This window comes from Salarias fasciatus, chromosome 20, assembly GCF_902148845.1.
Source record: "Salarias fasciatus chromosome 20, fSalaFa1.1, whole genome shotgun sequence".
Taxonomy (NCBI): Eukaryota; Metazoa; Chordata; class Actinopteri; order Blenniiformes; family Blenniidae; genus Salarias; species Salarias fasciatus.
This window is the reverse complement of record NC_043764.1, coordinates 3,917,037-4,061,215: the sequence shown is the minus strand read 5'-3', so window position 1 is coordinate 4,061,215 and position 144,179 is coordinate 3,917,037. Positions and strand designations below refer to the sequence as shown.

The 144,179-nt window shown below is 42.7% G+C and overlaps 1 protein-coding gene across 1 annotated transcript; it reads left to right on the top strand.

The window, feature by feature from the left end:
- Positions 1-56,796: 56,796 nt before the first annotated feature.
- On the top strand, positions 56,797-117,626 carry ctnnbl1 (catenin, beta like 1). The gene is made up of 16 exons (XM_030119727.1): positions 56,797-56,937; positions 59,002-59,223; positions 60,087-60,193; positions 60,351-60,490; positions 60,737-60,834; positions 65,445-65,538; positions 71,473-71,564; positions 73,101-73,173; positions 75,750-75,808; positions 76,266-76,414; positions 80,382-80,563; positions 92,036-92,133; positions 94,420-94,500; positions 108,193-108,330; positions 110,239-110,311; positions 117,149-117,626. Exons 1-16 carry the CDS (start codon positions 56,908-56,910, stop codon positions 117,235-117,237), a joined length of 1,725 nt encoding a protein of 574 aa, XP_029975587.1. The 5' UTR covers positions 56,797-56,907; the 3' UTR covers positions 117,238-117,626.
- Positions 117,627-144,179: the final 26,553 nt, after the last annotated feature.

Here is a 144,179-nt window from a genome sequence, read left to right as displayed (position 1 = left end):
TAGGGAACATAATTAGAAGTCACGATATCAATTTTCATTGCTATGCAGATGACACACAACTGTATTTATCTATGAAACCTGATCAAACTAATCAAATAGACAGACTCAGTGACTGTATCAGAGAAATTAAAACCTGGATGACTACGAACTATCTCCGTCTGAATCCTGGCAAAACAGAGGTCATTATACTAGGCCCCCATAAACTGAGAGAGTGTCTATCCAAACAGATTATTACCTTAGATAACGTCAGTGTATCCTCCTCCTCTACTGTGAGGAACCTCGGGGTCTTATTTGATCAGGATATCTCATTTAAAGCACACATCAACCTGGCTTGTAAAACAGCATATTTCCACTTGCGCAACATAGCTAAAATAAGAAACATTCTACCTAGAAGCGATGCAGAAAAACTCATCCATGCATTTGTTTCTGCGAGATTGGACTACTGCAACTCCCTTCTCGCAGCCTGCCCAAAAAGTGTATTAAAAAACTTTCAGTTGGTTCAAAATGCAGCCGCCAGATTATTAACTGGAACTAGAAGACGTGAACACATTACTCCCGTTCTAAAATCTCTTCACTGGCTTCCAGTCGAGTTTAGAGTTAGATTTAAAATCCTTCTCCTCACTTACAAAATCCTAAATGGGATGGCTCCAACCTATCTCCAAGATGCTTTAACGCCTTATCAACCAATCAGAGCACTTCGCTCTCAAAATGCAGGGTTACTGGTGACTCCTAGAGTCTCTAAATGGACACTAGGTGGAAGAGCCTTTAGCTATCAGGCACCATTTTTATGGAACCAGCTTCCAAGTGGTGTCAAAGAGGCAGACACAGTCTCCACATTTAAGGTTAGGCTCAAGACGTTTCTCTTCGATGCAGCCTATGATCAGGTCAGCTAGGGATTCTAAACTAAACTAAACTAAACTAAACTAAAACAAACCAAACCAAACTAAAGTAAACCAAACTAAACTAAAGTAAACTAAACTAAAACAAACCAAACCAAACTACAGTAAACCAAACTAAACTAAACTAAACTAAACTAAACTAAAACAAACCAAACTAAAGTAAACCAAACCAAACTACAGTAAACCAAACTACAGGAAACCAAACTAAACCAAACCAAACTAAACTAAACTAAACTAAATTAAATTAAACTAAACCAAACCAAATTACACTAAACAAAATTAAACTAAACCAAACTAAATTAAACTAAACTAAACTATACTAACTAAATACTAGTTTAAACAGTTAAGTATCCACAAAGCTGCCCCAGGAGCTAGAATGCTGTGGGAAGTACGGTGCACTGAGCCCTGTCCTCTAATGTCTGAATGTTTTTCCCTTTAGTCCGTTCATTGCTTTTCACCTGCTGTCCCCCCCTTCGAGGGGGAGTCTTCTCCAGTTTCAGTTGCTGACTCCACTATTACGAGGGCCTATGAACAAGCTCCGTCCGGACCGGGAGGACACCCCTGTCGGTCCTGCCCGTGGACTGGCTTCGGTTCTACTGCTGGGATCCGTGGTTCTTGTGCTGGACCGTCCAACGAACTGTCCTCAACATTGTCCTTGGCTTTACTTCTTATTGTCTCATGCTAGCTGTTGCCAAAGCTGTCCGTCCCTGGGAGAGGGATCCCTCCATACTGTGGTTCTCACCAAGATTTCTTCTTTTCCCACTGGGTTTTTGGAGTTTTTTCTTGCCGGATGTGAGGGTCGAAGGCGGTGGTTGCTTCGTTCTGTCTCGTTACTGTAAATATTGACATATTACCATTATGCTTATTCACTGTTTTTACTTTTACCGACAAATGTAACATCTTGAAGCCCTCTGAGGCAACTGTTGTTGTGATACTGGGCTATACAAAAATAAATTGATTGATTGATTGATTGATTACGCGCAGGGCCCGGTGCGCCGGCGCGCCATCGCGGTGCAGCCACCACTCGCCATCCCGCAAAAGCTCCGGACGCTTCTGCCTCACTGCTTCTCGGTAGTGGTCCTGGTCAACAGACTGCCCAGGCGGCACAGACTCGCTGTGTTCGGCTTCCAGAAAAAAAAAGATCCTCGCGGATCTTTTCCTGCTTGCGTGAGGATGCGGGTCGTCCGGAGCGGGGCTGGTCTTCAGCGGACATTTCGCCCCTTTTAAAGCGCCCATACCACTCGAAAACCTGCGTTCTCCCCAGGGCACCATCGTTATAGCCTCCTGGACCGTGGTGAGTGTTTCAGACGCTGTTTTTCCCAGCAAAAAAAAAAAAAAATCTGATGCTTGCCGCTGATCGCGTTTAGTGATGTGTTCTGCCGTTTTGTGCTTTTCCGAAAAAGCGGTCCCGCTGTGTACACGTTAGCGCTGTTTGTGCTTTCCCTGTGTGACTTTGTGAGACGATACTTTGCAGAGATCTGCACAAGAACATGCTCTAGCGAGATTTAACAACCAGAAATCTGAAATAATTCTTGTTTTAATTTTATAAACACAGTCCGGGAACTTTCCGGTACCCCCTCGTATGATTAACATTTCATTACTGGACATTTTTGCATGTTTTTTGTGGAGATTGAACTCTTGACTAAAGCTACAGAGAGAAACTGGATTTCACTTGCACGCTTCAGTTTCCTTCATCGGTTGTGCACATTTAGAGCAAAATTAATAAATTGCCAGAGAACACAGCAAAGCTCTGTTTGACATGGCCTCTACTTTCCCAGAGGAAAGAGTCATGTTCGCCCAACAGCAACAGGCGGCGGATAAATCCCCCGTGAAGAGAGAGAAGTGTAAAAAGTGTTTTCATCGTGGAGCCTTGGACCAACTCCAACCTCATCAGAAGGGCAAATTTATTTCAGAGGCAGAAATGCATTGGCTTTAATTTCACGCTGCACGCATTTCGATACCGGCGCGAGGAGCGAGCGACGAAAGGGAAGGACGGGTGAAAAAGAAACAACGAGAGGGAGAGAGGGAGAGAGAGACAAAGAGCGGGAGAGGGAAAAAATAAAGTTTAATTTTCTGCCAAAAGTCACCATACCAAAGAGAATTAAAGTTGATACACTTACTAACAAAGGAGAGAAAATAAGACGAGGGCAGAGGGGACTACTTTACACAAGGTTATATGAATTCACAGGAGGTAATTGGAATTTTGTTGTGGAAATAATTTGATTCACGCAGTGCCTGATGTTTGCCTTTTTGTTTTGTGTGGCTGATTTTTATGAACACTGTGGCGCTTTTGAAATCCCTCCGGCTCATCACTGTAACCAAAGGAAGGCCATCCACCATCTCCTCGTTCGGAGGACCAGTGGAGATGTTGGCCAGCTGAACTCATTCTCTCATAACTGGAGAGCGAATTCACTCAGATCAAAACAATCTTTGTTCTGTGGTATTTTGGAGCTCTTGCTGTGGGTGGAAAGCCTCAGCTTTCATCCCGGTGGATGTGCCAAACCTTCTGGTGTCTTAATTTTGGCCCTTTTCAAAATAGTGACACTTGCCAACAAACAGCCTGCAGCCTTGGACAGAGCTGCACAGTTATTGGTTCACAGTATATTGTACTGTTTACAGTCTTCTTGGAATCACAATGACTGCTGATTGACTGTATATTTAATAGCCTATTATAACAGGTTTCTTATTATTCTAACTGCATGAGTCACCTATGTTGATCCAGAATTAAATATCTTGACAATATGGGAATAAATTGGTAAATTAGCTCATAGACCTTGTTGATTTTCTCCTTGACAAATAAAATCCTTTGTTTGACACAGACAGACAGTAGTCTGACAGTAGTTTTTTCCATTTAACCCAACCATAAAGAGGACTGGGCAGAAACAGTTGAATGAGCGTGCATTAAGAGCTTTGCTTTGGGAGCCACAGTGTTGCCTGACGGCAGTGAGGTTTGGACCCTGACCCTCCACTCACATACCACCTTCACTTTCAGATCTAGCGAGGACCCAGAAGCAGACCGAGGCGAGTTCAGAGAGTTCAAAACCTCTATAATGTTAGTTCCAGGCAGCAGTATCAGATGAGAAGTGAGTAGTCAGAAGCTAGAAAATTGTATAAAAAAATTGCACATTTGTTAATATTGTGTAATGATCTAGTGGCACTTGATGAAAGTGCAGAGGCCTTAAAAAGATGGTCTACCTCAAGGTTCATCTACCGTCACACACTGGACAGAAAATGAGGAGGGATATTTTATGATCCAGCATTAGTCCACTGTGCTTTGGCCACGTTTGTCTCACACAATGGTGAACCCCAGTGATATGCAAAGTGAACAAAGCATTACTGAACAAAGTGAAAGTTATTCCAGGTGTAACAACCAGAATAGTCACCCATCCATCTGCTGCACTTTCTTTATCCAGATATGGGTGATGGGGCATTAAAGCTCTGTTCAGTTATTGGGAGACTGCTGCATTGACACACTATTCAGTTTGATTCAGTCAATAGTTATTCAACAGTTTTGTATTGACTGAACCATGTTTGTGAAAAGTCAGTGTTTTATTGAAGCGGGACTTCAGATTTTACAGACCCAGGAACCATCATGTTGCACTCCAAAATGGCCAAGTTAATACAATGAAATGTCCTCAGGGATCATACTACATCAAATGAAGATGGATAGATTCATCTTTTTAAGTAACACCAGAAACAGCTCTCTTTAAATTAGATAACACGTTGTTGTTGTTAATGAAGTCACTGTTCACCCAGCTGAAACCGATCACAGCTCTTTTTAACCACTTTTAAATCAGAATGTGAAGCAAGTCTGTAAAAGTTCTGCCCTGAATGTCAACGGAAATGTGATTTGTGTTTTTGTTTAGCTCCGCCACTGACTGACTCAGCAAGAACTCCAGTTGCGTCATTATTCTCCTTCTGGTGTGTTTCTCTCCCCTCATCTGTGCCTGTTGTCTCATTGAGACTTTGGAATAACTTTATGTGCTTTTCCAAGAGCGGAAACCAGTAGAAACATTTCTGAAGTCATAACAATGGACTGGTCACACTGGGACATGAGTCTTCTACACCACTGGAACCGATCGCAGACGGCTGCTGGAGAAGGCAGATCATCACACAAAATCAGAGCTAACACTTAACCCCAATTACTCTGATCTCTGAGAGGAAATTATACCTGGAGAACATGCAAACTCAACAAAGAAAGAGCCACAAATTCAGAGTCAAACTTTAGATATTCTCTCTGTGAGGAGCTAAACACTGTAACTGTCCCCCTCATTGGGTTTCTCCAGTTAAACTGTTACGGTAATTCCAAATGTCTTCTTTTAGTCCGATATGCTGACATCCATTTTAAATACAGTAAACTTTGTCGACTGCTGCAGGTAGCGCTGCTTCCTTCCGACAGTGTGACTGTATTTGAATGTACGAGTTGTGACAGAGGCTTTGTGTTCCTGCATCGGCTCGTTTATCATGTGAGCCGAGCCGCTGATACATAATGTCATCATTTACCACCTCAGCTCACCGACCGTCGACACAAAGATAGAGGTATAGATCCTGTCTGAGCGGGATTGGGATGGATGGGGAGGAAAAGAGCATGCACTGTGTGTGTGTAATAAAATGTCAAAAACACAATGGAATAAATGGGAACAAATATGGCGGGCACACATGGCTCCACACTCAAGGTTATTCCAGAGTTTTTCTCATAGAAAAGTATCTGTTTGTGTAATTTGAGTTTTGTCTTTGTGAAAACATTGTAAATAGTTAAATTTTTGCCATTGTTTCCCTACAGTAAAAACCACTGGATGGATATACTCAGTGGTTAATCATCCATTCAAATATTCTTCCCTCAAATCCACAGTAAGCCCTTGAAAAGCCCGTGGTAATTTGTCTTTAAAAAAGAAAAAAAAGAAAAGGAAAACAGGATGCCAACTCACCCTTCCCCCTCCCAACCCCTCAAGTTTTTCAAACCATCAACCGCATCCAACTTGGCAACTTTACAAACTAAAATCCTCCCAAATTTAGTAACCGAAAAAAGGGAAAAATCTACCCCACAAGTTTCCAGCTCTGTCAGAATTCTCCTCTTCTCCTCGGCGTTCAGCCGCCTCCTGCCTGCTTTACTGTACCTGCCAAGAGCTGCTTCTATTTCTGGAGCTGAGAAGCTGCTGTGGGCAACTCGTACAACAACATCCACAGCGATGGAGAGCAGGACATCAGACGACAGCGGCGCTTCCGTGTGAGTGCAGCGCTGATGAGGAAGAACATTCTTTGAAAACAGAATTTTTTTTTATATTAAAAAAAGACCAGAAACAAGAGGTGTGTGCAATATGTTTACATTAGACCCTGACCCTATCTATGTGTGTGTGTGTGTGTGTGTGTGTGTTTGCCTTGGTCAAGACAGAAGCAGCGAGGCTGAGCATGCTGGAAAGATGGTGACAGTGCAGGAAGCTGAGTCACGGCTGTGTGGGTGACGCATGTGCGAGGCTGAGGCCATATGTCACACAAACACACACTCATAAAGCATATGTCGCTGTAGAAACACATGGGAAATTTGAACTGTGGTTTCCTCATCAAAATGACACAGCCCAAGTAGAATTTTCAAAAAAACCAACAGAAATAATCAAAATACACTCGGTAATTCTCTATTTGAATGTGTTTCTGAACCTTTCCTTAATACACAAAAAAGGCAAGATTTACTGCAGCAATGGCATTTCCTAAAGGTCTCATGCTACGTATATCCAGCTCATGCACCAAGCAGCTTGTTGCAGTTTCTCTCTTTTCCATTGTGATAGGCTCATAATCTCAGCTTTGCAGGAATTTCTTTCCACAAAGGCAAATTTAAATAAGGTATAATTCCTTTCGCTGGTCAATTAAAGCGAACAGCATCCCGCTGGCATGTCTGTTTTCTATGTGGTGATCTATGACCAGAAACAAACCCTTTTTGTTTTCCATTCATTTGGTTTATTATCTCGCTCAAAGTCCCAAGATAATTACTTCCGGCCTGCGTCACCGAGCATCACGCTGCTTTGGAAAAGTTTTAGTCATCTTGAGATTTCATCATTCTTTTGAGATGTTTCCCATATTTGAGGAAGATGAATTGTAGCTGGAAAAGTTGCGTTTTCATCCGGAGAGTTTGCTGGAGATGCAGGTGAACGGACTTGTTTAAACTGCAAATTCTGGTGAGAAACATCATGATTCATGTTTAGTTTCTTGTATCCTTTTCAGTTTGTGTCTCTCTCTGGTTCCAGGCTCCTTATCTTCAGCTCCTCATGGACGACCGTTCGGTGTGTGACTGTCTGTGATTTTCTTTGTTCCCGTGTTACGACTTTGCAGCAGCTCTTCATATTTCCTCTGTGTTATATTGAGTGTTCTCCTGAGCAGAACCTGGCAAGCATGCTACACACTAGTCCAAATGCATGTTTGTGTCTATTTTCATGGATACTGCACCTCTGTAACACATGGACAGCCAGGGAGGGCAGAGGTCAACGCTCACACTGCATGTGTCTCTTTTAATTGCTTCTGCTCATACACGGACATGGAAGTCCAACCCTCATGAGGGAAAATTATGTCAAGTCTATTCATCTTCTGTATCACTTCATCCACTGTAGAGTTGCAGATCCCCTCTGACCACGAATAAAGGCAGTTTACACCCTGGACCAGCCACCAGACCACCACATGTGGCAGTTTCAGCGTCAGTTCAGTGTTAAAAATAACCCACGCACGCTGCAGATGATTGAGTATGCACCCAGGCACTTAGGAGGGAAAATTATAAGCGTCACGACGCACCGTCTACCTATCCTCACCACACGCTTAAATTAAAATTTAATGCTTTGGTACAAACTGTGTGACGACGCGCCCGGCAGTGATGGATGGCTTTATAAACCGAGTCCGGCATGAAGAAACATGCTCTACATGCACAAGTGAGAAAGCAATTACAGCAGGGATAATTTTCATATATACACAAATGTCACAGCGCTCGTCGTCTTCATCCAACACCGCCTCCCTGTCTGTCGCCGCGCTCCTCTTCAAATATCTGAACCGCTCAAGCAGCACTGTATGTATATGATGTGATCTTGAAATGAGACACATCAGTGAGGGGGGGGGGACCTGAGGCGGGGGCTTATTTCACGTCTACTGTGGGCTGCATTAACTCTGATGTTTCAGTACACTGAGGACTGGACGTGTTACGACGAATCTTTCTTTCTGGATGTCGGAACAAAAAAATAATAGGAGTCACATTTTGAGGACGAGGTTTTTGACTCGCAGAATCCAAAAAGCACTCGCAGACATGTTTCTTTAATTCCAGAGTTTCACAATTTATTTACACAAACCAAAACACTCTCCGTCTAACTGAAAATATCATGAAAACAAATCAAATCCTGCGCTGTCTGCGGTTGAAAAACTGTCTCTCTCCTTCGGAAGGAGTCCTTCCTCATACAGCCTCTCCCCAGAACCCCTCACACCAGAGCTTTTCTCTTGATTCCAGAGTGGAGGACTGACTGGGAGGAGAAGAGACACAGACAATACTGATTATCAACAAAGCAAAAACAAACACAAAGCTGCAACATAAGTGTCCGAGCAGTGTTTTTATTTTGCTCCTTGATCACAGCACCATGTGCAGTAATTCAATCCAAGTGCAGTGTAGGAGTTTGAGTGAAATTCAACACTGCAATAATATAAAGAAATCTTATAACCAGTAAAGAAATGTGGCCTCGACTCAAAGGGATCTGAACGTGGGTATGAACCCCTTGAAGCTCTGAACTTTTGTACTTAAGTAAAGAAGTTGAATCAGTTTTTCTATCTTTTTTTTTCTGACACAGATCTCTGTTCTTCCACATTTGGAAACTCGTATTTTCACACAGAATGTCTCAGCCGAGGATTTTCTCTCCTGCTCCTTCTCACTGCTTTCAATCCTCCTATGCTTCGTGCTGTCACCGTGCAAGGTACACTGGCAACCGAACACAATCACACGCACACACACACACACACACTAAAAGCTGTACTTATAGCAATCACCCACTGCACTATTTTCACTGTCAGAATAGCAAAAGGCTGCAACTTTCCATCGATCGCTTTGACAGCCTTGAGGTGTTCATTCAAACAATACCACACACACACACACACACACACACACACACACACACACACACACACACACACACACACACACAGCCATTGTTGTATGAGCCCATGTAGGTGTGCGCAGAGCATACAGATAGACTCATCCAGGACACACCACTAAAGAGATGCTCATGCTCTGCAGAGGACTGGGTTGCTATAGTAACATGAGACGAGAGATATATCCAGCATCTTGTTTGGTCACTGGCCTTTTGAAATGATTGTCCCTGGAGGCACTTTTCTGAGGACATGGGAGTGCAGGCTAAAGACCACCAGATCGCTTCTCCTGCAAAACGAACCAAGATTTACTGATAACAGTCACTTAGAATTCTGCATGGAGGCGCTTCTACAAATCTGAGGTGCAAATACTGGGAGAAAATTAGGAACATTATGTAACCTTCTGCAGAAAACTTTCACACATTGAAAATTCTTTGTTTTTCTGAGGCTGGTAGAAAAAAATGATTAAAAGCTGCGTTCTAATGTTGATGCACAAATACACACGCACGTTCAATTCACACTACATTTCCTTTGAAACTTCCTACAGTCCAGTGGGAAAAACAAAGTCTGAAATTTCCAATTTCACCCAAATGCATCTTCAGGCAGGAGTTGATGTGCAGTTTGCAGCATTTACTCAATCTATTTGTTACAGTATATTGAATTTTAATCCCAGCAGAGACCCATCACGCGCAAACGATGACGGGTGCAGTTTTTAAAATTTCTTTCAAGTAAATTTTAGATTAAAGATCCACAGAAAGTTTGTTTACCATGTTCATGTGTACAGTGGATGTACCAGCTGATGCAGATTTTTGCATGTATATGGTGGTGAGGAGTTATTTAATGTTATATGTATATGTTGAGTTAGTACAGTCAAAGGTAACTTTTATTAACTGAGTAATAAATGAACCATATATTACAATTTCTTATTCCCTGGCTAGTTGTATACATACTCCACTACGCAGTCTGGTGCAATGAAGTTTGAAATTATTGTTACATTTCTAGTCCATCAACATGGTTTCACAGTAAAAGACTTTTGGAATCTGTGGATTGATTTGACAGATGTTTCCCTGCAAAACAAACAAGGCAAACCAGCGTCCCAGCACTGTGTGAAGAGATGGAAGGTGAAAAGGTCAGTGTGGCGGATGGATGGAGTCAGTCGAACTCTGGAGTTTGCATCCTGCAACTTATTATTCATTTTGGCTCCGAATTGTGGAACTGGCCACCTTGCACCTGCAGGACCTTCTTCAGATGAGTTCGACGTGGGAGATGAGATTGCAGCGGTTTTAAAGCAAATACTAACAATGGACCAGCTGCCTATCCTTCATTCAGTTTGTGTACTTTTAGTTAGAACGTTTGCAAAGTTTCAGCTGAACTCTGTCGCTTTTTTTGGTTTGAGTTGGACAGATGCATCTTCCCCACTTTGACGCCTGTAACTAGGGATGTGCGATACCACTTTTTTTCAGACCGATACCGAGTACAAGTACTTCATCTTCAGTACTCACCGATACTTGAATACCGATACTTTATATACATAAAATTTAAAATAATGCAATGACAGATTATTTTTGAAAATGAATTTTATTTCTAATAAAAAGGCAGCCCAGCCACTATGTTTAAGTCCAAAATAATAGTCTGAAAAATAAAACAAACAGCTCTGAGTTTACACTTGTTTAAATTAAATTAAGTGCAAGATAAAACAATTTCTCAGAATTTTAAGTTTTTTTTTTACATGAACTGAATTACAAGACGTAAACAAACAACTCTAAGTTATACACTTTTTAAAATGAACTTATTTTAACGGTTTTTAAATGAAATGAAGTGCAAGATAAAACAGTTTTCTCTGAGTTTTACGCTTTACATAAACAAAGGTTTTTAAATGTAGTAATTTTAATGATTTTTTTTAATGAACTAAAGTCAAAGATAGAAAAACCCCCGAGTTTAAAGAGTTGCTCGTGTTATTTGTGCTGCTCTCGGATCTCTGCTCTTCAGTTTCTCGGTCTTCTGCAGTTTGCCGTCGAGTTGCTGCCGGAGTTTTCTTTTTTTCCAGCACAACAGCGTCAGACTCTCGTCCACAAGCTTCGCCCTGAGGTGTTTAAACAAATTACTAGTGGTAAATGAACAACATCGCGCACCTCCTTTAGCAATTTTAGCATTGCAGAGATTGCATTCTGCAAAGTTCAGCTCGTTTTCACTTATATAAAAGAATTTCCACACTGGCGAAGTTTTGGTGAGAAGAGCAGCCGTTCTGGATTCATCCTGTTGTCTCTGCTCTGGATGCGACTCATGGAGAATCAGCCCGCTGCAGTGTAGCCCTGCGCCCATAGATATCTTATAGAACACTAGATGCCTTACGGCAGATTCCACGACGTCCGCAGAGGTCGGCCATCTTTGTACGGGAAAGCTGTCAGAGTTTCTGTAGAACGCAATGTAAGGTTGGTGATCTGTGCAGACTTTTATACTCTTATTTCACTGAATTTTTTTAATGGAACATCTTAAAGCACTATAAGGCAATTGCTGTTGTGACTCTGAGTTATATAAAAATTGATTGATCAAGAGATTGACTCAGTTGCCTTTTATTTGTTTACCTAATTATATTGTGACTGTAATTCCATTATTTGACTTGAAACTTTCTGAGCTCCTTTTATATATTTTTACAATGCCTAATTAAATATTTTTTTTTAAACAATATGTTTTCTGGTGCACTATTTCATGTTTAAATAATCAATGGGGGGACATTATACATTCACAATAGATTTAATAATGTGGAAGGTTACTGTTTAATGTTATATATTAATGAAAAATAATATAATACATTCAATATAATGAGGTTCATGAGATTTAAGTATTTCTGAAGTTTCAGGTGGGTAAATTGTTTATCTTCAGCCTCCACTACAGCCCTGCCACGTCTTAAAATATTTTCACACAATACTAAAAATATGGACATGTATGGCTTGTCTAAATTATTCGTAAGTGCTATAAATATATCTCAGTGTAAGGATTTGAACATGGAGCCTAATATGAAGAATATTATGAATATTTACGATATGATATATATTTATGATATATATTTAAGGCATGCCATACTCATCAAACATATGTCATGTCATTAACAGAGATTTGATGTTTATTACAAACCAAACCGTTTGAAAATCGGTAAAAATTTGAGCAAGTTACGGCTTGTTAAGCAGTTCATGTCTCATCAACACAATGTTATGAGCGAGCCAGATCCCGTACAAAGATGGACGACCTCTGCAGACGTCCGACTTCATTGGCCAGCAGCGGAGACGAGGTATCTAGTGTTATATAAGATATCTATGCCTGCGCCTGTCAGCGCTCCAGAGAGGAGCGTCTTCCTCTTTCATGTTTGTCGGCAGCTTGCATCCCATTTGGTTGCACTACCGCCAACTGCTGGTGAGGAGGGCTTACTACGTGTGGGGTTTTCTTGCCGTGAGTATCGGCGGCTGGCATCGGTAGCCTTCACGAGTACCCGATACTTTGAAATAAGGCCAGTATCGGCCCGATACCGATACCTGGTATCGGTACTCGCACATCCCTACCTGTAACAACCAACAGTGTATTAATGGCCCATAATTTTGATGAACTGAAAGATGAAGTACAAAAACCAGTGATGCAGTTTTCATATTGACCATGACTTAGTGGTTTTGTTTGTTTTTTTTGTAATAAACCCACACACATGCACAGAGAACCACATGCTACGAATGGTAGAATTTTTCAAAACTGCTCTGTTGTTGTGTAAATGTGCAAAAACGCAAGTTTCTGTAAATGGCAGTATCACTGAATGATATTTACTTTGTTGATTTTGGAAATAAAGAGTTGAAATGTCACAGAGTTGTACAGTGGATCTCTTTAGATTCTGAGCATGTGGAGGTGAATTTAACAAAGAAGGACTGGAGTGTCAGGCGGTGGCTTTGTGCTCTTATTTTCCAAAGCGAAAGTCACTAATGAATTGAGACAGTGCTGCATAGTCTGCGTCCTCAACCGATGAACATGACAACTATCACATCCACTATGGTTATCTTTAATAATAAAGTGGCACAAAACCTCCAATAAATGGTTTTTATTTGTAAGAAATGCAGCTTTATTTATGTATTGTTGGAATGTTTGCTGCAGATTATAGATTTTGAAAGAGTTTGTTTTTTTTTCAATATTTCTACTGCTTCATGTGATAACCTATTACACTTTTGGAAAATTTTACTATGATAAAGGCATAACTTATTCCATTATTGGCTTATTACATTTAAACTGCAGCAAAAGATGGCTATAAACAGTCGGGCCAGCAACAAAAATGTCTTTAAAGCTTTGAAAAACACTATTCTAGGTGGATTTTTCTTTCATCTGCCAGAGAAAATACGAAGAGAGATTCAAAGCAACACTAACATGAATTCTGCATCAGCAGTGGATGCAGCTCGATATTAAAAGGGTTTCAAGTGACATGGAACGGAGCGCTCGATGTGTTGCTCTCAGGTCTATATGAATGCGGGCTGCGTGGGTGGTGATGCACCGCGGTCGATCGCTTTCACGCCGGGCCCCTCCGTATCGCAGCATCTCACAGTCTCACCAGCTCAGAGCTCCATCTTAACAGAGGTAATCACTTATCCTCTGTGGATCCACTGAAATGACTGTCTGCCACACACACACACACACACACACACACACACATTAGTCAATTCTCACTCCCTGTGTGACACCATCACTGATAGTGATGAAATGATTTTCTCCTCCAGTGCTTTTCAATTCACATTAGGGGAACGATTGTGCTCTCTTTTTAAACGGCCGCAGGTAAATCAAACTATATTGGGCCCATTGAAAGGCAACTCCGGTCTCTTTATCGGCGTCATCGAGAGAGGGCCATATATGTGACTGCATATCAAGCTTTTTTTTAAAGTGGAGAGTCATTTTTGTAATATAGTATAAGCTAAATGGGATTTTTTTTTTTTTATGTGAGGCTTAAATTATAATCATCTTCCGAGCTATAGCTTTCTTTCTATTGATTTTGGTGCAGGAGTTATTTTAGAATATCGGTGTGAAAGGGTCAAACTTTATTTGCCCCGCTGCAGTGTAAAGTCCTGATGGATGCTGGATGTGCAGAGTGAAAGTTTTTCTCCAGTCACAGTCTTGTAGCTCAAACAAGAAAGGCACACATGAACACTTATGAGATTCCTGTTCAAACTGGCTGCAGTAAAGCTGGTGAACAAACAAAGCCCCCAAAGCAAATCAAAGCTTCATCCCAGCATGATGACAACAGGGAATTAAACTGCTTGTGAGAGATGCAGTCAGGTAACTGCAAAAAAACAAAACAAAAAAACACCAACAAACTTGGCAATTTGAATTGACGGCAGAGACGGAAAACATCCGTTCTGTTTCTTCCTCTTTCCACCTGGCTCAGGATTGATGTCATGACAGCTGTTTTTAGTCTTGAGATGAGCCAGCGATTTGTTTTTACTGGCTACGTTTTAGCCTGGTGCTCAGCCCAGAATTTTAAAATGCAGTCAATGAAACACTGAAAGCCCCTTATGTTACCTCTTTCAGCCCTTGTTTCATTTCAGCATCAGATACCGGGAGCCGATACTGCAGAAATTCTCAGGTACACATAGCCTTTAGTTTATATCAAAGGAAAACCATGTTTGTTTGAAGTAACGTTGCAAAACCTTTTCAAACTGTTTTCATCTGAGAGACATAAATTAAGTATTTATTTCCTGATGTGAGGTATGAGGTACGAGGACGAATACAGTACACTATATTGTACTCTAAACTGAATTTCGTCAACCCAAATTCAGTTTACAGTAAAGCCTGATTTACGGTTCTCCGTCGCAGCAACGCTGTTCCTACGCTGTCAACCCTACGCTGTCACTGAGCATATCTTGCTTCTGCGTCAAGGGAACGCCCTCCTCTGCAATTGCACTGCCAGCCGCTAGGCGGGCGAGGCTGTGTCTTTGTTTCGTAATCGGCAGTCACAACAACAATGCGGCTTCCGTAGCTTCGGCTTACCAAGACATAGATATCTAGACATAGATATCTAGACATAGATATCTAGACATAGATATCTAGACACGTGTGCACTTCTTACTGAACATATATCTGCATATATGACATATCTCGCGACACTGGGCTGTCGTGGAGGAGTGGCGTGAGCGGACCATGATCAACTATTGGTGAAACTAATGAGTTTTTGGACGATTAAAGCCATTGTAGGAGCGGCGTTATTACCCATGCCCCGTCTGCTGGCCGTATACGGATGTCCGCCACTCAAGTTTGGATCAAAATTTCTCCCGAAGCACTTGTTCAGATCAGAAAAGCATTGTACCTCATTCTATAAACAACGTGAAAGCGGACCAATCACAGCCCTTGACGTTCACGTCACGTTAGGATTTTTGGGAGGTGCGAGTCAAGCCCTAGCGTAGGGCTGCGTAGGGGGCTGCGTCAACGGCGTATGTCCTGCGTCGCTGCGACGCAGAAGCATACAAAGGCCTTAACAGCGTGCAATCAAACTAGCAGCTGGACCCAAGTTCATGACATTTATTTCACACAATGGAACCAACTATAAAAGTACAAGACTCCTAAAACTACATAGTCTAACCTGAAAACAGTCATAGCTGCAGACCTAAGATGACATTTTAATCTGTGACTGTTTGACATCTTTTGCACCTGGATTTCCTCTCTCAGCCCTTTGGCCTTATTGTTCTCATTAAATCACTCATCTGGTTTTCAGAGACTTGATCTTTGTTCTTGATCTTGGTGGGAGGGAACTGGGATTGTCTGTTGTTGAAAAATGAAAGTTGAGCACTGGTTTCTTTTGTACAAATATTGTATGGTTTTATCGCACTAACATACCTAGATTCAAAACTCCCACCGTAAAGGGTGTGTTGACCCGATGACGCAGTGTCCACTCATGCTTCGGACACTCCAGTGCTTTCTTAATGAAAAACGCAGTTTGTCCTGCCAGGTAAACAACAGCTCAGCGTCACCACTCAACATCGACGTCTGACCAAAAAGTAGATCCAGCACGTACCACATGTGCGGATGTACTATAGCGTGCCCTTTTTCTTTCAGTATAATTACACAGAAACATAGGAATACAACATAAATACGGGGCAGAAACACCAGCAAATATGAAACTTAAATCAGATCATGATAAAATAGTAACAAAACTCCACACAGATATCTTCCTTGACAAAACATTGGACTGGGCTGGGAACAGAGACGACCTCTCCAGGAAAGGTCAGAGCTGCTGAGATCCTTCAACTTCTTCAGCGGTGAGTTTATGTTATTTGGATTCGATTATTTCGATTTGTGTTAACATACTGACATTTGTGCGTAGACACATTAGCGTATGACTATTTGTTTTTGTGTTCAGTCCTGTCTTGATTTTTCATGTTCATGTATATTCTGAAACACTCTTGGTTTCCTGTTCCTGTGTTCCTTTGTGTGTGTGTTTAAACTGGTCCTGAACTGTTTCCCTGACTGTGCCTGATCACACCCAGGACTGTGTTTCTGTATCATGAACAGGGCCTGTCAAATTAAACTCAAGTTTCTGTCAAGTCCTTGAGAATTATCTGTCAGGACCTGTTCCTTTCATTGCGTTTTGGGAGTCCGTTTACACAACAGCAGCGCTCGGAGCCACACAACTTTTTGAAAACAGCTCTGAGTGTAGATGAGGTCTTATAAAACGCAGACGTTGTGCATTCACAGATATTGAACTTGTCACCTCACAGTAACCTTGACGTTTATCAAGGACATGCAACCAGGTTATGTTTGTTCCAGAATCTCAAGCTGCACAAAATTTTAACAAATTCCTGTAAAGCATTTTCCCCTAAAACATTTTTAAATTGGAACATGAAAACATAACACAACATATAAACATTGTCCCTCCCTCATAACCACTGCTGCAGGGGCTCGATCGACCGTCTGAATCTCTTTGTTTTAAATATGTTTGTTTTAAATCAGATGTTCTTCATCCCACGACTTCGGATCCTTAATTTACCCCAAACTTATGCAAACATTGCGAGTCTGTGCAAAAACATAACAGGACGTTGTGAGCTTTCTGAGAAGCGGCAGAGGTCACATTTCTGCTGCAGGATCCGCAGAGCTCCCCTCACACAAGGAGCAAAGCAATTTGGAGAATTTGCTTGTTTGCTTTACCATGAAAATGAAGTGCAGAGATGTGTTTACTCTGATGTGAAATTAAATAATACATTGCACGGCAGCATTATGAGCAGCAGCTGGAGTTAGGACAATTACTAAAACTCATAAGAGAAGAAATGAAATCTTCAGCACAAACTAGTTCCCAGTAATTCATGTGGTTTACAGTCAGAGCACAGCTGTGGGCTTAAAGCAGAAAAGCCAGAGGAAGAAGAAAAACACTGTACACCAAAGACAGGCGAGTCAGGAGAAAGAGAGACTGTCACCTTCAATTCTCCGCCGAGAGATAAAGAGATCGCGAGCCTCCACTTTACCAGTCGGTCCCTGATGAGCTGGTTTAGTCGGTTCTGTTTAGTGGGGGGCCAGCCACAATTATGGGCAATCCACTTAACTGCTGACAGCTTCCCTAAACGTGATAAATTACACTGGCGGGGCAGAAATAACATTCTAAACTTTTGTTTGATGAATCTGCTCTCTGTTTGCTCCGAAAACTTTGCCAGCTAATGAGTGAGGTCCCACAACTCCCGGCTTTTTAAGTGCTACGTGATTGACTCTTTGGAGGAGAGTTAATGAAACAACACATCTGTCTGTTTGTCTCTCTGTGGGTTCCTCCGTCCATCTGTCCATCCATTATCTCAGAATAGTGTATTATAAAATAACCATATATCTATATCTGAAAAACTAAAAACCCTCTGCTCAGCGTGAAGATACCTTAAAAGATAATAGAAGTTTTCCTCAGAACTGAGTTTAATATCATCCAACCAAGGCTCCATTGTAAGAATTTATTTCACAAAATAACCCCTCTGTGCAGCCCCCAAAAAATTTAATTCAGATAGGCCTCACTCACTCAACATCAAAAGTAAGGTAATCTCTCTTTGACAATCATTGGTGACAGTTTTTGGAATGAAATATATCTGGAAAATACTTCTTCTTCTTCTTCAAAATAAAAATGACTATCTTTCTTCTCAAGTCGTACTGGACTTCTGCTTGTGTTTCTTGACATCCAGGTTGAAGAAGCTTTGAAATAAGTTTTTTTTTTTTATTAGAAATGAAAAAGAAATCAGATTAACAAACGCCAGCACACTGGAAACATTGGCGGTCTACCGAGAGTATGCAGTAGGCTTAATGACACTCAATTTGTATGATAAATAGTTAATATTGAAAATATTTTAAGACAGATTGAAATTGTAAATTTGAAATTGAATTTTTGTCTATCGTCCATTCATCTATTGATCTGTGTTTGCTGACTTTTTGACTTCTCCTCTGGAAGAACTGACTGTGGTTCTAGTGCTACACTCCAGAGAACAACACATCAGTTTCTTATTTATTTATTTATTTATTTGCTAAAAGCAGCTGATTTATTTTGTTTATGTCACACAATATTGGTTTTGTAGAAGATTTAGGTAATCGGTTTCCTCTTCATTTCTTTGTTTGACATCAACTAAATGAAGGCTGATATGTTTTTCCAACAATACAGGTAGAAAACAGGATGAGTTTTGGAAGACTGACAGTGATTAGTGACAGGAATTGATAAGACTTTTAGGATTCCAGTTCCTTTTTTGATTCTGCTTATTGATTCAGTGCTTTATCATTTCTCATCTGGAAAAAGGCACGAGAAGTCATTGCTTTAACAGTTAACAATTAGTGATAGCAGGTTTTACAATGAGGCAAATAGAGCTAATATGGGAAGTAGTGTTAGTTAGTTAGTTAGTTAGTTAGTTAGTTAGTTACCTGCAGTATAAACAGCAGAGGACGCGCTAACGTCGCTGATGCTGCTGGGTTGAGATTCACACCTGAGCGGATTGAAAACACGACTTTTACTCAAAGTTAATCGCATGCCATGTGGAAATGCTTCTGCTTGTTGGTTCTATTTTCTCCCTTTGATGAAATATTCTCTTTGGTAAGTATTGCTGTCATCCTTTCTTATGAAATGTAAACTAGCTTTTGAGCAATTATGCTGCTTGGGCGCCATGTTTCCTTCCGGCTGCGCTGGTGAATAACGTTCCGTAGCTTACACAAGTTAAGCAACGAGCACGGTGGCGTCATTCGCTCCCACTAGTATTGATCATGAATTCATGGCCATGCTGGAGGATAATCTCATTGTGTGTGGTTTATAAAATCTTAGTTTCAGGCTGATTACAGCAGCTAGACATGAGAGCCAATACTGTATATCTTGGGAACAAGTTGAGTTTTCTCAACTAAACAAAATAACCTTAATTATGAGTCATTATCTCTTCTGTGTTCCATGATATACATTATTTAATACTAGACTCATGTCATTTGCATTGCAATGATCAGTGATATATTGATATGGTGGCACCATATCCAAAATCACGGCATCGATTCAGATTTTTCTTCAGGCAGCCAGTAAAAGTCTACAAATTACCGTAATAACTTTCCAAAGGGCCTCAGTTGGCATCCAAAGTCAGTGGCAGCTTTGGCTCCTCAGGTTTCTTCATGTCAAAGCATCGATCCTATCAATATGTTGTCAGTGAGAGAGAGGAGCCGTGGAGGACGGACCAGAGAGACCAGAGAGGAGCCGTGGAGGACGGACCAGAGAGGACCCTCAGACTGCAAAGGCCTGGCAGAGTGGAAACCCTTGATGCTTCGTTAAAAGCATCACATGGATGCAGTAAATGGCAAGTGCTTCTTTGGTTTCTTTCCATCTGCCTGCCTGCCTTCATTTTGCTCCCTCTACGGGAACAGTGAATTGTTTTTTATTCGTGTTTTCATTTGTCCATCTGGTGCGAGCGGACACTATCCCAAACCCTGCTGAGCAGACTTTGAACATCCCAGGAAATTGTGACTATCGGCTTGCTTCTGTGGGATTGTCCATATATTTGAGATTCATATTGTTGCAGAGAAATCTGATGAGCTCCAATTAAGAACCGCCAGAGCTGATATTAATTCTCAAAAAACAATCAGCCCAGGAGGGCAGTTAGAGCCAGAACAGAGTTCAATAATCCAACGAGGGGAAAGAAACACGACAGGGGAACACATCAACACAACTCTGCACACAGAGGAAGGTAAGTGAGTACAGCAGAGACGAGACAGGCGAGTACAAAATAAAAAAGGAAGAGACAAACAGATAAGAGACGCAGACTTGACCAAGACCCCGGGGGACACTATCACTTGAATGGCGTGTAGATTTGGAGATCCCTGAAGATGGAATTACTAAATCCTAATTTTTTTAAGTGAAAACTGGATGCAAATATGGGCCAGCTTCATATCAAAGAGTATACATTTGAACTTAAAGGTGCTGTAGGCAGGATTCCGCATCTCCGCCATCTTGCTTAGGGTTACCTAAGCAAGATGGCGATTTGACCCATCTAAGATGCCGATTTGAAACCCAGCACAGCCAATCCTGTCTGGTTTTCTCTGACATCACGCCCTTACGCAAGTTAAGCCCCTCCCACAAGAACGTGCGACGAACGCCCCTCGACCAATCACGGTTAGAGCCTCAGGGGCTCTTCTGATTGGTCAAAGATACCTGGAGCTGTCGAGATTCCTTTTCAGCTCAGAACAGAGACAGACAGAAACGCTGCGCCCTCGCGGTAGTGCAACTATGCTACACTCCTAAAGGATTATCAATGGATTCTCTAACATTTAATCCAAACAAAACACAGAAAAATTAGCATTGACTAGCAAAATCCTGCCTACAGCACCTTTAATACAACACAGTCCCTGTTTGATTCATGGCCAGCCATCTAGATATCTTTGTTTAAATGTGTTTCTTTCAAAAGGTGCACAGCTGATGATAATGATTTTGACTTTTTGCACTCTAGGTAGATTTTTTTTTTGCAGTAAATTCAGATACAGAGATACTTTTTGATAAGATCCTCTGCTCATTCCTTTTGGAATTAAGAGATAAGGCATATTGACAAAGCTCTGACACCACAATCCAACCTACACACACATAAACCAACAAGAAGAGACAGTAACAGTCTACACCTGAAGTCGGTACCAATTGTAACTTCAAAAAATGGGACTTCTCTCTTCTCCCCTTAATGCTGAACTCGCATCATATCATGGTTTATTTAAGAAAAAGTACTTTATGCATTCACTGCATGTCTCCCTTTTGCTTTGTTTCTTTATAAATATATTTCTTATTCTGTCTTTCAGCTTTGCTCAACTCATTCACACACAAACACACACAGACACACATACACATACACACAATTGCTTTCATTCTTCACCGTCATCCTTTCTCTTTCTGCACCGTCCCCTGTGTCTCCTGTGCATATCTCCTTTGTGGCACACAGAGGATCATTGACATTTTCACCCATCGTCTCTCTCTCTCTCTCTCTCTCTCTCTCTCTCTCTCTCTCTCTCTCTCTCTCTCTCTCTCTCTCTCTCTCACACACACACACACACACACACACACACACACACACACACCTCATTCGAATGCATGGCTGTATATTTGGCCTTTGTAGAGGGAGCGTTACTCCTGGACGATTCTCCTGGAATCAATTTACCCGGCCTGTGCCAAGCCACTGATCAACAATTTACAGGCCATCAACTGCAGGGGCTGCTGGGAGGCTGTTTAACCGGTATATTATTTGTGTCTGACATGACAGAACATTTATAGCATGTGCAAGCCCCAGCTTTAGGTTTCCATTTTAACTTTTACTCTGTGTTCCCTATCGCACAAGCTGGCCTGTTTGTTTGCAAACGCTCAACCTTTTCGGGACCTGCAGAAGATTTATTTTCAAGGATACAACATCACTGTGCTCTGAGCACAGATTTGGTAACACAAATATATTGAGCTGCGACTGATCAATGCGGATTGTTGCTCCAGCTGAGATTTCTATTCGCAACTTTGAATTCTGCACCTTTGTAGTGACACGATAAACACAGCACGAGTGTTTTCGCATCCAACACATTTCAGTGTGATTGCTGAGGTGGAGCTGAAACCCGCCTGAATGCATACTGAATATAAACCCTGCGGCCCTCATGTGCCATTGCTTTTATTTGATTAGCCGTAAAAGTATACAATTCAAGACCTAAAATCTGAAGCACTGCCTCCGTGGAGATTAATTAGGGTTTTGAGGCTCGCCTGTTCGGCCTTTTGACTGTGTGTGCAGAGAACAGAGGAGTTGAATAAATCAAGATAAAGTAAAGAGAGAGAGAGAAAGGAAGCATGGGAGACAGTCCGGGGCAGTTCCACCCGCAGACAGGTTCGATAGGAGCGCAGTGGTTGCCATGCGACGGCCGTATAGAGCGGTGATGGTCTCAGTAATGCTACCTGGCGTTCTGTTCGGTGATTTAATCAAGTCACCCGGCCAGCCATAAATCATCATCAAACCGAGTGGAGAAACAGTGACTAACAGCAGAATTCAGATCGTCACTGCTGCTGAGCGAGAAACTGACTCAAAAAAAAAAATCTCAATCTCAGATGGATCAAGTGTTTGGTAAAAAGAATTTCATCTGAATGAAAGGCTGAAATTCAATTTGAAAGTTGAACATCTTGATATGTAAGCACATACTGTATATTAGGGCCCCTGTTTGCAAAGCAACATTTCAAGTGAAAGCTCACTGTTTTCGTCTTTTCGTTTCAGAAAAGATCCACATTTTCACGGCAACACTTTGAAAATAATGGCCATTTACACGGAAATGGCAGAAATGCATAAATGAGAGAAGTTTGCATGCCGAGCCACGAGTTGGTGCTGTTGGTTGTTTTTATAAAGTTGTATGCCAATTGATTACGAGTTTGACTTCACGGTTGTGAGTTTTTATTTATTTATTTTTTGTACAGCAGCAAGGATGGCAACCTGCTGCAGCCCAACAAAGACAAACGTTCACGAATGCACCACTTTGCTATGCGACTGAAAAACTGACTGCAAGATCGGCCTCACGGGTAAAGAGATTCGTGAGCGGGTGGTGCGCGGGCGGACAGCGACTGGTGAGCGGTCACTGCGGTTGGGATGATGTAATACCCAGACAGCTGCAGAGCGCTGTCTGCAGCCGTGCAGTCGTTCTCCAGTTCACCGCTCAGTGCAGAGGACAATGCACAAACAGCAACAATATGGAGTGCATGGCCATGGACAGAAGAAGCTGGATGTGTGGCGGCTTTACGGAAGATCTTGAACTTATCGCACCTTCTGATAAAGAGATGGATGAAACAGAAAACAGGGTTGAAAGATCTTTCTGTACCCGGAATGCGGATTGAAGTGTGGAGAGATTGAAAACTCCTGAGCCAAGTCTCTGGATTTTACTTCATGCTTATTATAGATACGGTGGCCACATGCTTTCAATTTTAAACTAGTCTAACACAGTCTTGTAATAAATGTGAGTCCAGTCAAGATGAAAAAGCAAGTAAAGAACATTTCAAGGACCATTAAATAATCAATGGCCTTTATTGTGTTGTGGTGGGAACAGCAACAACAAAAGAAGTCTTTTCTGCTCTCGGCAATCACTTTGTTCCCCGCGCTGTTTGACTGGCTAATATTTGCGCATTTAGCATTTAGCACGCCCGGATACTCGTCACTGTCTCCGAAGCGGCGCCCTCCAACTCCCCTTTCAGCGCGGGACAGATGGCTCCTGTGTCAAGAAAGCTGTCTGGAGTGAGAAGGCAACGTGCACGGGCACGTGCGCACACGCAGACACACCGGCAGGTAGACGTGAACCGTAGGTCTTATCAGGTTGCCCCAGCTGTGTTGCCAGACGTGAGCCTCCCTTCTCCGTCTGTCTGCCTGAGTTAAACTGGGTGTGTTTAAAATTAGATTTAACATCGATCATTTCCCCGGCCTGAATGGAGCGCGGTGTCAGAGGCTGGCAGGGGCAATCCCTCACCCTCCGTCCGTCTGCCTCGCCTCGCCACACCATCACTCAGGCCTGGGAGAGATGGAGGGAGGAAGGGAAACATGCAGAGGAGGGAAACTGGAAGAAAGAAGCCACTAAAACTACAGAGAGGAGATAGAGTGAAGGAGTCAGGAATATGTGAGTACGTTAAAAAAGGAGGAAGCAAGGCACCGATACATCCAACTTTTATCCTTTTAAAGCAGCGCTGTTTATAAACACAGCCTGACAGCATGGCTTTAAGCAGCTTTCATGACAATATCTCAGCTCAGGTTTTCAAGTGGATGCATTCAATCTTTGTTTAGTTTTTGGAGACCATTTACACAAAAACGATGATGGAACTTTTCAGCTCTCAGTCTTCATGGAAGTGGGGAAATGCAACTTTTCATTAACACTGCTACTGTACATGAATAACACGACCGTAGCAGATAGTTCTGCACACCAGAAAATACTGTAGTTTAAAAAATTTTGCTTTCTTTGAAATACTTACAATTTGCTTGGTGGTTTGGAGGGCCGGATCGGACCCTCTTGCAGACCGGTTTTGGCCCACGGGCCTTATGTTTGACACCCCTATTTTAAAATGTACTTTTAAGCGTTTTCAGGTTCATCCAGAGTTTAAAACACAAACACCAAAACATGAGATCATTACTGAATGGCAGATTGGGCCACCATGATGGGGACTGCAGCTTCCTAACAGTGGTGTCATTTACGTGACTTATTTGCATGGTAATTGTATTTTCATGCTACGTTTCCCTTTATGCACTGTTACCACCGAGAAAGAGGACGTAGGTGATCTGCATATTAACAAGTTACAATGCGGATAATAGCAGCACATCACCGCATTATAATTAAGTGTATAGTTAAGCTGTTTCTGGATTACCGTTCCTGTTTTTATTGCCGGGCTTGGAGGAGCATTAAAGGTACTTTAGATGGATAGGACATTCCAGTACTTTCAGGTGCTCTTATATCCTTCCTGACAGTGGTGTAATTGGAGAGCAGCACACTAGCATAGACTCCCCAGCAGCATGCCTGGATCATAGACATTAAACACACCTGAAGAATAAAGATAAAACTCTACTGTGCCGAAACAAAAGGATTTTCCTGCAAAAAGAAAGCGCTTCAGGATTAAGAAACTAGTAAGAAGTGTTGAAGTTAAATTCTTCTCAGAATGATAAATCTGAAATACCGAAAAGGGTAGTTAATATGTAAAAATAAGGTAAGCAAAGGCATCCAGTCTCAGTTGTGGGAGTTTATAGTTTCATGTGATTTAGAAAATTATGTTTCAATCCTCTATTATCTTTTAATATTCATTATTTGCTAACAAAACAATAACATTTCCCAAATATAGAACTCAAATACAATAAAGATGAACCCTTTAAATGTTTTCCTGAAGTTCGCACCAGTGAATTATCAGACACCAAACATTATGAAATGATACAGCGATCTCGTTAGGGCCATTAAAAGCATAAGACAGTGATGAAGACCAAATGCTTGAGGTCAGCAAACTGTGACTGATTTGTTGATTTTGTCCTATATCGGTTTTATATGTTCACTGAAACATAAGTCATGTTATTATGTGAGCTAAACTAATGTCTTCAACCAAATATTCACTCCATAATTGCTTTTATTTTCAACCGCAAGACATCAATCATTGTGTGCTTGATCTGAATCTTTGCAGCTCCTCCTACTATATTAATGTAATGGAATACGTTGAGGTGCCTTTGGCACATTTTCAAATGAAAACAGTGAACTTTTGTAGTGTTTTTAGTGTCTGTTTACATGACAATGTTTTAGAGTTTAGAGTCATCGTAATAGCAATCCAACATCGAAATCTATCCATACGAATGTCCGTGAACTCACGCACAACAACCAGCAGTGGGCCTGCATGAAAAAAACATCATAAACTCCAAACTTTTCTAGGAAGAAAATGCAGAAATGATTCTTTTTTCACTTTAAGCGTGGCTTAAACGTGCCTGAACGGGGCTTCAGTTGATTCCAGGTGACAGACTGATTCAGTGTTTATGTTGATGGTGTCCCTCATGGCGTTGGCGGTGAGTGTATATGAACCCAGTTCTACTTCCTGGTTTACTCAATAGCCTGTTTTAAAGACATACTGGAGGATCCTGCGAACCAATCAGCGTTGTATGGTTCCAACTCGTAATTGGGCAGTCATAATACCAATCAATCTGGGAATGCGTTTGCGTGATGACATATCATGTCGAGTCGCCGCCTCTGTGCGCGCTCTTACGCTCATACGTAATTCTCAAAGGGTTATTACTTACTGATGAAGAGTCCGACATGATTACAAATGTGTTTTAATCCAATGCAGAAAGACGACGCTCCAGCTGCGCGGATGTAAACAAACTGACATGCGACTGACGTGCGCGCTCCCACAGTCCTCATGTGGAGGGAGCTGCGCATGCGGCGGAGAATACTCGAATATGTCTTTAAATTGTTTTAGCCCATTTAGTTGTCTTCTGGCTTAAATTTATATTGAATTAACAAATCTATCAACTCCAACAACTTTTTTTAAAAAAACACATTGGGAGAAAATCCCAGTCTGTGATCTTCTTGCCTTTTTAACACTAATTTTCACTTCACAATTTTCATAGACCAGGTCGACCTGGTGCTTTAGCAGCCACATCAATGTGACTGATAAAAGGTGACAAACACAATTTAACCTTGTAGAATTCCCTGAAAGCTTCACATTAAGATATTAACCATGCAGGACACCAGCAACCAATTTTTTTGCTGCTTCTGCGCCACATTTGCTGATTATCTGCAGAAAGAACTTGTCTTATTTTCAGGTTGAAGCTACATGTTGTGAATATTAATGAGATTCCTCTCAGCTCCAGATTTCAAATCTTTTCTGAGTTTCAGTTATGTTTACTGTTTCGGTTCGGGGGGGGAAAAAAAAAACAGTTTGGAAAGGACAAACAGCACAAATAAAATGTCAAAAAGTGAGCCGGGGCGGCCTCGTCACATCTGTGCCGTGCAGGTTGCCTCCACCCTCTGCTAGTCAAGCAGCACATCCTTTAATAAAACACACAATAAAGCCTTTCCAAGCATGACACTCTCTCTGTGCCCCCATCAATCCACCACACCTCCGTTATGGCCTTGCAGCTGTAATGCCCGCTCATTGGACTGCGAACGGCCATCAGCACCCTTGTTATGTTTGTGAGGCATGGCCTCGCCGAACGCGAGGAACATTGATTTTTATATCCCGGCTCCCAGCAAGGTTTGTAGCATCTTTAGTATCGCTGGCCGACTTTGCATCTTTACAAGGACAATGTTGTTTGAGTGAACACAGTAAATAAGGAATTAGGGTCTTTCTGATTGGTTTGATCAGCGGCTTGAAAAACTGTTTCCCGGCATAAAAAATAAATACCCAACTCTATTTCTGTTCAGTTAATTCCTGAAGTGGCTTTCTCATTACTGTCTTAATGGTTGTTCAATTATACTTTCCATCACTTCGAATTGAGAGTGAATTAGCCCAACACTCCAGTCTACGGACTGCAGTCAACTATTTGTACAAAGGGGCCATTCGGGGCGTGATAATGGGTTTCACTTCGGGGATGAAATCATAGAGCTGTTAGAATAATGAGAAGCAAGACAGCTTAATCTTCAACTAGACTGAACCAATAATATGTGTGCGGGATCTGAAGTACTTTATAAAGCATGACTTTTATCATGTTCAACATACAGGACTATGGATGATTAGCCCTTAATCAGACTCAGATTGCACGAATTAGGAACAATATGCCGTCATCCCATTTAGTTTGAGCCAGATATTCACACATTTTTTTCTCTTCAATCTAAAGCAGGGGTGTCAAACATAAGGCCCGTGGGCTTCCCACCTTGGTGTGGGGGTTCCCTTGGTCTGACCAACAGTCATAGTATGACAGAAACATCCAACCTCATTAACGCTATCGGCCAGATTGGTTTTATATCTTGATGCTAAGAGTGATGCTCACAAGCTTTTTGAAGTATTTTTTGCATTAGCATTTAATTTTTTTCCATATGTACCGCTGCACAATAACAACGATTCAACCGAATTCTTCTCAAAGGAGAAGCACATAGTCCATTTTCACTGAGGCCCCAATAGGTTTAAATGCCGTATAAACACAGTCCTGCTTTGTGGAAGTGTCACCAGCAGCATGTGTGAGACACAGCACCCTGTTATTGGCTTCTGGCGTTATAACAGCAATCAGACATGTTCGACACTGCACAGCCTTCTCTCTTTATTGTCTGTATAAATCTTTTTGGAAGGTTTTTCTCGGAACACTTCAGCAGTAAAAGTGGAGGTAGTGGCAATGTATTCGCCCCCATGGTACTGTTTTCCTGATTTATAACTTGTGCCGTGATAAAAGTGTCCTGATAATGTTAATATTGAGCGTAAAAAGTTAATTTGGAACCAAAACACATAAGGGATTCATCTTGATGGATCTGTCTCCATCGATGGTGAATGTGAGTATGCATGTGCAATTTACTTGAGAATACAGCTCTGAAGAAATAAGTGAACCCTGGAGAGTAAGTGTACCGGGCTTCTGTTGTCACTGTAACAAAAGACATGCTCACTGTTTTATTATGTTTCCAAATTGAAACTATTGGTTCAGGCTTGGGGAAACATGTCTTGTAGCTTTGGTAACTACTATGGTCTCGATACTCCACTGAGTGGAGGCTTATAATTCCTTGTCATTTCTATCATAGTATAGTCGCAATGCCTGTTTGGCATCAAAAGGTGTTTTTTTTATCCCTATAACCCATGGTGCTAATAAAAACCCACACACATAGTTTATCCTTGTTTGGTTCTGTTTCATAGAAATATCACAATGCAAGAGCTTGAGACAAAACTAAGACATCATCAGCGTACAGCCTGATTTGAACTGGATGGAAATCAGAGCATAAAAGAAAACAAGAGTGAGAAAATCCACTCATGTTGGTGAAAAAAACTCAGAAAGAAAAAAGAAAGGGTGAATGATCAAACATTTCTCCTTTATGACAAATATGCCAAATCGCTCTCTGTTCAGACTAGAGATGCGCGGATTGCGGTTGCACCCGCGGATAACCGCGGATCGGGCGGATGACGTGTCGAAAAAATTAAGATTTTAATTACATTCGGGCGGGATGTGGTTGAAGCACTCAAATAAAAAAAAGCAACATTCTAATAGCCAAAACACTATTCTGCGGATGGCGGGCGGGTTCGGTTTTGAAAATTGATAAAAAAATCTTTCGTGCGGGCGGATAGCGGGCGGGTGGAGATTTTAAGAAGCGGTTGCGAATGGAAAAATGAGCCATCCGCGCATCTCTAGTTCAGACTGATGTTGGAGAAGGCTGTTGTCTCTAAGGCCCAGTCCACACGGTGCCAAAACGGTTATATTTTATTGCGTAAAGACGGAGTCAGCAAAAAAAAAAAAAAAAAAAGCGTCCACATTAGTGAACTGAAGACGCATGTAAACGCTGTAATACATATGCCAAGCCCACTGGCGGCGCTGCAGTGCAATAATAGTTGGGTAGTGCGCATGCGTATAAAAGCGCGTTGTATTCACGTTGTATTGTAAACAAATGCAAAAGACGGCAACCTCCGGAGCGAAAGTTGAGGAAAGTTTGGTGTGGACGGACGACGAGGTACAATTACTATTTTGCACCGATATTTAAAAGACATTTTGAAGCGCCATTGTTGTTGTGGTTCTGTTGGACTTCCGCGCATGCGTCCTGTTGTAGAGGCGGGGCGATGACGCAATCCTCTCAATAAATATATGTGGCAAAGGCGTCACAGCGGAGACGTCTCAGGCGCGTCTTCAGATTTTTCCACTCTGGGACCCGGCTTCAAACTTTGTCGTTTTCAGAGGCCTGTGACGCTGGCTCCGTGTGGACGATGGGTGACTTAGTACAAACATTTGTGCGGATTTGTCTGAGCTTGTCTCCGTGTGGACAGGGCCTTAGGCTGCAAGCTTTCAATGGCCTGAGGGACTGCGTTTAAACAAAGCAAAAGTAAAAGCTCGCTTTAATCACAGTATTGATACTCACTGTAAGAGTATGGAAGTCTCTTTATTTTAGGAAATCTAGGATTAATTTAACAATTGCAGTTGTTTTTACTTGCTTACTGGTCCAGACAAAGACACACTAATGGAAAATGTAATTTTTCAGACAGACTCACTGTTTCAAATCCAAACAGGTTGTTGACCCCTGGGGTAGAAAATACATGCAGGCATTCAGCTTGTGGTTACAGAGACCTTGGTTTCTACCATGACTTTGATTCACAACAGAAAATTACCCTTTGGTCCAATTTAAGCACAGATATGAATCATTTGAATAGATTTATGAAAACTTCCTTCTTCCTGTCCAGACCAGTTCTCAGTCTAGTGGATACATTATCAGCCTTCAGTCACAGAGTCAAACATACAAACTCATAGTTATTGGACCAATAAAGCTGCAACAATCAAATCCTCTGGCTGCTAAGAAAAAAAAACCCTCTTCAATAAAGGAGAGTGACAGAAACAATGGTGTGTCTCCACTGCAGCCCCCGGCCTGGTGATTAGTACGGACTTTGAGCGGTCTCCTGCCATATCTGTCCTTTACCTCCATCTAAACTGAGTTAATTTTCTATTTTTTCCCTACCACCACCATCGCCATCTTCTTCCCTCTCGACCCCCTCTGCGATATCCATCAATCCTTAACTGTTGAGGGACACACTCATTTCACAGGTCAATTAATTTTAATCAGACTGTGTCAATTTAATCTGGGTTCAAACCGCTAGACGGACACTTTGTGAAAATCTCATTAACCTTCCCATTTCCAATCTGCTCACTTCATCAGAAGGGCACAGCAATGACTCAGTCATTTTAAAATCATCTTGTTTTTTCTCTTACTTTTCTGTTTTTCTCTTCCTCCTGTCGGTAAACAAACTGCTAAATTTTTATGATGTCACGAGAAAAGAGGCGGCCAGGAGGGGGGAGCGCACGACATCCTCTCACAGGGAAAATGACACTGACATTGACTTAGTGTCCTCGGGAAGGTGTTTTAATAGCAATAACACTGGCAGGAAAATCAATGCGATCTCCAGATAAGGTTAAGGTTAAATGATTGCCGGGAGGGTAAAGGATGACTGCAGCGGCAAGACAAGAAGCACAACAGAGGAAACGTGTAATGCAAGATAATGCAAAGAATGGCAGCGGAGTCAAACAAGTGTCCTCATCAGAGGAAGTGGAAGAGAGGCCTCAAAGCCGTGTCGCACACCGCCGACACAAACAGCACCAACAGGCTGCTTCACTGGTAACGAATAACAAACAGCAATACGAAGGGAATCAGCCAAAACGAAAGGTGGTTTGTTATAAAGTTGAATTAAATTGAATAGAATTTAATATTATTGTTTTTCGGAAATGTGGTGAAGAAACATCATCACTGTGATTTTGTAGTTTGTCCCTGGCTGTGACACAAATGTTCTGCAGAGATTTGGCGTGATGGCCCATTAAATTAACACCAGATTGGAACTTGGTGTCATCAGTTGAAATGTACTGACTCTCCAGATTACATCTCTTCAGCTGAGGTTACACACACTTCATTAGGCCTTAGCTTCTCATTGCAGAGGTTTCAATGTGCTCGACAGACCAAAGCGAGCGCGGTCCTACCACCAGCTCGTCATTATTTAGACTTGGGCGATGTGCAGCGTCGATAAGAGGAGTGCTCATTTGCATGAGAGAGGGCGAGACACCCTTCAGAAGCAGCAGGCCGACCGCGATGGTCAACAGCGGCCTTTCATCTCCATCTCTATCTCGTTTGCTCTCCGATTCTCTATCTTCACTTCAGCACACACACTCTCTCCCTGCCAGGCACAAAAGAAGAATAGACACACACTGCAAGAAGAGACCAGCTTGAGGGGGGAGGGACTTTATTTGCTATCAAAGCTGATCTGCCTCATTTTTGAGGTGAAGTTACTTTATTGCCAACTTTAGGACTTTTGCTCTATAAAAAAGAAACTGTCACACCTTTTTTTTTTGTTGTTTTTTTTTTTTTTTTTGTTTGGAGGCTTTGTGATTATTTTCCCTCCGGAAGACATCATTTGAAATGAAACAAGCTGGACTGAAAGGAACGAGGAGCAGTACAGCTTCACCAAAACATCCCGGAGCCTCGGTGATCATTCTGGCTACAAAATGCAAGAGCTTTTGCAAGCTTGTCATTTTTATGGTGTGTAAATATGATGACACACACACACACATGCCAATAAAATAGCCTTAACAGGCACATTACTTAATAACTACAACACTTCGATGAGGAAAAAAAATACAGCAACGCATTTCATTTTTGACAGATGGATGTGTGTGTGTGTGTGTGTGTGTGTGTGTGTGTGTGTGTGTGTGTGTGTGTGTCCGTACACTTGTTTTTTGTTTAATAAACTGTTCAGGCTAATTTAGTTATGTAACTATTATTGGTTTAGGTCTTCGTTGTAAGTAGGGATGCACTCACATCACTTTTTCAAAATAATTTTGAATTAAAACCTTTCGCTACTTGCAGAAACCGAGTACTGATACAAATACTACTCAGCCTAATTGGTACTACAGTATACATAGCATACAATCCGCAGTCCAGATCAGGGTTTCAGGGTTCTTACAGAGGATCAAAATACCAGGATTTTTGCTCAGCTCAAACATATGGTTATCTTTCAACCCATTGCAAGAAAATTGCCATGGACATTCTTCACTACATCCTCTACTAAGACAACTGACGATGACTTACACTGCACATTGCATTCTGGGTATTTTTTCATAACACGGGGTGTACTCTGGTGTCAAATTTTACCTGAACAGCAATTGATGGTTTCATGGAGCAATGTATAAAATTACTGTGCACTATGAACACACACACACACGCACACACACACACACACACACACACACACACACACACACACACACACACATACACAGGCTCTCCCTTGCTCCTCATAAAGGCGCTCTGTGGCCTCTTTAGTATTCTGATGTGGTTCGTGATTCTCTGTCAACATTTGACTTCACAGGCGGTGGGGATCAGACTCATACAGAGAGAGGGCAACCGCCTGTGGCCCGCCACTGCAAGGGACAGTGGGTAAAGATTACACGGACAGAGAGACGGATAACAGACAGACACCTGCTCCCCTCGTCCCTGATCCCAAAGTACATCTGACCTTAAACGATGTGGATCATCAGCTGTGAAAAATTAGAAACTTCAACAAGGAAGCGACCAAACTGTCAGACGTGTTCACGTTCTGTCCTCTCCTCCTCCTGTCACTCTACCACAGCCCGAACATTCAACATCACAGCCAAATCGACACAAAACGGACAAATAAGCTCGCTAATTATAGGCGAGGCCCTCCTCAAAACCCGGCAGATATACTGCACCCGTTCAGAGCTGCGAAGTAGTTAACAGTTTCCTTTATAGCCATTTGAACATTCATCTCACATCCGGTTTACTTCTGGATATGATTCAGCTGGAGTACATTTACGACTGACATTAAAATGCGACGGCAGTATACACGGTGAAATTGGATTTCTCTTCCCGCCGCCTAAATGCAGATTGCGTCCTTTACGTCCTTCAAAAGTGACAGTAAACATCTCGTCTCGCTTGTTCCCACACAAGTGTCCCATTTTGGACACGTATTTATTCGATTTGACCTGCCTTCGGGCAGCTGGGTTGGTTTTATTTCCCTTCGCAGTTGCTTTATGTAGATTGTGGTTGCTTTGCACCGCCTGTTTTCGCCACCCCGGGGCAGCTGTGACATCCTGCACATGTGCACACTGCTGCGTTCACGCTCAGTCAAGCTGCTGCAGCTACACACTGATAATCGTAAAGCTGATAAGTTGCAGAGCTCCTGACCAAACACTGAATATTTTATGTTTATCAATGGTAGAAACCTGTAGCTAACGGTGAGGGGATGATGAATGATATTTACTGTTCCTGCTCCTCGCCTCCAGCTGACATACTGACAACGTTTGGATCCCTGCTGCAGAATCAAATACAAGATGGACTGCAAATAATCAAACATGTTTACAGTTGAGAGTGATCTTATGGCTGGTGATGCTCCCCTCCCAACCCGAGGTACCTCAAACCCCAAATAAAAATGTGAAGCAAAATACAGCAGGAATTTAGTTTAACTTTGCTTAATTTAGGAGATGTGGACATGTAGGAGATGTAAAGTTGTGCAAGTTTTTTTTTTTTTTTTTTTTTTTGCTTCATTGTGTTTGCATGCATGTATTTACTGAATAACGGGTATGAACCCCTTTAGATTTATGGTATTGTGTTTTGAATTATTTGTGTTTATGCAAGTTCTTCAGTTCATATGAATCCATCCATCCATCCATCTCGCCATATCGTTGTGCAGCCCCTTATGAGTCCCAGAGAGAAGGAATAGAAAACCTGTGGGCCATCATCATCATCATCATCATCATCATCATCGTCATCATTGATATATACCAAGATTGGGGATTAGTTGCAGTCAGCACTCGAAATTTGATTGACTTTAGTGATAACTGTAGCACATTATTCACACAGTAATGTCAGGTCTCCTTCAGTGTGTTATTGTCAAGTCCAGTGTGTTATGGTAAATGGATGACACTTACATAGCGCTTTTTACACTGCTGCAGCGGAGCCCAGGTGTTGCCGCTTGGCTTCCTGTTTTATTTTGCCTTGCCTGTTTGTCTTCGTTTCTTTCCGCTTGTCTTTCCTGTTGCCCTTCCTCTGAATGTCTAATCAGTCTCACTGTGGAGTTAAGTTATGGAACAGTCTGGGGCTCGAACTAAAGCAATGTCAAGACATTCGTCATTTCAAATCTGACTTTAAGACGGCTCTCTGCTCACAATACCAAGACACTTTGGTTTAATTGTGTTCACGCTTGCTTCGTGGCTATTAGATGCTATATATCCTTGTGATACTCTGTTTACCATTGCTGGTATTAATCTGTTTGCTGAAATCTACCCTTGCGGTATTCCCTTTAGCATTGTTGGTATTTAAAATTGTGTATTATTAATTATGAAATGTGTATGTAAATATTTAAAATAGGTGTGTACATGTTTTTTCTACATCCATGAATATATAATGCTATTTTGTGTTGATTGCGATCTGTTTGGTTGAGAGAATTCATAGAAGCAGTTTTTGTGCAAATTTTGCCTGAGAAAGTAGGGGAGGGGATAAATAAGTTCGTCTTCCCCCCACTCCTTTTCGAACATTTTCTTTTTCTTTTTTCCTTTTATGATAAATGTATTAATTTGTATGGTTCGAAATAAAGACAGACAACAACAACAACAACAACAACAACAACAACAACAACAACAACTGTGTTTCAGCTGTGTTTTCCTTTCCTTAGCGTATTTAAACTTCCTTCCCCTGTATATCTGTACCAGAATGACCCTCTCTGTGCTGATAGAGCCCATGCCCTCTGCGTTTGCACTTTCCCTGGATGCACTGGAATGTGGTTTTGGACTCTCTAGTCCAGCTTGGATTACCCCTCTTGGATACTTCTGCTTAAAAACCTCATTACAAACTCTGACTCTGCCTTGATCTGCTTTTGGGTTCAACCAGTCTGTGAAAGGTCACACATTGCAGTTTTTTCATATTCGAAGTCCAAAACTACTACGAATTATTTTGTGCTATCTATTTAAGATTCTTTTCCGTCTTCTATCCACTCTTGATCTTGATTCTTGATCTCTTTTCTTGTCTGTGATCACATTTTTCATAAACTTTGTTAGTTTTATTAGGTTAAAGTGCTCTGATAAATTATCTAGTCATAATTACAGGGACTCTTTTTAAAACATGCAAATGAATAGTATTTCAAAATAGAACAATGGGTGACTTAGATTTCTGAGTCTGATAAAGAAAAATAAAAGAAAAATATCGTGGAAATATCTTATACCTAGGGATTTCCAATATAATGTGGGAGCCTTAGGAGGAAGCACATTGTACCAATTGTCCCAGAATAAAATGTATTGTGGCCTCTTTCAAGAAAAATAAAAACAAGTGTGTTTTCCCCTTTCTCTGGTTTGTGAAAATTAATCTCCAAACTCAAAGCTTGGAACTGATGTTGTAGAGTACCAGTGTGTACTGGAAACTTTTCTGAACTCCTAATCCCACTATCAGATGTCGGCATTGTGAGAATGTGATTATGTGTGTGGAAAAGTGTGTGAGGGAAAGATAAAGGGTATCTCAACAGGAGCAAGCGGTGTGTACAACGTCATGTCTCTGTCTGCATAGTTGTGTATGCAAGTGATTATTTTCTGCGTGTGTGTGTGCGAGCAAATGTCATTCAAAAATGGGCAATGCTTCAGGGACTTGATCCTGTGTGTGAGTGCTGAGAAGAAGCGATGGAGGGATTAATCCAATGGGATTTCTCCAGTGTTGTGAATAATTCATTAAAAATGGGAGATAATGACACTTTTGATTTTCAAGCATCACTTGTGACTCCAGCTTAAGTCTGGATGTGTGTGTGTGTGTGTGTGTGTGTGTGTGTGTGTGTCTGTGTGTCTGTGTGTGTGTGTGTGTGTGTGTGTTTGTATGTGTGCAGGGATTTAAGAAAAAAAGACAAAAGCGATGTTAAAGTGTAGGAGTATTATCTAGAACTTTCTCAAGGGGAGTCAATGGGTGCATATGTATAGTTAACTCTTTTTCGTTGCTTTCATTGCAGATAACGCTCAAAGGTTTCACCTGACCCATTCAGAAGAGATCAGCGAGCCAACTGCACCTCTTCAAACAAGAGGGTCCGATGTATGATGACGTCCAGTGAATAAAAGACAGATTATGACGGATTTGTGAGGCCACACCAGCACTTCTGCAGACGAAAACAAACCTTAATATTAAGATGGAGACGTGGTTAAATCAGGACACTCTCATTTTGCTGTTCACACAGTCAACATGCATTTCAGCAAACACAGTTTGTTGTCGGTTTACAAAGTGCAGCAGAACGAAGCTTTTTATTAGTACAACAATAAGCACTTCAAGTTATCGGTTGACACTTTGACAAGAGGGGCTGGATTTAGTCTCTCGATCTTGAATTTTACACATGTTCAGGTTATCTGGATTTTACCAAATACTGACTAGCTCAAAGAGTGAATATTGCCACCTGACGTAGTGGAGGATGAGCTTCACAATCAATAGAATACATTTCTCTGGATAATTCCTTTCCTGGGAAAAACACAATAATCCAATTAACCGGCCAGAAATGGAGCTTGACTGAGCTGTGCATGTAAATGTAGCGGTGTATGTGAGAAGAAGGTATAAAGCGCGTGTCTTTAGGTTGCCCATGTTAGCAAAGTAACTCAACGCATGTAATTGCTTGAAATTATGTTAACCTGCATAAGAGAGGCCACATTAATAAAGAGCTTCTAATTGTTTTGCATGGTTTTTTGGAGAGTTAAATATATGCAATGAGTAGCTGTGGAGCTATGAAGATATGTAAATACTAAAGTTACAATTGACTAGACTTGGTTTGCAATTCAAGAAAAAGAGCAGCGTGATGTGTTTATGTTTATATATTTTCGATGATCTTTTGGTGTAAACAGCTCTTACATCTACTGTATTCACATGATATATTATCATTTTACTCAATCTGATAAAAAGTACAGCTGAGTCTTAATATTCTATATCAAAGTGACTAATAAGAACCAACAATAAAACAGGCACCATATAAGAGTAGGTGAAGGAGAGGTTGGGATTAGGACTCATTAGTCTGCTTGTAGACTAGTGTACATGAAATTTCAAAGACGTTCAAAGACTTAACATTCTCAAATAGCTGCCTGTGTTTTGTGTCTCTGTGACTTTAAGTCGGGCCTCCGCTCACAATACACAAGGGTGCACAGATAATTGAATTAAGAGGTTGCTAATCCACTTTTATCTGTTTCACTTATATTAGAGGTTTTGTATCACATCTTGTTCTCATGTCTGTTTTATTCTTCTCTTTTATTCTTCACTAAATGGATTTGCTGTAAGGGACTCAAAAGTAAGAATAAACTCTCACACTTTGAACCATCAAAATAGGAAATGAAATCATAGATCAATCAAAAGACTAAATTTGCTTCAGAAACAGCCAAATATCACTTAAAGCAAAGTAACTCCAACATTCGATACTGCAGTGAAGGCCTGTAAAGACACAGCTGATCAATTAGTAGCGATAATATTGGGAAACAGAAGACTGAAAGCAAAACGGAGGGAGTCTGGATCACGAATAGTTGTGCAACACAGTTTGCACTATTTCAGCACCATGGACAGCGCCATGGGTTTATCATTAGACAGCGACGTGCTGATAATCTGCAACTGGCAAATTCAGCACCATGGACAGCGCCATGAACTTTACCAATAGTTTCTTCAAACTCAGGTCAGATAAAAGTTAAAAAGTAAACCAGATTAAACCAACGGGGTGGGAAGGATAGAAGGTGAATTAAATCAGCGATAATGGATGCATACAGTCTAAACAGCCTGCGTAATTAAGTCATACGTGGTCAGGCAGAACAACAAACAAGTGTACAAGCAACACGTGTAGCCTGTCGGTGATGCAATAACCAAGCAGACACGGCGGTTCACAACACGGATAGCTATGGAAGCAAAGCTATTTAAGAAAAAGCACCAGTAGAGAAGCCCATCATGCTACGTAGCTAGCTAGCATGCACAGCTAATTGTAACTACAGCACGAAGAAAATAAACTACCCCGAAACTTAATTTCTATCTGACCCAGGTGGACTGCAGCTCACCACTTCTTACCTGAAGCTCAGTTTCGTCCCCACCTGCATGGCTGCCTCAGGTCTCTCTTCTCCATGCCTCCCCTTCCCCTCCTTCACCTGCAGCGACATCCACCATCTTTGTATGATTGATTGATTGAGTGATTAACAGCTGTAGCCCAAGAGGGAGGAGGCATCAGCCTTTGGCTTCAATTGATCCAGCTCAGAATCAATCATGTCTAATGGGCCAATCTACCAGTTTTCTGAACCAACAACTCAAACAGCTGTGAATGCTAACAGTTTACTATTGATTAAAAAACTTAAAAAGGCTCAGCCCCAAATCACCACTGGCCCACTGGTATGCCTGATGGCCAGTCCAGTGGTGCACCATTGAGTCTAAAACTGTGGCCTCACATATTAGTAATTTCTTTGTTGAAATTCTTCAGGTTAGTCTGAGATTATGATTAGATGCAGGACAATGTAAGGATTAGGAAATCATTAGTTACAGTTGGGTTCAAAGTAAAGACTGAGGGAAGGTAACATGTCAGTGCTGAGGCTACAAGCGAAGCATGTGTGTTTTTGTGTCATTCTGTGTGTGCAGGCTGCTCTGATTAGCTTGCCCTGGTTGACTATCACCTAAAGGCGTGGGCCTCCACCCCCACGGCACACCACCACCACCACCATCATATTCATTATCCAGATAAAATTAATTTGCTTTCCCTCCTCTATCGGTGCCTGCCACTCTCCACCTCCTCTCACTCCCCCTACTCTGCCCTCACATAAAATTAGCTGCATAGTGTGTTTCCTGCCTTTTTCCTTTTTCCCACTCAGTGTCTGTCTCTCTGTGTTTTTCTTTTCTTCACTTCTCTACCACGTTGCAGCAGCTTCTGTCTCCATCAGGTTTGTAGTCCAGACAATGGAGAGCGAAGCTACGAGGCTTTCCTGCAAACATTTTACAGGCAATAGACTTGAGCTTGCTCCTGCTCTTGCTTATCAGAGAACACCATGCCACACCGTGCAGCTTCCTGTCCATTAGTTGTTGTCTTCTGTCAGTTACGACGTGTTAACATAGTGGATCATTTTCATTCTGCACTCAAAGCTGATGCTAATGAGCTGCTGTGAACATTCAAGAAGAAGGAAAAGAAGAGAAAGTTACATCCATCCATCCATTAATTCATTATCCATCCATCCATCCAGAGAAATGGGAACTTACACTCAAAACTCGACTTGATAACCGTATTTATGACTTTTTGACTTGACTTGATGAAATCGAAAACAGACTTGGACTTGCTTTGACTCTAAGCACCGTCATTCTTTGCTTGACTCAATGAGTCATGTGAAGTCCTGAAGTAATGCTAATGAAGGTTGTTTTTTTTTTTATTTAAAGTGTGATATATGAATCATTTTTACTTTTATAGCTCCATTAAAAAAAAGTCGACTCGGAATACACCTCCACAGGTCGATGATTGATCGCAGGGCTAATTGGAGGACAGTTCCACACACACTCATCAACACTGGAGGTCAACTTGTACTCACCTATTCAATTCTACATCTATCTCAAATCTACGTGTTTTGAGCCTGTGGGAGAAGCCAGAAGTATGCAGGGAAAATATGGCATTGGCTTTGAGGTGAAAGTAATCACGATCCACTAAGTATAAACCAGAAAGAACATGCAAATAAAAAAATGTCGTTGGTGAAATAACTTGAATATTGAATTGGACTTGCACAAATATTTTGATGGTCAAGCCTTGTTGAATCGTTACACAGTTTTACAACATTCCTGTTGCTGGCATTTCATAATTAGCAGTCTAAAATTTCACGTTGATGTTGAGCTGCTGGCAGCATGTAGGCGGGGGTACCAGCGGTATCATCAAAAGCTGAGTTTAAGTTGTGAGTCGTAGCTTTTCTCTGCCTCTCACTGCTGAGTTTTCCCGCCTCATGCAGGAACTCTGCACAATCAAGACAAGCACATTTGCACCAGCCCGTCTTCTGCACAGTGAAACTGGTGCTGGTATCTACTGTTTCAATTACATTTGGCTCTGATCTTTACCATGTCTCTTTCAAAATGTCCACACACCTCCACAGCTGGCCTCTGCCTCCTTACTGTGGTGAGCATCAGTGTACATAGTTTCCTAGATCATTCCTGCAGGACCTTCTTCCTTTGCCTCAACTAGAAATCCATTAATTAATTAATTAATTAATTCATTCATTCATTCATTGAGCTTATGTTTGTTCTGAAGGAGATGTTTGTTTTTTGTGAATAACTTTTGACTTTCAATAAATTTTATATGTCAGATGTACCCTTTACAGATTACCGGTGAGAAATATAACAAAGAAAGTGGCTTTTTCAGGTCTTTTATTTTGCGAAAATATGAATAGATGTTTCTTTGTTTTTTTTTTTTGTTTCAAAGATGTTTCTTTGTTTGATATCTCTGTGTCCTTGGAATTGGGAATTAAATGCATTTTTTTTTTATTGTCAACTTGTATGGGATATTGGCTTGAGGTTTTCATGGAAAGTCCCCTCAACTGCACATAATTTCAGTATTTTGAAGATGTACTGTAAATTTTAACCTCACAAAGTTTGGAGTATTCATCATCTGGAATCATCTCTCATGCTGGATGTGAGTTCTTTCTGATTGTAAGTTAGTAAATTTATTTATATAGTGCTTTTTGCAGATCAGCCATCAGTCAAAAAGTCCTTGGCAGATCAGAAAACAAAATATAAAGATCAGAAATATGAAGATAAAAGATGAACATTCAATCATTCAACATCATTCATATAATATATATGTGTATAATTCATAATCATTCAACAGAGCATGTAACATATAAGATAAAAGATCGCAGTGAATGTAGAGGTGTGCTCATTTCAACATTTATGAATAGTAAATGTCGAATCTCTTCTGAAGCATGTTTTTCTGGCTGTTTTGTAGGCTGCTCACTGCTCACCCACCGTTGGGAGAAAGTTGGGTTCGATGTATTACCCCAAAATCCCTTTCACACTATAAATACAGATGGAAGTGAGAATTGACCCTCCAATATGGTGGTTGAAAGAGCACTCACTTAACTATCCATCCATCTTTTTGCTTTGGGCCAGGGTGCAAAACTCCTTGACTGATGTTAAAATGAACAAATATCCTTGATCTCATTTATCTGTTTCAATAAATTCATTAACTGTCACGAAGGATTCACACACCAGTTTTCATTGGAGAAGCTCCCCTTCTTTTCAAAGTAACTGTTTGCCTGACGCCGACAAAGCGCTTTGATTTCATGACACATGATCTGCCCGTCCAAAGTGTACCTCCATATATCGTGACCCCAACGACTCATCAGTCCTTTATGTTGATTTGAGCATCGGCGGGGAGTTGGGCTTCATGAAGGACTCTACTGATGTCATGCATTATTCAAATCACCATCTGAGAGGAGAGAAAATCATTTGATTGCGGCACTTGACTCAAAGAGAGGGAAATGATAAGGCAAATCGGTCCTCGTCATCTCTCTCTCCCTCTTCATCTATCTTCTTTTAAAAATAGCCTCACCACTGTGGATTTTGAGCACACTTACGTCGGCCGCCGCAGCGTGACACAATCACACTGACCTCATGTGATTTAATGCAATCAGCCCTCACAGCTTGAGTGAAATTGTATTGTTTGGATTTCAAAGGAAACGGAGTGCGACTGTGGAAATGATCCTGCAGCGTCTTGAGGGACCCGATGAGGCGGCGTCATTAGGTAGACAGTTGTGTATGAAAAACTCTCGGCTCCTTCAGGGATCGTGAAATGTGCTGATCAACGTGTGGGACAAAAAAAGGATTTGTTATAATAAAAGCTTAGAGGCTGAAGTGGCTTTAATAAAGTCTCTAAAGTCTCCCTCAAACAGTTAGGCATTGAAGTGATTTAAGTTTTTTTCTAATAATGTTGACTTACAATGTGATTTACTGGGAGGGTCAGGAGAGATATGAAAGAGTAAAGCTTTTGTGTTGAGAATCAAAACTCAATATAGTATTAAAGAATACATCACTCTCTATTGCTTTTTGATGTGATTGTCATTTTAAGATGGCCCATCTCCTCTTCGTCCATTCTGCTTCCGTCACAAGTCTCACCATGGTCTGTCAATAAACCTCTTCAGTCACATTTCATGGCTGATCAGTCTGAGATCTCAAAATAAAGTTGCCTCGGTTTGAGTGAGCGGGAGACCAATTGGACTGTCTACTGATTGACAGACAGAGACTTTATGGAGACAAAAAAAAAAAAAAAAAAACTGATCAGGAATTAGGATTCGAGTTAAAAACAGTTTTGGAAAATAACATTTTGACAGGAAATGTCAAAAAGGTTCCACATCAAGAATTTGTCACATTTTCATAAAAACAAAACAACAATCAGTTTGCCAGTTTAGTCATATTCAAAAACATTTCGACATGTAAAACTAAAAAGACCATTACAGTTTAAGCAGCCAGCAACAAATGTAAACTGGATCAGCTGCATAGAACACACAAACATTAGGGCCAAAGAAAGAAGACAAGATCATTAGATGACTGGTTACAGTTTATCCCAAATACAAATTTGGTCCAGAAGACTGTCTGATAATGGCTGCTGCATATGACTTTACAAGTGCTTGTATTGGACACTGAGGAATGAGGTTATGAGAGAGAAAGCACAACGTAACTACAACAAAACACCTTAAATATGTTTGAATATGCAAAGTAACTATTGTTCTGTTTATTTTAGATTAAAGACAGGAGCCCTTTCCTGTGAGAGTCTCGTCACAAAAGTCTCCAACAACACTTGAAATTGCCGACAGAGATTTGTATCTGGTTTCTATTGACTAAAAAAAAAAAAAAAAAAAAAAAAAATCACTTGGAAGCAAGAAAGTCACCAAGTTTACAAAATTGCTTCTCAAGGAAAAAAAAAATAAGCAAAACAAAACAGCCAAAAATCTGGTCTATGCCAAGTGTAGGATTTTATGCGTGGAGGGTATATGCTTAGACTGTGTTTCCAGATAGTCGGATTTTCTCAAAAGACAAACATGTCCAAGTTCAAGCTTCGCATTTTAAATGGTCTTTCGGTGTTAATCTGTGTGTCTATGAGCATGCATCTCTGCATTATCAATACGATGGAAACCTGGGCAGAGCTTCCCAATGTTAATGCCAGCTTGAGATTCCAGTTCCTCATGAGTCGATCTTGAATGGATGGATGGATGGATGGATGGATGGATGGATAGATGGATGTATGTTGGTTGTGCTGGCATGCAACTAGTTAACAAGAAAACTGGTAGTATATTGTGTTGACCTATCATACTGTGAGACTTCACAATATGGTATAGGTATACTGAATCACATAAAGAAAAATCAGGAGGAATATTATTAGCATCAAGGATGAAGCAGGATTACACTATTTACCACTGGAACTAATCTGGATCAGTAAAATTACTGATCGAATAAGATCCAACGTGAGTCGACACCACCTCATATTCGAATATATTGTCTTTCAAACAGAGTTCATTTAATATTTGTTTGTCTTTATCTCAGAGCTGCTGAAAATGCATGTTAACAACATCTTTTTCAGTGTTTCTGCCATTTCCATGCCAATGGACATCATTTTCAGAACATTGCTATGTAAACTTAAAAGCTTTTCTGAAACGGATATCCAAAAAGCTACACTTTCATTTGACACTTTGTCAAATGAAAGTGACTTCAGTTATGGATTACCAAGAGAATAAGCGGGAAGAATAAGCGTACAATAAACAATAAACATAAACAAACTTCACACTGAAATAATAGTCCAGCCACATACTGTTATATTTTATTTTAATGTTTCAATGAAATCAAGTGTCATGGAAAAGCCCTTCCAAAAAAAAAAACCTTTTCTCTGATCATGTCGGAACTCTTCCACTCACATATTTCTAGTTTTTGTTGTCACCTTCACATAAGCCCACAGTAAGTACACACATATGGCATGTTTTCTGCACTGAATGATTCATTTTCAAAGCCTTTGCCACAGAGACATTCTGACTCGCCATAGTGAGAGGAGCCCATCTGTTATGAACAGATAAAACAGCTCGCTTCCCAGTAAGCCATTGCAGCTTCGATATGACAGAGAGGAGCGTTAACAATATCTGGACTCGGTAGCCACAGCTGAATCCAATCCAGCAATCAATCACTGCATCCTTTACCATTGTGCTCTTTGTGCAGTGACATGTCAGGATGTTTTCTGTGAAAAGGATCCACGGATACACTATTCTGAACAAAGTTGTAAGCTTCTTTCTTGAGGGAAAACTTTGTGTCTGATGTAGTGAATACATGAGACACACATTCAGAGAAAGTATGTTTAGATTGATGGTTCCAAAACCTTATACTGAAAATTTCATGTCATGTTGGGTAATTCAGGTCTTGACCACCTCTTTGTTTCCATGCAAACAGCAATGTTGAACAGACTGCTGAAATTACTAGATCACAGTGCGCTAATGTTTATGCAAATACCACATAGAAACTGTAGGTTCAATGTTAACGTTACCTCCAGTCAGACATTTTTCATGCAGCTGACACTGATTATTCAGGCACTCATCCTCCAGCTGTAGTGAAATAGTGACTAAAGTCTGCTTGGTGACTGGCACAGAAAGAGACAGCAGCTCTACTGGTTTCATGTCCAAATATAAGAATGAGTAAGAATTCCACAGAAATAGATAGATAGATAGATAGATAGATAGATAGATAGATAGATAGATAGATAGATAGATAGAGTATTAGAATCAGTCATTCGTCGTGTGTTGATTTAAAAAGCATTCTTCTGTCATGTATGTTTCCTGATGTGTCTTCCTCCCATGGTCCCTTGAGTTTCTGGTCTCTGGTCCCTGGTGTGATTCACAGTTAATGGTTCATAGTTTGTTTTTTTCTAAAGTTCTTGTTTCATATCATGTCTGTGTTAACACTCATAGCTTTGTTCTACATGTTTCATGATTTTTTTTTCTCTTTTATTTAGTCTCGTTACCAGTTAAACTTGCCATCCACTCACAGTCTAGTCTAGTCCTAGTTCTAGTTTTAGACCTGGGAGTAGACCATTCTAGGTGTAGTTCTACTTCTGTAGGTCCGATTCTAGTTTGAGCTCTCGTTCTAGGCTTAGGTCTGTTTTTTGGCCAAAGTCTAGTTGGAGATCAAAGTCTGGTTTTCAGTCTAGTTCTTTAATTCCAGTTCTTCTAGTTTTACGTCTGATTCTAGTTCTAGCCCTAGTCCTATTTGTAGTGCCTGTTGTAATTCTTTTTGACATTGTTTTTTTTTATCCTAAGTCTACTTCTAGTTTTAATTTTAGGTCTGGTTCTTGGTCTAGTCACAGACTGCTTGTTGGATTCCACTCCTTGTCTGACTTCCTTTTATTTCTAAAACTTCACAGCATCAACCAAAAATTAAAAATTGCTGAGTGCTCTCTTCTGTGAGGTAAAAAAAAAAACATTCAATTTTATCCACCAGTTGGCAAAACATTCTTTAACTTATGCATTATTCTGCTTGCAGACCACATTTGGTGGTGCAGGGTGTGTTTGTTGCACTGCAGAAATCAGAGGGAATAAAATGTTCCTATTTCTCAGATATAAACAAATATACTAATCAACATGCAGGATGCTATATACAGAGTCTGTGCAGAAATCCTAGCAAATAGTTTCACCTTTGAATAAATCGGGTGTGTGTGCGCTGTGTTTGAGTGCGTGTTGTTTGAGTCTTCTAAATGACATGTTCATTATTACCACTGTTGTACATTGGCTGCCCCTCCATCTGTCACCAGCACAAAGCACCTAATTACAAGCTTACACAGGAGCTGTCATATTTAGCTCTTTCACCATTAAGACTCATAATAAGTAGCTTCTGATAAAATATATTTTTCACATTTCAGCTCAAATTTACCTGTCAGCTACATACACTTCTAGTTAAGGCTTTTAATTTGTTTGATGTAACTAGCTTTGATATTTCATTAAAACTATGGGTTTTTTTAGTGCTTCCTGTGCTCTTGTGTTCCCCTTTTTCTGTCTTTTGATCTCATGCATCCCCCTCTTTGTGCTTGGTTGGAGGTGAAGCTCTGCTGGCTGGCACAGGCCTTCCTTTTAAATGTTGTTGCCATTGCTCCGCCGTCACAGATCGCTGGCCAGAGACTGGAGTGGCGGTGGAGGCTTCTGCACCGCGTGCCACTCATACATCTCCCAATGATGCTCATTGTAAAGGTGATTTTCTGCCTGTCTGGAACAGTGAGCCACTTGGCATGTGATGCCGAGACGGGATTTAGCCTGTGAGGTCTGATGAGGTAACATTTCTGTCTAATTTTACGAATCATTTACAGCCGACTGAGCCACAAAGGGTTCAGGTCTTTGTTCAGTTGTATGAGGAGAAGCAGCTCATTGGGAATGAATGTCTTCATATTTAAAACATTCCAGTTGATGAAAATGATTTTTAGTATTAATATTAATGCTTTGAGCAAAGTTTTCTTGAAATAGTAAATGTACTAAATGTACCACTTGTAATCATATTATCTTTGGCATACTATCTTCTACTATAGTATTAAAAGTTCTACTTCGTGAGTGCTTTGCCCACCTATGGGCTTCACTATTGGTCCTCTCTTCTGGCGCCAGCCAATCACTGAGACAAGTCCGAAACCGACGCGCCAATCCTCCATACACGCTGGCACACTGCTCCGCCCCTCGCCAAGGGTATATCACCAGCGCCTGCATAACACACTTCCTTCTTCTTTCTCAGCCCTTGAGAATTACGAAGCCATTCACGATCTTCAAGATGCAAGAATCCAAGACGGACAATCCGGCCCGAGAAATGTCGCCATTGGGCGTCGGGCCTTTCTCCTTCCGCGAATGCGGCACTACGCTCCTGGAGCAAGATCACCACGAGCGCTGCTTCACCTGCCTGGGCTGGCAGCATCAGCATCAGCGAGCATCCTGCCCCGCCTGCCTTGCCCTGCCGCCCGAAGAAGCTGAGCCGTGGGCGGCATTCACGGGCGCCGTCTCTCCGACCTCCATTCTAGACAACACCGGTGAGGACTTCTCCACTCCTGCCCCATACGACTGGGCCGAAGCGGGCAAAGAGATCAGCAGCAGCTCTTCCGTGCAGGAGAAATCCATGCAGCATGATGATTCCCTCTTCACCTTCTCCCGAGCCAGCCGTCAGAGCGACCCCTCAGGCTCTTTACTTCCACCGCTGAGCGCACCGGCCTGGCGCTCCTGCCGCAGCCACCGGAACCAGAGCAGCGCGACTTCGCACTGGGGCTGGCAACCCAGTCACGGACTCGGTCACGGACTGCGGTGTTATGTCCCGCCATGCCATCATTCCAGGCCCACATGCAGCCTGACTGGTGTACGCTGCTCACCGCCAAGGGGCGGTGAAAGGCTACCGTGAGTACTGCTGGACGGCTGGCCGCCTGTCTCTGGAGTGCCTGTAATAGAGGACTCCGTGAGACTTTGCCTGTTACCCACATCCTCCGCCTGGCCCGGCGGGAAACCCATGCTGTCGTCAGAGAGGGACAGGCGCATGGCGGGCTTCCTGAATCGTGGTTAAGCTAACGGCAATCAGGTCTTTGCCCTAGCTTACAACATGACCTTTCTCCTAGGCTCCATCGACAAGATCTGCCACGAGTGATCTGAGCTGTCTCCGGAGGACATCGAGGAGATCCAGAACACGGCCGAGGTCCTGATGAGCATGTGCCGCGCCACTGCCATCAACGGAAGCCACGCCATAGCCAGCGCCCACCTGGCCATGAGGCACCTGTGGCTTGGCCTCTCCTCCCTCTCGGAGCAGGACCAGAGGGGAGTCCTGGGGCTCCCCCTATCCACCTCTTCTATTTTTGGCCCTGACATACAGGTCATCATTGAGCATCTGGAGGCGGCGGCCCGAGGCTTGCAGCAGCTCGCCCACCTTCAGGCCCGTCGTGCGCCAAACCTGCAGTGACGACGCCCTGCGGAGCAGCAGAGGTTTGCCCCTTGGAGTGCCCCGGTGCCTGGCCAGGCCCACTCATCCCGCCGGTCCTCCTCCTCCGAGGTCTCCGACCAGCCGAGACGGTCCCACGCTCCTGAGTCGTGGAGCGCCCCGTCTGCTCGTCCTGCTTCTGCTGTTAAAAATGTTTCAATTAAAGTCCGACAGGCCCGTTACATGTCCAAAGAGCAACAGTCCCTCCCTTCTTACCGTGCTTGCATGACTGAAGCATGCCAAGCCCAGCAAGGCTTTCTCCCTCCCTCCCTCCGCTGTGTCATAAAGCGGTTTGGCGAGGTGAGCGGGCGCGCACGGCATCGCCCGGGCAACCCGGTGCGCAGCTGCCCTCCACGCTTGCCTTAAAAGAATACTCCGAAAACTTTGGACCCACGCCCTATCCCTGTCATTTACAAAGTGAGATAAGCTCAAAAATACCTTTTTTGTGTCTGTTCGTCCAGCTGCTGGCTCCCAGCTGTTAGCATCGTAGTTAGCTTAGCTCAGCTGCGTGAGGTGAAGAGGAGACAGAGCTGGACTGACGAAAGTGGACAAAATACTCCTTCCAGTGGTCCAGGGGATGGCGTACTAGCACGTGAAGTAAATCCGAATGGTTATAAAACATTTTAAAAGACATGTTATTTTTTCAATCCGTTAAAATAACATTTTGATACACACAGATCTGCACAAGCATAGTGCTCCGCGGAAGGATATACCGGCGCACAGCGGCTGAGTCTATGGCTGCTACTGCAAAGGTATTTATGAGCTTATCTCACTGTGTAAATGATCGGGATAGGGCTTGGGTCCAAAATCTTCATAGTATTCCTTTAAGGCCTTTGCATGCTTCCCCGTCGCAGCGACATCGTTCCTACGCCGTCTATGCCGTGCCCTACGTCGGCCCTACGCTAGGGTTTGACGTGCACCTCCCAAAAATCCTAACCACGCGTCGTGGCGGTCGTGATACAGCCGCTGACGCTCCACTTCCTGACATGGTGTGCGATGCTGGGCCCGCTCTCACCCTGGCTGTCCAGGACACTGAGATGCGGTTATGCCCTGCAGTTTGTGTGTTGCCCGCCTCCTTTCAACGGGATCCTCTGTAAGCGGCTCGTGTGCCCCGCGGGGGCGGCCGCTCTCGAGGCAAAGGTGTCCTCGCTCCTACGCCGGGCGCGGTAACAGAGCTGAGTGTGGAGGAGGCTCATTTGGGTTTGTACTCCCCCTACTTCTTGGTTCCCAAGAAGAACGGTGGGATGAGACCCATTCTGGACTTGCGGGTCCTGAACACTCATGTGACCACCAGGAGGTTCCGTATGCTGATGGTCAAACACCTCCTGGAGAGCGTCTGTCCCGGGGACTGGATGACGTCAGTCAATCTCGTGAACGCCTGCTTTCACATCCCCACTCTGAGGAGGCACAGGAGCTTCCTCAGGTTTGTCGTGGGAGACCGGTATTTCTAATACAACCAGCTTCCCTTCGGCTACTCTCTCGCTCCTCGCACCTTCACCAAGTGTGTCTAGGCCATGCTGGAGCCCCTCCGTCGTCGTGGTTTGAGGATTCTCATCTACATTGACGACTGGCTGATACTAGCGCCCTCTTATCAGGAGGCAGTGGAGCATACAGCCCAGGTCCTGCACCACATCGAGCTCCTGGGGTTCTTGGTGAACCGGGACAAGAGCACACTCACCCCAGCTCAGCATATGGCTTATCTGGGTTTGGAGCTGAACACGCTCTCCATGACGGCCCCCCTCTCTGCGGACAGGCGAGCCTCGCTCCTTTTGGCCCTGAGGTCTGCGATGGCCGCACCTCTGGTCAGGGTCCGTCTGGTCAGGACCGTCCTGGGTTTGATGGCTGTGGCCCACCCAGTGGTACGGTTGGGCCTTCTTCACATGCGCAGACTGCAATAGTGGTTCAGTCGCCTCCGCGGCTTGGGGAAGCGGGATGGATGCAGACAGGTCTTGATCCCGCCCCAGGCACACCAGGATCTCCTCTTCTGGAGGGATCCTGCTCTCCTCATGCAAGGAGTCCCCCTGGGCTGCGTATCGCATCACGTCGAGGTGTTCACGGATGCGTCTCTCTCAGGGTGGGGAGGCTCTCTAGACCACCATGCAGTGGGCGGTGCCTGGGATTCCACTCCCATTCACATCAATGTGCTGGAAATGACGCCGGTCAAGCGGGTCCTGCCATGTGCTCGTCAGGTCGGACAACACTACGGTGGTTGCGTACCTGAACAGGCAGGGGGGGACTCGGTCTCCCCCTCTTCATCGCAAAGCAGCGGAGATCCTACTGTGGGCGGACCGGCACCTCACCTCTCTCAGAGCGTGACACGTGCCCGGGGTTCTCAACATCGGAGCGGACAGAATGTCCCTGGGAGGCCCACTCCGCGGCGAGTGGGGCCTGTCCCCGTGGGTGGCAGCCCGACTCTGGTCCAGGTTTGGCCTTCCAGTGGCAGACCTGTTCGCCAGTGCAGAGAACACACAGTGGCTACTCTGGTTCTCGCTCAGGTCGTCAGGCGGACCCCCTCTAGGGGTAGATGCCTTCGCTAACAGGAGCTGGCCTCCGGGCCTCCTGTACCCGTTCCCTTCCGCCCACCTCTTGACCCCGTTACTACGCAGGGTGAGGGTGCAGGGTCTCCACATGATCGTGTTAGCCCCGGACACCCCGAGTGCCAGGTGGTTCCTGGACCTGATTCAGCCGGCAGTCAGAGACCCGTGGCCGGTTCCCGATGGGCCCAACGCGGTGTTGCGGGCAGGGGGCGCCCTCCGATCCCGCCCCTTCCTGGGCCTTCCTGGACGGAAGGTTCATGGCGCCCCCTCCACTGTCAAGGCCTACAGGTCTCAGTGGCAGCTCTTCACGACATGGTGCTCGGAGAGGGGTTCGGACCTGGTCTCCTGTACTATTGGTGGAGTTTTGGAGTTTTTCCAGGCCCTGCTGGACAGCGGTCACGCTGCATCCACCCTGGCGGTGTTTGCATCGACCATTACAGCGGGTGACAGCGGCTTCGGCTGCTTCTCTGCACGCAATCACCTGCTGGTGAAGCGGTTTCTGCGGTCGTGTCTGCTACGGCCACTCCCCAGGCACATGGTCTCCCCGTGGGACCTCCACATTGTGTTGGAGGGTCTTAAGGGACGCCCCCTTCGAGCTTTTGGAGCAGACGGAGGACCGCTTTTTCTCCTTCAAGGCCACCACCTTGTTAGTGCTAGCATCCGCCAAGAGAGTTGGGGACCTCTGCGCTTTGTTGGTCCACCCATCCTGCATGGTGTTCAGCCAGGATGGGGGTCTCGTGCACCTCTGGCCTAATCTGGCCTTTCATCCTAAGGTGATCACTCCGGACCTCCGGTCGCGAGTGAGCCGGATCAGAACGCTCGGCTCCCTGCCTGGCTCGTCTGGGGACAACCCACGGCTGCGGTTGCTGTGCCTGGTCAGGGCTTTGCGTTGCTATGTGCAGCACACAGCTGGCTTTTGCACTACGGACCAGCTGTTTGTTAGGTTTGGAGCCAGGGGGTGTGGAGCCCCGCTGACCTCTTAGCGTCTCGCCCACTGGGTGGGGAGCGCTATTGCAGCTGCCTACGAGGCTCAGAATCTCTCGCCTCCGGCAGTGATTCTTGCCCATTCCACACGGTGTATGGCTGCTTCTGCAGCTCTGTGCAGAGGGATCACGGTGAGTGATATCTGCCAGGCTGCCTCCTGGGCCTCTGCGTTCACTTTTGTGTGTTCATATCTGACAGATATGTGCACAGACACTGTGGCCATGTCGGTTCTCGGCGAGAACAGGGGTTCTGTCGCCCTTGTTGGTCCTTGCGGCCCGGCTGCCGCATCCCGTGTAAGGTCGCGGACCAGGGTTTTCCCCCGCCTGCCGTTCTGGCTCTGCTGCAGCTTGCGGATGTTGTGACTGTGGAGGTGCTTAGCGGGAACGGGAGTTCTGCCACTTACTGTATTATTCTTTTTGGGCCAGCTGCCACTCCCCGCCTGTGGGTCGCGGACCAGGGTTTTTTCCCTGCCTGCCACTGTGGCTTTGCCCCAGTCGGCGTGTGGGTGTCGCTGTGATGATGCTTGTGCACGTCGCGGGTGGCGCTTTAGTGCATGGATACCCGCCTCGTTCTTCGGGAGTTCTGTGGTCATTCTGGACGTACGGTTTGTTTACTTCCGCCTTCCGCACCAATCCTGTCAGCAGGCCAGCTGGGAGTACATTCATTCCTACGGCCTCCGCTTTTGGTGAGTACCAATAGCGAAGCCCGTAGGCGGGCTAAGCATATCACAAAGTAGAATTAGTAGTTACTTAATGTAACTTCAGTTCTACGAGTGTATGCGTGCCCGCCTACCTTCTGGCGCAGCTGTCTGTTTCCCTTACTTCGCTGATTCAGAAGAAGGAAGAGCGGCGGCCGCCGGCTCAGGATATACCCTCGGCGAGGGGCGTGGTGCTGCGCCATCGCATGGATAGGATTGGTGCATCGCGTTTTCTGTTGTCTCAGTGATCGGCTGCGTGCCAAGTGGAGTACCAATAGCGAAGCCCGTAGGCGGGCACGCACACACTCGTAGAACTGAAGTTACGTTAAGTAACTGCTAAATCTACATAAAGAGTGCATCAAAACAACCACTAAAAGGTAAACTAACACTCAAATGAAATGAAAACAATTAAAGACAAAAAAACATTTATTCTGACGTTTTTCAGAATTCTTAGATAAAAAATATTAACTGAACACCTGAGTCTAACCGTCTGTAACCTCTTTCATACAAAGCCGTGGAACATTATTTTATGCCCAGTGTTTCTTTTCAATGGAAGAAAATTCAACATTTAAAACTAAGAACAGCCAATATAAAGCAGGTCAACAGGCTAATACACTGATCAATTAAAATAAACTTTAAGCTAGTGGATCTTTGTTGACCCCATTTTACTACAGTTATACTACCAAATTACAAGGTGGAGTTGAACAGACTCTCTTTCATTCAGAAAATAAATATTATGAGTGAAAGGACAGCAGTTTGGGTTTGATTGTATTTGTGACCCTTTCAATTTGGCTTCACAATCAGCAAACTTAAGCAATGCAGGAGAGGAAGAGTTCATGAAGTCTCCTCTGACTCCACAACGAGGCTGCAATTCCCAGAGAGTCGTTAAACATGCCATGTTGTGCATGTCTATTGAACAGAAATAATACTGACAGTAAAAATATAAGTTTCATGTTACAGAATAACTGATTCCACTCCCGTGGCTTACTAATTTTTTTTTAATGTTTTTAGGAAGATGCCACACTTTTGTAGTTCCCTCAGTTAAGTTAAAATACAAACTTGAGAGATATGTCCTGCACAGTAACTTTTATTGTGTTCACTCTTAAAAATGGTCAGAAAGATGTTACCAAATTAAAATTCAGCTAAATTCTACAGGAGTTTGCAAGCAAAAGATGTGTCTGAGTGTGTTTATGTAGCTGCATGCAGGTAGGGAGGGTCAGAAAACAGTTTGCTCTTCCAAATGTGGGCCCTGCAGAAAAGGTTTGCGAACCACTGGCACAGAGCATGCCTGTAAAGAGTCAGGAATCCTTTCTGTTCGACCACTTGACACAAGTTGCTCACCTAATGTTGTCCTACAGTCACGTTTTTTTCACATCTAATGACCTTGGACGTACCAAAGTCATGCAGTGTGACATCCAGACCACCTGAGGGCAACCAGTCAAATAGCACAAGACAAGCAGGCAGCAGGTGAAGCAAAGCCTGGAGCCGGACTGAACTCAGCCCTGCAACGGTGGCTTTAATTATTTCTGTCAGTGTATATCATACCATATAAATAGATGAGTATGTAAAGACTTCATGTGGAATCCTCCTTTTCCATGAATGATTGTCTTGATTACAATCAAGCCTGTTTGAATGACTCATTTCAAAATGAAGCACTCTCATCAGAAAGTGTGAAATCAAAGATTTAACATGAAAGCATGAACACAAGATATCGAGTGCTAATAAAGTCACTATTCATACACTGACAGCCTGTGGGATTCATTGAGATGAATGAGTTTATTGCAAGTTTAGAATAAGACACGAGGAGGTGAAAGGTAAATGATTCCTTTCTTTTTTTTAATCTGTCCTACTCTTCTCTACTCTCCTACTTTCTTTTCTTCTCTCTTTCATGCACCGCCTGGCGGCCTACTCATCTTTCCTTTCAGCTGGAGGATCCTGCTCATAATTACCTTGATGTTTAGTGCAGTCCTCTCCTTTGCCTCTCTGACTTGCTCCTCTTTCAGCCTCAGTTCCTCCAGATGAACTTTCACAACATTAATTGCTCGTCCATTGAGCGTCATTCTTCAGAAGCTGGAATGAAAATTGTGAAAAGGATCATTGAAGGACTTTCAAACTCGTTCACTTTAATCTGCAACTTGTCATTCAAAACCGGTACATATCCAAACAAAGTTGTGTGAATCGCAGGCAATAAAACAAATCAAACAAACCTCTACTTTGATGAGCCTGGCTAAATGATCTGGGTTGGTCTCTGTCAGTGCCGCCTTGTCACACCTGAGCCCCTCTTTCAGACAGGCCACTTCTGCTCTCACTTTCTCCTCATGAAGCACCCGGCGCTGCTCCCACTCTGCCAGAGACGCTGCCTGTGACCTCGGATGATCTGAGGTTCTCTGTGTGCAGCTGGGTGTCTGCCTTCTGGTGTTGTTGAGTCAGATTTTCCTCCTCAGCAGGCACCTCTTTCTCCCTCGTGTGGCAGCGAACCTCCCAGGGCTCAACGCTGTCAGTCCTCAGGTTTTCACTAACAGCTGGGCGTATCTCTTCTCCATCAGGTTTTTAGGTTGCAAGAGCTTCTATCAGCTGGAGGTCCTTCCTTTTGTTAGTCTTTAATGGTTCTCCTTAGCCACATTTTAACTTTTAATCTTCTCCTGCTCTGTAGCAGTGTGATTGCTGAAACCTAAAGTGCATGACAAATAAATTTCCACTGGAAATATGTTGTCGTCTAAATTGTGCTTAAATTGCAAAAAGTTCCTGAAAATGGTTATTTCCTGAGTTGTTTTATGCGTTCCTGCACCATTTTGACCAGGTTTACGACAACATTGCCAGAGATTTGTGTGCATAATACTGTGTATGTACGTTTCTGCAAATAGCATGTCTTTTTTAATGACTACTAATGACTTTTAAAGACTAATAGTTTTACATCTTTCAGGCTTTTGATTTTATACATCATTCCATCAGCCCTGGTGCACCAATTGTAAAGTTGCACACTTATGAAGCTTGTTGGACTATAGCTAATTTTAAGTAACCTAATTATCCACAAAGCTGCTCTTAAATGCAGTGCTTGAGCAGTGTAATGTTCCACATACAGCACAAAGCCTTTTAATCAGCTTCTTTATAATTGCAGTAATTGATATTAAGCAGGAGGACAAAACCTGATAAGTCCACAAACAACAGCTCTGTGCATCATTACATGAATACGAAGTAAAAGCTCTTCTGCAGGACTGTTGCTTTCATTACAACAACTTAGAATTATTTTACACATCAAGTACATCATCCGTTCATGTACCCATCCATCCATCATCATCATTTTCTGAAAAAGTATGACTGATACCAACATAACAAACCAATAACAAAGGCCAGTGATGTGATGGTGGTGTAGATGGACTCTGCACAGGTGGTCTAGGAGAGGACGATCTAGTCCAAACTGAGGTCCATCATGAACAATGACTTCTGGTCAGCAGCAGGAGCTCCTTCAGCTACAGACTCACCATCACAGTGCATTACAGAGTTATAGGGGACCCTTCATCCTGTTGCAGTAACTCCTCCTGTAACTTCTTCTTATAATTACTGTTTTCGGTGTTTTACTTAATTAAACCATTTCTGTGCTTATAGAATCACTCTGAAGCCTGTACATTTAATAGCATGTAATATTACCTATTTAATTTTATCCTGTCTTATTTGATATTTAAAATTCTTCTCGATTTATCCTGCGTGTTCTATTCTGTGTGGGACAACAAACTGAAAGAATTTTACTCAGGCATTACAGTTGAAAAGCATTGTATTCTATGTATTCTAATCTATTAATCCTTCAAATTGTGTGGTGAGAGAGATTACGTATTTTTTTTTTAGAACATTTCTATTATATAATTCATCTTGATGTATTTGGTGTTTGATTGTTTTTATTCCCACTTTTCACTTTATTTCTAAGTTTCACACAGAGCGCAGCCATGTTTACGACAGTCCGATGATCCAAACCGCTTTACGGCAGACATGTGTTTGCGGGAAGCTTGTTATTAGCTGAGCAGCTAACACCGCAAACCTGCAGTCTTTCTCTAGTTTCACCTCTAAACCAGACCACAGACAGCACTAACCCGCACATATGGACGTCGGAGAGCTTCTCAACTATCAGGTTAGGATTATGGTTTCCCTTTAAATGTTGTAAAGTTGTAGCTTTGCTCGGTTTTCGCTCATCCATTCATTCTGATGGATGAAACAGCCGACAACAGTGATGTTTATGAATGGATCACGTTCAACATCAGTATTTACGTCGTTCTTCAGTACAGTGTGCTAAACGTGAATAAGTTACCCCGGTGTTTGACCTTGTTATAACTTTAAGTCTGCTCAGCGCTCATCGTTAGCTGTTAGCATGTTAGCTGTGTATGTAGCAGAGGGAAGAGGAGGGAACCACACTCCTCACTGATAGCAGGTACGAGTTTGTTAAAAACGTAGCGGTTTAATCACGTGTTGGGTTGTAATACTTCAAAGGAAAGAGTTTTGTGTAAACCTGATCAGGACTTTAGTAGTTCATCTGAATGCTTATTTTCAGATTAGTTCATACCATTGATCTCAAAGCTGTGAACACTTACTAGTATCCTGACTGTAGTTCAAGATAACACAAGGTAATTCACAGTGCCTTACAAGGAAAAAAAGAAAACACCCCATAACAGACATTTTTTTGACTGACTGAGACTCTGAAGTGATTAAGATTCCAAATACATTAAAGCAAAGCGTTTAACAAAGGCACAATAAATAAAATAAAAACCTTTTAAGGTAAAAGTGGTAAATTAAGAACAAACTGGAAGCTTTTGCATAAAGTAATGTTTTAGAATAGAATAAGAATACTTTATTATTCCTATAGAGACATTTCTTTAATCATTGCACTGCAACAAATCAATAGAAAAGAAAGTTAAATATCAAATAATACAGAATACAAATTAAATAATTACTAATAATTAGAGGGGTTTAGATTTGCTCAACTGCATCTCAACCTTCACGTGGGTAATAAGCCTCCAAATGTTATCTCAATCACAGGTCCCATCTTTAGATTGATGGGATTTTTTTTGCTCTCGAAGAGAGAACTAAATATTCTGGTAAAGTGAAAATAGAGTTTTCACCGATTCACTTTCATCATTTTAATATTTTAATGCTGATATTTCATTGTCCCTGCTGATTATTTGTCGATATTATATGCCTGTGATTAAGATTGGAAGTGTAGAGGGTCGGTTGTGTTGCGTGCTGAATATTTGACTGTGCCTCCTTCAGTGGTGTGATTCTGTTTATGCTGTCTGGGGTATAACGAAAGGAAGATACCGGGTCATGTATGCGTCTGATTCAGGTTTTAGTGTTGGTGAATTTCTGTAAACACAACTGTAAACTCATGATCCGTAATTAACCTGTAACAGTTTCATTAAATGGGGCATATTGTAACAGTGACAGGCTGGAGGACATGGCAGCTGTATGATTCTTTTCATCCACCTTAAAACATGAATGGTGACAGCATTAGATTGACTCTAAAGTTACTGTCGCATATGTCAACGTCTGCCAACATACAAGAAGTATTTCTGACCAACTGCCTTCAGTTCAAAATGACGTTTGTGTCCTGAGAAGAACCACCATTGTTTTGATTTCATGGAGTGGCCACAACAAACACTTTAATGAAATGATCAGAAGAAACCATTTTTCCAATCTTTTTCTCCTCCACATGTGCCTCATACATGCAGTCATTCTCTCACGATAGTTGTACTTAAACATGAACCGATGAACCACTTAAAACAGATTTTTTTGTTGAGTGAGAGAGACTAAAATGAATAATTGGATTTCAGGATATCATTTTTATACTTTATTAAATTCTGAAAGTCACATTAAAAAAAATTCCACGAAGAAACTTGCAGTACGTCCTCTCATGTGAACTCTTACCCACAGTGTGGCGTGTGTCTCTTTCTATGTGTAGAAAAGAAAAGAAATACTTTATTTATCCCAGAGGGAGAATCTTTGTGACAATACTCTGCACAGAATAAATAGAATAGAAAGTTAAAATATCAACAAGATGGAATAAAAACTAAATAAGCAATCATACATGTTGTCAGGTCTGATCTATTGTTAGATAAATTTACTTGAAATTTTCTGAAGACTCCCTGCAAAGTCCCTGCACACCTTGTTGGAGTGAACCATCTCTTCTCTGTTGCTGCCGCAGCCTGACAGAGGAGCAAAGCGTCCCAGAGAGGAAGATGGAGGAGCAGGCGGAGGAGAGGACGACTCCCGAGGAGGGAAACAGCAGAAAGGGCTGAGCGCCCGCGAGCAGGCCAGATACCGGGAAGCGGCAGCGGGGTTAGAAGGTGCTGAGATGGACGAGGGGACGGGGGACAGGAAGAAGGTCCTGGAGAAGCTGATGGACCAGGATGAAGAAGAACCAGAGGTGGGTGGTGAGCTGGAGGCTCGATGGAGGAGAGCTCTCATAACCTTGTGGTGTTCCTTGTGTCATATTCAGTTGTCATGGATACTTGCTGCTGAGTGGTTTACTGTTCGGGTTGTCGGTTTATCGTACGCTTGATGTTTGCCTTCTTTTAGAGCAGCCCAGAAATGGTGGCATGTGAGATTGCTCTGTTTCGTGAAAATCCTTCCATAGGATTTACACTCTGTCACGTCCAGATTGGAGCCTCTTGCGGGCCGGTTCTGGCCCACGGGCTTTATGTTTGACACCCGTGGTTAAGAGAGGAAACTCCATATCACTTTCTCCCCACAATCAAAACTTTCTCCATGGCCATCACCGCTCATCTTCTCAGTCACATGAAGGAACGGAGCGCTCTCGTTCTCTGTAACCGCACCAGACAAGCTCTCCCCGCGGAGGTGCCGTCACAAACTGTGTTTACTCGGTGAGACTTGCTCCAGAGTCCAGACACTGTAACCCAGAGGGAGGAGGAGGAGGCGGCGGCGACAGCTGTTGAAGCAGTGAAAAACATCTGCAGTGTGAAAGTTTCTGTATGAAAGCTGCACATCTCTCAGCGCAGCCTTTTCACTGCCTCGTGTCGAGAGCGGCTCAAAGCAAAGAGCTGCAGAGGAATGTGCTGTCAGACAGCTGTAATGTGCTAACCTGCCATTATCTGCAGGTTTCTTAAGAGGTCAAATACATTCTCTCCTCTGTGAGATTCACTCTGATTGCAGAAAGCGTGTGGCCATAATTAAGGTGACCCTGATGTGTCTGTATTGTTATTGCATCGGTTGCTTCAGTAAAACCCATTTTTCTCTCCATTCTGCTCGTCTTTTGTACTAATCAAACAGGCAGAGCCGGTCGATGAGAGCTCAGTGAAGAAAATGATCCTGACCTTTGAGAAAAGGTCGTACAAAAACCAGGAACTGAGGATAAAATTTCCGGACAATCCAGAGAAGTAAGCCCATTACCGACAGCGCGCAGAATTTTTTGTTCTCACTTCTTCTCTTGAACTTAATCAGTTTCTCGACTCGTGTGATTCCACGTATGTCAACGATCAACAGCTTTGAGTTGGACTGCAGCCAAACAGATGGCTAACGTGACAGTGTTTCCAGGTTCATGGAGTCGGAGCTGGATCTGAACGACATCATTCAGGAAATGCACGTGATCGCCACCATGCCGGACCTCTACCATCTGCTGGTGGAGCTGAACGCCGTCCACTCGCTGCTGGGCCTCCTCAGTCACGAAAACACTGATATCCTTTCACTTCCACATCCATTCGGACTGTCTGGAGCTTTTGTCACACTTTCACCTTTCTAGTATATTTCCTATCAATTTGTGCTCTTGATTATAGATCGTCTTTATAAATATCATAGGTTTTTGGGTTAACTTTTCATTAACAAATCGAAATTTTGCTTGAAGATCAGTGGACACTTTGGTTTTGATAAGGTGACTGGAGTGCTGAAATGAAGCCGTGCTTATTGTCCTGAACCTGAACCACATGTTGCCATCGCCGTGGTGGACCTGCTGCAGGAGCTGACGGATATCGACACTCTCCACGAGAGCGAGGAAGGAGCAGAGGTGCTCATAGACGCTCTGGTGAGTTTGAAAGTCCTTGATGATATTGACGAAGCTGCACTTTCTGGAGTCAATACTTAAGTTTTTTTTTTTTTTTTTTTTTGTGAGCTCTGGCATTCAAACCGGGCAGAGACGAATCGATTGCTTGGTCTTTATTAATGAATCAAAAGCTGCTTTTGGCTCTGCTCTCACGTACATTTAGACATTTCTAATTTTTGAAGGTTTTTTCATCAGACGGCTGCTGTTTCTCTGTCAGATAAATGTCTTTTCAGACCATTTTCTGTCTGCATTTGAAATATTTTCATTGATGCACAAGGTCAGTTTCCCTGTCTTCATAATTTATGAGTGATTGAGTTTATTTAATTGTTTTTTTTAACTAGAACTGCTGAAGACATCATAAATTTAACATTACGATATCATCAGGCACAGTATTCATATTAATGACAATAAAGTCATTAAAACCTGATGAAATCAGAGCCACTGGAAAACAAATCTCCAAGAACAAACTCATTAACAATATTTATAGCAATGCACTTTTTTTTAAAGGGCGAGTACAAGTTTGAGGACTAACCTTTAGCTGCTTATTGAATAACATAAAGCCGAACTCACACTCCATATGCAGATGATATGCTAATGATATGCATTACCGCGGCGCGAACCACCTCCACACAGCCTCTGTGTTGATAATATGTGCACCCCGACTGCCTTGAAGGCTCCAGCGTGGTACTGCGCCCATGTTACGCTGAGGGGGGTGTGTAGCGTCCATTTACACTCTGTGCTGTGTGTACTGTAGGCTGTAGACCGAGGGACTCCAGTTAATGAGTGAATAAGTCATGCTTTTATCATGTTTGGTGTGCGAACCCCCAAAACTCCTTAGCATGTAGCATGTTGCACAATTTGGAGCAAACCCCTTCCTGTTCCACTGAGCAGCTAAGCTAATTAGCAACATCTTTCTAATGCTGTTGCTCCAAATGTCTGTGGTGATTAAGCTGCTGGTGTTGTACGAACTAGCTTTCACTTTGTCTCAAGTGTTACGGAACATTGCTGACGCATGACGTCAAGTAATATCCTCTGGGATCCCATGTTAGAAAAATGTGACATGTTGGTGAATCTTGTCTGTTTGGAGAGTCGTACTGAGGGAAGCAGTTTTTCTTGTGAATCTTCAGCCTATGATAAATAGTGGAGGAGTTATGGTAATGAAAAGTATGCTAAATCCTTTCAGCAGTGACAGGATGGAAATGAAAGGGCTAAGAAAACAATGAAATGTTCAGAGTGACAGCAACTTTGCCATAAGTAAAACACACATTTCAGCGCAAAGTGTCATCTGCATAATTCTGAAATCTCCTCCGCGCCTCTTCCTTTTGTAGTTTCCTTTGTCACCCTGAAGCTGTGTGTGGTGCCATCGCTTCAAAGTCTCTCTCCTCTCCACTGTCTGTCTTTTTTTTTTTTTTTTTTTAGCCCCCTCGTCCTCTTTCCTTTGTGTCATTGAGCCTGTCACGTCGTCCGTGAAGCAGGGGGATTCATACATAATGGAGCATCAAGACTCTTGATATCCCATTATGTTTTCTGACATTTAGCGTGATTCAGACAAAGGTCAAACTACAATAACGTGCGTGGATACCTATAAAGGGGGAAAATAACGGTGTGCGTGTGCGTCTTCATGGCTGTCACTGTGACACTTCATCAAACAGTGTATCGGCTTGTTTCCTACTGCAGTGGAGACCACCTTAATTGGATGTCCAAGGTCTTTTCTTGACGTTGTTGTTGACTCATTCAGTACAAACATTTCATATATTGTCGAAAAATGTAACTTTCACCATCTTGTTTTTTCACCGGCAAAGGTTCCTGGAATTCAGTGGTATCACAATATAGGAGACACAAATATTTTTCCAGTGGGGTTTAGTAAAAACATCCCTTGCTTTGGGGTTCAGTTCTGTTGAGAAGTTGTGATTACGCAAAAACAACCAAAAAAAAAGGTTTTAATTTCAGAAAGATTTCCAGTTTACACGGTAACGTTTTGACAATGATTTTCATTTACACAGAAACAGCAGAAAGGCTGAAAATGATGTAGTTAGAAAGCCAGGCCATGAGTTTGTGCTTTTTAGTAATAAAATCACACCTGCGAGTGCACGGTGTGGTATGGCTCCTGTACAGATTGTTGAGGTTGTTTAGTTCATGTGCAACTTTGCAGCACCGCAACACAAGTCATTCTGTGTTCTTTAATGTGTCATCTGTGTGTCCACGTTCTCATAATCCAGAATACTCTGACAGCCTGAAGAGCCATGATCCTTTAATTCCCGGAGGCGTCAAGGTGGGATTTTAACCGACGTCCCAAAGATTCTCGGTCAGAAAGAGAGCTGTGGAAATTGATGCCGAGTCAACAATTTGAACTCATTGGCAGCTAATTCTGAACCGTACTGTAAACAAGCGCTGCCTGGCTCTTGGTATTCATCCGCCCATTCATCCATCTGGACCTGCAAGGTTGAAATTCTTTCAAAGTAACTTCTTGATGAATGGCGGCTCTCAAGGTTTGCCGGCACAGCGTGGCTCGGAGTCGGAGAGGCAGAGTGCTTCTGCTGCCTTGTTATTTTCACAGGTGAATGATACAGGCAAGGCCTCCTCCATTAATGACCCGATTACGATGCACGCAGGCACACCGGAGTTGTTTTTGCTGCTGGACAAGGGTCGAAACGGCACCTGTTAAATGAGTGCGGCATTATTCTGAGCGGTTTGAATACTGTAGATCATTTTTCACACGGTGCAGCCTTCGCTCCCTCCCAGCATCATTGAGCTCTGGCTGCTGATTATGGGATTTATCTTGTTTGATCAGTGCCGTTTGAGTCAATACAGCTTGATGCAGATGAGATTTTCTGTCTTGTGCTGACCAGGATTAGGCTTCTGTCAACGTCGCTCAGATCTGCTCGGCTCAGCTGCGCGATATCAGGGGAACGGAGATGTCGGATAATCTTGTAGAGTTAATGACATGATTTAAAATGGATGCAAATATTGAAGTAGAATTGAGTAAGAATTTTACATTCTTCAGCTCTTTGATTTGTTCTGGCTGCGACTGCACTGTACTTACCAGGTTCAAGTTTAGATAACCTGAAGGAATTTATTGTCATTACTCAATTTATTAATTTAATGCCTACCAGTAATGTAATAATTGTGACCATATTAAATGTAATTGAGCCAAAAAGTTGCCACTAATATAATAAAATAGTAAATCATTAATTTAGAGAGAATATTTACTAGTATATGTATTCGATGATGAAGACAATCCACTTTACTTATTTTTGTAACTAAATAGCACAAAAAATATATTTTTTTCTTTTTTATGTATTACATGCAATTTATACATTGGTTTAAATGTTTTATAACACCATTAGTAAATTGACAAGTTAAAGTTATTCTGTTATTGGTTGCACTGAGGTTTATCATTTATGGTTGTGTTGGACATTCATTTCATTGAGAATCTTACATTGTGGCACTAATAATATTAAATATTCTCGTCCTTTTTTGACGGTATAACGATTCCAATGGTACTCAAGGGTTCAGAAATATCTTTGAGGGGCCGGTTTAAACCTGTCAGCGAGAATCATTGCGACAGCCGGACCAATGTCAAAGATTCATGTCAGAAAAAAAGTGAGTGGGCTTGTGACAGGACATAATGGCTCCGGCAGCGTGGCGTCGCTGTCCGGATGAAGGCATTGCGGGGGCTCAGTCCATTTAGCGAGCAATAGAGCGGCCATAAAGCTCACGCCGCTTCACAGCTCCTTCCAAGGCAAACAGAGTGAGGGCAGCGCGGGTTGGTTGAGTCCATTTGTCTCTCCTCTTTGCCGTAACGCCTGCAGCTCCTCTGTCCTTGCTGCCAGAAGGCCAGGTGGCATCCTTGATAAGATAAATCAGACTGATCCACGGCGCTCTCCAGTGCCTCATAAATCTCTGTCGACTGTCTGTCTTCTTTCATCTGTAATAGTACTTTTATCCAGTCCGCCGGCGCCCTGCGACTTCTGTTTGGTTACGAGTCTCCAATCTTGACTTGACTGATAACGCTCGGACGTTTTCTAAAAAGCTCTGACAGGAACTGAGTTTCCTCAAGAAAAACCCAAGAGCAGGAGAACTGTTACTCTGTCGAGCCTCTTTGTCAAGTGTCAATGATTTCTTTCTGAAAGGTCATTTCTCCAAAATGTAAAAAGAGTATCATTGGACAGAGTTCCCTAAAAAGTTGACAAGGCTGCGGAAGTGGGTCTGTTAACGCAGGAGGTCAAACATGCGGCCTGCGGCCCGCGGACTGACATTGTTCATGTGCACCACGGCTGTAGTAAATACTTCTTCAGCACATGTGACCGTGCATATTCTCCTGGGACTTGGTAGTTTCATAGTTAGGAGTTGTCCATAAATCCAACCCTACTGTCCTTATGAATGTCCGTGTAGCTCACCAACGGACCTTAATTTAATTTACACTTTTTCATGCCACATTTTTACTTGTTTTTGCACTGAAACAAATAGAAATATTCCATCATATACTCCATCAGCTGGTGGCTAATTTTCTAGATGTGCTCAGTGTAATGATTGGTTAATCTTCAGCTGATACGGTGTTTGTGTGTGTTTGTGTGTGTGTGTTCCTGCAGTTGGAGGGTCAGGTGGTGGCTCTGCTGGTGCAGAATATGGAGCGGCTGGATGAACAGGTGAAGGAAGAAGCCGATGGGATCTATAATACGCTGGGTAAGGAAATGCACACCCAAGGCTGACTCATGTCTTCACAACATTTCTTATCCTATGAAAGGAAATGAACATCAGCATGAAGAAAACCAAAACACACACAAAATCAACCCATAAATATTGTATATATAGTAAATTAGTCACCTTTCAATGTTGTATTATGGAAACAAAAAGTCTAATTTATAATTTAGTTTTAATTTGCTCCAATAAGGAAAGTTTTTGGTCCATTTTAGCCTTTGGATTTAAAGAAGTTGTTTTCTTTACCGTTTCCACTGCATGATGTTCTCATTGCCACCTTGGTACGCTGAGCTAAAACCTGTAGGTTCTGAGAAATGCAAAATGTAGACAATTTACATATAGGTCGACATCGAAATAACCATTTACTGTAAATGATTCAGTGAATTTATTTCTCGGCCCTCCACAGCAGGTCCAGTTTTTCATACGAACCAGGGGTGTCAACACACTTTAGTTCAGGGGCCTCTCATCTCGAATGGGCCGGACCGGCCAAATGGTACCGTGATAGCCTTTAAATAATGAGTTTTTCCTTGTTATGGTGCAGAGTATATATGATTGAAATGTCAAAATGTTCACAAAAGCAAACAATTACAACTGGAAATTAAATTATTACTATTTTGATGATACCCTCTGGTCCAACATACTGTAAATTATCCCAAAAAAAAGATAAAAAAGCTGTTGCATTGTATTTTTCCAAACTGCTTCTGACAGCGTGACTTTTTAGAAAGAGGTAGTTAACCTTCACCCTGATATCTCAGCTCAGGTCTCAGTATTGGTCTGTGTCTGCTACTCTTAAGTAATTTGTTTAAAAAATCAGTTTAATCTAAAAGTCTTACAGTTTGCTTGGTGGTTTGGTGGACCGGATCGGAGCCTCCTGCAGGGCCGGCTTTAGCCCACGGGCCTTATGTTTTACACCCCTGATTTAAATCTTTAAGAAGATAAATTACCTGCCCTTGCTTTAAGCGGACAATGTAATGTGCCGCCATTGCTCCCCGCAACAGACGGTTCGACGCAAGTATTTGCAGAAACGACACAAACTCCCGTCAGTTCACTGTCACCTGTCCAGTGTACACAGAATCCATCTGAATCAAACTGGAGGGGAAAAAAACAAAACGATAACCTGGCACGCTGCAACGAAACATTCATCATGCTTGGGACCGAGTCTGAGATCAGCCGGAGTGGCCAAACAAAAGAGGTGCCAAGAATGAAATATGGACACGTCTTTATTTACCCAGTCACTTTCTGTCTCATTGTTGAATGGATGGAACCAAGGTGACATGACAAGAAGTGTTGCATTACGTCTATATTCTGCCTCGTGGCGCTTCTTAATTACATATTCAGTCCAGTTATTGTGTTTATGTTATGTTTAACAAATACAAGCCTGGAGAACAAAATGTTCTGTAATCAGTCGTACATACTTGTGCATTCCCCATCAGTCTATAGATTTACAGATTACATCCAAAATGGTTCACGTGTCAGTCTTTCACTCTGCTGAATTAGGAACACAGTGGGGATTTATCAAACTCTTGGTTTACTGCTGCAGGGATGACACGTTTCAATCGACCCGTCTGCAAGGAAAGACCCGTCTGATTTCAACTGAAAATATGAAAAGGGAGGATTTTTATTCCAATAAGCTCTGTCACGGTTTGTGTCAAATCATACTAACAGGACTTGTTTTATCCAGATGGTCTGTGGACTTTATCTATATATCCTTTATAATTCACACCTGCTTTGTGGGAGAAAAGACCTGAAAAAAAAAAAAAAAAACACGGGTAGAACATGCAAACCTGCCTAGAAACGGTCTGAGAAATAAACGGTTCTCACTGTGAGACAGTAGTCCAAACGTGCTGCCCTTGATTTTTGAGCAACAGTGACATGAAAGTCGCTCCAGGGATTTTCTTTGCTTCATTTTCGCTTCAGAAATCAGCGAAGTACATGATTTGCCCAGAGGCGCTCAAGCATCCACGTAGCAGTGATGCAGGTGTCGGTCCCAGCGGCGCAGCGGGCCGCGCACGTCTTCATGAGCACCGGAACCACTGACGACTGGAAGGCCCCGCTCGGCTCTGTGCTTTCATTCATATTCACAGCATGTGGAGGGAATCTCGGTGAGGAATGTGGGACATCCGCTGCAGGAGCTGCACAGACTTTGAATCTTCACCGCTTCTCCGGGATACGAGCCGCGCGACATTAGAACAATCTGCGCAGGAAAAATGAATAAGTGGCTAAAACACGACAGGCGCTTCCAGGAGGCTTGAAGGTGAGGATGAGGCGGGGTTGAAGCTTTGGGTGGCGCGGTGACAGCCGGTCCTCCTGGACTTGCGTTTGACGCGACGGCCGCAGCCTGACTTTGCGTTTTGTATTCCGTGTGCATTAGCGGTGCGTCCGTCCCCCGCCGCCGCCGCCTTGTGTCCCAGACTGTTCCACCGACAGCGAGACGTAGCTCACAATGTCTCCTTTAAATGTTTGGTTAAAGATTTATCACTTTAATAACAGGAATTCTAAAGAGGATTAGCTCCCGCCACCCCGAACCATCTGCAGCTCTCATTGAATGCAGACGGCCGGCTTCTGAGCGGCACGGGCCAGCAGATAGTTGGAAAAGTCCTGCTCTCTGTATTTAGCTGGACATGAATCAGACTTTTCTGCCTCTCAGCTCTTTTTTGTGTCGGATGAGTCTACTGAGACGGTTTTCTCCCCCCTTTGTTGCCAGATTGAGGCCGAGTGTCAGGAGGGCTGTTTAGGTGTGTGTGCGTGTGTGTGTGTGTGTGTGTGTGCGCGTGTGCGTGTGTGTGTGGCTCTGTGCATGTGAGTTATGATGTGGGAGCAGCACTTGTGCGTCCTCTGCTCAAGTTTGTGTGTGTGTGTGTGTGTGTGTGTGTGTGTGTGTGTTATCAAGGGAGCTCTCCAAGCTTGAATAAGCCTTTTGTCTGCCTTGGCTGCTCTCTGCTCTGAGCCTGCTCTCCTCCAGGATGCTGTCTGTCTGAATCCCCGATAAAGGGCTCCTTCCTCTTTTCTCCTGCTCCCTCAGCACCCGTCCACTCCTCTGGTTCTTCCTCTTTTTATCATTTCTAAATCATCTGCAGCCTCTCGCTCCAGATGTTGCTCTTTCTGTTTTTTATTTCATTAAAAAAAAAAAAAGCTCCTCTCACAATGCCTGACTTCTATTGTGATCCTGTTATCTCCTCATTCCCTCACTTTGGAGGCTCCCTCGGCTTTCCATCCTTCATCTTTGGCTTGTCTTTCCACCCCGTCTCCCCTCTGTCCTCCCTCCATCTCCTCCCTTCCTTTAATGACCATCCCACAATGTCTTTCTTTCCCTGCTCTCTTGTCCAGCCTGCCCTGATAGACCCATCAGGTAACAAAGAGGGCTTTCTAATAATAGAGCTGGTAGAGACGCTTTAACCTTCTCAGGACGAGCTTTGATGGATCTTTTTTGATTTAGAAGTTTCCACAAAATGTGTACTGAGTCGGTGCTTCTGCCCCTTTTCACTGCACATATGAGAGAAGCTCATGTTACCAATGCAATGTTAGTGGATGATGAATTGTCCAAAGGGACACTGCAACTAATAGGATTAACTATTTTTCTCTGTTTTCTTTCAGTTTTTTTTTTTATCTTATATCTTACAAATGATCTAATTGTTATGTTTATCACATCCTGTAATTTTGTGGGTTAATATGATAAGTCTCAATCAGATTTGGGTTATTATAACAGATTCGACTGAGGTTAAAGGGAAAGAAATGCAAGTAAATACATTAGCTATTAGCAAATTTTTTTTCCTGAACTTATAGAAGAAGGTGGACGTACTCTGCAATTTGCAATTTTTCCATTCCCACAGAAAAGATAATTAAACTGCGGCCATGTCATTGTTCTTTTGAAACTCATGGCCTTGTTTGATTGTTTTGAATTAACAAGAAAAAAAAAGAAATGTGTTGCGAAAATGACAGTTCATATTCATTATAGACAACACACTGCAAGGTAATAAATGTGCATAAACAAAACAAATGGCATTTTCAAAAAGGAGTGAGAAGCATAACTTACTCTCACCAGTCCACTATTAATCTGATAACAGTAAGCATCCTTAGGCTCCGTTTACACGACATTTCGAGTGAAAATGCATCATTTTTGTTTCAGAAAGGTTTAACATTTACACAACAACTTTGAAAATGATGTCGCTTTACACAGAAATGGCAGAAATACTGAAAATAATGTAGTGTTGATGGGGCACCACCGGTGAGTGCTGTTGACTGTTTTTGTAATAAAACCACACATGCATGCAGAAAACATTGATCTATAAACGATAGCAATGCTTGTTTGGGAAATCTCATATTAAACAGCATAACATTTAGTTTATCTTAGATGTTCTTCAACATCTCCAAAATCTTCTTTCAGAGCCGTCCTCTCAAAGCTCTGAATTCAGCATGTTAAACAAACAAACAAAAAAAACAACTCTGTCCTTGAAAGATGCTGTTTGGACCTTGAGGAGCTCAGATACTGTAACTGTATCAATCAAGGGTAGAAAACAGTCTTTGTCACTTACGAGCCTGCTCAGCAGATTCCCGGTATCGTTATTTCACGTTTTCCACTCGTTCCTGCTCTGGGAGGGAGAAGTAAACGGCAGCTGCTCTGAAGTCCTGGAGGAAAGGCTCTTCCACGGAGCTCCAGTCAGAGGAACAGGCTGCCTTTCAGGGCAGCCGTTACACCCAAGCCGTGGTCCAGATAATACCTGTCATGCTGCGTTGATCGACAGCGAGCGCACTCCAGAGTAATTTATGTAATTATACTTTTTGACTGGCTTCTATTCTGTATAGGTGCTTCATCTTTTTCATTGCAGTGAGGCTTTTATCCTTATGAAAGGAAAAAAAATCCTGACTATCATATAGAAGTGGAAATTCAACTTTGTTAAATCATTTTTTCTTCTTTTTTTTAGGTACATGTGAAAATGTGCCCATTTTTTCTTTTTCATTTCCGGAAAGTTTCACGTTTACATGGCAAATTTTTGAAAACGATGTTTATGCAGAAACAGCAAAAAATATGAATAACAGCAGAGTTAGCATATCAGTCCAAGAGTTGTTCACTACCAAGTTCCACCATCGTGTTAAATAGTCCTTCTGCTCATGTGCAAATATATGACAACAGCAAACATGGCGGCCTCCAGAGTGTCACGACTCCCAGTACATATTCTAGTTTCACAGTCCTTATTGGTAATTTTGTGGTTGAGAATTCAACCTAACAGGGTTCAGTTTGGCATCTGTCCACGTGAGTGTCCCTGTTCGCTTTATTGTTAGTATCTATAACGTGTTGTTCTTTACAATCCCATGCACCAACATCATGCTTGATAAGTCTTGCTCTTTTCTGAAGGATGGTTATGAATACACTGAATACGGTTTGGAAACACGCACAGCGGCTCGGAAGCAGTCATCAATCTTTTCAGAGAGTCTTCCTCAAGTGTCTAACAGTAACACATTACTGACCTATACAACTGCAATTACCATAGAGGTAAAACTGAGTCCACATTTCTCCATCTTCTCCTCTTTTGTTTCCCATGCACATTAATGAGGCAAGAACAATGACTTTACTCTGTCTGAGCTTCTGTTATTCATTTCTAAACGGCGCTGGTAGTGTATATAAATGACATCGAGAAAGCCCTTGTTTTAGCTTTTGTATTGATTTACAATGTTCGGAACTCGACCTCTGGTTCTATGGTGTTTTATTATTGTGCTCATATTAAACTACCCAATATGCCACAGTGTGGCATGTAGTAAACATGCTGATCTCTCACTGTCCATGAAAGCTTTTTATATTGACTGAATGTTTTATGTTTAGCATGAATGTTTAATGAAGAACCTTCCCAACAGTAGCTACTGAAGTCAGGTGGATATTAGCTTTGAAGGTTGAATTCATCGATATTTTATTTTCTTCCACAGCCATCATAGAAAACATGGCGGAGTTCAGACCGGGCCTCTGCACCGAGGCGGCCCAGCAGGGACTCATGCAGTGGCTGCTCAAGAGAATCAAGGTAAGAGGGATCAAGCAGGACCAAGAGTACAGAGACCCAGCCTATGAATATGGGGAGAAAAAAAAAACCCTGCACCTTATTTAAATGTGGCGCCATCCTCTTTAGAGCTGATGCAACACAGCTAACACCACCCGTGAAGTCCTGCTCATTCCGTGTGTTGAACACGTGGAAAATATTCTGGATTCCTGCCACTGAGGCCAAATGAGACCGCTCGGATTTAACTTTATATGGTGATCGGTGGGAAAGGGAGCCATCATTGTGTTGCATTGTCAAGATGAAGCGTCCAGTGCAACCACATTTTTCCCACCGCTTTCATTTTTAAGATTTCCTACTCGGTTGGTTTTGGATTCAGCCGTCTGGAGGATGCAGTGCACAGTTTGAGGGGTGTGTTCGTGGAAGGTTATCCCGACCTCCCGATGCCCACCTGAGACACTCTGACCTTCTTGCTGTGTAACTCCAGCTACCGACTGTGCTTCATCGCTGGAGGCTCATGAAGGCATTTTTACAGGCCTTTGTACAGAATTTCAAGTACGATATAGGTAAACATGGTGTTGCTGATTATGGAGGTAAATGTGTGATAAATACACATAAGTAGATTATTTTAATGTGTTTGCACTGTTTGCTGTGCATATTAACAGTGCTCTTTCTCTTGCCCTGTCATGGGACTGGTGTGCATCTGTTTGAGACTTGTTTCTATTGCATTTGCTGTTGTGGCCATTTTAACCTTGACTTTTTGCTTCTGACTGTTCTGATGTATCCATCAGGTTTTAAATAATCAGATCTGTCAAACTGGATGATAGCATAACTTTATTGTGACTGAATGACACTTCATGTAAATGTGAGGACCCTGGAAGTGCAAGTTAATGATGGTTAAGTCAGCACAGTGAAATATATGCATCGTACATGTTGATAGTGCAATAATGATGAATTTGCTTTGCAGACCAAAGAAAATCTGTTCAATCAGCTGACCGATCAGGCAGCCAAGTAGCTGACCGAATGGCCAGTCAACTAGCCAGCAGACTGACTGGTCAACTACCCGATCGACTGACTGACCAGCCACCGAGCCAGCAGACTGACTGACTGACCAGCCCACTACCCGATCGACCGACAAACCAATCATTAAACTAGACAGTCGACCAACTACTCGACTATCCGTTCGATCGACCAGCCACCTTCCTGACCGACTGACAGACCAACCAACCAACTCATCCTCTGACCTAAATACCTGTTTGATCCTGAGTGAATATCTTCCAGCTTGTTGTATTAACTCACATTCTCTTAAAGGTGTCTTCTCCTATATTTCCTCTCTATGCGACTGTTAGAGAATATAAATGTGTTTCACATTACAGTTGTATTGAACCACCACTTTAGTCAATACACTGAACTGAATCCCTGTTTAGTTTTTCTTTTGCTTTTTTTTTGTGAGCTGATTTAGTTTGAGAAAACACTGCTTTTCTAATACTCTGCACTCCGGAGAAGAGAGTTTGTCAAGATGAGTGGTAATTAGAAGTTGGTCTCTTTCCATCTCCCTCTCAGGCGAAGATGCCGTTTGATGCTAACAAGCTGTACTGCAGTGAAATCCTGGCCATCCTGCTGCAAAACAATGACAGTAAGTGCATCTCAGTAAATGGTTTGCGGCTTCCAAGTGGTATTAGTTTATCTTCCGCATCTCTGCCGCCTCCTTTTTTATCACAGCCTTCTCGTTTCAGCTCGGCTCTTATTCTCTCACAGGCTGTTACTTCCTTCTTCTCTCCCTTTTATATGTCATATTCATCTCTTTGTGGTGTCTCCTCTTTTAACCGCTTTTTCCTTCTCATTTGCCTCCATCACTTTGAAGTTTGATGTTGCCTTCCTTGGTTCCCACAATCCCTCCTTGTCTATTTGCTGTTTTTTGCATCCATTCCCTGTCTCACTTAAAACCCCTGTAAAGCCTTGGATAGCCACAGGCCTATCAGGTCCACGGACAGGTTCTCATTAATGGTACAAGCTGCATTGATATTCAGTCGGAGTCGTGTCTCATTTTGCACTCTTTCTCCCTCCCTCTCCCTCCCGCTTTCTGAAGACAAAATAAAATCCAAATCTGAAAAATGTTGTTTTCTGCTAAACAAAGGGAGCCTGCCTGGGCGAATAGTGTCTCATATTTAATACCGTCAGCGGTTTGAAGCATGAATAAGGCAAAGCACAGGGCTGCTCTTAGGAGAATGACAGTGGGGGAACAATCCTTGATGTCCTCATTTCAGCGGAACTCTCACGTACTGCTGCTGGATTGAACTTAAAGTGCAGTTCTTCAAGGTTCTGTGGAAATTTACTCTTCGCTCTCTGCACAATAGGCCTTTTACATTCACCTTCATAAACGCCTGTTGTCGGTTTCTTTGTGCTCCATGTAGGTTTAACAAAAGTAAAAAACATGATGTGGAGAAGTATTTCTCATTGCCTCCACCTTAACGGAGTTCCTCTTTCACAGTGTGTTGGTCAGCAATAAAGCTTTTTGTACTCCTGGAAAGGCTCTTTTATGCTTTATTAACACACAAACAGACATCAAGGCCTTATGAGAAACATTGATGAATTGATGATGGCGTTGTGGGGAGTGTGTGATCTGTGAGGCTGTTGAACACCTCAAGGTTTGTTGTTGTTTGCTTCTTATCCTAACAAACTCCAGCAGCACTGCAACGTGAACACAAAGTGCAGATGGATGACCTTGTGGATATCCTTGAGCATAACACAAATGTTAAAACGTCTGTAAAAAGCATTAATCCATTTGACGCTCGACCATTGTATTCCTTCTGTGATGAAAGCTAGGTCGATAGTGTGTGGCTCCACTGTATTAGATTTAGAATTGTTTAATTCAGGGGTCATTTACAGTTTTAAAACTGAAATATAAAAGAGGAGGTCATCTCTCAAACTGAAAATTATAGGCTCGATTCCACACGACACCATTTCACATGTTGAAGTGTCCTTGAGCAAGACACGCTCCGAGTAGATGGATTGAGCGCCTTGCATGGCAGCCTCCTCCATGTATGTGAGTAACAGTGTAAAGCGCTCACATGCTCAGACAGTGGAAAAGCAATATATAAGTGAAATCGTTTATTATTATTATTATAATCCGTGGTGCTGGACAAAGTAAAGGGCTGCTTGTTACAGACTTCCACCACATGTAGAGTCAGTCCCTCCATTATAGGAATGTAACCAATCACCAAGCTTCCCATACAATTTTTTTTAAACAAAATTGTTTTCCAGACGAATTGCAGCTGAAATGTTTTGTTTCTGTATCCAATTCTGTATTTTCTCATCTTCTTTTCAATAACGTATCAAATTAAACTTGTTTTATTCCTGGGGTAACTCATAGCAAAGCATGAACTCAGGTATGTTTACTTTTCTTTGAAAGGAATAACTTAAAATATGCTTTGTTTAAGCAAGAATCACATAAAATGGGACAATTTTAAAACAAATCTCACATAAAATAAACTATGAAGAACATCTCTTCTATAAAAAAAAAAAAAATCAAAGGTTAATTGCATTATTTCCACATCTTGTCTGTTACTTTTTCACCATTTCTGTTTTCCAGCCTTGGAACCTCGCCTACATTGATTGGCTTGCCGCGTGTGCGTGACGTCGAACACAAACGAGTCACGTTTATCACAGAGCCTAAAAACTTCTGCTCAGAAACTAGATTGCGACCTCTGCTGTTTGCCCCATGATGCATTTTTTATCCCACCGATTTCATTTGTCGTGTTTGGATCAGTTTTTAACTGTCTGGCTATGCGCTGTTACATTCCCCCCCCCCCCCCCCCCCCCGTCCACCCAGCCAACTAAATACCAACTGAAAGGACTCGGATTGCTTCTTGTCTGATCTCTGATCAGTGTTTTAAGATTCTTGTTTCACTGAAGAGCTTCCTGGCTTTCAGAATGAGATGAGAACATGCTGGCCTTGATGGAATGAGAGTTGTGGACGCTCTCGCGTTTCCGTTTGATCAGTTTGTCCACGCTCTTGTATGTGGGAGTCAAAAGGGAGGCGAACGCTTCTCCTTTGTCGAATGTATCTTGTGTATCACCATCTGCTCGTGTATTTTGCTGTAGTGTGTGAGTCCAGAGCAAAGCAGACTTCTCATTTTTTCTGTGCTCCAGACCACAGTAGTTGATGTCTCTTTAATTGAAAGCCTGGCTCCTCCATTTTCTCCTCCGCAGACACCAGAGAGCTTCTCGGCGAGATGGATGGCATTGATGTGTTACTGCAGCAACTATCTGTAAGAGTTTGTTTTGACACTCTGTTTTTACTCTGCTCCATCCCACTACCCCTCCAAGTCACCCGCCATCCGTTCATTATTTCTCAGAGCGTGAGCGGTCCTGCTCCAAGATTCACACATGCTGTGTCATAACGCTTCAGCTCACAGACTCATACCCAATCCACTCTAGATTCTCACTCATCTTCTGTTATAAGCTTTGCAATTAATCCCACACATACATTCTCAGCCTTCTGTGACTCTTTGTGGGCTCCAGCCAGGGGAGAGCATACAAATGATAGTTGATGATGTACAAAAGTTGCTGTCTAAGCTTTATTTAACAGCTTCTTTTCACGCTAGGCTTACTCCCTCTCTGTCATAGCCCACTTCCTCAAATTACTCCCAAAAACCGTTTAAGAAAGTTCTAAAATGCTGACTTTCCATGTCTCCGTGGTTTCTCCGCCCACCTCCCCCCTCTCAGGTGTTCAAACGTCACAACCCGGCCACGCCAGAGGAGCAGGAGATGATGGAGAACCTGTTCGATGGTCTGTGCTCCTGCCTCATGCTGCCCACCAACCGGGACCGCTTCCTCCGAGGAGAAGGGCTGCAGCTCATGAACCTCATGCTGAGGTGAGCTCATCTGTTATTCCCAGGACTGGAGCAAGGATCATCATCATGCAGGAGCACCATTTGTGCACCTCCGCTCATTTCTTTATGCTGACAATTAGTGAGAAATTGCACGTGATGGCAAAATGTAAATGTAGTATTTGTGTAGCTTTATCTGTGAAACAGAGATCTTTCAATAAATTTTAATTCAAAGGCAACATACAGCCTAATGTCATCTAGTGTTTGCTGAACCAGTAAAATATTTACATAATAACCTTTTAAATGTATGCTTTAAACTTTTGCTTTGTTGTCTAATCCTAACCCTAACTTTTGAAAAAGTATGATTTTGCAAAATTAGTTCCGAAAATTACTTCAGTCTCAACATAAAGCCAATCTTTAAGGCAAATGCCACTAAGCATACATCTTTGAAGTTTAAGATGTTTATGGTAATATTTAATTTTTTAAAAGCTGTGCTTGTTTCTCATAGCATAACGTGAGGACTCAGACTTGACGTACAAACATCTTCATCTTGAGAGAAGAACGTCTTGACATGGTTGTTTTGTAAAGTGTGTTTGTCAGCTTGCATCTGAGGCTTTCTCAAGCTCACGCAAACAGCAACCTCTGAGTTCTGAGCAGCTTCTCATCTATTCATGAAAACAGCAACGCCAGCTTCGTCTTGCAGTGGATTATGTAACCGGAGTGGGGGCATCATTTCCATTCAGGAGGCTAAGGTCGCTCTCTTTAAATGTAATCTCTGTAAATACACTGGAAGTCCATGATACAATATTAAGCTCATATTTGGAAGTGCAGGAAGCTGGACCCATGACAGTAAATGCCTCATTGCTTTAAAAATAGTATAAAATATTCAGTGCAATCTCTTGATATTCAGCCCGACCCTCAGCTTTTACTTAACTTTCCCCCCTCCGTTTAATCTGTACATCTGTGTGCTCCCCCCGGCCCAATCAATCCACAGTTGGAGTGCAGCAAGGCAGAGACGTGACCTTAAAGACTCATAAAGACGCATTAGACACGTTTATGAAACCTTCACAGCTCCCAAACTCACATGCTGATAATCACACTGCTGGACAGAGATTTAAGGCTGCGATCAATATCTCATTATTGGAATGCAAAAAGCCTCTTTTTCTGGTAAATTATCCTTCTGGAGAGGAGCAGGACAAAGAGGAGGAACAGAATGAAACACTGCAGTGGTCATTACTGGATTTTTCTCTATTTTTTTTTTTTTTTTATTAAGCTGAAACTCAAAAAAGTTAGCACAGTGTGTGAGATGCATGGAGACAGAATTCAACAACCAGTCAATTATACTCAATCAGTTAGGTCTCTAAAGTCATCAGGGATAACATTTGTTGCAATGAACAATAATAATAATAATGGATTTTATTTATAACACACTTTACATCTGAGGGCAGATATCAAAGTGCACAATCAAGAAAACAATAAAATCAACGATAAAAACAACAGAAAAGAACAGAAAACAGTAAGACAGTATAAACAGTAAAAACAGTGAGCAATAAAATCACTCAGGATCAATGGCATGCTGGTTACTTCTAACAAAAAAAAACTCCTGTAAATGGTGAAAACATTCTCAGAGGTTTAGCCTCAATTATTTTAATCAATTTGATTTTTGTGCATTTGCTTAAAATTAGCAAAAAAAAATTGAAAGTATTTGGATCTAGAACTCAAAAGATTGCAGCGTGCTGTTGGCTAATTAAGTTCAGTCTCCAAAAATCTCAGCAACAAGTGTTTGCAATGAAGCTGAACAAGCTGAACTCTGATTATTACGCATATGCCGAAAAAAACTTGGATCCCAGTAAATATGAGGAGGCCAGCTGCAGGTTCAAACCACCTTAACCAGATAATCTGGTGAAACCAGATTTGTATGTAGGAGGTTGTTCAGGTATGACATTCATTTGCAAGTTAGATCATCCTTTCTGTGAGTAAATAAAGAAAAGGTGAGATAATATTCCAAATAACATAAATGAGATTAATGTGGTGTGCAATGTAAACACAGCTGTGGTGTTTTTGGAGATGGGCTTCATAAACGCTGAACTTCATGAAGAAAATGTAGTTGAGTCTGTAACAAGTCAGAGTGTAGAAAAGGATTCGCCAACCGGGAACTGACCTGAAACAGAGTCAAGCTCTCAGAGAAGACTGACAACAATTATGTGATGCTTTAACATTTGCTTTATTCTTCTTTAGATGTCTGGTTTATTAACTTTCTTGGATTCTGGCTGTAGAATAGGTCGGTGAACTTTTGATTCGGACCAGACTTTGCAGCTGTAACTGAAACACCGAAGCTGTTTCACGGCCGACCTCCAGATTTCCGTCCTCTCCACTGAGATGTTAATCCACTCTTTAGCCAGCGTCCGTCTTTCAGTCTCGTCTTACCGATCCTGCTGCTTGCTGTCACTCCTGCATTCGCCAGACACGACCTGCGATGGGTTTCCAGCTGACAGCGCGGCGTTCTCACCGCGCCGGCGTGTTGAGTTAAGTCAGCTGTCTCGCCCACTGAATCGCCCCGCTTTCCCTTCGGAAACATCGGCGCCGGGCGCCCCCCCCTCTGCCCTCCCCAGCCGTCCGTCATATATAACGTGTCTGTCTGCAGAACTGCCTGAAATATGTGTCCCTCCTCTGAGATAAACACTGTCATCTGTCATTGGTGCGAGCGGAGGAAGTGACACGCTGACAGACAGCTACATTTCCTGAGAGGCGGCGTGGAGCGGAGCGGAGGGGTGGGGGGAGGTGGGGGGGTCGACTGAGCAGAAAACAGTTGGTTCTTCTTATTACTGCGATGCTGTGCTGATGGAGAACAAATGGATATCTATCTTACAATTGACTTGTTGGAAAGAAAAAGAACACTTACTCCAAAATCAAAAAAGTTTTTTGTTTTTCAATATTTGCTGAATTTATCCACTAACTAAACTCATCATCCCAATTTTTTTTTTTTTAAACAGCTTGCACAGGCTTGCTTAAAACTCAAAGTATTTATTACCGGGGTGTAATTATTTTAGTTAAGAGGCCATATACAGATTAATCCCTTTTTACATAATCTCCTAAATAATCTGCAACATAACCTACAAAATGCAAAAAGCATAGCATAATCTAAAAATGTCTGCTTTTTATAGAACCTCTGCAAACCAAAAAAGAACACAAGTAGATTTATTGGGAGGGTAACGACAAAATGTAATAATGGCCAGTAATGTCTCAATTTTTGTCATTTTGAATGTAATAAACCAGCATTGTAGTAAGTTGCCATTAATGCAACAAAATATTAGTATAGTAGTTTATTTTACAACCATAATTAAGTGTTGCAGAGTTTCTCTTTCCTTAATAAATGAATATGATGGTTATCCCATTCACTATGCCTATTTATTGATTTTTTTATTAAACAAACTACAAACCCAGCAAATTAATTCTCATTTCCAAGAAATTCATCTTTACTAATGTAGTGTTACAGTATTGGCTGCAGTTATTAAATGTTTTATGCTGTTTTTTTATGCCTTTATGCTTCAGTCATGTAAAACTTTAGTAATGATTGATAAAATGATTGCATTATTGGCCATCATCACATTATAGTTTATGTGGCCTGATGCAAACTTCTGTAAAAAGTCACTTTGTGGCTAATACTTGAAGTTGGTCACATGCAAAAGAAAATGTGATTAATGAGTTTTATTTGGCTTGATGCTTCTCTTCAGCGTAGTGTTAGGAAAAACCTGTTGCTTCTTGAGACAAGATTTCTGTGATCTTCAATGTGCATTTATTTACAGATTAATGGTCAATGACTAAACACAAACATTGAACAGACCACAGACAGCTGCTGCTTCACAGTTTTCAAGCTCACTTCATGGGACAGAATGAACCCTCTGGTGGGCCACATTGGGCCTGCGGGCTTTATGTTGGACACCTCTTGTCAGATGTGAGAAGTCTGTGTGGTCCTAAACGGTGTGTTTTGTTGTGTGTGTGTTTGGTGTAGAGAAAAGAAGATGTCTCGGACCAGTGCTCTGAAGGTTCTGGACCACGGCATGATCGGACCAGAAGGAGGAGATAACTGCCATAAGTTTGTGGACATCCTGGGCTTGCGGACCATTTTCCCCCTTTTCATGAAAACTCCCAAGAAGATGAAGAAAACGGGGACTTCAGAAAAAGAGCATGAAGGTTAGTGCTCAGAACGACGCAGTGCAATCATGTGTTTCCTCTGTAGTGACTGCAGTTCTGATAGAAATACATTTGAAAGTAATTCTCTGAGTTTCACAGATGCTTTTTGGCTTGTTTATGACTGCCACACACACACATGAACACAAACAGTGGTCTTATCTTTTGACTGAATGAGCAAAGTCAATCCACTGGGTGGCTGAGCACCAGAAAATGCATTGTTGTGGTGAAGAAATCCATTTTAGTGGTTGGAAAGTTGGTTGAGAGACTATTACTGGACTGAAGAATGAAGCTAAACCCACAATTGGTAAGCTTAAAAAAAACAAAACAAAACAAGGAGAGACTTAGCTGTGTCGCCACTGTTCAGCCAAACTCCACAGAAACAACTGAATAACTTAAACCACTGGTCAGCCAAATGCTACGGAAAAGTTTCCCACAACTGATGAAGTTGCTCCACTGTTTCGTTAAGCACCTCATGTCTTTTTGGATAACTGAGGAAGATGAATAAACTTGAAAGCTAGCTGGATGCTGCCTTGTTAAATACTGAACTGACTGAATGCAGCAGTCCTGATGGATGAGGTTAAGTACTAAGCAGGATTACTATTGCAACAACATCGTCAGGAGGGTTAAACTGACCTATCTGAAGACGGTCTTAACTCAGTGAGCCCTGCTTTGCAGTGACGAGAAGAGCCGAGATCGATCCCTGTGCTAACTTTTCTGCCATCTGCTGCGTAAAACCCGAGAAGTCAAAGCCAGTCAGTCTGTATTCATTATGAACATCAGATCTGGTGAAGTTGATGGCCTTGGCACTATTGATTAGCAGAATATGACATGACAAACTGTTGAAGTCCAGAAAAACTCATGGTTATCCAAATGCCACCTCCCTGATGCATGATCGGTTTTCTGATCACAACAATACTGCTGGTGTCTTAAGGGTTGTAAGGACTGTATGTAGATTCAGACTCACCCTTGTAATCCTTTTTGGTTTTTGTAAAGTGCAAAACAATCTTTAATATCCTGCACAAGACAAGACTCAAAAATGGTACCAGTTCATGTGAAAGGTGAGCGTCATGCCAGTATTTTAAACAAGGTAGTTTTGATATAAAGTTTTGAGCTACTTGAAGTGCCTTCGCTTCTGCAGATATCTGTTTGCTCATGGAGTTCAGTAATGTGACACACACGTACAGAAGTAAATGAGATATTAAGTCTACAACACAACCTGCTTTACCATCTGAGCCACCGTAGAGAGAAATGGTTCTTCTGTTCCAAAGCTCCAGCATCAGACGCCATTTAGGCTCTGTGATAAAAACATGATGATGGCTGAAGGTGTAGATGACGACTGAAAGTGTTGCAGCCACTTTCTCAACAGCCTTCAGCACTCATGATTTGTGTTATTTGTCAAGCAACAACAATCCATACGTTGCTGACGGCACTAATATAAGTGATTATGCTAATCAATGCGAGTTCCTCTCCTTCCTGCTGCTGGTTTCCCTCGGCGTGCAGTCAAACCCGTTTCCTGCAGACACACTCGGCCCCTAATCTGCTCATGTATCACGGTTTGCTGCCTCTTCAGCCTGTCAGTTTACACTATCAATTCAATCTTGATTGATTTTCCAGCCAGCGCTCTCGAACCTCTCTTGTCTCTGAGTGAGAGATAGGAAGTGCAAACAAGAGGCTGCGATAGAAAAAGGAGAAAGAGACAGGTCCATGTCGTACAGGACGAGCGTGTAAAATAGATTTAGTGGCAGAAACTTTGTCCATCTGCCTGCTCTTCTGTTTGATTACCTGCGTCCATACCATGAAGCCCCCCCCCACCTCAAACACTGTTCCCATTAATTAAGTTTCACCACCTCTGTGGAGGAGAACAAATTGTCTTCCATTGTGTCCCATCCCACACAGGGACTTGATGAATTAACCTTTGACCCCATTGAGCAGCATGAGGAACAGTGATGGAGATAACCTATTGTCCCGGTGGAAACCCCCCCCCCAGCAAGGCAGACACACTCACAAAAAGAGCTGTTTCAATCCAGCCACCGGGTCCGTGCCTCTCCTGTGAAGCAAGACCAGTGTAATGTTGTTTATTTGTGTTCCTCAAACAAAGTATTGTGATTCTGTTTCCACGACGGCGCTTCACGTGAAAATGGATCGTTTTTGCCCCTTTCTTTTTAGAAAAGTTTCATGATTACACGGCAACGTTTTGATGTCCATTGACTTGGAAACAACAGAATCGCTGAAAATGATGTAGAAACTGATGGAGCACCAGTAGTGGGTGCTGTTGGTTGTTTCTGTAATGAAACCACTCACGTTCACATTCATATGGACAGACGACCAAGTTTAATTTCTCTGAGTGTCAACTTTAAAACTACCAAGTCCCAGAAAAATGTGTAGTTGGAAACTCTCCAAGGAATTAACAGGAATTTATGGCAATTAGCAAGAATTAATGGGAATAAACCAGAATTTAATAAACTGAAGTTTGTGAACTTAAAGCTCGTGTCCAGAGTTTTCGTTTGTTTCCAATGTATGTATCACTTTTTAACAGAGCTTAAATGTGTCAGTCTGGTTCGATACTATAATATTAGCATAAAGCAATATAAAAATTTATTTATGAGCTCCGCCTTCGTCTCATAGACCCCCGTGTTGTCCGAAAAAGCGCCGGTCAGCTTCAGCCAATAGATTTCGAGCTTCCGCTTTGTCATGCTGTCAATCAATGTGTGTGCGCAGCCAGAGAGCACGCGCACTCGCCCAGGCAGAGGTGAGTTAGCTACGCTGCAGCCTTCCCGCTTACCTCGGATATATTCATGGTCTGCTGAACATCCACCGTAAACAGCTAAACATGTAGGATGCTTGTGGAGGCTCTCATTTTCATCCCACGGGTAATGCGAGTGCAAAATTAAAGGGGCGTGGCTTGGTCGCTCAGAAAGCAGAGGGAGCAGGGAATCTCGAGATGTTGGATTAAAAAACTCATTCTTTCAAAACTCCCGACACAAGCTTTAAATATAGTTGGGGATAATATGTTTTTGGCACAATCCTGAATGAATATGTGAATATCCATTCAATTACATAGCACACAACTCACTGCAGGGCTACTGAGACCATGCCTGCTGCGTGCACTGTGCATTCCACCATCGTGTGTTGTGGAATTTTTGGTGAATCAGAGCCAAAGATGACGAGTCAAGGTGTTGACGCTGCACAAGGAGGATCTATTCAGGATTGCAGAGGAAGCACGCACAAATCAGCAGATTGAGAGCAAGGCTGTTGCTCCGAGGAGAATCCAGCCCGACTCTGGCATGACTTCCGGAAATGCCATGTCATATAGCCAGATCTCACGAGACTAGCGGACGTTGTTTCTCAGGTGAAAGCATGTTGGTCCTCCGGGGAACGCTCCTGATTCCAAGTGACTTCAGACAAAACAGAGCGTCCTTCGCACTGTGTTCCTGAGAACTTGAAATCAAAGCATTATTCCATATCAGTGTGCGCGGGTGATTTTTACAATCCTGGACCACTGTGACTTTGGAGCCCAGAGCACAAGACTGTTTAAGCCCCACATTTGTCTCTGTGATCTGCACAAAGTGAAGCAAGTTTTGATAATATTATTATCTTTAACTGACAAATGTCACCACACCGCCCCATGTCACCAAGCCCCACCCCTTCTGATATGAGGATTTCCAATTCAGACACCACAACGTCAATGTTAAGGCATTGAATTTAATCATTTCTAACCCAGATGTGGACAATTCTGCATCTATGCAGGGATGTGACATAATCGATTATGAGAAATGTTTCCAAAATTTTTCAGCTCTACTTCCCATGGGAAATTCCCAGAAAGTTTCCATCCCTTCGCAACATTAACTGGAAGTGATGCCACCCTGGAGGCTGCCATTGTCGTTATTGTCTACATTACTGTACATGCGCAGAAGCACTATTTGCTACAGATGCAGTGCACGTGCACAGTAACAAAGTTTCTGAAATGGTACGTTTTTGCAAGTCTACACAGGCTCAGTTGCAACGTTTTCTAAAATGAGCTTTTCCCCCTTTTTCCATGGAGATGGAGTCAGTATCGTTTCAAAAAGTTCCACCTTGGCAGCCGTTTTTAAAAAAGTTGCAGTTTCACTGGTTCTGAACACCGTTATCATGTAACTAGACCCAAAACGCAACAATAGCTTTCGCTTTTTTCTGGAAACTGTAATCACATTAACAGGGCCTACATATCTACTGTGGAGCCAAGAAGGAAGTTGTTTTTCTCGTTGTTGCTTGAGACCCAGTCGATTTATTTTCAGTTGCCTTCAGACTGATGCTGCTATGTGAATTATTTTGGGGAAAGTTAACAGTTGACACGATGACTCTGATTTGTAACTCTGATTGGCTGATTCTTATTTCTCTGTGTTACATAGTGATCACTGTTTGCCTCTGAGTGGAAGTAAATCTGCTTAAAGGTCCCATATTATGCTAATTTTCAGCAAGTTCAAATGGGTCCCTCTGAAGGGGGCTGGTTTGTCAGTGCAATATGAACATGGAGTGTTTAGAAGACCTTTGTGGATTAAATCTCCTCCAGATTGTCTGCAAATGAGGAATTAATGGGTCATCTGTAAATTGGAGCATCTGCTTATGGTGGTATGCATGTGGGGAGTTTGTGGGACGTTTATGAACGATATTGTCGACTGATCGCCTGCGTGTGAGCTGTAGAGGTAATAACTGCAAATGATTGTCTTCATCAATAGCCTGTGTGTGCTGCATTCAGGGACTCGATTCAATTGGAACTTCCACCTCTCAGCTACAGGATGACTGAGAAACATCTGTTAATTGTACAAATGTCTCAAATAAGTGACGCCAATCACTGCATTTTATAGTTTTGTAAACTTTGATCAATCCTCTTGAAGTGTCATCATTTTCTGATTGGATGTTAACAATGATTTGGGGTTCAGTGTCTTGCACAAAGGCTTTTCCAGACATGAACAGGGTTAGATGGGAAATCACACCTACTAGCTCGCAATGCTAACTGAGCCTCCTATTTTCCATTCATAAAGGCTTTCATAGAGAATACTGTCTATCGGTACATCTGTTTGTGAGGCATAAGGTCAAATCATGAAATTATATATTTTTGTCAGTAGTTATGTTACATTCAGTGAAACTCCAAGGCTTCATTTATGCAAAATTTTTTTCAGCATTAGAACTTAGTTGGAATTAGTACAAATCATACATGCAGGCCATCAACGGCTCAACAGTTAAGGCCACGTTCACACAATGTTTTCAAGTGAAAACATGAAGCTTTGTTGCGTGTTGGGTTGTCAATTTACACAACAGGGCTGCTCAGAGCCACTGAAAACACTATTTATGAAAACAGCTTTTGAGGTGCAACTCGTGAAAACTGTGGGGAAACGGGGTGAAGATAGTGCCTTTTCACTCAAACTCCATCGTGTGAACATTTATGTCCCTGTGTTTCTCAGGTAGGACGTTGAGTGAGGCTGAAAATGAGATAATCATGTGAACCATTCAGAATGGGAAAAACAGAACACATGTATAATATAAAATCAATCTTATTCCTGTGTTTGTGTTGTCTGTCCATCACAAGCTCGCGCTATCGTCCTTGGAGACGAGGATCGAACTCGTCCCCGCTGATTGGTCGACAAGCCGCAGGTGTAATGAGATGCCTGTCAAACTGCAGAAGACGTATTGAGTGAGCCCTCCTTCTCGATGAGACCGCTAATTGAAAAATGCCATAAATCAAGTGGTTCTTTTGAATAACACAGCAGCGCTGTAGATTAATTAGCTATCATGTGCTTCAAACAAAAGTAATTAGAAGGTAGAGACCTCTCAGCCCTCGTATCCTCGGTCCTCTCTCTCCCTCTCTCTCCCTCTCCCTCCCCTACTTTTTCTGTAAACGGCAAGTGTAAAGATTGATCCTTTCTGGAACTGACAGAGGGTAAATGTCCTGCGATTTCTAGGCGGTATCAGCACACAGACCGACGCAATTAACTCAGGACATTTAAAAAAAAAAAAAAAGTCCCAAAACAACATTGGGCCTCATGAGTATTCTCGTCATGACGCTGCCACTCACCTTGTTTTAGGGTGTCAGCACAGCGGCGTACGCACTCTGTCATTACCAGTGAGATGAGATTGCGTGATGGAAATTGGTGGCAGCCGGTTGTTATATTTAGGCGGCTAATGATGCGAGCGAGCGCGAGGAAGGGGAACAGAGGTAAACAACTAATTTACATGGCCAGGCACAATCGTCCTGGCTCCCCGGCTCCCGACTCCAAACCTGAGGGAAGTGAGTGAGAACGAGAGAGGGGGAAGTCGGGCCTTTGTACTTTGATATGTTTTGAAAGCCGCACAAACACCTTCCAGTGCTGCGAGTGCCCTCCTCGTGACCCTTATTTTCTAATGAATGCACTACAATAGGTAATGAGTGAGGCATGCAGGCACAGAGTCATATTTTCTGCTTCCGCTGCTCCGTTGGATGCACGCGCTGCGAGGGGAAAAAAGATGGAATAGCCCATTTAATGGAAACAGAATGCCTCTATTACGGCCACTCCTCCAAAAAAAAGAAAGCGAGAGAGAGAAAGGAGGAGGAGAAGACGACAACTTCATTATCAAGACTAAACAGGGAATTTTATCAGCCTATTACGTTATCACTGCCATCTCTGCTCTGATATTAACAAACGTAAATGTTCATAGCGTGACTACATGGCCGAGTGTGTGACATCAGATAAGTGAGTGCAGCGGAGAAACTTGGTTATCTGAGTTTAATGACGAAACTTGCTGTCAAAAGCGGAGATTCAAACGGAGCTCTTCTTTAATCAGCTCGCCCCCGCCCGCTAACCGAGCGCCTTTGGAGCAGATTGCGATCAGTAACATTTTACACTATACAAGTTTGATTGTAATCTGTGTTGTCAGAGTCGTGCTGTGTAATCCTATTATTAGTGTATTTCAGAGGGAGAGATTTGCAGCTCGATCCTTGTGTAAAGACGCATCTAATTAGCATCTTCTTCACGTTTCGTCTTTTCTCTGGTGGGGACTGATCACGCACGCTCCCCCCCCTCCCCCCTCTCTCTCTCTCCAGAAAGTTTAATGAAAGATGCCATGGTATATTTAGATGTATACAGAAGGATTTGGTTTCCAAACACTTGATATTCTGTTCAGGAGGAGCACAATATTTAGCAGGAATGCATCGCTCAGTAGGAGGATGAGAACTCCAGACGTTTGGCACTGTGCATGATGTTTGTATGCAACATACTCGGTTCCATAAGGAGTTTTGATGATAAATGTTGCATGTTTTTTGTTGGAAGAGACTTTGTGCAGAACCATAGGAGACTAGTTCACACTAGTTTAGTGGTTTATACAAATAAAGAAGGAAAGTAATCTGGTTCAAGGACTTATTTGCTTTCGCTGTCATTTATGCAGGTTTACATATGGAGGAGAAATGGCAGAAAAAATGTAACACTGAGGCACCAGATGATGAAAACAACAACTAACATTTAAAAAAGATGATTTCATAATTGTATCCTCAAGTTCATAAATCAAAACTACAGTTCTTGTAGCTACAGTCGGGCTCCATCTGTAAGCTGGGTTGTTTTATAAAGCTCAACATGTTTTGCTCTTCTGGTGAAGTGAGACACTTTCTAACTTCCCTCTTTCAGGACCACTTACGCATTTCACACTTGATGAAGATTGTATACAATTTGTAGACTTGAGTGATAAATATGTTTTCAGAATGTTGTAGAATCAACAAGAGTGTGGCTCTACTCAGCTTCTTCAGATCACCTATGCTGGATGAACTGAAGGGTATTTTATAGAACACAGTGTGCGCAGCAGATTTATCATAGCGTGATTACTGTGGCTACAAAAAATAAAATATGAAAATCAGTGCAATTAAACAGAAAATTATGACATCTTTGTTCAGTTTAATTTTAGATAACCCTCGGTGTGTTGGCTGATATTTTTCCAGTCAACATTATTTTCCTTCTTTACTTCAAGGTCTCTGGTGTCTGACGATGGACTCCCGAGATTGTGTATGAGCAGAACACTAAGATTTTCTGCTGGAGCTGCAATTGATTTTCATTCCCCTGCTAAACTCATCAATTATTCTCTCTTCGGAATCACAGATCGATGTTTTTTTTTTTTTTTTGATCAAATGTTTAAAGAAGGACTTCATTGAATGTGGCTAACAGTTCAAATCTAAAACATATTCAGTTTATCATTATGGACTAATGATCATGTATACGAGGCTGGAAGCAGAGCATTAAAATCTGAAAATGAGATTCATTTTTTCCCTGAATTCATCACAGCTACCATTAGCATGCCGTTACAGAAGCCTGCACCCACAGCGTGTTCGGCCTGGGTTTCAAATCTTTACAAACCCTCCGAGTTTCTGCATCACAGTTCAGTTTTTTCTTCAGGCAGCGGATGGAGACTCTGAAAACCCAGACCGACCTGCCTGTGGTGCTTCCAGATCGACTGTTTTCTGCAGGACGCATTCAGTCCAGTCCCGATCTGTCAGTCGCCCGACGTGTCCCACCTCACCGTGTGTGTGCTCTGCTCTACCTTCAGCTGTCAGTCGATGCATGAATCCCGGCCCCTTGGGGTTGTTTGCATGTTAATGCAGTGGTATGGATTTTCTCGGGCAGAAAGAGACAAATGCTGAATGATTAATGAAAGATGAGTGTTAGCACTGGGATAAAAGAATCACCTTGATTATCGTCAAGGTGACATTTACCCAACTTTGTTTAGAAACCCATCTGTCCATCCGAGGGAACGTGGCCTGTGTTCACGTGGTTGTCCCGAGCTGCCGGAGGCTCTGTGCTCTAGAAGTAATGTAGTCACTTCTGTTAGTGAACACAGCATAAACCTAATTGTTGCGACTGTGTGTATTAGATTTGAACACCTTCATTCATAGCTGCTCTGCAGCCAATCCCCATGGTCCGAAGGGACTGGCTGCAGCCCACCGTAATCCAAAATGGATGAAGTATCAGTTTTGAACTTTTCCCTTCACTTGTTTACATGACATAATGTATAATAATGACCTTGTTCAATAATCGTCGCATGGCGATTCTAACAGTACGAGGCAAAAAAACCATCCCATTTTTATTTTCCTTTTGTTCTAAATGTGTGACGGTTTCTGTCGTGTCTACGCTGGGAGTTTCGTGGTCGACTTTCTCCTTTACTCTCATCTATTCCGTATTTTTGTCCTCAATAGTGGAACACGGAGCAGTCCATGTAAATCAACTATCGATTTCCACAGACAGTTGAGGAAGCTGTTTTCCTCAGCCTTGCCCTCTATCTGGTGCCTACAATGTAAAGCCGCTTCCACCCCTTCACAAATCTCAGAGGAGCGCCTCTCTGTGTAGTTTTAGAGTCTTGGGAGAGAGCCTTCCACAGCCGGCGATCAATAGCCTCCGCGGCAGGGCGTGGAGGTGGCGACATCAATTACCAGCTGGATCAAGTTGATAAAGTAGTGTTCTTTTGGAAATGGCAGTTAGTCTCCTTGTCATTGTGTGCAGGAAATAAGGTTGTCTGCATTAAAGCAGGGGATTTGTGGAGTGAAGGACCCTGACATGTTAAGAGGGGAAAAAAAGGCATGCAACGCCAACCTGCCGTGAAAACTGCACTTTAAGTTTAACTTGCTCTGCGGCTGGACCTCGTCATGACTGAAAGATTCCCGCCGCACTGTTTCACTGTGGCATTCTATGAAACCCCGAGGTAAATGTCTTAATTAAACTTTAATTTTGCCTCAGTAAACACACCAGACACTTTAATCTAAATGACTGATTCTGTTATTTTAGCCTCGGTTCAGTTGGTCCACTTGTGATCTTTTAGTAAAACAGCAATCACAATTAGGCTGTTCGGCGCCTAAAATCCGGCCATAAATCTTTAGTAAACATCCCCAAAGGTCTTGCTATCTGTAGTGCAAGCACATTATAATAAAGCAACCCTGGTTTGGCTTTAATAATTACTACCATGTCTGTTAGATTTAATGAACACAATCAAAACCAATGAATTATTTAACTTTTTTTTCTATTAAATCCATTAAAACTGTTGACAGATGACTTGTTTGATGTTTTGAATGGCAAAGAGCTCCTTCTGAAGACCACTCAAGGTCATTTTAGTCAGTGGAGAATATTGACTCGCTGGTGTTAAATACTTTTTGGCCCGGCGTTTCCATTCCTATTTAAACAGGCATCATTTTTAAAATGTTGCAGTTCAAAACTTTTCTGAAACACAAAATACAAAAACAATGTGGTTTCACTTAAAACTACATGTCGGTGTGGTTGTTTCAGTTTGTTAAATATTACCTGGAATTTTCCCAACATTAAATGTACATATAAATGCATAGATGCTGCCATGCTGAGTGATGTGAATTTTTTACTTTTCTCAATTCAGTTTTATAGAAGGAAATTAAGGAAATTCCCATGTGACAGCATTCAGCTGCATTTTGTTCCACTGCTTATCAATCTTTTGTTAAATCTTATTCAGTGAGCTCGTCTGAAACGGTTCCTTCTGTCCCACCGAGCTTCCTCCTCATCGTGACGATGAGGCTGGAGGCTCGTCTCATGAGGGAGACGTGACGTCAGTGGGTGCCGCGGCCCGTGGCGTTCTCAGCCTTGGTGTCTTGTGCGTAAAGACACCGCGGGTCACCGGGGATCGCACAGAGGGAGCTGACAGCAAACACGACCCCTTTTAAAAAGCAGAAATGGGATTGATTCCTGCACCCTTGTTGCTTAGCAACTGCAAAGCCTCGTTGAGGGAGAATATTGACCTCTTGTTGATAAAGTCCAATTACATTTTTTTCCCCCCTCCACTCTGTATATCCAAAGACTTCATGCTGATGTATTCAGTTTCCTCTCTTGTGTTCAGTGTCATTCATTCACTGTCAAAATGAAATATTCCACAGAGACGATCGCTTTCTGCTGCAGCCTGAGACCAACAGGAACTTTAAACGTGATCATACAGAGCAGGAGTTTGGGGTTAAGAAGGGGACTCAATAGAGCTATCAAACTTTGTTGGTGATTTAGTTAATTAACACGTTTTAGACCCACCCACCCCCCCGGAGCTGCCGTTAAAATGGAATTCAGAATTGCTCCACATGTTCCAGCGGACCCCAAAATTAAAATTGATTTCTAAATTCCATTAACATTTTCTGCTCTCCTTGTTCTGTGCTCACACAGTAAGAGTGTCCACGCTCAGCCGCACACTTTCTGTAATTGCAAATGATCAAGCGCTAATCAATTAGTTGGTTCTGTAGATGTGTGTGTGAGAGGGAGGATGCTGGTTTTAGCTCAGAGGTTTATGGGTTGCCGGCAACATTTTGCAAAACGAGTTTTGTTTTTTTTGTTAATTGCTTCAGCTTAATTTAGAGAATAACATGCAAATGAAATCCCCTGACTGGACGGTACTGGCTAGTCGTGCCAACCGTAGTAAACGGACATCTCGCTCAAAAAACACGGTTTAAATGCAGCTTTTTCTCTTCTGCTTCTGCAGAACACGTCTGCTCCATCATCGCCTCCATGCTGAGAAACCTGAAGTCCCAGCAGAGGAGCCGGCTCCTCAACAAGTTCACAGAGAACGACTGCGAGAAGGTTCGTTAGCGCCTCTTCCCTTCTTCCTTCAGTTTGTGTTTTTGTGAGTTGCATTTCCTGTTTTTGATTGGAAGCTGATTGCTCCTTCAGGAAGATTAAACTCAAGTGTTTGTGTCTGTGTTCATGTTAAACATATTGTCTCCATTCAGAGTAGTGTGTGGGTTGATTCGAAGTGTGCAGAGTTCAGTTTATAAACCAGTCAGGTTTCAGTGAACAACAAACACAAAACGCTCACTAAATAATTCAGAGAAGAGCGAGATTTTTCTGGAATAGAACAAAGACTTTGATTAAAGGCAGTGTAAGACAAAATCAATTTGAGCTTCTTCATGGTGTGTTGTTAGTGCCTCAGCTTCACAAGAGTTTTTTCCCCTTGTTGTTCTGACGGTACATTCAGTTTAGTTTTGCCTGTCTGATATAAAGATTATAACCAATCTAAACTTTTCTTTCACATGTGCGCATCAAATACTCATTGAGAGGGACTCTTAATGCATTGATAAATAAAAAAGAGACAGAGGAAGAAGGTGTGAATGTTTTTTAAATTGTATTTATTTCGCTTAAATGTGGAATTGCTCTGTTTATTAACAGTTGGCAAATGCAGATAAACTGCTTTCAGATCGAGTCTTCCTCCAAAAAGCCACAACAGAAGTGGCAATGCTTTTAAGGAAAGAGTCCAAGAACTCAGATTTGTATAAGTACACAGGCACATGGCTTTCCCCAAATACAAAACCAAATAACAGATTTTTATGCCGGTAACCCAGATCCGTCCTTCTATACCCCTCCAGTTGACTGAGTCACGTTGCACCGAGGCTTATTTCTGCTGACAACGATCCGTTTTTTGACATAATTTGTCCATTTTCACTTCAGAGGAGTTCCTCATTCAGACAGCAACATTTTGAAAACATTTTCTGCACAGATGGAAACGCAAGCGGTGCTGAAAATGCTGTAGCTTGCAGTGGTTGATGCTGTGTTTATCAGAGGGATGCAAATATTCAAGGTGCTTTTCAGCTTTCCTTTCTTTATGGAATGAGCCCACTCAGTATCTGTCATTGTTTAGTTTTCTCATCGCACATGGGGCAGCCAAACTTTTTACCGTGTGCCACATGTGCAGTTTTTTGAGAAGTTTTGTTTTTCCCGTTTAGACTCACCAATAAAACAGGGTTTGAAAGTGTTGAACACTTTTCAAAAAGTGACAATTTCAGTGACTCAGCGCCCATTTTGTCAGCTGAATTCAACAAAAGTTTGCAGTAAACTGGGCCTAACTCTACTGTTGTGGTTTTGCTTCCCTGTTAAGAATTTTGGAGATGTGGAAACTCTGTGAATGTCAGGACAAAACAGCTAAAGCTGAAGATTGAGCTTCAAAGAGTATCGACTTCTTTCAGAGTAAATCTTTCCACAGTTGCCAGTGTTTTAGCACAGAGATGCTAATGCTCTATTTTTTGTAATGGACTTTTCATCATTTTCGACCTTCATGCAGTGATGTTACACATGCTTCTAGCCTGCCGTGGTGGTTTTTCACACAGTCTTCCTAATCACCTACTTACATAAAATGTTTGGTTTGTTCAGTAAAACGAACCATCAGCATTTCTTTTGCATTTCGTGCTATTTTAGCATTTCTTCATGAGTTTCCAAGTCAGGCCAAACAGATTCAGGCCACTGAATCGCGCCATACTGCTCTGTGCATTATGTCACACAACCTGAGGAAATAATCACATTATCACGCCTGACACCTTCACTGCAGGTTTTTTCTTCCAGGCCCCACAGGTCCAGTAACATGTACAGAAATGTCTCCGATTCTGTCTTTGGCCCAAGGCCGTTTGAAGAGGACAAACGGCACTTTTGAAGCCGGCTGTCGCAGAAATCCAACGTGGATGTCTTTCTTGTTACAAAGCCATCCCAGGGTCTCATTTCCATCAACCATCCCTCATTTCAGGAATTACAATTAACATTTTGGGACAAGTGTAGAATTATTCAATTAGATTTCTGATTTTACTGCTGCATTAAACCCTACCAAGAGTCAGTTATGTATTTCTGACTTATATGGAGATAGTAAGAAAAACAGGATGCAATGTTTTCAAAGCAGAAGTCTTTAAGTTGTCTTTTCATTAGATTGTTCAGGCTGTTGTGTTTTCACCCCTGTATGTTTTTTTCATATCCGCCGTGCTGTTATTCTGCCTCAGCCTTGTCCCCTCTCCTCTCCCTTCATGTTTCTCTTCTTTTCAAGTTGTTTTCTTGTACGCCGCCTCGCTCACTTTCTCCCCGCCCGCCTGGGGTTGGTTCTCTCTTCAGGTTGATCGACTGATGGAGTTGCATTTTAAGTACCTGGAGGCTGTTCAACAGGCCGACAAGAGGATCGAAGGGGAGAAACATGTAAGCTCCCCCCTCCCTCTGTCAGCTCTTCTCTCTGCCCTCTCTGTTCGGCCTCTCCGTCTTCCTCTTTGCATCGCACCGCACATTCGATTACTAAAAATTGTTGGTGTTTTTCCACCTTGTCTTTGGATTCAGAAGCCGTGTTTGGACTCATGTTCTCCCTGAGACATGAGAGGCAACAGTGTTCAGCGGTGTGGCATTTTGCTTTCAGAGGCGGATCTACCTGTCTGCTCTTATCTCCCACCTCGAGCTGAGAGCTGACAAATGAGACTGTTAAAGAGAAAAATATTTCAGTAATTTGTCAAGAAAAATATGCAACACGGTGCCAAACAATTAAATTAAACTACTTGAACTGCTAAAAAAAACCAAAAGTTAAAATAGGTACAACTGTTGAAACCCTAAAAGAGTGCTTGAGCTGGTAAAATGTCTGTCACTGCTGAATCAGCTAAAGTGGCTACAACAGCTGAAATGGTTCAGACTGCTAGAACAGCTAATAAGAAAACAGAATCCCAGCAGTTCCTAATTTAAAGGTTTTTAAAAGTCATAAATCTAACATAACCTACAAATTTGGTCAATATAGCATATCTTTAAACTGTACAAGTTTATAAATTGTTTTGTTTGTGTTTTGAAAGTTAAAGAGTCTCAGGGTAAATTCATTTAATGGAGATTCATCTAAAATGATCAAAAAGATTGCAGTCATGTGTTTTAGGTTCTGAGACCGAGCATGTGTGCAGTGTCTCAACACTACTCCCGATTTATTCTCATATCTTACATATGACTTAGAACATTTCATTTAGAAATTTCCATTGATATTGACATAAAAATTGTCAGATTTTTCTCAGAGGAAGAATTTCAAACGTTGAAATCAAACCAGGTCGAGGCTGGTGTGAAATTACAAGCAGTTTTCAATGGGGCCTCTGTAGTCTAGATTTTTGGATGTTTAATTCACCTTGAGTTCCAGAATGTATAATTATAACATGGAAATGATCCCAGTTTGTCGGCAGCTGACCTTCAGTTTCATCATTATTGACTGGATTGATTATTTTGAAGATTATGGCGACGAGTTGTTTGGCCTTTGAAAATGTCAGCCTTGTTTTCATTCATTTGTCCTCTTCCTGGATTTTGTGTCAGAATGGGTTTCATATACATGTGAGGTGAGTCTCTTTACTTGCTGAGCAGTTGATTTAACAAAGGTTCACAAACTTTACTGACTAAAGTTTTGTGTGTATTGTTCCGTAGAGGGAACAAAGACTTGGTGTACTTTGAGGTGTTCCTATTTAGACGTGCAAAACAAGAGGCGGAGAGGAGGAAATTTATTGCCTGCTGCAGCTAATTTATGAGGCCAGGCTGACCCTGGGCAGCGCAGGAGGTTGTGTCTGAAATGTAACATTTGCATGTGTTAAATGTCCGACGCTGCTTTTATCACCGGCACACAGAGGGCCAGCCAGGTTCAGACCACGAGAGACGCACAACAAGAGAGAAAAAGAAGGAAACTAAGAGATGCGAGACAAGAAAACAACCTTTTTTTGGCTCTTGTTTATGCAGTTCATCCGTTTTTATTACAGTGATTTGGTTATTTTTGCTGGTCAACAATCTCCCAATGTTTTTCACAACACAATATTTTCTAATTTTTTTAAGATGCAGTGCATCATCACGTCTAAGCTGCAGATACACCCCATTCGATGCATTTCCGATGCACATTTCATTCTAGAAACGTCCACCTGGCTCAGGGGTGGTAGTGCAGCTTGTCCTTAAATGTCAAGAGTGCTGGTTTGATCTGCATTTTCACCTGTCCGTGTGCTCAGTTGTCCTCGGGCAAGATACTGAAGCAAAAGTTTCAGGCTATTTGAGGCTGAACACCTTGCATGACAGCTCAGGCACCATTGGTGTGGGTGTGTGTACTTGTGGTTGAATGTGGCTGGTGAAGCAGTAAAACACAATAAATGAACTGTTACCGGTTGGATAAAGTGAAACCTGTGTGGTTTGTTGTGTTGATTGATGACTGGTGCAGTGTAGTAGTGTTCAACACTCACATTTGTCTGTGTGGATTTTCTCTGAATATTCTGGTTCTACCAACATTCAGAAACGTGCTTGTTGACGGATGCCAGCGTTTGAGACGCACGTCGAAATCTACCTTCTTCAAGGAAGCACGCTTTGTTACAATGTGGAGGTTATTTGAGCTAAAGGAACACTGTGTTAGAGTTGTGCTGGAATCCTGGGTTCTTTTGAAATTTGATGATTGGAAAACGATCCTCCAGCTTGTGTTGGAACTTTCAGGCCAGGAGCCATATGAAACCCACTCTAACCTCGAGTGGACCGGACCAGTGAAATGGCAGTTTTCTACTCTCACATTTAGCCCGAGAAGTTTTTGTGTTCTTCTAAATGGTTGCAGATTCCCATATCCTTCCAGTTAGCATAAAGAACCAATTTCCTGGAGACGTCCATTTTGTTTTGCTTTAGACACACTGCTTTAGACTTCAAACCAGCCTGAGAGGACTAAAGCAGGAGCTATGACTCCCTACTGGAGTCGTCCTCAGCCAGGAAACATGGACTCGGGATACATTATTGTCACTCCTGTATGCTTTTCGTTATCGCCAGCTAGATGGAAAGCATTCAAATTCCATTCTAGAGGATCAGATATTGCCAGCAGTCCCGGGTATAAAGGGTAGGGTCACGCAATCAGCTCGACTTTTATGCGAGATAAGATATGCGGCTGCATACAGTGTTGCATCCTGTGAGAGAAGAGACCTAGAAAACCATCGCAGTCCCACTGATAAGAGTGTGACGGTTTACAGAGGAATGGAAAGCTTGATAGCTGAGTGTGAGGAACCCTATTGAGCTGTCTGTCTGTGTGTGTGTGTGTGTGTGTGTGCGTGCGTGTGTGGGATCCAGATAGAAGATAAGTGACCAGGCAGGGGATAATGGCTTGAACAGGGAGAGAAAGATCATCCTGTCCTCAGAAAAGGTGAGAAGATGGGGGGGGGGAATGGAGGGTGGAGGGTGGAGGGTGGAGAACCACAGACATGCTATAAATATCAGACCCAAACTGTAGAACCGGCGCTTCAGAACGGTGGGAAAAGCAAGAGGATAAAAATCGGGGGGGAAAAAAAGGGAAGGAGACGGAACTTGAGTGACCGGGGGAATGGCGGTGGGCGGGGGAGGAGGGGGGGCGGATAAGCGTGAGATTCGGATCTAAAGATGACTGAAGATTAATTTCTCAGACAGACATCGGGGTGGGATCGCCAAGAAGAGGCCAGACAGTTTGACATTTTCTCTCCTTTCTCTCACCTTTTCTCCATCTGCCTGCCTCTGTCACTCTCTCACCTCCTCCCCCTCCTCCGGGAATGGTGAAAGTATGACTTTGTGATAATCTGATGATAAGAAACCTTGTCTGTGTGCGGCTATCTTTGAAGCCACATGGTTAGCCCCCCTCAGTCGAGAGCTGCGCCGTGAGCCCACACACACACAAGTGATAAAAATACCAATTTGTAGCCTCGCAACTACGGTATATGCTATAAAAAACCCACAATATAGTATTAAGTACATGCTGCACTGTGCAGAGCATCAGTGTGCAGAAGCCGCAGACTGCCAGTGCTCAGAAACCTGACATGAATATGAGGCTGGTATCAATACAGCAGTAGATTAGAGAGGCTAGTGTTGCCGGGAGCCTTTCGCCTGCAGAGGGGATGAAATGAGGGCGACGGAGGTGTGTTGAGCTCACTTCTGTCGACTCTGCACTCCCATCTGAAGCTCGGAAAGGTTTATGCTAAACTTCTTGATGCATGTTTAATAACCAACACCTGGGAAGGGATTTTAATGAGTTATATTTCTCCACAAACATACGCTGGCTACCTTCAACTTCCAGTGTGGATTGGAACTGTCGATTCGACCGCCCATAACGGTGTAAACTAATTTAAATGCTTTCTGGAGGCTTCAGAGAGCAACAAAACAACAGGTGTCAAGTTCTCCTGTTGCTGATTTGGGCTCCGATTACATGTCAACACCTTGAAAATGATGTCGGTTTAATGAACTTTTAATGTTGGGCTGCTAGTGGGTTTTTGTAGTGAAACCACACACACACACACACACACACACACACACACACACTGTACTAATATGAAGTGGTGTATCAGCATCACTAGTAAGAACAAATTTGAATTTAGCAAACCAAATGTAGTTTGTGTTCACTGCTAATTAGCGAGCGTTAGCATGCTAACCTGGGGGTGGTAAACATGAATCAGCAGTGAAAAGAGGTGTTGCTGCTGCTGTTGGGGAGCAGAGTAATCTCACTTAATGTGTTGCAGCAGAACAATTACACCTAATGCTGGAGAACATATTGAAGCAGTTGGAGTGGGAGGAAATGGTGTTTAATTAAACATTTCTGTGTTTACATGCTCATGTGAATCCACACACCACATACACACACACACACACACACACACGCAAGAACAATCAGTCCCATAAGAATCGCTCCATCATCATCTTCAAAACTGAGCTGAATGTAAAGACACATTTGCTATTTCGATCGGTTTTGAGGGGCTGCTGTAGTCCCAGAATGAATTCTGTGTTTTTTGCTGTGTGGTGATTTAATCTCTTTGGTGTGAAATAATGTGACTGTTTCTTCATCTTGAAGGTTTGAGTCTGTCGTTTTCGCTCTTGCAGTTTTTTTCCTGGACTGATATTTTAAGTCCCTCTGAATCAAAGCTTCCGCGAAAACGCCACGTTCCCTTAAATAAGGTGATAAAGACGCCAACCCAGTTCTGTCCGGCGCCTGGGCTGATTCGGCTGCCGTCAGCAGCAGTGTTTTATCTCTCTCCGCCGTGCCTTTTTGGTTTCCCCTAGTTAAGCCTGTTTTTAAAGGGTGGTAAGCAAAATGTTTTTCCTCCGCAACATATTATCCACAGATTTCTCAGGAGGATAGCGGGAGAAAAAGCTGCTGCTGCTTTTTCTCCGCATCTCCAGCCCAGTCCCTTTTAATAAGCTGCTTATTTTCCTCCCACCTTGGTATCTCTCTTCTCTCCTGTCTCTCTAGCCTTCAGATTCGCTTCTTTTCTCCGTTAAATGTGCTTTTCTTGTCCTGCTATATTTGTCCCTTTTCACTTTCCTCTTTTCTTGCCTTTTGCTCACCCAAAATATCAATCACCGTCTTCATTTCCTCTTTTACTGACTCATTAACAAATTCATTTTTGGACAGGTTTCTTTTCCCTGCGTTCCATCTCCTGTCACACGTCCATTCCTCATTTTCCGTTCTCTCGTATCTTCTACGTCTTCCTCCCATCCTCGCCCTCTTTTCCTTCCCTTTGCTCTCAGATCATTGGTAGCAGCTCTTTGAGATTGATGAAGCTCAGCAAAACATGGCTGAGGCCGACCTCAATACCGTAAAATGCCTGAGTGCATTTTTCCAGCAGCCTAACAACCCAGGTGCGTGTGTACGTATGTGTGTGTCGGCGTGTGTGTTTGCGCTATGGAGCTGTAGCAGAAATGAGCTACTTCAGCTTTGCTGACAGTAAGCTTTTTCAGTGAAACTTGGTGTTAAGTTGGAATTGGTTTTTGCACCTGGATGTGATATATTTAGTTTTTCTTAAATGTCCTCCAAGAATAAACACTGTTCTCTCTGGTTCCCTCTATATCCTGATTCATGCACGCACGCGCGCGCGCGCACACACACACACACACACACACAGAGTCTGGCAGCTTGTTTATCTCCCCATCGTCATGTCTGTGTTCATCATTCTCCGCCATTGTTCCTTTTTTAAAATAATCTTCGTCATTGATTTGACTTGTTGGAGGTAAAAACAGCTTGTAGTGCAAACAGCTCATGCGTGTTTGGATGGTTTGCTTCACTGAAAGGCGTCCTAACTCTCACAGCCACGTCAAGCAATAAAGAACAGCAAATGTACCTTTTTTCTGTCTCTCGTGAGCAAGGCTTTTATGTGTCCTGTTTGTAAGGACTTCTGCATTTTTTGATGCAAACTGTGATTCAGGCTCATTTCCTCGAGAGGATTTTCTTACCAGGTATCGATGTGCTTAAAATCAAATAAGACGTTGGAAGCTTCATTGAGACGTTTCAAATACCGAGTCCTTTTGTTCCCTCAAAGTGTCACATGGTCCCAGTTGGTTGGTTGTTGGTTTCACACCATTCAAAAAGCACAGAGTTCCTTCAAGTCCAAATTCTGGTTTTCTCAGGGAACCAATAAGCAACAGCTTTTAAAGTCCAGCAAAAGATGATGAAACATAGAGAAGTCCATGGTCTTCACATTTTTTATTCGGTAATTCTCAAGAATAAAAAGAGATCACGAGGGCAGCCACTGCAGTATTATCGTCACTCTGCTGGACTGCTATGAAGATGGACTCCATGTGGACATAGACATTAACAGCAGTGAACATTTTGTGGCTATATTCACTCGATGATTTATCACCAGCTAATTTCTTCACAACAATGTTGAACACAGTCAGACTTTGTAATGAAGGTCTCCTCAATCCCTTCGCTCATCCATTATGCTTTAGGGTTAGTTGCATCTTTCCCTCGACCCCACACTGACTCGCCGTGGAGAACAGAGAAGCCAGGACTTCCTTTTACTCTACAACTTTCTCCAGCTCATTCCTGCCAACCTCAAGTTGTCCAAAGGCTATCTGAGCGGTGTGTCTCTTCCCAGAAGGACCTGGGACAGCCTCGAGGCCTTTTCCCATATGGGTATTTCTGCTCCACGTTCAGTGGAAAGTCAAAAAAAAAATAACCAAATGTGAAATTCAGACTATTTTTAAAGAGCAGAAGTAGCAGCTCGACTTCCCGGATGTTTGATCTTTTGACTTTATCTCAAACTGAGTGCATCCTATTGTATAATCCATACAACCAGATGAATGTTGCTGCTAGGACTTTTCTTCTCACATGACTGGTTGACTCTTAAACTGTTAGTGAGATATTACTGATGTGAAAATGGCTCCCAGATGGCAAATTTAAAAATACTTGTTGTCTAAGTATGTTCACCATTGTTCTCCCGTTTAGAAATCGTCCCAGTTCAGCACCAAGCTCCAACTAACAGGATGCCAGTGTGGCTTGGAGGATGGCCTGATGTGATCTGATCAAGTTGTCCACCTTCCCGACAACTGTCCTCAGAACGACCCTGCACATTTTCTGTCCTGAGACCAACAACTTCTCACCTGCCGTAGCCGAGAAGTCATTAGTTATTGGTCCCCCAGTTGATGCTATGTTAAAATTTTTCTAACCATAGAAACACTGAAGGGGGACATCATCGGTCAGGAACAAGAAGGCACTTTGAACTCGGCTCCAGCTTTGTGTTTTCCTCCATCTGTGACAGTTTCAGCCATATTTGACAAAGCCGAGCACAGACTGAAGGCAGTGTTCCCGATAGCGAGAACCTCCCCCTGTTGGTAACGCTGTTGTTTTGCTTTGCCCCACTTTATGAGCAAACTCTAATTGATGTGTGCCCAAAAGCACAGGGGCTGTTGGCTCTCTCTCTCTCTCTCTCTCTCTCTCTCTCTCTCTCAGCCTCACTCCATCATAACTTGAAATCAGCATGTTGTGTTGTGCTCTCACAAAGTTGCAGCGTTTCCCTCTGAGTGTTCCTTATTATCAACCTCTGTATCCGTGTCTTCTAATGAGGCCATCTAACTTCTCTTTCTGGTATTTGCTTAAGCCTAATAAGAGCTTTATGTCCTACACACACACACACACACACACACACACACACACACACACACACACACACACACACACACACACACACACACACACACACACACACACACACACACACTTTCGCAGTCACAGTGGGTTTCCACAAAGTGCTGACAAAGAAATCGCTTTAATTCTGCATCTAAGCATCCCAGTGGAATAGAAAGCACAGAAATAACGACAAGGCACGCACACTCGGAGAAAAGCTGATACACACACCTTAAAGAACACAGCAGGTGAAGCCTCTTGTTTCACGCTCTACACATTTCCTCTGCATTTGTCATACACAGGCACGAGCGCACTAACACAGGTTCCGTTGGGCACAGCGACTCTCCGGCACACTCACGGTCCCCCATCAATCACGCCGCCGCCGTCACACAAACACACAAGCGCACGGCGGCTGGGTTACAGTAAAGGGACCGAGACTGAAAATCACTGCTTATTACTTTGTCTGTACTGTAGCCAGGCGACCAGCTTCCCCTGAGGTTGCAGTAATTGACTTGTCCAATCCCTCCTTTCAACACGTTATTCTTTCTCCGCTACCTCTGCCCAGAGGGTCCGAGCCGACACACAAAAAGATGTTGCCCGCAATGTCACAACTCACAAATGGACAGAAGTCGGCAGTTGTAATGAATACCGCCACGCTGCCTGCGTCTGCTCCGATTTTAATATCCCAAATGTCCGCTTCCACCGCTCACAATAATGAATATTTAATACGCTTGTCATTGTTGAGAATCGTCCTCTCCCGGCACTGATTGGAAGGTCTGGCCTGGTTCATCATACGCTGAGCGTCTTTTCTGTATTCCATTACAGGGAGGCTCCCTGGAGGGTCTGGCAGTTGACTTGTCGCAGGCTTTATTGGAGAATGTTTTTCTTAGTTTTTCTGAATGACGAGGCCACTTGTAGCTCGGAGAGAAGCAAGACAAGAGGGTTTATAGCAGATGTGAAGCTTTTACACATCCAATCAAACATGAAGAAGACGCTGAGTTTGAAATGAAAGCATTATGTCTCTTTGGTTTCATGTGGCAGTTGTACCTTTAAAAAGACAGAAGCTTGACTGTCACTGTGAGACTGGCATTTTGAGCTTGTTGTTCGCTCGTGTTTAAAGCTCGTGTCCGGAGTTTTGAAAGAGAGAGGTTTTTTTTTTTAATCCAACGTCTAGAGGTTCCGCCCTCCCTCTGCTTTCGTGAGCTACTAAGACACGCCCCTTTATTTTTTTCGCGCGCATTACCTGTGGGGTAAAAATGAGTGCCGCCGAGTCCTACAGCATCCTACATGTTTAGCTGTTTACGGTGGATGTTTAGCAGACAACGGATATATCCGAGGTAAGCGTAAAGTCTCTCTGGCTGCGCGCACACGATTGACAGCATGACAAGGCGGAAGCTCAAAATCTATCGGCTGACGCTGTCCGGCGCTTTTTCGGATAACATGGAGGTCTATGAGACGAAGGCGGAGCTCATAAATAAATATTTATATTGCTTTATGCTGATATTATAGTATCGAACCAGACTAACACATTTAAGCTCTGTTAAAAATGATGCATTGGGAACGAACGGAAACAAACGGACACGAGCTTTAACCTCCGGTTGTCTGTTGAACGGCACACAATTTGCAGGCATGCCTAAACCAACCTCACGCTGAACCTGACCTATTAAGCCAATTTTTTTTTTTGGCTCAGAGGCTGTGATTCATTTGTATTTTAGAAATTTCACATTGGAAGCTGATCCAGGTTCAAATAACAAGAGAGTGTTGCTGTTTGGTTAGCTGTCGTGTTCCCATTGACATTGTGCACGTTATACTGACTTTTTCACAATGTGATCGAGCCGACTCGGTCTTTGCTCGGTGGCCTTGTTCATGCAGCTGCTGATCAGAATCTTGTTTCTTCACTGCAGCACTTCACTTTTTTCCCCCACCCAGTGATAACAAAGCCTCCTTTGTCAGATTTAAATTTGAGTGAGATAGCTGTGATTTTCAGTCTTCAGCTCTTATCTGTATGTCTTGATTGAGACAGTTGCAGAGAAACGTATCCCTCGGTGTGTCTTACAGTCTGTCCACTGCTCCTGCTTCCTCCCTGTTTCCCAGACATAGCCTGAAGCCCATCAGTGCAGATTTCCACTCAGTCCTCCCGTTTCAGATCAGCCTCTTTCAACTGTCAGTGATTTTGAACAATTCCCTGCAGTGGCTCTGTTCGTTACAGGTTTGCAGAAAAACAAATCCTCCTTCAAATCACAAACGTCAACGAAACTGACATATGTTATCAATAAACAGTCCTTGTTACTGTCGGTCTCTTCGTCCACCTGCAGGACAAAGCGGTTGTCTCTTATTCTATCATTTAGCTGCTCCTCTTTGTCTTGTGAAATGTCATACATGCGCCTCTTTGACTGAGGAATAGTCTTTAGTTTGCTCACTGCTGTTTCATCAATCATGGTTTAAAGCTTGTCGATAGCAGGAGGAGGCATTAATTCTTCAGAAATAGCGAGCAGCTTGTTACTCTGAGCACCGAGGCGAGTTGAGCATTTCCAGGTTCAGGTGCTGCTTTAGTGAAACAACTTTCTCATTCTCAGCTTCCTTCTGGAGAAAACAACCAGCTTCTCAGAACTGATTTGTCTTCAAACTGTCAGAAGTTAATATTTTCAGACCTTTAACACGCTGTGGCCGCTCTCTATTACCCACAGTCTCCCTTTCACAACTTGCCAAGGATGCATGCATTGTTTATGTTCAGCCTCTGTTTATGGAAGGGTTATCAAAGGGTTATTAATAGTTATGTTGTTGATAATTATATATAAAAATTCAAAATGAAAAGTCAGAAATAACCTACTGTCATCTAATATTTCACTGTTATGAATAATGATACGCCCTCTCTCTTAAATAGACTGAACATTTGTAATGGACATGGTTATCCTAGTACGTCAACTGTGCATCATTGTAGTAGGAACATAAACTATGTTTTCTGATCTTTTTTTCCATCACCTCTGTTGGTTCATGGTTTTCCGTGTACCTTGAAACCACGTTAAGGATCAATATCCAGAGGAAATTTAAGAATCAGATCAGGGAAGCGTTGGGATTGTCAAATATAAGGAATGGGCTGTGAATCGGGACGCCCCTGACGGGAGGCTGATATTACAGCTGTCTACCAGAAGGATATTGCATTTACACCGTTTATCATCACACGTGTGCTTTATTGGTTATTTTTCATCTAAATGCAAATATGCATGTATTTTTAAAACCATGTCATACTTTCAGTGTGTAATCATTCCGAATGCCTCGCTCTTGAAAAGTCGCCTCTCAGTCGCTGATGCATCTGAATGATGAAGGGCTACACTGAGGGAGTTCGCCGCCACAAAGAGCGTCTGCAGCGATTTCTGCGTTTTCTTCTCGATGCCTCTCACACCTCATCTCCGCGTTAATGCATTCACCGGCGGCCGCGCTGCGCCGCGCTGCGTTGCTGTACCGCTGCTAATCTCACCTGCGCACACAGCAGCTTCGCGTGTTGCGTCTTCCCGCGGCTGTCGGCTCCGGCTGAAGCAGGTGGATAATTGAGTCGTCCGAGGCCCGCTCGGAAAACGCCTCCAGCTCCGCTTTGCAGCGAGCGGTAATGAGGGCCACATGAAATGGAGCGGCTTCCTGTGTGAAAATGGGAACATGAGCTGTGTCCGCACGCCGTTTCCCCCCCGCTCGTCCTCCCCCTCCTCACATGTGCATTTGTCCCACGCTGCATTTCTGTGTCTTCTTGGCTGAAGTTGCGCTGAGAGATTGTCTGACTTTGCCACCAGCTACTGTCTTCCCTCGCAGTAATGAGCCAAGTTGTCCTGGAAACTGAGATAATCTTTATTTTTTTTTTACTTACTCCTGCAGGAAGGAGAGGAAACACAGTTTACATTTAAATGGCTTTGTTTAAAGTTTTTCCTGCATCTTTAATGGGCGCCGTTTGACAGCAGCAAGGCCGGGCGCTGTGTCTTATTTCACAATGCGAGCGCTCTCCACTTGGGAATAAAGCAGAATTCTAGGCCATTGTTTTACCCAGAGGACACGGGAAGACACATGCGCCCTACATTTAATGGCTTTATTAAAAGTTCTTCTTTTAATTGTCTGCATTGTTTTGCATCTTTGACAAGCCGCCGTTGACATTATTCAGAGAGTTTTTTTGCTCACAAGACATTAAAGAAAGATGACATCCTGGGTTAATAATACATTTCCAAAAAGAGAGATGCGTCTCTGGAAGCGTATTTTTCCCGGGACAAGTTTTGCACGGTCTTGCTCAGAATCTGCCCTTTGATCGAGGCTCGCTAATGAGTGGAGCTTCACGGCTGTAATCAGGTTTTACATTGTGATTGATCTTTAAGGACAAGGCCTTTTGAAAGAGATTAAATCCCTGCGATGTAAATGTCATGTGTGCTACCCTTTAGCCTGCTGCTTAAATCTATTTGTTTTCATTAGGAACTGTTAGAAAAGCCGATTTCTCTCACGTGGCGACTGCAGCACGCTTCCCTCCGCTCATTAGTGCTGCTCCATCCGTTCCATACGAAGGCGTTTGCATATTTAGGCCTTCTAGACATACTTTTTGATAATGTTTGTTAAACATATGTAGAGTATAATGCTTTAATGATTAAAAGACAGAGCTGGGGTGGCTTTAAATCCTTTCAGTTCAGGAGCCCACATACAGCCGTGTCTGATCTCAGTGAGTCCAGACCAGCAGAATTTAGATATAATAAACCACATTTACCAACAATTCTCAGATTTCCCTTTAGATTATGTAGAAAATTTTCACATTTGATAAAAAAAAAAAAAAGCACAATCTAAAATCCTTTCTGCATCAACATGCATTACCTTTCGCGGTGGTATTCAACAGACTCAGCTCATACCAACCCGCATGTTTGACATACATGACGCTGGCATCAAACTACAAGGATCTGATGCTTCTCGGCCTGCTGTGGCTGTAATCAGAGTAAAGCAGTTCTTCCAGAGAGGCAGATATCGTAGTGAGGCATATACTGTTTGTTACAGATATACCTGGGATTTTAAAGATTCAGGAGGATGAGTCCACACCCTCACAGGAGGTGTGGACTCAGCCAAAGTTTACACCCTCTTCATGTTACTGGATCCTTAGAATATAAAAATCCTAGCCATTCTTGTGCTCCCCAGACGTGTTTGATTGGAAATATCAGGTTGTGGAGGTTGCAGAACCGGAGCAGTCGGGTATGTGTGAAGATGTCCTTTATTTTAGGACACAAATCTTCTTTAAAGATAATCGTTGGGCCTATGAGCCGCTTTAACCCCTCTTCATAGATATTCCTTGACTCCAGTCTCTCGTTGGCAGTCAAATTGTTCTTCCTTTAAGCCTCGTCGGTGTATTAATGATGCAAATTCAGGAGGTAGCTGTGCAATCAACATTTTCCTCTAAGTCTCTGTGAGTTCGACTGAACATGTATATTCATCCGGCTGTGTTAAAAAGTTCGAAACAGTGGTTGTGAAGGTGTGTGACGCCGAGCCTTCCCTCCACTGTCTGGCTGTGTGCAGCACTCCAGTGGCTTTCACTCCAGACTGCGGCTCGCCCCCCTCTGGTCTGCTTCTTAATCTCTAATGATGATTAATGTGGGCTCCGTGCTTATTGGCAGCACCGTGTTATTGGCATACTGACAGGGTTGTTAAGATGGATAACTATGCAAGTGTGTGTTTGTGGGTGTGTGTGAGTGTGCAGGCGCTCGGAGCGTAGCCCCCACCACCACCACCTCCACCACCGCCTCCAATTTTTGCAGCTTAGCCGTGAAATCAATTGATTTGTGTGTCTGGTCAATAGAGAAAATGGATTTGTGGAGAAGGCTGAAAAACAACTCCTAAATTAAACTCGCTCTCTGATTCTGTTTGTCGAGTCCCGGAACAATAGAAAGTCCCTCTTTACTTACAATAAAGTGGGATTCACTGGCTGTTTCAGGTGTTTTAGTTTTTTTCCCTTTTCTGAGCCTGTGTTAACGCCAGGTGTTGACGTGTCTGTACAGGAAATGGTCCGTCGAGGAGAGATCCTGGACGACAGCATGGAAGACGAGTTCTACCTGCGCCGCCTGGATGCCGGACTCTTCGTACTGCAGCTCATCTGCTACATCATGGTGGAGATCAGCAACTCGGGGATCTCACAGGTACGAGCACCAACAGCCGGAGGCCAGACGAGCTCTGCCGTTATCACCAAGCGCCTGACCGCTCCTTTCTCCGATCTCCTCCACGCTGCATGCACGGCTCTGCTGAGGAGCCTGCTGCAGGAGTGTCCCTGCAAAAAACAAAAAAAGGGAAAAGCGGCGATGAGGGAGGCAGTTCAATCCCAGCAAAGGAAAAGAGACCAGCCAGAGATGCGTGGCGGCTCGGAGGCTGTTGTTGAGCGGAGGAGGGAAGTTACAGCAACATCCTCCATCTACTCCGTCACCACAGAACTCTTCATAAAGGGGCTTGCTGCCTTGTTCTAACCAGACCTTTATCGAGCTATTTGAGGCCTCGTTTACAAAACAACTTTTTGGATTTGTGTTTACACGACAGCAGTGCTCATAACCACTGAAAATACAGCAACTCCTCCCAAGATGGAACTTTTCCAAAACTAACTCTGTGTCTGTGAAAACAGGAGAAAACACTACTTTTCTGGAATACTGCTACTACACATCACTTCACGGCTGGAGTGAACACTTCTTCTGAGTGTGTAGATGGATAATAACAGTGTTTGCCTTCAGAATATCATGTCTTCCAGTCCATGTTCTCCTGGGTCTTTGATAGATTTAAAGTTGTTTCACCTATAATAATCCAGCTTGGCCGTCTGTCCATCCAGTAGGGTCTTCACCTGTTTATGTGGAGACAAAGTTGTAGAATTTTCAAAAAGTTTCACCTTGAGAGCCAATTTAAAAAAGTAGCATTTTCAGTGACATTGTTGTCGTGTAAACAGACAAACAAAACACAACCAATGTTTTCCATTTTCATTTTAAAAGCATTGTCTGAACAGGGCCTGAGAAAAATACACTGACTGAATGAGCGTCTCTCCAAAAATAGGTGGAAACATGTAAAATTAGTCTTTTTCCTCCAAACGGTATCAGCTAGAATAAAACTATTTCTGGATCCCCAGTTATTTCATCTTCTTCTTCTTTTTTTTTTTTTAAGAGATTTCACACTACTGTGATTGCACATATTCTACTGTCTGACCTGTTGTAGTGCTAAAGGTTTACAGCGCCACACCTCGGTCTGCTTTCAGCGCACTACAATAACAGTGTCATCTACATATTATGTAATGCTCCTATTTTCTTTTTTAATGCATTTCAGGAGTCCGTTTTAATACAGGAAGGAGCATCTGGCTGAATTTCAATAATATTGGAGACTATAAATCTGAGTGAAAAATTCCTAAACTGAAAACATCCATCAATATAAGACACAAACATCCAATAAGAGCCGGTCCCACCTGCGGCTGCTGTTCTGTCTTCAGTATTTCATTTGAACCGAAGCGATTGCTGCTGTGTCTGGGTTGACTGCCATCATCTCCACATTTCTAGGAAATTTAAAGGATTTCTGCCATTCATGTTTCACCTCGTGCATTTCTGTCTTATATTCCTCCCAATTAAAATAATTCTAAGTGAAAACCATACAAAACTGTTAAAATGTCAGTTTCATGAAGATCAGTGTTTTTACATGATTAAAGCAAACATTTTCAGACATGTTGGACTGTTTTTAGAAAGAAACGCATTGTGCTGCTAAGTTTCTTTCCCTCTCTTCTTCCATTAAGCCCCAGAGGAACAGAGACTCTCTCTAACTGTGGAACGAGCTGTGATCTGAACGCTCATGGTGTCGCTCAGAACATTTGTGATTGATGAAATACATGAAAAGAAAAGGAGAGGCAGAGAAATGTTGCAAAAATCCATGAAGATGTGGGGTTGTAGAAAACAACGCTGACCAGTTTTTGTGACTTTGAGCTGAGCGTCGATGTCAGCAAACAGTAGTATTGATGATTTTTGCTTTAAGTGACCAGGATGTGATTTAAGATCAGTAAACGTCTCGTTCTTTTCTTCTGCATTCAGCTGCAGCAGAGAGTTCATCAAATCCTCAACCTGAGAGGAGGTTCTGTCAAAGTGGTGCGCCACATCATGAGAGGTGAGTCCCTCCGCGTTCCTCCTTATCGGGTTCTACCGAATCAAAATTGTGTCTTTCAGGACGTTCGTGTTGTAAAACTTGTTTTTTTTTTAATGTAAAACAAAGTATGTAACAAAAGACACAAACCAAGCATGCGAGAATGTGAATCGCTGCCATACCGTCTCATTACAGCGTTACTCTCAGATATTACTCAATATCATACATGGACCGGTACATAACTGTCTTTAAAGTTACAAACACAAACATGCCGCGGCCCTGTTCCAGTCCAGGTTCCAGGCTGCAAAGAGGGAATATTTTGAAATTTCTGAGAATCTTCATTGATATTTCCTTTCTTGAGCTTAACTTCATCAGATTTGTTCTCTCATGCACCGATAAACCCTCGTTACGCGGTTTTTATGCACCGTCCCGCCGGTATGCGGGTATTTAAACTCTGTTTCAAACCGGCCCGTGCTGCTCTAAAAGGTGTCACTGTATGGGCTCAGGAACACTTCCGAACTGCTGCTGTGCTCAAAGCCCTCGTTCAGCTGTCCAAACCTTTCTCCAACAGGAAATATTTGGTCAAATGTAGAACAGCTGCATTTAATCCCCGTTTCGATGATGTTTAAAGCAGAGGAGTTACTACACAACGGTAAACGTGGCTCTGTCAGTCCAAACTTTTGGCTGTCTCTAATTTTTTCCATGAAATGAAAAAAAATGCTTCAGTTCCAGCATCTGATATGCTGTTTATGTTCTGCTAAGAATAAAATTCAGATATTCATTCCATCTTATTTGAAATAGGACTTGACAGTGAATGAATCCAATCCACTGTTCCGAGAGCCTGAAAGCAGAAAAACTCTGCGTACTCCAGTCAAATCACACATAATGCCTCCAGCTGCTGATCCTGCACCTTACGGTGACTCATATTACTTTCAGGGAAGCATTTTTATTGACACATTTTGCAAAATGATGTTTCCAAGAAGCAGAATTTCAGAGTAAATCAGTGTTTGATGGGAAACTCGTGCTGTGAATACAATAGAGTAGGAAAATAGGTTAAGAAGTCAGGCAGGGGCAGTGCGTCCCACTCTGATGGAGAAGGGGGGAAAACGACGACAGCAGCAGTAACTAAACATAAAAATGTGAATTTACAAAGCGTGTTTGCATTACCTGTGTATAGCTGGTAAAACATGCTGAAAACATTCAGGCCCTCAACGATCCCCCGTCATTTAATCACATTGTCGCAGCGGAGAGAAAAAGCAGGTCGTCTTTCTGCCTTCTTTTCATCCCCCGCCACCCGAACATTTCCCGTCCCGTTGTGTTTGTTTGGCCGTTTGCTTTGTCAAAGGCCATACAGGTGTGTTACGTCCCTCCCGGTGCGACATCCATTCTTCCCCGTATCATTGTGGGACGGAGCTGGAGGACGTGGCTGCGGTCGCACCGCCGCTGGCTCCGTGTGGCATGTAACCGCGCAGATAGAGCCATCCGTCACACGTGGCGGTGCCAGCCGGCGTGGCAACGCTCCAGTCCTCCCAGAGCCTGTGTTTATGCGTGTGTGTGTGTGTGTGTGTGTTTGTGTTTGTGCAGGAATCTGTGGCATTGCGTTGCTTTTGTTTTTCATCTGCATATTTGCATGTCCACAGTGCGTTCCTGCTTACTTTTTTGTTGTTTGTGTACGTGTGTTGTGTTTGCGATCAGCATGTCTACACGTTGATGCGCGCACACCAGCGTTCATTTGCATATTTCCTCCATATTAACATGCCCTCGACAGATAATCCATGCAGGTGTTGTGATGCAGGTTTCATGTTGTATTCATGTCTGCCTTTGTGGGCTTCATACATACCAACGCAGATGTTTATTGCAATATCTATTTATGCACACACTTTATATGTTAAGTGTCTGCATTACACATGCATGTGTGAGACGTGTGTCTTCACCCTTTTCATAAGGCCACGATATGCAGCCCTCTCCACTTTCAGGGGTCCCTGCCCGGTCAGGGTGAAACTGCATGAAAAGGTTAAGCACATGCAGACTGCGTCATGCCCCTCTGCAGACTCGACCTTTGCACCAAATGAGGAGCAGCTCTGCAGGAACGGAGGCTGAGCAGGCAGCGAGGAAGAACATGGAGTTCTCTAATGCTGTGAAAACCTGCCGTGGGGTTTACAATGGTGGAATGCCCAGATTCTCACTGTTTGGCAAAAAATTCAGTGCTGGAAAATAACAGAGCTCATAAAAAGGGACATTTTCACAATATTGGACGCGCCTGCTGGTGGATGAGGTGGTGCATGCACAGTTACAGTCCTTTTCATGATTGCATTTTGCCGATATTGCTGCATATGAATAAAGTTCCCTGAAACGGGATTCATTTGAAAGCAGGATGGTGGTTAGATGAAGACGCTACAGGATCACCTGGGGCTTAGCGCAGCTGAACCACAGCAGCTTCAAACACGTATAACCAGGTTATAAATGACTTTTTGGCGTTTCAGCTGCAATCCCACTGAAAGTCCTCCGGCGTGCCCTCGGCTGCGGAGGCGGCTTGTGGAAATGATTCTCCTTGTATCCGTGGCAGATCGGTCCCAGTCACTGACCTGAGTAATGGCGATGCTCAGTACTGTATTGTCCTCTGCCGTGTTGCCGTGGTGACAGCAGGAGAGGGTACCGGTACTCCGAAGGAAAGGTTCTGCAGAGAGTTGAAGAGTCACACAATCTCTGACCTTTCTGTCTGTGTGGGGGACTGCGACGCCATTTATAGACACGGAAGCACACACACACAGTCACGTTGTCACAATGACAGGCCGGCAGGACCAGCAGATGGAGATTTTCATGTTTTTGTTGAATCATGCCCTGTTTACCTGCTTTCCTCAGTCAGCCTGGGGAAAAGAAGAAGAAGAAGAAGCCGTCTCAGTGGCTCAAGATCAATTGTGTGTTCCTATCATTCAAGGTCCGAACACACATTAATAGTAGCTTCACTCTTTCTTCAGAATACACAATGATCGGGTGTCCCGTTGTACGTCTTCTGACCCCACCTGAACCAGAAACTTCGGTCTCAACACACCGTTCACGTACTCAACCTTGCAGCTCTGCTCATGCCTCCTATTGTCCCTGACCAAACTACTTAGCTACAAAACTTCTTTTCCTGCCGCCGTTTTCTTCCTTGTGCTTTGAATTACATTATTGTGCCAGCTTAAAAAAAAAAAAAAAAAGAAGAAGAAGAAAGTAGCAGCTCCTTTGTACACTCTGCTCCACTGCGTTTTCTCCAGCTCAGCCTGTTAGTGTTGCAGCGCTGCTCTGGTTTACAGCAGCTGATGGTGTGAGCGCCTCGCCGCAGATCCCACTGAAAACTGAAATGTGAGTTCAGAACCAGAGGCTGGAGGAATGAAAAACTGAAGCCCTCATTGAATTGTCAAAGATTTACGAGCAATCAGCTGTAATGGGATGAATTGCAAGTTTTTTTTTTTAACCAAAGCACTGCAAGTACAAGGAATCAGTACAAACCAAGAAGCTGCACAGTGGATCCAGTTCTTTCTCTCGCTCATTCCGATCACCTCATTCAGGCCTCGTTTACACGACACCATTTCAAGTCTAAACACATTTGCTGTTTTTGTTTCAGAAAAGTTTTGCATTTAAACAGCAACACTTTTATGTTGCTACAGTGAACCCTGATCCAGCTCCGCCTTTCCGCTGTCACTCTTTGAGAGATTTGTTCTTCACCAGTGAACTCAGGAAACACTGCACAGATGTGAAGACGTTACCATGGGGTCAAGTTTCTACATTTGTTAAAGTGGCTCTGCTCGGTGCTGCCGGCGCATCATTCCTGCTTCCAATACATCAACTTCCTGGACTGGGTGTGATTTCACTGGCAGACCGGTGCCAGCAAGATGGGGAATTAACTCTGAGTGGTTTTAGTGGGTTTAAACGTCTGGCTGGAGTCGGGTTCCAGACTCTCTGGGTTTCTGTTTTCATTTAGAAGCTTGGTAGAAATGTTAGTTTTGGGACTCCTGTTTTCAGCAGAGTGTCATAAACGATCGTTCTGGCTTATTAAAACCCATTTTTCTGCTTTCAACTGTCTTTGTTTTTAAATGGTAATCATCAATCAAACTTGTATTCACTAAGATACTTGTGGGAGTTCAGCAACAACACCAACAACAACCAGATGATGAACAGTTTCAATAAAAACACGGGAGACAAAGTCCTTTAAAAAAGTTACTACCTGGAACTATTGTTGCATGTTCAAGCTCAAAAGTCACGATTATGAATCACAGTTATTTCGTAATTACCTGTTTTATTCTGAGCAGTAACAACCAATAATGTATTAACTTCCTATAATGTAACAGTAAAAGTTAATTTCTTTTAACAGCCATAATTGAGAGAGTGGTGCATCGTATGTATAGAGGGTGAGAACTGTGCTGTCCGCCATTTTTGAAAAGTAAACTGCACAAAGCCTGTTTAAAAAAAAAAAAAGTGTGTATTTCCAAGAAATACTTTCCTTTTGTGAATCATTTCAATATTGGTTGCAGTTATTGAATTTTGAGCGATTATTTTTTTAGTAACTTATGAGATTGACATTGCTGATGGATCAAATATTCTATTCCATCCTTGGCAGTTATTTTATGTTTGGTTTATCCAGATATTAAAAGGAAAACTTTGTGCTAATAGTCTTCAGAAGTGGCGGTGATAATCTGATGGAGGAGTTTTCTTTCTGCCAAGTTTTGCTGGCATTACTTGAAATAAAACAGAAGTTTCTTAAGAATATCTCCAGTACATTCATCACTGTCCATTATGTTCCATCTAATAGCATAAATCCATCTCTCCCCTTTAGAAGAAACCAAGCTGAGCCCAGCGGGCTTTTGTCAGGAAAGCCCTCTTTGTTCCCTTCATTCTGCACCGTTTCCCTGAGAAAAACACACCTTTTTTGTTTTTTTTAAATCCCCCATCCTGAGGTTTTAATGTGTAATCCCAGCCTCAGAGGCTGGCTGAGGGGCGGAGCGGATGCTCGGACTCCGCCGGCTCTGCGGCAGCTGCAACTTTCTCTTTCTGCACATTAGACTCACAAATCGACAGCCGGGCGTCTCCAAGGCCCGGCGTGAGAGGCAAGCAGAAAGAATCTCGCAGAACACTCAAACACAACACAATAAAGCGTTGCAGCACACAGCCGGACGCTGAGCGGATTGCAGAGCCGCGGCTCAGCTGGGAATGGACTCGCGCATTGAAGACACATTTTCAGAGGGAAGATCTTGTAACTAAAGTTTTTGTTCCAAAATAGTGGACAGACTGGACTGTTTCCAGTCGAGAGGAAGGAAATTTGATTCCTGGTGTTTGAAGACTAAATTGATTTACATTCAACCAGATTTGTTGCAGAAGGTTCGCATTTACCTGAAGTTTATTGTCTTATTTCCCAGTATTTCAGCTTGACTGATTTTTCACTATGAGCCGAAGACTTTTTATGTCATTGCTTCGAAAACCTTCATCTAATATTTTAGTATTTCAAAGCAAATGCAGCATAACGTCTAATATTTTTTGTGCGCGATGATGTATTGATTTGAATTGACAGCAATTGACAGTAATTAGAAGCTGGATGGAATCACTTTGCTGGGATACTGAGAAGTGTGCTTCTTCCAAACATAACTGCATATGTGTCAGTTCTCCATTTTGGCTTTTACTGAATTATCTTTGAAAGGCGGCTCTTCAGAATGAACCCAAAAAAATATGAGTGATTCCTTTTTTTTTTTGCATCTCAACACAAGACACGACTGCCAAAGAGCTGCATCTCCTCTAAACATCAGTCAATAACACAGTTTGTTTCTGTCCAGATCTGGACAAATGTTGCCTTGCAGTGACGATTCAGAGAGAAATGTTTATTTTACTGTTTATCAACAGTGAGATTTTCATTCCATATGAACAAATTCTGTTTTTTCTTCAGGATAGCGTTTTTTTTTTTTTGTTTGTTTTTTTTGTTTTTTAAATGATGCATGGGCACAGCGGTCTACGACTTTACAATAACGGCATTTAACTTATGTGGCACTTTTCGATATCTTGATCAGTCCCCAAAGCGCTCTACGCTGTTGATCACATGGCTTCACACGGCTGTGAGGCAAGGCGCTCAGTCCATTCATCAGGATCAACAAGAGGTTCAGCGTCTTGCTCAAGGGCACTTTGACATGTTGACAGATCTTAATCACCAAAAGAGCTCCTTTCAGGATTTTATATCAAATAAAATTCATCTGGAGCTGAACAGCATTTCAAAGGAAGAAAAAACATTAAAAAAAAAAAAAAAAAAGGTTACAATTCAATAATAAATGTTGTGGGTACAATGTTTTTCCTGTTTCACCTGACTTGCACTTTTTGTAAGTTTGTACAATATTTTGCAAACAAAATTCCATAGAAAACCTGCAAATTTTATGGAATAGTTTGAGACACTGACCCAAATAATCCCGGGGGGGACTGATTGTGAAGGGAATTGTGGGTAACATGTTTCACTGCAGCCGAGATGAATAGAGAGATAAACAGACTCAACAAGTCTCATTAGATCAAACGAATGGTTAAAAAAAGGTTTGACCCTTTTCTCCAAACACATATTATATCCGTTTGTCTCTTGCTCACAAGTGTTTTCAGCCACTCTTTTGTCATGTTGTTGTAAGTTGATTGTCTTGGCAAAAAGACTAGAGAATAACCAATCCTTTCTCCGTGAAGTCTGAGGGAGGCAGGATGAGTTCCTGGTTCATTCGGGCTGACTGAAGAGCTGACATTTTCCTTCACATTTTAAATCGTGAAATATTGTGGAAGTTCTTCTGAGTCTGCACTCTGAGCAAAACTATGAAGTGAACTCCTGAACCAAAGCCACTAATCCTCGGGTTCCCTCCGCAGAGTACGCCGAGAGCATCGGAGACGGGAAGAGCGAGGAGTTCAAGGACGCCGAGCGGAAGCGGATCATGGACCTCATGGACAACTTCTAATCTTGACTTTTGTCTTCGACTCAAACACAAACCGTATGCTTGTTTTCACGGGACTGGCGCTTCACAGCACAAACTTGTCAGCTGGATGTGCTGTTTATGACTTATTTTTATTTTTTTAAACAAACACTTTGTGAAACTTTGACATGCAGCAGTGTGGAAAGTACAAAAATTAATTTCATCCCAGTGGCTAATTAATAGTTTGAAGCTTTAATTAATTCAATGTTACACGTCTGACAGTGTGTGTGCGTGCGTGTGCATGTGTGTGTCAGAGGAAGAAGGTCGAGGAGCTGTGTGCCACACTGCAGGATTATTATGGATTATCAGACTCCCTTTGCTTTTCACCTGTTTAGGATTTTGGTGTAAGATATTTTCTAATTAAACCTTTGGTATTAAAAGCTGCTGTTTGTTTTGTTTGTGGATGTGAGTCCAGACAGATGTGATTCGAGGAGCTGCTTCTTCTCCTTCTTCTGTATTTTTTGTGAAACCGCCCACGAGTGGATGTGAGCTGCCTCTCGGAGCTCTCCGCCTACTGCTGCTTCTCTCTGTGAGGACGCTCGGTGTGCACATCAGTGTGGAGGTGTGTCACGGTGCAGCCGGAAACAAACAAACTGACTGCTGCTTTCACACCCTGAATCTCTGTCAGAGCTGGGGGGGAAAAAAAACAAACCTTCATTAAACATCCTTTTAGGAGAGGAAATAGAGGAACTGCAGTGATGCACTGTTATTTAGCCCGATTTGAATCTTTAGGTCAACCTGTAGAAAACAGCTGTGTTGTAAAGATCCTGGATAATTTGTTTCGTCACTACAGCAGCACTTCACCTGATGCAGGACCCAAGAGACTTTTTGTTGTTGTTGTTTTACCAAAACTGACCTTTTGTTTGTGCCAAAGGAGCCAAATATTTGCCTGAATAACACAAAAAGTATTGAGGCTGATGAGACTCAGGGAATTAGAATTTCCGGAAAAAAGATAGGAAATTATGGAAAATACAACTTTCTCTGAAACCTGCTGCCGCACAAGCACCGAGTCCATAGTAGAAAGTGCTTTTGCACGCGCTCAGTAGATTGACGACGTTTTCCTCCAGAGAGTCGAGACTCCAAGTCTTTATTATCCTTGGCTTTGGTAATTTTAGATGCAAATCACACATGCATGTGTGGTTTTATTCCAAAGCAAACAGCACCTACTAGTGGCCCTACATGAAAACTACATTGCTTTTTGGCGTTTCTGCAGGTCCTGTGTCAGCAGACTTAGTTTTCCTACAGACGGGGCCTTTAAGTCTTCAGTCCTTATTATGTTGAGTTTATAAGAGAACGGTCTGAAACATTAAAAATAAGGGTGTTTTTTTTCTTCTCAGTATTGCAGAACATAAATGTTTATTCCTTTGCGGTCATATATTACAAATCCTTAACTCCCATTTACAAGTTGCCTTTAAATTATATCCAATCTGTTGCTGGAAATCTCACATTTTAATCATTTTCTGATTAAGCCCGCAGAATCGTGTTTTCGTCACCACAGTAACGCTACAAGAGCCAAGAGCTGCTGAAGCTGCTGAACGCCTCTGACAGCAACCTGACTCAGAAGCCTTGAACCCACTTCTCCACAGTTCCACAGCGTTTGTTTGGAAGACTTCTCTCAACGGCATCGATTACCTTGAGGACACTTCAGAGCATGGCTCCTGATCACGTGAAACACCTTTTGAAGATTTGTGGTCGGGGTTCTTGTATGTTGCTTTGCTGGAGACTCTGTCTCCACAGCCTCCGCTGTGCCTCCGCACTGCATGTTTGTGTTATTAATCACTTCTGGCGCTCCATGTCCTCTGACCGGGAGTCCTGGTTGCAGGGAGCGAATGTGGTGGGGGTTACTCGCCGACAGCTGCCACATCTGCTGCGATCCCTAAGTGTCTTTACAAACGCTAATATCACTCAGTAACGAGAAGGGCTGAACGGCAGGGCGCCGCTTGCATACCGTATTGGCAGAGGAGGCCCGGCCCCATGCATCTCTTATCAGTGATTATGACTGCAGCGTGTTTAACAGCGGTCGTACAGCAATTTCACAGCCGAGGGGAGGGAGAATAATTGTATTTTCCGAATGACTGAGTGCAAACACTGTGCACCGCTGTGCTTTTGGGCTCCCGGCTTTTATAGTAGGGACCGAGAGGAGAAGGTGTTCTGCTATTGAGAAGCGAGCGCGGGGATTCATAAAGTGTGCACAACGGGCAATTTGAAGCCGCGATGCATACAGAGCTTGAAACACAAGCTGCAGAGTGGTTCGTTTGACAGCTGACATAAACCGTTCTCTTAATGGTCTTAACAAAGCGCCGGTGCTTTTGAGTGTGTGGAGCCCGCATTCACTTCAACAGCAGCCAGCTGAGGTCCACACAGCGAGGTGTGTTGCTGCTGGTATCTGATAAACCTGCAAGAAACTCAACTTCAGCTCCTCCTCACCTTCTCCCAAAACCTTTATAGATCAGGGGTTCAGTTTGATCTCAAGTGGGATGGACCAGTAAAAAAATTACAATACGATTTTTAAATAACTAGAATTATAAATCTCTGTTTTAGGTCAACAAAATATTAATTTGCCATTAAGAAGTTCACATTTATTGAACTATGCCTTTACAACAGATGATAAACCTGAAATTTGAAATAAAGAACTGCAATTTCAACAACATCGTGCCTCAGTTCACCATGTGGTTTGTAACCTAAGGATCACAGTGGATTTTTAATACGCTGGGATCTTTAAGTTCAGATAACATTTGGCCACATGTAGCTGGAACTCAAAAATAAAGTCACCCAGTTTATGTTATGATCAAAATAACTTGTCAAATTCCAGAAATGATCATTAATGTCACAGTTCTGGAACTTTGTCGTATTCCTGATTACCTGCACTGATTCCCCACATTATAGAGACAGAAGTGGAGAGAAAATAAGCCGTGCAGCCCTTGTGGTTAAACAAACACATTGCAGTTGATATTATAATTTCTTGTGGCCAGATTTGACTCGGTTGGGCCAGTTCTGGCCCGTGAGCCAAACGTTTGACACCCCCGATCTAGCACAAGCTGGTTGTGCACATGTTTATGCAGACACACAGTTCGCTGACGTTTTGAAATAAGAAAAAAAAAAATCACATCTGTGTTAGTCAGAAAAAAACTATTCTACAGTCCCTGAATGCGTTTGGCTCCGCCTGCATGTGGATCGCAGACAATATGATGGTTAGAAATGTTTGAATGTTGGGATTTTGTCCAGTGATGGTAATGGTTATATGAAGCGAGAGAGAGAAATCAGGAGGAAAACACTGCTTTATTAACCTGATAAATGCTCATACACGCCGTCATCGTTTCTCCCCAATACATAGTTGCTAATTGCGCTCGTGGTTCAGCGCAACAAAGTTTTATATGGCCCTGGTAAAATATTGCGACTGCCCTGCAACGAGTGGCGTAATGACACCCCGGGGCTAAACTGACCGCGAGCTGGCAATCATCATAAAAGCTATCACAGCCAGTGTTTGTAGGGAAATATCAAAACTATTGTCCTTATTCCCCCTGAGCCACAAACACTGCTGTGTGCTGCAGAAATGAACCATAAAACCTTTGGCTTGTCTGGTTGCCACATAAAGTTTAAAACGAGCTCCAATAGATGTTGCCTGTCTTGAAAACAATAGTTGTTTAACAATCGATAAATTACAATAGCTTGATTGTAGAGGGCATTACATCCACGGCTTTTACAAGCTTTAGAGGTTTTTACTCACTGAAGAAACCTTTGTTTTTCTTTGTGTTGCAGAATGTCAATTCAATCAGGTCAATTTTAACAAAACCGACTGCTGTAAAATATAGTGAAATGTGTATAAAAACCTCTCCTGATTGGAGGTGCTTGTGGGCTGGTTTGGCCCAAACACTTCTCTTTATAAAACAGGAATGAAGGAAGCATTGAACAATATTCCAAAATACCCCCATTCATGTTTTCTAAAGAATAATTTTGAAGAGAGCTGCTGAACCAGATTGGCAGGACGTAATTATTCTTGTTGTATTGAACTGAAAGTACTTAAAACTGGAAGAGGAGCCACACGGTGTGCCGCTGTCGGGTTTGAATGGCTTGTATTGTAATTAAAGAGACGGTAAGTGTCCTATTCTTATTATAATGACAAACATTTCAACCTCAATCATTTTAATTAAGCAACAGTAATATTGAAGCTCTGTCTTTCTTTTGTACTTTAACAAACATAATAATTGACCCTGTAAATGTTTAATTCAGGGGTTTTCAATGTGTAGAAGAAAGAATCCTTTGTCCCACGCCAAGTAGTAATGTTTGCTTGAATTAATCTAACTCGTGCACTTTTCATTATTTTAATTCATTTTCATTATGTTTGCACTAAATTCAGTCGTGGAAATGTGTTTTAAGAAATACTTAACAGGCCAGATCTCTACCCATTTCTTTCATTTTTAAAGCTTCAATGGGAAAAATAGATCATCCTGGGAAATGGTATTCCCCCTGAAATCCACTGATTTAATGATAACAACCAATCTATTGGAGAAATACTAATTAATCTGAGCCAAAAATCCAAATTAATAAACATTTATCACTTGATTATTCAAGAGAAAAATGTGGCCTCTGTTTAGTGCTGAACTACTTTGTTGTTCCTTCATCGTGATAACTGAGACACAGTGTTTCATATCACCTAACGAGGTGGTCGATGTTCCCCTGGGCTGAAACTCTTCTTGTTGACAAAGTGCACATGCAGTCCATAAACTCCAACAACCCGTATCTTAGTGGCTGTAAGTGTTTTCTGTTACTGTAGTTCAACGAACACTGAGGCTGCATTTCAGCACCGCGGACAGCGACAGTACAGCCAGAGAAGTGTGATCTGAATGAGTGGCTGGACTGTAAAGTACATCTGTGTCAGACTCAGACTTCTGGCTCTGAGCAGCAGTCATTGGTTCAGTGGAGTGGAGACAGCAGGAACAGGAGCTACCTGCATGGCAGCGAAACCGCACTGCAGACACTTATTACATGGAGGTTTCTGTGAGGAAACACTATCTGTAAAGCTTTCACTGGGATATATTGAGAATATGAGAAAGAACAAATGTTTCTTCATTCAATAAGAAAACTCAAAGATCATTTTAATCATGATCACGATTAACAGCTGTTATCCATTTCAAATATCCAAATGGATCTTAACTGGTAGAAGATAATACAATGTCAGTTTCTTTAAAATATTGCAAATACCCAATTTACTCAAAAGCCTAATTTTGGTCCAGGCTAAATTGATTTAAACTGCGGTATTTTTAATTATTTACTCCTCTTTTAGCAGGTATATATATACTTATTCACAGTACTTACCTGGCAAAGGCAAATCCTTCCAATGGCCTTCAAAGAGAATTGTTAACACACCATCAACACATTGCAGCAGGAACTTCGAGGGGGGAAAAAAAATCAATCAATGTCCTTAAAAAATAGGTAAAATGCATTAGACAGAGGATGAAACAGACAGCTTAATTAGAGTTCTGAGGATGTTTTAATTAGATGAAAGAGAAAGGTCATATAAAAATATGTTAAATGAGGCTTATTATTGATTGCTTTTTCTGCAGTTTGCTGGACGAATCCACTGTGAGGCATTTGCAGGGTTTAAAGTGAATAGAAATTTAAATAAAATATAGAGATTTTTTTTTTTGGCTTACAATCAGCACATAACTAATCAACAGAGATTCATCAGTGGAAAGTGAGGGTGTTGTTCAGAATGATCATGTTTTTAAAATAAAGGACTTTAAAAAAAAAAGCTACAGATAGCAAACTGTGTATGTGTGCTGCCGGGTTAAGCTATATCTGTGCACATATTTATATAACAGTGTTTTTATTTTATTTTCTGAATAAAAGACCAAAGCAACAGACCTTCAGACATTTGTTGAACTTGGCTCCACAAACATTGTTTTTGGCGCCATCTTTAGGACCAACGTGCCTTCACTCTTCACTCTTGTTTGCAGAAAAACAGTTATTTAGTTGTATTTCTACAATTTTCAGTTAAAATGATGATACGCATTCGTTGAGGAATATAAAATAATTTATGTTTTTCATATCACTCCGCCCGTCACTGCTGTTCCCCGCTGCCAGCCGCAGCACCTCCCGCGCGGGAGCCGTGTCCCTCCGCCGCATGTGGAGCGCTGTGAACGGCGGCTGCAGGCAGGCAGTTAGTCCGCGGGCACAGAAGGAGGCGGTGGTCTCTCTCCTCGTTTCTGCAGTTACCCCAAGAAGAATTCTTCTGGATTTAAAAGAAAGAAATAAAAAAAGTGTGCTTTTTTTCCCCTTTCCGACGTGCACTCCACCCGATGTGAGAAAGAAAAGAGCGAGGAAAAAAGCTAAAAAGAGAAGAAATGGGAGCGTTCAGGGTGCTGCTGGGGAGTTTACATTACATCGGACTCTACCTGCAACTTAGTGTCTCCACAAGGCAAGCTGGGCACGGAGAGATGGAGAACCACATCTCCGGGAACGGTGGGTGGAGCATCCTCTTTTTATTCTTGCATCTTTTATTATTATTATTATTATTTGTCTTGAAAAAGAGCATCAAACAGAAGGAAGATGCGGGATGGCAGAGGTGATGCTCAACATGCAGATGAGGAATTAAACAAAGAGGATGAGGATAATGGTGGTTTATGAGATTAGAAGCACACACACATTAGAAGATGTCTCTGTGTGTGTTTTGTCATCTGTGACTGTGGTGCGTGAAATGATAAAAGAGTTTAGTCTATGGGTGCAGTGCACAAATCTACCTCCACACACACACACACACACATTTTTAAAATGTGGATTATTTCAAGTCTATGATAAATGTCATGTTTCATCAGCTCTTCCTCCTCCGATCCCCCGGATCAGTGATTCATCCCGGCCGGAGCAGAGGTGGTGTCAGATGACAGATGGGTGTTAATGTGCTCCTTTCCAGCATGCCAATGAAATCTACACTGAACACACACACACACTCACACACCACCACCACCACCACTCCCCCTTGTCTCCCACCAGGAGCTTCCCTAAATGGCCTCCAGTGTTTACACTTGGTTACGTCATGTATTCTTCACACTCAGCCGCCTGTCTCTGCTCCGTCCTCTTCTTTCTCTGGGTTGGTCCTGGTGGCTCCGGATCCACCTGCAGATCTCCACAGGTGTCTCTGCAACCCCTGACACCCTGAGTGCAGAAGAAATGCAGTGACAGGTGAACTACCTCGCCTCTAAACTGTGTAGCTGTGGATCAACACTGATGGGACAGGAAAGCCACTTCCCTCATGCTTGCATTGCTTTTACAAATGCAGTGAATCATTTATTTCACCTTTATTTTACCTGGTTGGTCACTTCAGAAACAAGTGTCATTTTCACTGATGACCTGGCAGCAAGGAGGCAAAGAAAAACATTTTGTGGAATAGAGACAGAAAGTTTGAAGGCTTCCAGTCATCTGCTGCAAAAAACTGAATTTAGAAGCTACGAGCTCTGGGTGTGATGAGACGGATAGATATACTAGAACGTAGACTGTGATGATAAGAAGGGGCTGCAAATATCGAGGAGTTTCTCCAGCAAGAGATTTGTTGATGAAATCAAACCAGTGTCTTTGCCTGTGTGCATAAAGACGCTGCCGGTAACGTCTGCAGTCATCTAAAATTTGGAGTTCAGCACGATATTAATGACACATGTTAAGTATTATTATCACAGTACGACTTGCAATAAGTGAACACTGAGGTAACTGATGATGATTTCTCTGCAAGGTTGGATGTTTACTGGCAACAGTGCTCTTTCTCTTCTTGGACCTCATTTTTAAACTGTGCAGAGTGGTTTTTAACCACCTCTGGGTGTGTAGTTCCCTTCAGAAGCAGCTGGTTGACTTTGTTGTTTTAAATAATTTTTTCTTGAGCTCTCTTCTCTGTTGTTACCAGGTTTGATGTAACGTTAAAATATGGTTCATTGTGTTGATATCAGGGCTAATAACAACATTAATATTCTCAACCATCAACATCACCTGTGCTGAAAACAAGTGAGTGAACCAAATCATCTGGATGTGTTGTCTAACTGTGTGTCTGTTAACTCGCTCATGCAGTCCACAGTAATTTGAAGACATCAATCATTAACTTGGGTAATTCAGGACGCGACCAGGCCTGGTTCTCACCGACTGAACATCATCGTGACTTCAGAGTTCAGTTCTAAAAATACTCCTTAATGACATCAAGCGTCAGCGGCTCCAGTGGAGGTGAGAGTTGCGCAGATGAAAAGTTCCTGGTCGGCACGATCGCGCCTTCACCCGTGAAAATGGATTTATTGAAACTCGAGGAAGGGAGTGTTGATTTGTGAAGAGGTAGTGGGAAGACTTAGACATAAAAAAGATAAAGAAGTGGTGTGGGATTTTTTGAAAGAACTAAACTTGTTTCCTATCTCAATGAGAAAATCAGGACTTTGGCTTGAATATGTTGAAGCTTAAAATCCATCGATCTTCTCCGCCTCTTTGCCTGACTCAGTGGTGCGGTGGGCTCCAGCTGAAATCTCATGACTTGCTATGTTTTTTTAATCATTATTTTATATTTAAATACATCATAGGAATTCACTTTATCAACAAAAGCTCATCATTGTTTGCCGAAATGTCAACAAAGCTTGTATCAAAGCATTGTTGAATGCACGGTGAGAATATGTTGATACTGAACAGGTGGAACTGAAAACTCTCTTTAACCATGTTTTTGGGGAAACAACTACTGAAACTCTGTTAAAGCAATAGCTCCTTTGCACATTTGTGTGTGGATGATAGACAATAACAGTGGCTCCCAGTTGATAATCAGCTTTTATTGACAAAAATTAAAAAATCATATTTTTTCCTTACTTTTGTACGTTGTTCTTAAGAATATCTGCTTTGTGCAACATGTCATTTATATCAGGTGTTTGTACGTATTTAATACACGATTAAAACCAGCTGATGTTTGTTTCTGTCTCATCCTGTCTGAAATCCTTCCCCCGTCGCAATAAAGATGCTGTGAACTGAATATGTTGCTCCTGAAGAGAGGATAGTGTATATCGTCCTCATCCTGTGGCCACTGCAGGGGGTCCCTGCTGATTTTAACTGTATCCATCCAGAAGATTCTCATCGTACTCCCGCATCCATTACATCGCTCCCCTCTGCAGGGCTGCAGTGTTCAATGATCTCTCTGTATATCAGTGCAGAATATTTAGCATTTGTCATCTTCTTTTCTTTTTTTTTTTCCATTTGGATCAATATGAATAATATCTCATGGCTCTGTGGCACATAAAGAATCAGAATGTGTTTTCAGACTGAATAATGTGCTTGTGGGAGAGATGTTTCCGAACTGTGGCTGTGTGGGATTTTTATGGAAATGAGCGTGTGCAGATACACTTGTTTTTGTTTTGTCCTGAGGGCAGAACGAGAGAAAAGAGGAGGGCAACAAGAGATTTAAAAACTCCTGCAGACGCAAAGGCTCTACCGCACATTCATGTAGCCTAATTCCTAATTGAAATGCTAAATGGGCTTGCAGTGTAATAATTAGTAAAGCATGGCACATATTGTAATGCTGCTGTAGAGAGTGAAATCTAATAGGATTTCCACTCTGCTTGTTAGTTTAATCAGATCCTGACGAGGATAAACCCAACTGAACCCGCTTCACACCTTTGTGTTTGCAGAACACATCTGACTTGTCTTCAGACTGTCGTCTGCAGTTAGGAGGTGAATTCACAGTGTCAGCGAGTCACATCAAGCTAATGGCGTGACGACGGGGTCAGCCGAGGCCCCTCGTCGGCTCCTTCCTCTTCAGCCGGGCTCGTTTCTGAGGCTCGGGAAGAAAAACAGCCGAGAAACCGCAGCTCGATTTTCATAATGTTTCAATCTACATCTGGCCAAACGCTGTTTTAGCCATTGATGTTTTTCAATTAACTCCTCATTAGAAGCAATTGAGGCGATTATTCCAGCCAATCAATTGCTTTAATTAATCAGCGAAGGGCAAATGAGCCGTCGGCCTGGTGGGAGGCTCAAACTTTTCCAAAAGGGAAAGAAAATGGTAGCAATGATGAGACGAGCTAACAGAGATATAGTGCTGCAGTAACTGTTCACAGCTGGGATTTCTTAGTTTTGGAACATATTTTAACGATTAATGACTCAATCTGTTGAACTTTGGGATTTAAATTCAGTAAATAAAGAGTTTTGTATTCTCCACATGTTCACAAGGCACAGTGGTGTAGGCATGAATAATGACAACTCAGGCGCTGTTTTCAAATGAAAATGCAAGACTTTTTATTGAGAGTTACCAGAACAGTAACCCACCTTGGTCGCCTGGCCATACCAGTGTCCGTGTACTCCGAATGTTAATGTCGATATCATATCCTGTGTGGTTTCATTACAAAAACCATTTTCATGGTGACCACGTTCATATTTAAAGGGACATTTTCACAGTGCATTCATAATCATTTGTACAAAAAAACTGAGGTAATATCTTGCTCGCCATTTCTCATGATAAGGTGCTGTGAAGTTAACGTTGTTTTCCTCATACGAAATTTTGCTGCATGCTTAAAATATGGTGTAGCTTTCATGCAACCAAATAAAAAATTGTGCAATGGATGGATCCAAATTTATATAATGTACAGAGCAGATGAGGGAAGGAAAAAAAACTGTGAGAACTACAAATCAAACCTCTCCGTTGTTGTTTTAATGCGTGCAATTGCACCAATGTGGCCTACAACCTTGTTAATTGCTGAACAGCTCATAAAACTGCCTATATAAGAAAAAAACATGTTTTCCAAGAGAAAGGAGCAAAGCATTTCCGTAAGTGTTTATTTGTGCCTGTACGTCTGCCCTCCTCACCCCGTCCTGACCTCCATCACCGGAGAAAGCGGCACCATCCGGTCTGGTGTTATTAGATTGGCCGGTTTTTGAGCCATTATTTGTTTTCTGATTCAACAAGTGAATCACTCAGAGTTCAGCGAACCCTTCAGGGCTCCAGCGCCGCTCCATAAAGAGCTTCAGGCATGGCTGCTCCTCCAAACCAGGTTCACATAACGCCTCCTCTGCAGCTTTAGAATGACGTGTGAGGTGTGAGGTGCATCGCGGAGGACTCGAAGCGAGCCGAGGCCGTCACGTCACGCTGCTGTTAGACTATTAAAAATGTAACAGTGGCGACTGCTGCGCCGGCACGGGCAAACATTCAGCAGCAGCTTGAGGGGTTTACTTGTGTCTTCCACAGAATCAGGCACCAAATGTTCCTGTCTGTTTCTCGCCTACCGATGTTTTTGTGTTTTTTTTTTAACACGCCACAGCGAAACGATGGCCGGGCCCCACAAACCTCGCTCCGTACCGCGGCTGTCAACACGAGCTCAGCCAGTTGCGCTGATTCACTGCTACAGATATAGAAACACTGTTAAATGGGCTGATTTGGGCACGGGTCCTAGTAGCATAGAATAAACAAGCGGTTTTATCAGCATTTCCTGGAATGATCACACGAGCAGCTGATTCATCCCAGCAGAGTTTCAGCTGAGTGAAGGAGAACTGGAAGCAGTGCTCTTTCACTTTATTACCGCTATTGTTATTAGAGGCAGATATCATCATCTTTTACCACGATTCTATACCTTTGTTACTCTTTAACCATCCCGATGAAGTTTTGAAGTGTGTGACACATCAGTTTTTCAAATATCTCACCTCTTTGCCAAAAGTTTTTCAGCACAGTCGACTCGATAGCGTCCATATCTCTATTGACGGTTAAATTACAATCTATGTTTTGGTCTGATTAAAACATTCAGCTCTGATCATCATGAAAGCAGATAGATAGGATGAACTTGCTTCACTTTGGGATGCTGACTCTAAAAACAATTTTATAGTTACCAGTTAACTTCAAATTCAGGTTTTTGGACTGTGAGAAAAATTGAGAACATGCAAAGCTAACTTGTACTAGAACTGGGATTGTTGTTGCTGTGAGGCGACACTGCTGAGGCCTGCTGGCACGCTCAGTGGAATTCGTTCTGTATACATGATTCCATCGAAGAGCTTGTTTTTTTGTTTTTTTTTATCTAACTAGAAAACTGTAGAATGACGATCAAGTCCTGTTAACTGATCTACTGTTGAGCAACTGGTTGTTACACTCGAGTTGCATCAGACTTTTGCTCTGTGAATCGGAGCTCACGCTCCCTCTGCAGTACGTTCATGCACAGAATGTCTTCAGCGGCCCGTTGAGTCTGACTGGAGGTTTGACTGGTTTTCTTAGTGTGGGGATACAGTTGTGTGTGTCCGTGCAGCTGTTTTTTTTAGCCTGAATGTCCTTGTAGTGAATTGTTCTCTCTGTGCATGTGTGTGTGTGTGTGTGTGTGTGTGTGTGTGTGTGTGTGTGTGTGTGTGTGTGTGGCTTGCTTCGCTCCAAAAACAACCAACAGCACCAACTCGTGGCCTGTCATGCTAACTACATTGTTTTTAACGTATCTGCTGTAAATGGACACAAAGTGAAAGTTTACTGAAACGAAAAAGCAGAAATGAAGCGTTTTCACTGTGGTGTAAACGGGACCCAAAGCTAAAAGAAAAATAAGAGTCACTGTTATTAATCTGTTGTCATGCAGATGAAAGATGAACTGCCTTTTCTCAGGTCTGATAATCTTTTGGTCATATAAAGGATGGTTGCTCTAGTTTTGGAGTCAGTGAGTGTCCACATGGCTACTGCACATGACTGCAAGTCTTCGTGCTGCTCGGAATAGTTCTGGATGTAGAATTTTTCATTATCTTGGGTTCTTAAAGAAACATTGATGAGCTTTTGACTATTTTATGACAGATTATAGGCTGAACAATTAATCAAAAATGTAATCTTGGAACTGTCGGGTAATAAAAACGACAGATTTCTGTGGCTCCAGATGCAGTCCTCTATTTATTTTGAGTTTCTCTTTAATTGTACTGCGCAGAGAAAGTCAATAGATGCTCGGCGTTGAAGCCCGGTTCCCTTTCAGACTGAATCTACTCGAGGCTGCTTCGCTGTCTCGCTCTGTCAGCGCCTGTGCTGCTCATAAAGAGCCGTAAAAATAGAAGGAGAGTGTCTGTGAGCACAGGCAGGGAGGACAGTGAGGAGAGAGAGGGACAGGCTGGCACTTTTATAGCTTGTTGGCGCTCAGCAGTAGGTAGAGCCAATGTATTTAGGTCCTGACCTCTGTATATGCTCCTCACTGTGAAGACAAGTGCTGCAGGGCGGCCGGGGATAAACGACCCAAAGGAGAGGAATTATTACTGTAGCAGCACCTTCCATCCACACATTACACAGCTGGGCTGTGAAAAGAGACTGAAGGACGGATCTTTGACACGTCTCCCGGCTTTGTCTGCGCGTCCCCTCACCACTCAAGTGTCCTCAAAGCCATAATCTGTGACATTTCCCATTTATAAGTGCTGATTTCCGCTGTTATCTGCCATTTGCTGATGGGATTCAACCTCCAGCTCTGTGATTGCCGGTGAGCTTTAAGCCTCGCTGCCAGAAAGTGGAAGCCAGATCGAGTTTTCTCACGATAATGCAATCAAAGTGATGGAGAGAAAAAAAGAGATATCCTGGAATCTGGAGAGGATTGGTGTCTGATAGCAGTGGTTCCAAAACTGGGTTTGAGGTCATCAAAATAAGATTTCCACAAAAAAAGTATAAAAAGGCTCTTTTTAAACTTCAGATCTGTAAAACTGCTCATTTCTTGCTCATGAGAGTGATGATTTTTGACTTTCTTGTAATTTCAGATAAGAGAGGAGGTCAGGAGCCTTTCTTAGGCGCTGCTGACACGACAACATTTTCATTATCCTTGTTTACATGGGATCAAAAATTCTACTTATAATCAGATTGTGAGGTTAAACGGATTGTAAACGTCTCATATAAAGACCAGAGTGGATCCCATTCAGCAGGCGGGCGGCATGTCAGGGAGCTGTTAGAACACCGTGATAAAAACACCGTGTCTGCGCTGAAGACTGCTGACTACGAATCCAAAGATCAGGTCCTGAAATGTGGCAGAGAGACCTTTTGCACAGGTCACAGACACTGTGTGATGCATTTGAACTGGGGCCGTCGAATATGAGGACTGAATGTGAATCGCTTTATTCAGCATTCGTGTATACTGATTCTTTTGATATGATTGTTTTCCATCGGATTGCAAAAGACATGCACACTGGGCCAGTGTGTTATGAGGAGCTGTTGACGGTGCTCTGAGTCACTGACAGTTTTTCAAAGTGCCTCCCAAGGTGGAACTTTTAGAAAGTCTCTGTGTAAACAGAGGAAAACTCTAAATAGTTCAGCACATGTGTGAATCGTTGGACGGTAACAACAGCATTTGGATCCAGAGTGTCACGACTCCTCGTCCAGATTCTCCTGGGAGTTTAGAGTTTTAGAGTTGAGAGTCACCTCTAATAGCAATCCAGCTTCTTAACCTGACTGTCCGAATGTCTGTGCACTCGCCGCTGTTACCATTTACAGTGTATAGTTCTCTGTGCATGTGTGTGTGATTGCATTACAAAAACAAACAACAGCACAAGTGACCCAATGTGAAAACTAGATCATTTTCAGTGTTGTTTCTGGTTCAGTATAATATTTTCTCATACAAAAACGCAGAAACAATGTGTTTTCACTGAAAACGTGGTGTAAAGAGCTGTAAATTAATGATGTTCATCTTTGTGTCCTCACTTTCGTATCTTTATATCAATCTGCCTTTAGGCGCAGCTCATCAAAGCTCCTGTAATGCTGATGATTTTCTGAATTTATCTAAACAAAAGAAGTCTTTTTTTTTTATTACTGAAGCATCTGTCTTGCACCATTAGTCATGTTGCTCATTTAATTATTTTAATGCAAAACACAAAGAGACGCGGACCAAGAGCAGGATGCTGACTCAAGTTGTAATATTTCAATACAGTGAAGAGGCATCCACAAACATGACCTACGCACACGGGAGAAATCTAACCACAACCTTCAAGATACAAGCTGAGCAAATGAAGAGCAAGCATGTTTTTCATCATAGGGTCCAGGCCAGGTCTGACTGAGAAGCAAAACAAGACTGAAAATGATGCAATCAAACCCAACAAAGGGAAAAAAACAGTATGAATAATGTATGGGATGCATGTGGACGGCTCCAGCTGCTTTGTGGTGGCCAACAGTAAATTGGTCTCCGCCTGGACCGCCTGATTTATCGCCTGACCCCGCAGCAGATCAGGTGTTGTGCTCATTGTTTGACAACGCAGACCCGCAGCCTCCACGTCTTCCATCATTCTCACTTTGCAGTCCCCTCCCCTGGCCTGCCGGCGCTCTGCCGCGCCGCGCCCGAATCCTCCCCGATCCCAACGCCACAAACAAGCTGCAGGGTCAGCCGGCAGTCAAGGACTCGTCCGCTGAATTTCTGCACCAGCAGCGTCGTCCTTCGCTCTGGTCTGTGTTGAGAGGAGCGGGACACACACTTTGAAGGAGAAGTGATTGCAGCCAGCTTTGAGTGTGGCGATCACAAAGCCAGCACTTTCTCTGAGGTGTCCCCTTCATGGCTGGAACTCGTCTGCGGGACTCTGTGTGTGTGTGTGGTGTGTGTGTGTGTGTGTGTGTGTGTGTGTGTGTGAAGGGCTCTGTGGACTTTGTGTGAGAGATGATAAAGGCAGCTTTGAGACAAATGATCCAAACCTTTTGTGCCGTGTGTGAGTGTGTGTGTGTGTGTGTGCGTGCGATGCAGAGCGGGGGATAGAGTATTCCCTCTGTTGCACTCGGCGTGATGATGTTGGAGGAAGTGCTTGGCTGTGAAGACTTGTCTGAGGGAGTGTTGCTTATCTTCCATTAGACACATTACTGCCAACGTCGCCATCAAAGTGGAAAGACACACACACACACACACACACACACACACACACACACTCTGGCGTAGAAAGCCTCCCATTCAGAGAGAAACACACACACACTCACTTCTCCTGGGGAGGCACTTGGCAGGAATGGTCTGTTGGCAGAGGAGGAGGAGGAGGAGGAGGTGCTGCTTCCTCGGTCCTGGATCAGTTGTTTGCAGTCTGAAAAAGCTCCTCGGCCTCCTGCAGGTCGTTTGCTGGAGTGTCATTGTTCCCCGGAGAGGCTCCCTGGTTTCACCTCAGATCACACACCAGTCTGATTATTGACCGCCTCCAGGACGCTGCTGCTGTAAATATTGAACACAGAGTCAGGATATTAATCAGGTCTGTATTAAACGTCTTTGAGCATTTAATCTGAACAGCTTTCAATACAGCAAATGGTTGTTGCTGCCATGAACCAAGCAGCTGACGTAAATTGTAGAGGAGTCTGTGATTTGCAGATTTGAACATTTTTCTGACTGGATGGATGATCTGAGGCTTAAACTTGAGCTCCGCTACTCAATACAAATTGCTGCTAGAAAAAAATTTAGACTTCAACCTCAGTTTGGGAAATCTATAAACCCCCCAAAAAACAAAGCAAAGTGGGGAAAAACGGCATATGTAGTCATGTTAATTTAGAATGAAATGTATGCTACTTATCTCTTGTCAAGTAGTAATCTTTGACCTGAAGCTGGATTTCTCATATTTCTCATACGTGACCAGATGCTGCAGAGGTGTTCAGGGATTCCTTGGCTGTAAAAATCATAATTTTCCTGGTTTTAGTTCAATGCTTTCAATTTAAAAATATCTGTTAAGTCTTTAAGCAAAGCAGACAAGCTTATTACAATACATTGTGTTAACCTTCACTTACTTCTATTAATTTATGGGAAGAAATCCTGATACCAAGGAAATCTATCAAGATTGAGATCAGTTTGACCCTCAGATGTTTCTTTGGCCTGAGAGAAGGATCTGAAAAAGACGCTCAGCTTGTTTATCTTGTCAGATGTTACTGTTCACTGACCTGCACAGCACTTTCCTCTGAAGGTATTCACACATTTCAGTTAGAATCAGCAGCTTAAAACCTGAATATAGATTTCACTGAAGCGTTTTCATAAATTTTTTTCACTTCTTACCTCCATCTTTGTTTTATTGGAATTAATTTCATGCATTGATGATATTTTACGAAGATGACAGAATGTCAATAAATGTGTGTTTGGATTCGTGTGCACTCACTTTACTTTGTTGTTTTAGCAATTCTTCACTATTTTTTTTGTTTTTTGTGATATTTATTATTTTTATTCTTGCCTTCATCGCCGGTTTAATCCACTTTTCACTCTTTCCTTACCTTTTCAAATGTATTTTTCTTGTATTGGCTCTTTCTTGATATGCCCACCATCAATGAATCAATCTTCCTGCGAAGCATTTTGAATTTTATGTATAAGGTCTGATTGGTCGTGTCATTTCGAATCTTTAGTTAGAGCCATATGAAATCCGTGTTAACGGAATCGCGGACGGAATCGCGGAAATGACCAATAAAAACGGAATTGGAATAAAATATTGCGGAATATTGCGGAATTCGTCCTAATCTGGTCTGAAATTCAGTTTTCGGGAGAAAATGGAACCTTATAGTGCAAAGCAAACATGCCGGGGGGACCGCCCGAGCTGCTGCAATGTGTACGTCACTTCCACAGCGCTGCTAACATGCTAAAGCTGCGTTCACACCGCCAAATGCTTTCCACGATTTTGCGTCAAAATACTATTGAAAACAAATGTGAACGCGCGTTCCAGCCGCGACGAGACGCAACAACACGATGTCCAAGCAAGCTGCTCCCTCCCCTCTCACACATTCAAGAAAGTTATGAAACTCCACGCTAAGCGCTAAATACAGAGCAGAACAGTACACGGACTTTTATGCCTCAGGGGAAAAGCTTTTTTGTAAATACTGTCAACGTACCGTGGACTGGACTTGGAAAGACGTATGCGACTAATTGAAAAGTATTTCTTTGTTGCAGGACTTTAAACATTAAATGGACTGTTATATCCTATTAAATTGTGGACATTTATTCATTTCCACTTACCAGACACCTTTTTTTATGGTAAAAATGAGCATAAAATGCAAAATACCAAATTCAGAAATATTAAAATGGAAAAAACGGAATTTGGGAAAAAATAAAACGGATTTCTCATACCTCTATCTTTAGTTTTAACGACAGTGTAATTCAAAAGTCTCATTTGTGATCCTCCTGAGGTTTGTCCAGCCACCTTCTCTGTTGCATAACTTAATCATTCATATAGTGAAACTTCTTTTCGAGGTTCTGTTTTTGCAGCACTTGCGAGCTGATAAAAACCGGCCTCTCCCGGCTGAACTGAGGGTTTGATCCGCTCCGTCCTGAAGGCAGGCTGCAGCTTCCTTTGTATGTACGTGAATCCTTCATGTTCAGATCACAGGTTGCTTTCATTGCCTTGCACGCCCATCCTCTCTGCTTCTTATTGCTCACCATGGCAACCGTGCGAAGGACCCGGCGCTCCGACGGAGGCGCGTCCTGCTGCTCTATAGGCAGCGATGTTACAGCCTTTGAAATCAAGCCTTCACGTAATCAGCAGGCAGCATCCCACCACTCCGAGCACATGTGGGGGGGTTGGAGATGGCTTTCATGTTGCTGATATGGAAGCATTTACATTCTGATGATGTGCTGGAGCCCTGTTTCCACAGCTGCATTATTTATACCGCTCACAGCGGATCCTCAGTATGGAGGATTCTCTCTCTCCCTCTCGCTTTTTGTTTTTTTTTGTTTTTTTTTAATGTATCTCTGTCGTTCTCCAACCTCACACACTTGAACATGTTCTCAGTTGAAGTTTTAAGGTCGCCAGTCTATTGCTATTTCTAATAAATACACCAGAATTCTAGCACCAAATCAAGCATTCTGCTACCTTTCTGGCCCTTTTTCAACCAAGTAGAATTAGTTTGGAACTGTCATGCTTAATCTTTAAAATAATGATAAGATGTTGAGCCAGTTTTTATAGGAACAAAATTAAACTATGAGATTAAATTGTTATCATATTTTCCATGTTTTGGAGGATTTAGATTGGCAAATATAAATGTTTGGATTCATATGTTTGCAGAAGAGAAAATAAATAAGGAAACTGTCATTACCCTGCTTTAAAAAAATTGGATTTGAACAAAGCACAAATTTAGTAAACATAAGTATAAACTGTGTCAGCATGACATGATGGATGGATGGATGATGAAAAGCATGATTGATTTCAAATATTCATTTGTGTCAATGGATTGAAACCATTTCAAAGTTTACTAGACAACCCAAAGCCACTTGTTAACCTGAAAGTTTAATTCAGAATTAATCTGCTATTTTCTGTCTGTCTGTCTGTCTGTCTGTCTGTCTGTCTGTCTGTCTGTCTGTCTGTCTGTCTGTCTGTCTCTCTCTCTCTCTCTCTCTCTCTCTCTGTCTCTCTGTTTTAATACATTTTAATAGACTTCTGTGGCTGAATAGATGCAAACATTACAAACTGAGCTGAAAATATCTTTAGACACGGAGCTTAACAGATTTGGGAATATTTCCAGTTTGGCTCTGTGGAGAAGATCCAAGAAAAACATGCAAATGTGAATAAAAGATATATAAATAAATCCCTGAATATTTTCCTGCCAATCCTCTGTACATTGAAGCTCCATATTTGCAGCTCTGATTGTTGCAGCTTTTTTTTTTTTTTTAAATCATAACTCTGAAGGACTTCTGGACATGCTGAGCAGAGAGCGTTTTTTTCTTTTTCCAGGTCCTTGAACATCTCTGTGAAGACTAAAGATGTTGAAGTTCACTCTTTTACCGCCAACCGTCTGCAGTACGCTCTCAAGTCAGTCCCTGCACACGCCACAGAGGCTGTGGAAAAGTTGCATTCGTTAGAAAGTTGAGACCAAGCAGACCAAGCTGTGCACACGCGCACACACACACACACATACACAGAAGCGTGCACGAAGACGCAGCATGCTCAATTATGTGTGCCGCCCCTGGCCATTCCCAGACAGGGTTATCCATTTCGACGTCTTTGCAGTGACCAGGCCTAATTACACCTCTGTGGAGAGCCTCTCTCCTCCACAGCAGGCCTGGATGCATATGGGCACAGAGAAGGTGTGTGTGTGAGTGTGAGTGAGAGTGTGTGTGTTGCTTCTAAATGACTCTGAAGCCGGGAGTCGGCATTGCAATTAGGAGAAGTTAAGCCAAATGAGCCAGCATATGTGTGCAGTTGTTCAAAACATTATTTGGGGCACACACACGTACACAAACACACACATACACAGGCTCACAATTTAACTTGAATCCAATTACGCTCGCTCCCTCCCGATGCACATTCTGTCTTTCATGTCCAACTAATAGGCTCTCGGCCATCTTTGAGGCCCCGCGTTCTGTTTACGAAGGGCTGCAGCGTCAGACAGCTTGATACCTGTGAGCGCTGCAGAATGAAATGCACAAACACACTGACTCCATTACACTGGTGAGATGGGAAAGCGTGAAGAAGAAAATGTGTTTTCTCAGTGTGGCTGGTGATGGTTCATTGTGCTGCAGATGAGAGCTGTAAGTCAAGAGTGTCCTGCAGAATAGCTCAGACTATGTTGGAATCCTGTTGATGTTTCTTATTGTTTGGAACAGCTGATCAGTTTCTATTTTGTGTGTGTGTGTGTGTGTGTGTGTGTGTTAGAGGTCACCATGAAGAGTTTGCATGGATCACTGAGCCCCTCCCAGCACAATAATGTAGACGTGGACATGTTGGTGTTGGGACTTACCAAACATATTGGAACCTGACGGCAAAGAAATGTGAAACAAATACAATATTAGACCTGCTTGAGCACCACAGTAGCCAGCAGAATGAGCCTTCTGCTCATGAGATGCCCCACATGAGTCACAGGGGGCAAGTTTCTGAGGGGGGATCTCTACACCAGGGGTGTCAAGCAAAAGGTCCGGAGAACCTGTCGTTTCTCTGCTGTTACAACTCCTAATGCTTGTTCATATTCTCATCAGAGCCAGGAAACTAATGGGCAGACAAACGTAATCCGTGTTTTTTCCTGCAAGGTTACTGCAGCGCAGAGACCGAGCAGTGAAGCGCCTTTAACGCTGAAGGGAGTCCCAAACATTTCCCAGCCGCCACGTGCCGAGGACGACCTGCTGCTGCAGAAGAGGCTGCAGATGATGCCGCTCAGATCTGTACTCAGCGGTTCCCCCGGGTGGATTTCTGCCCGCATCTGCCCGTGCAGCTCAGAGACGAACGGACTCAGTATTGGAGCTGTGCTGCTCTAAACACGACACACTGCCCACGGTGCGAGCACGCTGCCGAATCGCTGCTGGAGCGATGCTTCTGAGCATGAAACTGCTCACCGCCGAAGCTGTAACTCCAGACGAGGGATTAGCCATGAGAATGTGCTGCATGTCGAATCACCTTTTGACTGGAGGCCTGATGTGCCGGCGGAGGACGCTCCTCAGCAGTGCATTTAAACTCAGACATCTCCTCATGTCCTCTCTGAGGATTCCTGGCTTTGCCTCTTTTCGCTGCAGCTCCACTGCAGTGTGTGTTTGGCCTCCGTTCCAACACATTTTCAGTCAGATGTCTTCGGTTTAGGAGGGGAGCCATTATGCATGCATGCAAACTGGTTTCAAAATAAACGGCAGCAACATCACAGGCCAGAAAATCTAATTTGTCCTTCTGTTGGTTCTTCCTCCCACTGCCTCTTTACTCTCTGTAGAGCTGCAGGGCGTGACTGTACACACTGCACTGATTTATGACAGTCTGTGGATTACTTACGCATACTCCATTAACTACCAATCATTTGCATCGTTTTGCTCTCCCCTGTGGGATAACTGGCAACTGGCGGATCAGGTTAATATCACTTGGTAAGTTTCCAGTTTGGTGCAAAAACACCAGTAAATATATTTTTTAAAACTGTTTCTCTGGGCGGCGCTGACAGATAACGTGACTCATAAGAGAGTGAACTATCTCAAACACATGGCAATCTCGACATTTAGTAAAAACCCCACACATCAAGGTCTGGCCCAGACTTCTCCTGCTCTTTAGTTCTCAAAATTAGATTTTCACATGTCAAAAAACTAGAATCGAAAGTAGATCTTCAAAGAAACACACTGCATTTAATTTCGCTTTTGTGTCTTCTGAGGTATTATGATCATTAGCTTCAAAGCTACGCTGTCAGGATGCGTTTGTAAAAACATGCATAATGGAACAGCTGCAGGAGACATTTTTAGGACATTTAACTGTATGAATGTTTCATTAAAATTGGCTTTAAGTTGAGGAAAACTTTCGTTTTTAGAATTTAAAGGTTATTATGGCAGCATTTCACCAATCTGGCCCACTCAAGGTGAAGTTGGACTTTATGTGGTTAAAATTGTTTTACATCCCTGATCTACATTATCCTTTGGGTAGAGAACATGTGGCACACTTTACAGTTTTTCTGTTATAATTGTGCATAAGTGTGCAAGAAAATGTATAAGAAAAGTTAAGTAAAAAGAGGTAAAGTAAAGTAGTACAGAGCAACACATGTATCTACGAACCACAACAAGTGATCGAACAGACATTGATCTAAGGCTGAAACTGTATTTGTTGTTCATAATCAGCTTAGAGCTTTATAGGAACTAACATGAAATGCTCCTGGGTAATGTTAATGGGTGGTTTCAGATTAGCCTTGATATATTAGATATTAGTGGCTGAATTAAAAGTGATTGGATGTAAACCCTTCAGACTCCTGAAAGTGGCATTTAAGATATCAGGATGATTCTTCATGGATTAAACTTGAATTAAATTTCCTGCACATTCTATGAATACTTGGTCAGACTGAAAGACGGGATCTTCTCAGGCCTTCATCTTTTGGTGACTTTCCTCCAAACATCTAAACCTTCTCCACGACAATGTTTTCCAGTGAAAACTGCAAACTTGTTTGGTTTCAGGTGTCCGTTTACGTGACGACACGCCTGTCCACCATGCCCATAGCAGTAATACTCGTTCAGTAGCAGCGTTTGCCTCCAGAGTGTCCTGATTTCCAGTCCATTGCCTCGTGGGACTTGGTAGTTTTACTTTTAGCTCCCAAGCCTCGTGTTTGCCACCCACTGTGAGCCACCAGATGAAATTTTCATGAAAAGTGAAATCAATTCAGTGACACACATGTTGAAATACTTTCACAGCTCATTAGATCTTCACCACAGATTTAGGAAGTTAATTTGAAAGCGTCATTGTCTGGAGATGAAACGTTAATGTGCTTGTAACACCGAGCCCGTTAAGCTGCGACGTCTCGCCGCTGTCCTGAGCTGTGTCAAGCTCATTAGTTCAGCCAGATTGTGGCCCCGGAAAGACAAACACGGCAAATGAAATCTCCTCCAAAACGAAGCTCGGCGTCGCCGCTGCAAATAGATTACAACTGAGGAGTCGTATTCCCAACGTCGGCTCTGATTAGTGCCGCCGAGACGGCGCCCGCTCAAGTTTTCCGAGAGAGACGTTCCTGTGTGACAGCCCGGCGTCTCGGAGGAGGCCTGATGTGTCGTGTCCCTATCAGATGTGACACTTCCCGCGCCTGTTATTCTTTTTTAATCTGCTGTGCCAAAGTCACGCTCCCCCTTTTGTTTCCCTCCTTCTCCTTTTTTTTTTTTTTTTTTTTTACTTTTCCTCAGTCTTTCCTAGCCGTGTCTCACACTTCTCTGTTCTCTCCTTCCGCAAGTGTTAATGTGTTGGAGGTTTCACCAGTGTGGCAGCCGTCAGGGAGATGAAAAGGCAAACACAAGGCCAAAGTGTTTCTTCACCTCTGATTAATCGAATGTGGTTCACTTATAGATTCCAGGCAAGTTTTCCAAACTAGGGCAGGAGCCTTTTTTCCCCCTCAGCTACTTCTGCTTCTACCTGAGGCCCTGAGGAGCTTTTTTTCTGTTTTATTTTTTCTACTGTAATGAGCTGCAGTGGAGTGAGACTGCACAGTCTCTTTTGCGTCTTTGGTTTACTCTACTTATTTATCATGCAAATACCATTAAAAAAGATTGTGTTAAGCAAAATGTATTATTTGGTGTTTATTGCAGATCTGAATCCTAATGCGGCAGGCTGTTGCACATAAAAATGAATTACAGTGTAGTTTATGTTGAGCTTCGCTATCGGATCCCTTCAATAAATCGCTGCCCTGTCAGACTCTTAACAAGATCCTCTGTCGCATTCACACAGTCGCAGTCTGTCATCCGTCCACCCACTTCACTCTATCACCCACTTCACTCTATCACCTTGAGCTTTTCTTCCTGTTTACTGATGAACAGTCATCAATCCAAGAAGCTTTGGAAGGGTTTGTTCAGTTTTCTTTTATTTACCACCGTAAAGTAAATAAAGCTGGTTTTGACAGACAAAACACCGTGAAGTGGATCCAACTGGTTGGTTCTTTGGTTGGCTGACCGGTTGGTTGGTTGGTTGGTTGGTTGGTTGGTTGTTTGGTTGGTTGGTTGGTTGGTTGGTTGGTTGGTTGGTTGGTTGGTTGGTTGGTTAGTTGTTTGGTTGGTTGGTTGGTTGGTTAGTTGTTTGGTTGGTTGGTTGGTTGGTTGGTTGGTTGGTTAGTTGGTCAGTTGGCCGGCTGCTTGCTTGCTTGGTTGGCTGTTTGGTTGGTTATTCGGTGTCGAACCATTGGTAGGTTGCTTGGTTGCTTGGTTGATTGGTCAAGTATGATGTTGTCCCAAGCCAGGTCCAACACCGACATTGTGACAAGTCAACAGTTTGTCTTTGGTGGTTACCATGGAGATGGGTGAACAAAGACCACATTTAGGCTCCTGGAGATGTGTTCATGAAACATGGGAAGTGTCCCAAAAGAAAAAATGCTATGGAAACCATCAAACGGGGAACTCGCTGCTGGAAGGAAGGAAAAAAAAGGGATATTTAGCTAATACCATCACTGAACACAACAGCATTTGTTTACATTTACCAAAAAATATTGTATTTCTGGATGAAATCAGATATTTTTTTTTTAAAGCCATCAGTGGGGTTTTGCTAGAATCACATTAAAAAAAGCAACCATACATCCATCAGTACCTCTATCACCTGTAGAGTCGATGCTAAGAGGTGCATCTGGTTTGTATCTATGGAAATGATGAACGCTACGAAGAGCCAAGACGCTGAAAGAAGCTTGATTTGCCAAAGTGAGTGGCACCAAAATTTTCCCATATTTAAAAGTGCTGTTGGAATCATTGTATAACCCTGAGGACTAAAAGCCTCCAAGAAGTTTCTTTGTAATTTCTTTACTTATTTAGCATTGGGTTTGATCTTACCTTCTTTTCATATAACATATAAAAGCAGTTTTACCAGCTTTTAGTTTTTACTATACCCTGATAAACACATTAATTAAAAAAAAAGCTTTGCTTTATGCTGTTACTGCTAAATGGGCTTTTCCCCTAATGAAACTGCACAAAACATAACAAACCAGCTTCCCCTGAAGTGCTAAATGACTGCGTTTGTGAACATTTTCCTTTATCAGAGCAGGAAAAAAAAAAAAAAAAAAAGCTTTCCTGAGTAAAATGCTGCTCCTCCACCACCTTATTGCTGCTCACAGCTGTAATTTATTTTTGCTTTTTCAAATGCCATTTCTTGCGAAGCCGCTCCCGATTTTCATCTGGCATTTCTTGTGTTTTGGAGGCTGTAATGTGGTGAAGGAGAGCGAAGTCGGGACAGAAGGCCGGCTGGCATTTAGCAGAGGGCCTGATTTGCTGCCAGTGTATAAAGAGCTCGTGATGCAGGACCGAGCGAGTCCAAACCACTTCCCCACTTCTGTTTGGAAAAACACAATGATCTTCTGACTCAATCCAAATGCACAGATCCAGTCTCTTTATGCCGAGTCACCATCTTTCAGGGGACTGGAAGTGTTGATGTGATCCTCTCACCCAAAAGTACATCTAAATATAGATAAGTGGCTTCATCAAGTTCAACTGTTCAATATGATCGTCTTTCTTTCTGATGTTCTTTTGATGAACGGAGACTTCAAAATCACTGTAAAAAGTGCCTTTTCAAGTGAATGAATCATCCCGATGCCAGTTTGACAGCTTTGTGCTGCTCTGCTGTATTTGAGCAGGAGGTTATTATGCAGAGGCTGCAGTTTGGGTTTATGGGCGTCCTCCTCCAGCATCATCACCATAATCAACTTGAAGCTTTGACAGAGAAAAATGACAAACAAGATAACATTCACCGTGGGATCGTCAGGATGGGACAGAAAGCATCGCCTGAAAGCAACGGGTTCGAGGAAACAGAGAATGTCTACGGTGCTGAAAACACAACTTTACTGAGCCATATCACGACCACATCTGATGTTCAAGTTTGGTATTATGTGTTGCATCTGTTTGCTTTTTAAAAGTGCCTCTTTTAGTGCACGGGTTCACCTGTTGATTTCTTCACTTTGGAAATCTGATCAAATACTAACAATAATGACATAATTTTGAATCTGTAGGCCCACCTGGAGACACATGTATGTGCCTTCAGTGCAAATGTCTACTCTTGGTCTATTTTGCAGTTTTCCTACAAATGTTCCCTTATTGAGGGCCCTGTGAAGGGTTAAAAGAACACGTAGGCCAACAATGTTAAAGCAAATTAAAAATCAATAAATCATGTGAGTCTTTATCACAAAAATATGGATTTTTTAAGCTAAAATCCGTAACATGTTATGACCCAACAAGCCTAATATGTACATATTTATAAGAATAATGAAAAGTGCTTTGATTTACCAAATTAGCTTCCGATATGAATTCTATCCTGATGACGCTTTGATCTGATTAGTTTAGCATGATGCTAATATTAGCAGCCCATCGCATGTTCAGTTCCCTCTATCTGCAAAATCAATTGCTGCTTGAAAAAAAAAAAAATTTGTTGAATTATTATTTGCACAGCTTGACACATATAAAAATAAAAAACCAGGCTGTTCACAATGAGGGCAGAATTACCCATTAACTCCAGAGGCTGCGGCACCCTGCCAGAGTCTGATTGTGAAAATGAACCTAAGATATATCCATGCCTCTGCTAAAAATGGAAAGCTCCTCTCCCTCTCTTGTTGTGTTCGTATGTAGGACACAACACATGCAGTTACCAGGGAGACCAGTGTTTCAGATTAATTA

Bases quoted from the DNA above. Each gene is read 5' to 3' on its own strand.
- ctnnbl1 (XM_030119727.1), top strand. From the start codon at position 56,908: ATGGACGTCGGAGAGCTTCTCAACTATCAG. The intron at 60,194-60,350 runs GTAAGCCCATTA...CAGTGTTTCCAG, and splicing joins TTTCCGGACAATCCAGAGAA to GTTCATGGAGTCGGAGCTGG. The intron at 92,134-94,419 runs GTTCGTTAGCGC...TTCTCTCTTCAG, and splicing joins CAGAGAACGACTGCGAGAAG to GTTGATCGACTGATGGAGTT.